Source organism: Echiichthys vipera, assembly GCF_963691815.1.
Source record: "Echiichthys vipera genome assembly, chromosome: 5".
NCBI classification, from domain to species: Eukaryota; Metazoa; Chordata; class Actinopteri; order Perciformes; family Trachinidae; genus Echiichthys; species Echiichthys vipera.
This window is the reverse complement of record NC_139830.1, coordinates 27,565,527-27,694,527: the sequence shown is the minus strand read 5'-3', so window position 1 is coordinate 27,694,527 and position 129,001 is coordinate 27,565,527. Positions and strand designations below refer to the sequence as shown.

Sequence of the window (129,001 nt, the reverse complement as noted above, 5' to 3'; positions counted from 1 at the left end):
AATATGGGACGACAGCACTGTAGACATGGATTAATGCGCAGGCTGCTCTAGGCCGCACATGTGCAAGGGCACAGACTGGAGAGACTGTTTATAATCATTCAAATTTACTTTAGAGAAAAAAACCTCTGCCTATTAGCCAATTATGTATGTGTGTATGCATGTAATATCCCTAGCACGCAAGCATGGCACTACATTACTTATTTTCCTGGTAAAGCATGATAAGTAATAGGGGCCCCACACAAAAAGCCTTAACCCGCCCCTCCGGAGCATTAATTTAGCAGCAAACAAGTGTATGTTTTCTACGTACACACATAGTGGAGTAAAGGCACAATGAAGTCACTCTCCCTCTGTGCGCGTGGTAAACCAGATGTCTCTGTTGTGGTAGCATGTTAGTGCATGTGGCCATAAAAAACATTGGTATTCCACATATTCTTTGAGAACCGTGTGGAGGCAATCCCAGGTCAGTATATTTTCAGTTCAGCCCCTTTAAGTAGAACTCAACATGTTTATCACCTTAACTATAATTGCGCATTAAAAACACAGCGCTTTTATTTTGAAGGCAAAATCTCACGACTTCCTGCAGTTGTCCATTTATGTGCTCGTGAATTGACGCGTCTGAGGAGCTTACCTGATCCCATATTTCCCACCATACACCGCGGCACCGGGGCTGGCCGTGATGTCCTGCCCGGGACAAGGCCGCCTATCTGCGGGAGAGATGAACTGCCTGCAGGGGGACAGACAGTTGTTTGTGTCAAATATGTGTCAATATATTGATGGTATATCGATAGTTTATTGTTGAACTATTTCTATATATAAAGACAATGGTCAACCTAAATCTGATCACTTTCTTTAAAGAAGACTTTACATCAACATATAACAGATAGTAATAATTATTAGATCTATCTATAATGGATAAGTATATTATTTGATTTTATTTTAATAATTCTATCCCTGTATTTCATTGAAAAAGTTTGTCTTTCTAAATCCTAGTCCATAACTTTTTATTTTGAATCCATCCATCTCATTGTTCCTCTCTTAAGCCCTATAGTCACGACATTATTTTATTTTCATAATGATCTTTTCATCAAACAGATCATAATTTAAAATACAGGTATGCTTTACTTCTGTTTAAATTGTATCTAAAAAAGGTATTACTGTTGTCTCGTGCCTCATGTTAGCCCTTCATTCATGTGGTTCATGTGCCCCAGAGGTCACAGTGTGGAACCAGCTTTAGTCTGAATAATGTCACATCAGCTAAGCCTGTGGTTTTAGGAAACAATCAACTTAAGTTACATTAACACTTCATTACCGCAGCATTTAGTTCAGCAGCTTAACATAAAGTAACTGCAGACACACTGGAGCTTAAGAAAGTGCACATTTTTTTTGTATGTATGCATTTGTGACCCGTGGGCAGATTATGACACAATGGACCCTCTGGGTGCAGACATGTGACAGCCCCCACCCCTCCAACATATAGGAGCAGGACACCCAGACTTAAAGACACACAGAATTACAAACAACACAACTTGTGGTCATTTTGCATCTTTTTCACTGAAATTATGCAGTTGTATAGTATCTTTTTTTTTTTAATGAATTGTCAATAGTTGTGTTGGACATATTATTTTTTCACGACACAATAATAAAAAAAAATCTAGGTTTACACATGACATACTCATCTACCTAGCAGTACCCCTGCCTCATGAACTACCACTACACCACTGACTGTACTGTATTGTGACATATTTACCTAAACAGCAGCATTTAAAGTTAAAGCTCTGATGCAACCTGTGAAGTGCTGTTTACAATTGAATGCATCCCTAATTATGATCCAATAATATAACAATATAACAGGATCATAGGGACATTCTGCTGCAGAACCATACTTTTACATTTTACTTTATATACACATGTTAAGTACATTATGCAGTACATTTCTCAAGACTTGTAATGGAATATTTTTTAATAATATTGCATCACTACTTTTACTAAAGTAAATTCTTCTTCCTCCACCCCTGGGTTTGGTTAGGAGGTCAAAACTAAAAAAAAAACAGTAAGACCATCCCTACTTTCAGCGAAGCTCTGTGACTTTCCAACAATTTAATTAATCAGTTTATTTACTCATTCTTATTTAAAAAGGGACCATGTACAGTTTCAAACTCAAATGTCACAATTTGTTGCTTGTACAAGATTAAAGCCTTAATCTTATTCTCATCTGGACAATAGCAAACAGTACAGCGGTCAATACAAAGTTATACAAAAAAGAACACACAAAACCTGCAAGACAAAGCTACACACAATAGTGCACTGCACATGTCTGCTTGTCAAATAAAAGCATGTCATGAAGAATATAAAAGGGACTTCAAGGTCAGTCAGCACAGAGCTGAGCAGCTTTTGACTGACTTTTTGAGTAGACTCTGAAAGTGCTGATCGTCAGGCAGGGGAATTCACTGGTTGGTGTCTTTTAAAGAAAAATCGGATTTCCCAGATGCAGTACGGTGAAATGGATATTCTTTAGATTTAATAATCACTTCTAATAGCAGGCCCTGGACCAGAGACCCCGAGCCTGTGCCCTGCAGGCCTGATCAGTTCCATCCATACTTGTTGGACAAGTCTGAGTCTCTATAGATGGCGCTCTTTCCTTTATTCATTCATTCACAGGGCTAGCATGCTGCTCATGCTAATGACCATAGAAGTAATACTAGACTTTCTATACACTTAGAAACATATTTAGCCAGGTTCCCAGGGTGGAGGTGCATAACCTTAAAAAAAACTCCACTTTGAACTCAATTGAAATAAATGATACACAGGGAGGGAGACCGCCCAACCACCAGGAGAGTGTGTGTGCGTGTGTGTGTGTGTGTGTGTGTGTATGATGAGTGCGTGACAGTTATATGAGCATGTTGATGGATGGCTCAGCTGTCAGGTAGGCAGAGAAGCACCAGCAACTGACGGTGGTGGGCCTGGCCATATAAGGCAACTGCCCCTGGAGAAACTCCTCCAGGCCGCTGTGCTTCAAACAACCCTCCAGTACCTGCTGCTCACCACACATCCACCTGCTGTATATGAGTCAGGACTGGGATCAGGCCCAGGGGGGCACATAATCAGGTTTTTATGAGGTTTGAGAAAGTCACTCCCTGAATCAGAGCAGCTTGAACATGACAACAGCAGATGATGTTTAAAAGGTGCAGGAAATAAGAGCAGAGCACTTTGCTCTCAACTTCTGATAAACGGCAGAGAAGAGTTTTTGTTTATGCTCTTGAACATTTTATTAACTCAATACAGCTGATACTGATCAACAGTGTGTGGTTGTCTTAAGCTGTCTCACTTTATAACAACGGCAACAGAAATAAATGTTAAGCTTTATTGTGTTTTTAATCAAAACAATTGAATTGTATTTCAGAATTGTGTGATCACAGTCTTGTATGTGTTAAATAAATCACCCTACTAACAGAGGCTCAGATCTAAAGTGGTTTCAGCGCTGAAACTAAAATGAGACCAGAATTTAACACCTTATTCTTCAAACCTTTTTTTTACCAGAATATCATTGGCACCCATCTACCGGGCATATATGTGAGGTGCCTGTGCAGAGCCCAAAGGAGAAGACAGTACCCCCGACAGCCTGTTCACCCTGCTGCCGTCTACTACAGAAGCATCCTCAGTCGTGACACCAGACTACAGAGACACTTGTTTCCTTGGGCTTAAGACTCCTGTACACTTCAACACTATGTTTTTCTTTTCTTGTGTAGCATAAAGGAACTACAACTTGCATTTCCTGCTGTAGAAGGACAAAACATGAACCTGGAACCTCCATTCAATAAAATAAGTATGAGCTTTATGTAGAATACTGCTGTTATATCATTATTTAAATAAGAAATGATCTGATATAAAGTTACAAAACCAAAAATGTGATAAATCTAAAACATCCAAAGGCCCCACTGCTGTTACTTGACAGTTTTTGATAGGCCTACAACAGAAGTATGTTAGTCTTTACTGTAGGTCTTGAGTCTCAATAACAAGCCACACACAGACACTCAATGTTAATTGTTTAATAAATGGACAACACCTGTCCATACCCACAGGAGACAAGTGTTGTAGCATTCCCGCTGAAATGCCAGCAAAAACATGTAGGCCACCAGCTGATGAGAGCAGTAAGACTCGGATATTAAACTTAATCCCTTACATGTGTCATAAACCACCAGAGGCCTGAAACAAAATTAGAAATTTAGACAGTGAGTCAATAACTCCTAATCAGATGCAGCAGAGTGTAGCAGCAGGAAGGACGGGAGATGAGGATTATGGGAAAGTGAGTTCATATGTGAGTAAATCCTTTGCACATCCACAGTAGAGTCCCTCCGTCGAATCTGCTCACCCAGACATTTCAGATAAAAATCAGGTACGAGATACTTTACATTCACTCACCCTTTTATTAGAGGCGTGAGGGTGAGGATGGGGTATTCAGGGGGAGATAAAAGGTCAACATGCCACACAGAAGTGGTGTATATCATCTGAAAGTTGAGAACCTGAAGATTCATTTGAGATGCAGCATGTGTCAAGGTTGTCTGCTCATAAATCTGTAATAGAAATTGTGTTTTGCTTAGGCCCTCTTCGAATGTTGAATGTTTAGAGTGTATAAGAGCTTAGTACATTATGCTGTGGGTTTATGAAGGCCAATCATGTTCAATTATGTCTTTTGAGTTGTAGGTTGATGCAATTTGTTACATAGATCTGTTGCTAAATTTAAACTTTTTTCCCCCATATCCTTATCTCAAGGATTTATGAAAAAACATGTTTAAAAGCTCTCCAAAGTACCGCATTAAGACAGTCAGACCTTGAGGAACCATAGAAACAATGCTTTGATTTGGGATCAAAACTTTAGAGATTTTTGCAAGGATTACTTTTTTTGGAAATGGATACTATATCTATATTAACATCATCATCATCACACATGAATAGAATTAGGCACTTTGAATCCACAAGAGTCTCAGATTTCCAGTCAGACCCAATGTATGCACTTCAAGACTGTTTATGGACCCCAGGATACAGAAGTAGGAAGGCCCAATAACACATTTATATTGCGTGAGGAAAGACGGTTGGCTTTTACCCCAAATTCTCTGGGATTATCACAAAGTGGACATGGCCTTAAAGCGGAGACTTGTGGGTACCCATAGAAACCATTCCATTCAGATATCTTAAGGTCAGATGTCAACGGTCCCCTTTGAAAATGCCCTTGCCAATTTTTCCCTCGACAAAATGTTGCCTTTTGGAGCTTTATTTCCATCAACCTAGCATGACATGGTTGGTACCAAAAGATTGCTTCGGTCGTACAGGCTCATATGACACCAACATGGCTTTAAAAGTGAGCCTCTGAAAGACAAAAAGTTGCCGCTGGCAGAACATTAAGAGGTCATACACAGGTGTGAATCCTTTCAGACGGGCCTTGAATCTGATGACTGATAAGATGGGGTTTGTAAAGAGGTCTGCTATGTTTTGTATCTGTATATCTTGGCAAAAGAAGACGATCCTGACCAGTCATGTGGACTCGACACATTGGGACTTCTTTAAATGAATACAGATCCAGAAATACAATACGCTGTATATGATATGATACCTATCCACTAAGAGGTGGTGTGGTGGTTAGCACTGTTGCCTCACAGCGAGAGGGTTCCTGGTTTGAATCCATGTTCTCCCCGTGTCTGCGTGGGTTTTCTCCTGGTTCTCCGGCTGCCTCCCAAAGACATGTTAGGTTCATTGATGACTCTAAAGTTCCCGTAGGTGTGAATGTGAGTGTGAATGGTTGTCCGTCTCCGTCCGTCTCTATGTGCCCTGTGATAGAGTGGCGTCCTGTCCAGGGTGGACCCCGCCTCACACCCAATGTCAGCTGGGATCAGCTCCAGCCCCCCCTCGACCCCAACAGGGACAAGCGGTTGAAGATGAATGAATGACCTACAAATATCTATAAAGTGGTTTTGTGTGAACACTAAAGAGAAGAAACATTTGCTATTTGCAGTATTAGTGTGATAACTCTTCTCACTGGGTGTCTCAAACTGTTGGACCATCGCATATTTCCAGGTTCCGTCTTTCCTGAACCTCTGACCTCTGTGCAGAAAATAGAAACTACTTTATTTGTTCATCTGTTGCAGTGAAAGAAGAGATAAAGGGTTAGTTTAGGTTCAACAAATTCACACACAAACAATCTAACCAACCAAGGCAGCGGTAAATCAGTAACCCCTGTGTTCTGTGATGCAAGATTACTGTATTTGTCAAAGAAGTCTGGTGGCTTTTCTGTCTGACAGAGAGGTAAAGAGGAGGAAATATTCGACATATGGTGAAGACTGAAATAATATCTTACAAGACTGAAACCAGTGTTGTAAGATATTAGGTGGTCCTTGGGTTAAGTGGCTGCCTGCCTCTCCAAACTGATAACTAACTAACAACTAAAAATACGCTGACTATGGATGAACACCTCATACAACCACACTTCAAAAGATCAGAAATATCCCTTAAAGCATTGGACTGAAATACTCATCTCAATGATTTCGCTTCTCAATTACATATTTTATTTTTGCTTGCTTTATTAGTGCCTGATATGCATTTTATTTTGCAAAATATATACAGTTCTCTGCTGAAACAACACTGACATAAGTTGGGTTTTTCTTTGAAATCCAGAGGGGACAAAAAGCTCAGCCTTGTTAATTCAGTTCAGCCTTCTGAATCTCTCCATAAGCCCCACTGACCTTTATAATAACTGTTAAGTCTTTGTTCTTAAGTACACTATTATTGACTCATTAACTGCTGGCTTTAATGTCAACTCAGGTTTTTGATTCCTTTTCTTTTTTATGTTCTGCAAAATTCTTTGTTTGTGTTTAAAGGGATTTTAATACTTCAGGTGATGTTTAATTTGTAATTTCTGAACACTCACTGATGTTTCTCTGTAAGACTACACACCTTAAAGTGTCAGCCTTTATTGAATGAATCCTCCGCGCACACACACACACACACACACACACACACACACACACACACACACACACACACACACACACACACACACACACACACACACACACACACACACACACACACACACACACACACACACACACACACACACACACACACACACACACACATATATGTAAATATACTGTATACTTGCATATAGATGAAAAGATAAGCATTAACAAAAAAAACAGTGATGTACATGTTAGACACAATTGCATTGATATGCACGTAGGCACACATACTCAAACAATTACACAATCTCACACACACACACACACACACACACACACACACACACACACACACACACACACACACACACACACACACACACACACACACACACACACACACACAAACACACTCACACACATGCTCACATACACACACAGCACATATGCACAGCATATGTCTGGTATCACATGTTAGATGCAGTAAAAGCTGATTTATGTGACTGACTTGAACTCAAAAGTACTCCTTTACTCAAGTAGAAGTACTAATACTACACTGTAAAAATATGTAAGTACTATCAGCTCAAAGTACAATGTACCTGACAGTGTTTTTGATGTGTATCTGATGTTTCTGAATTAATGTTACTGCTACATTAAAGGGGATGTGGACAAAACACTGATAAAAGTGGGCTGGGATTGCCTCCCCATGGCTCTCACAGATAGCTTCCTAACTTGTCAAATACTGACACTTTGTCACGGCCATCGCCGTCCCATACTGACGCCCAAAATACTCACGGACCAGCTATCAAAATAAACAAACAGAGAAATTCCAGAAGGACTCATTTACTGCTCAGGACACCATTACTCCGTCATCAGTGCATCAGATTCTATCAGATCATCATATGTTTGTATTGTTGCTGTCCTGTGAGAACCACGTATCTCTAAAAAGTCAACTTTTCATGGTTACAGCTTTGTGACCATGCATTTTCCAGCTGATCCAAGAGGCTTTTTAAAGATTTAGCAGAAGAAGGAGGAGAAGTTTCTCAACACATACAGGAACACTTCATCCTTCACTTTATCACAAACATTCAACATCAACACATCTGGAGATACGGGGTTTTCACTGGACAGGAAGGGGATGAAAAACGGACATGTGGAAAGAAACTCAAGCTGTCAGACAAATGTAGTGGAGTAGAAAGTACAATATTTACCTCTGAGATGTAGAGGAGTACAAAGAGTAAAGTTAAATAAAATGGAAATACTCAGGTAAAGTACAGTACAGTAGTTTCATCTGCCACTACTACAACTTGTGAATCGTTTCTGAAAATGTTCTAGTAAAAAGCCACACATTATTTATTTTCTTCTAGAGCTCCACTGGATTTTTTTTGCAGATCCGTTCACTTCTGACATTAGTGAAGACATGCAACATAATGTTACACATACAATATATAAGACAATAAACATGAAATTGTAAAAAATGTAAATGAATCCCAAGTATAACTCTCCACTGCTTTACATGGATAAAATCCCAACTGTTTACTGTTCCGAGTCCATTATTCTTTCTTCTTGCCATCTGTCCTGCTGCTTTGGTGAAGAAATATACATTTTGTCAAATGAGGGTCAATGAACAGTTAAATGGACGGAGGGATGGAAGGAGGGGCCGACAGACTGACAGCTGAGTCGATGCAATTCAATCGGGTGAACTGGTACAGGAGCTGGGGGGACCCGGTGAGGCGTTACTAAAGATAGATAGAAGTCCACGGTTCACCCCAGTTAAACAAAACCCCAGCACCCCCTCACAAGTTACTCAGGAACTCACGTTTCATCGTAAGCTCACCACCTTCACAAAAATCACAGAAACTCAAAACAAAAATCAAAATAACATAAATCACTTTTATACCCCAAAAGTTAAATTTTAAACAGTGTATTGTTGCTTTGGCAGATGGGACAGTAATCAATAGTGTGATTCCCTCAGGCTTCATACAAACTGGTTTGTGTGCATTGATCATGATATCTTCTTACTGATCACTATGAATGTGAGAAGTCACAGTGATAAAAGTGCTGTGAGCGCAACCTGTTCACCTCAAAACCCTGACATAAGCTGAGGAGTGGTGTGATTTTTTTGAAGTTTTGTCCAAAATTTGTATCAGTTCAAGAGTTATTCTGTTACTTTTTCTGACAGGAACAATGTCACATTTTCACAACAGAGGGGGGTGAGAGCACACATTGGTGCAGATATTGGAAGTGAAGTGACACACTGCCTGTCATTGGTTCTCTTTTTCTTCTTCTTGAGAGTGAAGTCTGAAATAAAATGTTGGGTTGATGATACATAGCTTTCATTTATTCACATATTGCAGCAACTTTTTGCTCATATGTGATTTGTATCAAGGTATTAAGTTGTAACTGTTAGTTGCTGTCCACGTAAAGATATTGATTTTTAGAAACGTTTTGTATTAGCATTAACCCTGGTAACAAGTCTATCCATCATTGCCAACCGGTTGTCCCTGACGGGGTCGCGAGCTGGAGCAGATCCTAGCTGACATTGGGCATGAGGCGGGGTACACTCTGGACAGGACGCCAGTCTATCACGGTGCACATAGAGACGAGGGGAGAACATGCAAACTCCACACAGAAGGGCTCCAGCCTGGATTCGGATTCGACCCAGGAACCCTCCTCTACTGTGAGGCGACAGTGCTAACCACCATACCACCGTGGTAACAAGTCAGGTAAAGCAATATTTGAGTGGTTTTAGGGAATGTATTGGAGCAGCAACACATCTGGGACAAAATCCCTAACAAAACTCATTAAACGTCCAACTGGAAATTGGCTAAATACCGGAAACAACAACATGTTGTTTAAATGCTCTGAACAATAGAAGAAAACACATCTTCTTTGCAGCGCCCATGTTGTTATCACATTGGGACTTCTAGTTCAAACAAAACAACCTGGGACCATCTGAGGAGCATGTGAATGCACCATTAGTAGCAGCTAATGCAGCCTCAAGCAGAGATGAGGAGCAAGTGACACAGGTCTGGCAAGCTCACTTCTTTTCAATTACTGGTCAGCACTTTTTAAACAAGAGCCCAATCATTTTAAAAGTGTTTTAGTAACCTGAATCCATGTGGGGCACAGGATGTGAACAGCAGCCTACAGGCGTGTTGTACGGCCAAACATCCCATAACCCACGCAGTAATGATGTTTCCTCCATAGCATAACAGCTGAAGCTAAACAGCATATTTCATAAGAGATGAAGTTGCAATGAGACAAAGAGAAAAGTCCCCTTTGATTTATTCAATGTTAAGTACAAGCAAATACAAAGTCTCACACGTCATTGGTTTAAACACTGTCACTCCTTCTCATTCCAGTCCAGCACTTTTCACCGTGTGACAGTCTTAACATGTACACGTTGACAGAGTCATCTTACAAATGCCTGGGTCTATTTGTGGTGCTCCTCAAACCGTTAACATGATTTATTTTTTTTCCTGCTCTGGCTCAAGACTCCTATGCCTGAAACAGGGATTTCAGGTCGAATCTGAGGAATCCAGAGAAAGCACGAGGGCTCATAAGAGCACCACTTCATACAAGCTATGTCTTTAAAATAGATCTTTGAAATACAGCGTCGTGATAAACACCAATAAAAACAAATCAACTCTCATATCGAACACAACTTGAACTCATTCATTTCTCGTTACATCCTGAGGTTTCACATCAAACCAGTTTTCTGTAATCGTTCACTCATCTCTCTCGGAACAAGAACCCCAAGGACAAATTACGGAGCTATACGATGCTGTATAATTTAGACAGAACGTGCGTCAGTGGAAGCCGTCAGACTGCCAGTTGTTCCTGGCAACACCCATGTGTGAATGTGTGAATGCATGTAACTCTCAGCTGCTCCCCGAGGCCTCTGCTGTGAATAAGAATCTGCCATCAGACTGCAGCTCAGTGGAGCTTTAGAATAACTCACTTACTCCTGCCTTACTACTTAAAATGTTATCTAGGAATCCGGCTGCAGAACTGATACAAACCTGCATTAAAACAAACATACTACCACATCCTACATGGATGTTCACTTGATCAACTTCAGGCGGTAGACACATTCACAGCAACAGCCAGAGCTTATATTTAATGCATGGTCATCGCAATGGATTGTAACTAAAGTTTCCACCACCTGTATGCATGTGTGTTTGCATGCACACATTTGCAAATGCACACACAAACTGCATAAACTCTACTCAATCTTATAATCAACTGGTAACACAGATTTCTCTTTGCAAATCATTTCTTCCTTCATCCTGCTGCCTCATGGATCAGAAAAAACTTTTTTTTTAACATTTCAACACACAGACATCAGAAAAAAACCCCTAACAAAAGTATTCCATTCAGTAATATGTCATTCAGTTTGCACTAAGCCCATAAAAGTATTCTACCATTTGATTTTTTGCACATTCTGCTTATGAGATTCAGATGGAATCATTGCAAATGATTCACAGTGTCCCTGGTTACATAACTGTCCTTGGTGCCTGTTTCCCCGGGGCAGCTGCAGGGTGGTGTGTGTGTGTGTGTGTGTGTGTGTGTGTGTGTGTGTGTGTGTGTGTGTGTGTGTGTGTGTGTGTGTGTGTGTGTGTGTGTGTGTGTGTGTGTGTGTGTGTGTGTGTGTGTGTGTATGGGTGTGTGTGTGTGTGTGTGTGGGGCATGAAGTATACAATGACAGTCTAAACTGGGATCCTGGATCTGTGCCACGGTGGCAAACAAACTACAGAACTAACTGGTCTGATTGGGCAGAAGACACACTCACAGCACGTATATGACACGTCAGTCATGACCTTTGAGTTTTATCGATGGGGATTTGTTGTAAAGGATGTAATAGAGAGTAAAAATGTTATTTTTGAATGTGAAATGGATGAATACACTCGTTAAGGTTGCTACACGTCTTTGGTGGTAGTTGACAGCTACTGCTCTGCTGTCACACAATGTACAAATAGTTCCAGGACAAAGCTGTGTCACTTTATTTTTTATCTTACATATTTTTTACTTCATAGTGTTCATTAGCAGGTTAGAGTGTTTTTTAAAAAATGTATTCCGCTTATAATTACCTATAAACCTAACCCAAGTATCACAATATTAAAGTACTGCAACTTGATTACTTATGTGCACTTTAGACAAGATTAGACAAGAGAAAATATTGTATTGTAAAAACAAAAACACACTCTGGTGTGTGAGATTGCACATGGTATATGTTCTTTATTTTAAAATATATTTGGAATGCAATTCTCTTTTTTCTGTATCCTAATTAAACAACGCTGTCCCATGTATTTTGTTACTCCCTTAATCTGTTCATTAGTGATTACTATTTACAATGTTATATGTGACTGCATATATCCTTTTGGGAACACTCGGGGACTGATTGCTACGGTAGCGAGTAGGTGTGTATGTTTGTGTGTTCATTCATATGCAATCCCAGTGGTTGAGCAACATCCAGCCACATGGAGAAAGAACTGATTTGGAATGTCATGTCTGTGGATGGTCAGGCCACAGCTGTGAAACTTGAGTGTCGCTCTGGAGGAGGAGCTGCGACTCAGAGTGACTCTCTCTATCAGCTGAAAGTATAAATAAAACCACACACACACACACACACACACACACACTCACACACACACACACACACACACACACACACACACACACACACACACACACACACACACACACACACACACACACACACAGCATGTGTGCTAAGTAACGGTATGTGCCGTGATGCAATTGATTCAAAGCAATTAACTGTATCACGTACCTTAAAGAAGTACCTTTTGTGCATGCTGTAGCTGCATGTGCGTGCTGTTTTGCGACATAGTGGACGATCCTGTGGTCTGTGGAGATGCACTTTTCATACAGGTTTTGAATAATGGCTAAAAGGGATTCTTCACCCTCAGAATGACCATTTGTATATCAGTTACCCATCAAGTGTTTCCTTGAAATCATGAAGTGAAGTGTGTTTTTGTTGCATGCCTCCGCGGTGAATGGAGAATCCAAAAACACTTCTGCTAATAGTGTTGTAAATAGTAAAGTTTAAGTGACAACACGTGTTGGAAAGTACTGAGCATACGACTGGACAAATGACACTTGGATTATACTGAGAGAGTTTGTAAACACATGTTTTGATATAGTTTAGAAATAGTTAAACTTGACACTACATTAGTTATAGAAATACAAGTTTGGTTTTTTATTTGTTTTCTCCATCTAAATTTCCCAGCAGGGGTTAAAGCTTTTAAAATGAGCCTTTTGCTGCTGCGGATGCCGGTTTGATTGCTTAACACACAACTCCCACCATAAAATTGAGCATATTAATCTCAGCTCACAACAATGTGAAGGCCTAATTTTCTCCCTTTATACAGTATTACACATCACAAGATACGTTTCTGAAACTTATGGATCCCATTCTCTGAACTGCATTAACAGAGTTGTGACTGTAATATATATAACATATGTATTTTTAAGTTTTATAAAACCTAATGTCAATACATTATTTTATGGTAAAGTCTGCTAGTTATTCATTTCAAGTATCTATTTACTTTTGCTTGTTTGCTGATGAACCTGTCTATCTGGATTCAACATATTTGTAATTATAGTTTTGTTTAGTGAGATGTGTGGATATAGCACAGGTTGTAGCATGGGTTGAGGGGTAATGGATGACTTAAAGGTACAATTTCACATGATATATAATCTGTAATAATGGTCTAGTGTTAGAGATATAAACAAAAAAACAGAGTTGGTATGAAAAGCTATCATGAAATCTGTGTAATAACTTCTATCTAGTTCCCTGTTGTGTTTAGGGAAATTGTATTTGAGACTGCAGAGCCTCCCTGCTCCAATTTCTACTTTGTCACATGATGTGCGTGTGATTTAATATCTGTCTGCGGGTAGATTACTGGGGTCTATCACATTACCAGTGGGGGGTAATGATGCTGACACTCATAGAGGTTTCACAATTAGTAGTGTATAACTAGTAGAGTTTAACCTTCTGTGAGCCCAGACTCCATTAATGGCCTTTTGCATTGGATACAAAACGACCTGATGTCAAGCAGGATATTTAATTTGATGAAACTGCTGTTCAAAGTTAGGAATCATCTACCACAAAAGCTTGATTGGGTCAAATCAGTTGGCTGAGAGGACTACTCTATATTTCTGAATGGTCTTTGATGCATCTAAGTGGTATAAAGCCCTCTTCACAAATAGACGTTCATTAATATGAAGGGTTTGTTGTTGTACAATGGTTCAAGCAGACTGACAGTTGAAAGGGCAGAAAGAGACAAAGGTCCTCTGAGCAACAGTTGAATAAGAAGAGGAGAAATCAGCAGTCAACCAGGAAGCATCAACAAGTGTGTGGATTTAAAGGCATTTAAAAAAAACAAAAGATTTAAATTTGAAACAAGAACAGGTTACGGTTTCAGTGTCACGTGCACAGTGATGCAGATTATAATGACCTGGAATTAAGAGGTAAGGTAGATTCACAAAGCTCTTCTTCAAACTTCACAAAAGCAAAAGAAAGTTAGTCTACAGTTCGTCAGCAACCAATGTGCTCCAATAATGAGCAAGGGTAACTTTTATAGACACAAATGAAGTAAAATTAGGTAAATTGACAGTATTGTCCTGTCATGCAACACTGTGGAGAGATAAACTAAATGAAGGTTGGAATAATTTCATTCTTCTTCTTTTGGGGCCAAAAATATTTCAGATGTACAGTAAATAAAACATTTGGTGTCTGAATTATACTGTTTTCTCTGTCTGTGTAATAGACATTATTGAAGGAAAAAAGAAAAACATCCATACAACAAACTTTTGAACGGAGGTGTGGTGATACAAAGGAAAGCAGAAGACATGCTCAGAAGGCCGTGCACATAAAAATACTGACACATTTTGGAACAGACATATAAATACAACAGGGGAATTTACATTTTCCCCTCACCTGATTTGCCAAATGTCTTAAGTTTGGACACGCAGTCACTATGCATCACTACATGACACTCCAAACAGGGAGAAATAACACGTATCTTAAACTCACACATGCAGACATCTCCACTCAGAGGGACCACAGCTCAATGAAATCCAATATGTAATCTTGAATATTACGATGATGTAATCTAAGACAAAGTGGTTATTTTAACGCCTAAATATGATGACAGGCAAGACTCCGGTTACTCTGCCTCATCGACTCACTGGGGACACTAAGAAACATGGAGGAGAGTTTAAGTACAGTATGTGCACGCATGCCAACAATAACCATCAGAGCCGCCATGCTATGCTTAAACCGACCCCTCTAAAGTAAAAGTGTACATTGTCATCCTACATTTAATTCAAATCATATTCAAACTAAACTAACTAAACAGCAAAACAGCACGAAGCATTTAAACAGCAAAGAAGAAACATTCATATTTTTAAAAAGCCATCTGCTTTTTTCCCCTCTTGTCATATGTTTTTTTTACATTTCTATTCAATGCATTATTACTATAATGTAACTTATGAACGTTAATTACTGGAATATTCAATCCCTTACATGACACTGACACTTTGACGTCCATGCTCTTGATGTAATGTTGCCATTATATGAAGAATTAGAGCCTTTTCTACAGTTACTCTCATTCTAAATCACTCTGGGTTAAAACACAGTAACACTGCAGAGTATGTGAATCTAACTTCACCAAAGTGCAATAATGACAGCAAATACATTTAATTCATAGATGTATGAGGGTCCATGTGCTACACTGCTGTCCACCCCTGTTCTGTTCTGGTACAGCTAGCAGCCACGACCAGGCAGGAGGTGAAAGGTTGGACCGAGCGGCTGCAGCTGTTTCTTGTCTCTCGTTTCGAGTGGTGTGTGGTGTTCCTTCTTGCCTTTTAGAAACTCACCCGGGCACAGAAGACCCCCTGTGACCAATCAAATGAGGGAACCCTGAGTCTATTCAGCCAATAGGGACAGAGGTCTGAGTATAAATGCTTAAGCCCATCACCTGGCAGAGTTGGGCAACCCCTACAATTGGTGAACAGGATCTGATCCCAGGATCTGTTACCTTCTTCTTTTCTCCTAAGCAGGTAAAAAGCCTTTTTGATAAATCAGTGATTTTCTAAGTATGGACAGAAAGCTCTCCCTGAGCAAACCACCCAAAACAAAATTGCTCTAAGAAAGGGAAACATTTTTAACCAAATATCTGCAAAGCAGTTTCCTCTATTGGTGAACTCTGGAGCGATGAAAACTTTTTCTCTTCTCACATTTTTGTCTTGGATCCCTCTAAAGCTTTGCACATTTTTTTTCCTGATATGGAAACTACTAAAATCTACTCTGATTCGTTCTTTTATCAGTGCACACTGTAGTGAAACATCTCTTTGAAAGACTTGATGCCGCTGGTTTCTTGGATATCGGTAGCACTAGTCTGCACTAGTCTGCTGATGATAACGGGATAGTTAAGTGTACAGCAGTGAAGGGTCACTGAAACTGTAGTGACTGTCAGTTGTTGCTGACGCCAGCAGGGCAGACTTGTCTTTGAATAGTTTACAAGCGCTTGAATTAGTCATGGAACTTGTGGAGCCATCTGTGAGGCATGCAATGCTTTGACCTTTCAGTGCACCAGGTGTCATCAGTCAACTACACTTCAAGCAACTGACGGAGCTTTGACCTCCATCTGTCTGATGGAGAGAGATCAGCTATCGGTCCAAACTGACTGACTCTGCAGCTGCAGCTCTGTCCATTACAGCTCTGCATTTAGACATTTTTATTAAAGCCATTCGTGCTTAAGCTCTAGATCATTAAGTTGAGTGTTAGGGTAGTATTTCTTTATTTCCAGTTCATTTCAAATGTAAAAGGAAAAATTCCATTGTAATAAAAACATAAAAACTAAACTATGTATCAAGATAAAAACAAAGAGAAGGCCAAATACTACTAGATAAAACCCTTTTTTAAGCATTAGCCTTTTTGTGCTATCTTCAGTTTTGACCATGTCGATTTATTTCAATGTTTTATTGCATCTGACAACAAAGTACTTTTTTGTGTTGTAGCGTTGCTCGTCAGATAATCTTGCATTAGTCTGAGACTGAATGTGGGTGAAAGAAGAGAAAAGCATTCATCACAATGTTCTAGAGACTGTAGAAACCCGCAGAGATGGGAGGGGTGCAGGACAAGAGGGGGGCACGGACACACTATTAATAATCTTAGTTGGGAGGGGAAACAGGCAGAGAGGCAGGCAGCCAGGAGAGAGAAAATAGCTGACAGTAAGGGAGAGAGGGAGAGAGAGAGAGAGAGAGAGAGAAAGAATGAGAAGGTGTCTCCTCTTCACCAGAAGACTAATCGAAAAGGCACTTGAAAAACTAGGAGAAATACCTGAAAAGAAATCTGGTATTCACTGGCCACTATGCTGTGTTTCAAAGTAAAAGTAAAACAACAAAAACAAAACTTTTAAGGCTGCTTCTAGAATATTCTTCTGAATTAACAAAATAAGGGAAAAAGTGTGTGAATACTGCACAGACCTGAGTCTATGAAACAACTCTCTTACATACGGGCATACGGACTGAGGCTGAGAAATGACACCTCCTCTCCCTTTTTCTCATCTCTTCTCAGGTGGAGTAAGAATCGCAGCCATGACGAAGAACTGTCACAACGACTACAAAATGAAGTTCTCCGTGGACGAGGAGTTCCCCGATCTGTCCCTGCACAACAACCACATGGCCAAGGTAAAAAATCTACTCTGACATTGTCTAGTTAGCCACATAACCAAAGCACACATCCTACACGGGAACCAACACCTTAAAGTTTGACATGGCTGCACAGAAAGGCAAAACCTTTCTGTGCACATTCCAAAATTTCACTTAAAATTAAAACAAATTAAATCACTATGTTTACATACACACAATATTATGGGGTTTGCCTCCTTCCTAAAAAGACAATATTCCTACTAAGCTGTTTACATGGCAAATGAATATCCCACGAATATCTCCTCTTACATGCAGCTGTTGTTTGCATATATTCAAAAGCATGTTAATATCCAAGTCATAATGTAAAAATATGGCTTTTCTTTGGGGCATCCCTACCTCAGCCTTGCCAGCTGTTGGGTAGTTTGTTTGTGGAAAACAACCACAGAAACACACAGAGCTGACTGCAAGCCCCAAACGGGCAAGAGGCTGTAGACTGTTGCAATCTGCGGTAAAGATGCATATTCCGAATATGCTGTAGACATATCCAAAGAATGCTCCTGAAACCTGAATAATACCAGCGTATTAATGTCTTAATTGGAAAGTCCTACATTCAGAAAGAAGCCTTGTTCTGAATGTCCAAACAGAATATGCTGCTTATATGACCCACATCAAATTCTGATTATTGTCATATTGAGAATAACAGTGGAATATTAGTGTGCATGTAAATGTATTCATTGTTGCTTTTGAAACCATACGTTTCTTTGAGCGCTAAGATACTTCACTGTCACACAGCACAATTCAAAAGACAGAGGAAACCATGTCACTGTAATCACTGACCTGCATTGGGTGTCATCTGCTGTACAGGTGCTGACCAAGGACATCTACACCAAGCTGAGGGGAAAGTCCACCCCCAGCGGCTTCACCGTGGATGACATCATCCAAACTGGTGTTGACAACCCTGGTAAGAAGGAGCATGTCATCTGCATAGAGATGAAACCACACAAGCAAGGATAGGGTTTAAAGAGACATAAAACAATTGATAAAAACATTTTATGTAGAAAATACTAGCATCCATCAGTACCTCTATGGTAACACAGAGTTTTTTCTGGATTTTGGAGGGATCAGGGCTTAAATTCTGTTTGTTAGTTATGTCCAGGAATCTCTTGTCACATGGTGGTACAGGGGCATCAGTATCCCTCCATACATTAACAATCTTTAAAGTTCAATTATCTAGCAATGTTACCAACTTCCTCTTCCTTCCTCTTGTCCCCAAGGTCACCCCTTCATCATGACCGTTGGCTGCGTTGCTGGTGATGAGGAGTCCTATGAGGTGTTCAAGGAACTGCTGGACCCCATCATCTCTGACCGTCACAGTGGATACAAGCCCACCGACAAGCACAAGACCGACCTGAACTTCGAGAACCTGAAGGTGAGCAGTCAAGACTTGCATGGTGGTATTGTTAAAGATACGCACTGATTCAAGCTTCAACACCAAATGAATGGCCTTCAATTTAACATATCAATATATATATTCATGAAAATATAATTGTATTATTGTATTAAATTTAAAAAACAAAACAAAAACGCAATAACAAATTATTTCTGCTCAAACCTGTGTTTAAGAGAGCTCTTGAGTGTGTGTAGATTCTGTCCTCATGGAGGAACAAATCCCAAATTAGAAAACACTGGTGGAAGTCAGAATCTTTGTGAAAACGGGTTGTCTGGTGTCTTCTTCAGAATGGTTGGTGAATTAGGCCTAATTGTTACAATACATTAATAATGTGTCTGCTTTTCTGTCCTGCCATCTTCTCTCAGGGTGGTGACGACCTGGACCCCAACTACGTGCTGTCCAGCCGTGTCCGTACCGGCCGCAGCATCAAGGGATTCACCCTGCCCCCCCACAACAGTCGTGGAGAGCGCAGAGGCATTGAGAAGCTGTCCATTGAGGGTAAATGTCAACCTAATGACAATAATACCAATCTATCAGTGTCATGTTTGAAGGACGCACCTGTCAGACACTGACTCCTTTCCTCTGTCCACCTTCCTTGGTTCTTTCCTCTCAGCCCTGGCAAGTCTCGAGGGTGAGTTCAAGGGAAAGTACTACCCACTGAGCGGCATGACCGACGCTGAGCAGGAGCAGCTGATCAATGATCACTTCCTGTTCGACAAGCCCGTGTCCCCCCTGCTGACCTGTGCTGGTATGGCCCGTGACTGGCCCGATGGCAGAGGCATCTGGTGAGACACACAGAATGGAAATGTAATAAAAAATTTGATTACAGGTTATACTCTATTACTATTCCCCCTTTTTGTGTAAAAGCAGATTGTGTGCGCCTATATAAACGCAGAAAATAAATATTAAACAAACGACCACCCTCTGAGCTAAAATCTCCGATCCGCTCTTTACTAAACCAACCCTTAAAACTTCCACCATCTGTGTAGTTCTCCCAAAGCCCTAATATGAAAATCCTGATTATTTCTGTTTTCAAACAGCTGTTTAAGTGTGTCACGAACACAAAAGCACAGTGTGTGTGCAGCTGCAGCAAACACTGCCCCTTACAGTTGGCTTGACATCCTGTAAATTCGCCACTGTGCAACTCAGATCATTCCCATGTACAGGGTTATGGCTTACATCCTGAAACTAGGACTTACTGTAGCACTCACTGTCTGTGAGGCACTTTGACAAACATTTCTACCAAAGTGTATTCATACAACAATGTTGCATCAAATAACTGGCTCATAAACATTTTTTCCTATGTAAGTCAAGCGAAACTGAGCTGGATCTTCTTCCTCCAGGCACAACGACAACAAGACCTTCCTGGTCTGGGTGAACGAGGAGGATCACCTGCGTGTCATCTCCATGCAGCTGGGAGGCAACATGAAGGAGGTCTTCAGACGCTTCTGTGTTGGCCTGCAGAAGGTAAATCACAGAAACATGCATGCCACATCAGTCTGCACTATTTAACTGGGTGCAAGAGTTAAAGCCTATTCCCCTCCTGAGAGCAAAATAACTTTTTTGTTTTCTTTCTAATCTGTATTATTATGTTAATGATGTAAATAACCCTTTTTTAGTGGTCTTATCTAGTTATATTTTAATCATCATGCATTATTAATTTCACTTTCTCCTTCACTGTTAAGATTGAGGAGATCTTCAAGAAGCACAACCACGGCTTCATGTGGAACGAGCATCTGGGTTACATCCTGACCTGCCCCTCCAACCTGGGAACTGGCCTGCGCGGTGGTGTGCACGTCAAGCTGCCCAAGCTCAGCACACACGCCAAGTTCGAGGAGATCCTGACCAGGCTGCGTCTGCAGAAGCGTGGCACAGGTACTAAAAACTGAAAACACTAAAAAGGTTAAATGGATCGGTCTCAAAGCTAGTGACAAGTTATTTTCAGAGGAGCTCAAGAGCTGAAGTTTTTAAATTGAACACAGCTGCAAGGGGGGGGGGGGGGGGGGGGATTAAGAGTTTAAGATTTAATATGCCTTCTAAAATATAGTACTTTGTATTTATCTCCCCCCTCTTTTACCTAATGGCTCATTTTCACTAAAATATCCAGCAACAGAAATTTTCAGGAAGTTGTCAGTTTGAATTGTTTTCCCGCTGCATCTCAATGACTGTACAGGACATATGATTGAGTAAGTCTAGCAGCCATGTGTAGCTTCTATCATCAATGCCATCTTAGTCTCAGGGACTTTTTTGGAGGACAGCATGCTTCCACTTTGCAGGAAAAGGACTCATTTTTCTCCCCGCCTTTCCCCTACAGGTGGTGTGGACACAGCCTCCGTGGGTGGTGTGTTCGACATCTCCAACGCTGACCGTCTGGGCTCCTCCGAGGTGGATCAGGTCCAGCTGGTGGTTGATGGTGTCAAGCTGATGGTTGAGATGGAGAAGAAGCTTGAGAAGGGAGAGTCCATCGATGGCATGATCCCCGCCCAGAAGTAAAGTGGACAGTCAACCAGTGACTGAATGACTGTCTGTGTTTATTTTTTTACATTATAAAAGATTTAGGAGTAGCCTGGTTGTAAAGTTATTTTACTGGTTTCGGCCAACTGGCTACTTCTGCTTACTTCTTTTCCATCAAGAAGACACTCCACTTTTCTCTCTGCTCCTTCCTTTCTTACCTTACTCTTTCCTAACTTTCTGTCACTTTAATCATCTCCCCATCTTCTCTGTAACATCCTGGGATCAATCCATGCATAGTCTGGCCACGGCTATGTATCAGAAAAATATTTTTTTGATTGTAAATTATTACTGGACAATAAAACTATGCCCCATGTAGCAATCAAACCTTCTCTCTCATGTTTTCTTTATGAGTAAAACACATGGACCTCCTGCAAATACTCAGACTGCATCAGATGAACTGATACTGTATACTTTTACAATATGGGTACAAGTACACCTAAACACCTTAAAAAATAATGTTAGCCTTCACCAGACACATGCGCACAGGCACACACACACTAAGAATAACACAAAGAAATTTCACAGACATTACATCCATACCTGAGAAAATGAAATAGACACAAAATATGAAAGAGGTTGAAAGTCTTTATTTTTGTGTCACACATTATTTCCTAGGAGACATGCAGGATTGCAGCTCGATCGTTTCTGTAATTTCAGCCCATAAGTTAAGTTTTCTTGATAACAGCGACAGCTTCAAACACACTATACAACAGAACTGTAGCCTTAAAGCATGGCCCTAACTGTATCTACGGAGCAGGTTCAGAGAGTGAGGCCCAGTTGTACACAAACAAAAAGAAGAAAAAATGCAAAAACTAGCCCTAAATCACAGCTTCACATTTTCAGACAGTGATGGATACCAGCTGCAGCGGAAATCTCCCATTAGAACTTAGAATTGCTTGGCTTTATAGAGTTACAATACAAGTACAACAACCTTTTGATTTTGGAGTCGTCAGTGTCAATATATGATGACTGGAGCACTCTGCTAGCTTTGTTCTGTTATCAGCAGCAAAGTGATTTCAGAGAAGAAAATCAAATTTCTCAGTTGAGGTCTCATAAACCACTTCCTCGTCACCTTGCATGCTTTGAAATTATACAGTGGCTTAATGAGGCAGGGGTCTGATTGGTTAACGGTCATACACCTCTCACAGTAATACTGGAATCCCAGCAGGGCTGCAGCCTGATTGGTTGACCGAGGGTAAAGTCTACCATTTTAAAAGTTTACATATCAGAAGTGTTGGTGAGGTTAAGAACTCAAAATAAATGTGAGTGGGTGAAAGAGAACTGTTAAATCTGACAAAAGGTTACGGAGAAAGGTTACCATTTGGAACATTTGTTCCTCAGTCTCCTTTACATGACCGTGTGGCTCCTCTACCTGGAGACATGAAGCCATCACTCCAGCTGCTTTAACTGAAGGACGTGAATGATGCCAAGAGGTAAATAGAAGTCAAGGAAAGAAGGGCATTCACAATGTCAACTATTCACTTCAGTGGGATTTAAAGGAATAGTTCATATATTTTGAAATGTGGTTGTATGAGTTCCTTAACCATACAGTAATCAGGAGGACAGAGACAGAAGCTAAGAAATGGACTGCTGTGGACAGGGCAAGCAGCTAACATTACCACATTTAAGGGCGCACTCACACTGTCCTTCTGCACGCGACCCAGGCTTTTGGATACTTGTCCCCCCTCCCTCTCCCCCCGCGCCCCAGCCCTGTTTGTACTCACACTGCCAGGGCCGGCCAATGCTTCTTGCTGTCCACACGCCATCACGCCGTAACACGTCACACGCATTGATCGCGTGTGTGTGGCTTTGTTTACAAATCTTTCCATAGACCTCAGAGTTTTTGTGCGTCTTGTCGACTGTTTTTTGAATATTTTCATCCGACCAAATCTGCAGTAAACACTCCACCTCCGCATCACACCAACGTGAACCTTTCGCCGCCATTGTTGTTGTTGTTGTTGTTAAATGTCCACGCATGGTCCGTCCTTCTATTTTCTATGTCCGAACAGGCGCACATACCGCTACCGCGTAGGGCTCGTGCTTGTACACGTGCGCACGCTCGTGCTCGTACATGTGCAAACGGCTCTGCTAAAGCCCACCTCTTTCAAGCGGGCCGTGGGCGGTTATGCGCGGAACGGGTGCACTCACACTGCTTAAATGTACTAGGCTTGAGCTGAAAAACGGTTTTGGCCCGGTACAGAACGACAGTGTGAGAGCGCCCTAAGACAACGAAAATAACACTACTTGTTTAAACTTACTCTATATTTAGAATATTTTCTCCCCTTTCCGACGGGGAACTATATTTTACTATTTATTTGGATCCACATTAGCTCAGTTAGTTTGTGTAACTGTGTGACTTTGGTGAATCTGAACAAACCAGAACACCCAAAGTCACACAACAGCACAAATTAACTGGTCGAGGCAGCGATGGACCAGCAACTCCCGGATTCTGCGAGGTAAAATTAATGTTTTTGTCAGTCTGGTGGCTTTGATGAGAGCATACATACAATCTTCAGTTGCCTCTTTGTGAACTCAAACAGGGCTGTCTGAGGTCAAGGTAAAGTGGTGAAAATCTTCTAAATATATGGTACACTTGAAACTGATATTGATTTTTTTAGATTCCAAAATACATTTATCTGCTGCCCTCATCCACAGTAGTACATTTCTTAACCCCCATGTCTGTCCTCTTGTCTGGAGGCGTGTCGACCAACATCTACTGTAGAGCAGACTGACTATGGAGAAGTACTTCATGCAACCGCACTTAAAAAAATCTGAAATATCCCTTCAAATGTGTGAGACTTTTTATAACAAATTAAAAATAAAATACAGATAAATTCAAAACTCTCCCAGTACAGTATTATCCTGTCTAAAAAGCAAAACAAAAGTGCTCAATGAATTTTAACAGCATATCAGCAATATCAAAAATGAAAAACAAGACGCCCTTTCGAGACGATGCTTATTCAAGTCTAGGTTCTTGGCTTTGTGGCTGTATTGCACTAAATTTGAGGAATGCAATGGCGTTGGCGCTCTGACAGATTGGGATATTGTTAAGTGCTACCAGTAAAACCCCATTTCTTATATTGACTCTAGCTAATGTAATCATGTGTGAGTGAAAAAGTCTTTTAAAATGCACTGCCTTCGCTGGGGTTCAAATCTGTGGCTGTTCAACTTTCAACTGTATTGAATGCAACAAGTAACAGTTACAGTTTCATGTCTGCACTGGCCTCGCAGGGAAAGAGTGAAGTTTCTTGTTTTTTGTTAAATTTCCATCACGTCAGATAAAAATGGGGACCATTGAAAAAAGCCATGCTATTTGACCAGTTATTAATACAATAATTTGTCAAGCTTTTTAAAATGATTTTTAACCATTTGTCATCAGATTTATTAGCTTTCTGGGCACGGAAAGCATTTAATAGGTGGTGGGGAAAAAATGTGTTCAGTTAAATGTTGAACTTTTTTTTAACGCAACTAACAGTAAAATCAGTATTGGGTTCAGAATAATGCAGTCTAATTAGCTGGCAAAGCCGTTTTTTAGAGTGTTTTTTTTCTTCCCGGTACATCCAATTCTAGATCAGAAACTCCTGTAAAATAAGAACATCCTGTTTTCTTTTAAAAACTAAAATCGCAGAGATCCAGTTATTTTGTGGAAATAAATTCTACTTTGCCCGTTAAACCAACAAAATGCCATTTGTTGGTTAATAAAATAAGTATGGTACCAAACATTGGGTGATTGTGTGTATATGTAAGGAGCAGAGTGTAAGCTCCAATGATCAGGTTATCAAGTACAACATATCAGTTGGGTCCTGTGTTATCAGGCAGCTTTGCTCCTCTGGAAGCAGCTCTCCTGCCAGCTATCAATACGCAGACATTCGGTATGAGTAGCAGACAGAGAGGCAACATTTTACCTCAAATGGTACAAACAAACATCTAAATCCCAACAGAGCAGTAGATGGGCGTTATCAATGGATGAGCAGAAAGGCTGCAATGCTTCATTCAGTCACAAGTCTCTGCATTTCTGCATGTCTCCCTCTAGAGGCCGGAGGTCAGACTGCAACCTCACTTCTGAAATATGTGACGTCTGCTTCAGAGAAAGACAACAGATGTCAAACCTTTGCCCATTTTTAAAAGCTTTAAAGAAAGAAAATAAACTTAATCCACAAAAATTAAAACATTTCTTTAAATAGCAGCTTTTTAAAAAGGAATGATAACAACACATATGATACAATAGGAATAACAATGTCATCAACAACAAATTCATCAATCTCCATCATTCTCACCAACATCCTCATCATCAAACATGAAATTGTGAAAGAAAAACCTGACTCCATGGGCTCACGTAATATGGATGGGGTGGTGTGTTTCAAGCAGGGGTCGTAGGTCACTGACAGCTCCAAGGTCAAGGGTCATCGTAAGTCTGCCGATGGCGGTCTATCCGTTTCTATGCATCTGTTTGTCTGTTACTGGTGGCATCAGAAGAAGAGGGTCTTTGGCGGAGGCGAGGCATCGCTAGCCGCATCAGATGAGGTGGGGAGCCTAGGGAGGAAGAGGAGAAGGAAACGTTTCTTCCCTCAATGTTCCTCCTCCTCCTCATCCCTCAACCTGTCCTGTCTGCTATCAATCTGCCGCGCCTCCTGTCGCCCTCAGAGCTCCAGCTCCTTGGACACTTTGGTGGCGATGTCTCTAAAGGCTAATGGTGCCCCCCACAGGCGCTTAAACCTCACACCGCTGCTCTGGCCCAGCCCGCTGGGCAGCTGGCAGACCTCGGCCTCGAAGGCAACGCGGGCGCCGGCTGCTCCATGGGTGCAGGACAGTAGGAAAGGCCCGGCCAGATGGACCTGGCAGCCGCAGCCCTGTGCCGCTTCACGCAGCGCTAGTACCACCTCGGCCGGGTCGCGGGGGCTCCGCACCCTCACATCCCAGCCGCATCGGGGGGTCCGGGGCTCGGCCGCTTTCTGATGCCCAGATAGATGGCGACTGGAAGGGGAGGAAGGGAAGGGGCGATGCAAATAGAGATAGGATAGAGAAAGGTAGGAAGATTTTTTTTTTAAAAAGCACAGGGGTAGAGTTTATATGGGATGTTTTCAGCAGGAGAGTTGGAGGAGTTAAAGGTTTGGATAGCAAAAATAAAGGAAAGGAGGTGTGAGGACAGGAGATCAGATATGAATGTAGGAGCATGGATAAATGGAAATGAATATTTATTTGAGTGTAAGTGAGATGGATGTGTGATGAAGCGTAGGCAATAAAAGTGTGGTTGTATGAATGTGAATGTATGAGTGGTTAGGGAAAGGGGGAGGAGAAGAAAAAGGATTAATATCATACATTATTGGATTTTTACATCTCTACATATTAACCTAAGTCACAGATACACCACAGGGATGTGTAAATTAGGGCTGGATCGAATAGTTCACAACTTCATAATGTTGCAATTCAAATTCTCAATATTTGACCACACAGGTTTATTTTTTAATCTGGTTTAAACCTGGTACTTCTGCACAGTTGCAGATAAAGATTAGGCTACTCTCACAGAATTCGATTCCAGTGGCTGTGTAGGATTGTTTTCTGACTCATGTGATCCTGTCCATTAACTCCAGGGTTGTTTCTGTCATAGCGTAATGTTGCTGTACGCCTAAGGGGCACGATTATCATTTCATTATCTTATGCCTTTATTGGATCAGTAGCTGCCCACATTTACTTATGTTGACGAACCTGATGGGTTATAGTCATTAAAGAAAGTAAATTAAATTTGAAAAGAGACTAACACATTTAATCCAATGAATCAATTTATTAAATTTGAGGACTTTTTTTGAGGTCATAAAATGACGACGGACATTCGAAGCTCCATTTGAAAAACCTCAACAGAAGCTTTGAATGTGAAAAAAAATGACATTCAGTTCAGCCGTAATGCAATACATTCTCTTTTGTTTTGAGTTTATAATCAAAAGTATATAATTGATAAACTATACAGATACATTGACACTTAACACCAACTGACACACAAAGATCTCAGAACATCAGTCTGCTGGGGGGTAAAGAGTTTCAGGGACTGAGCTGTTGATAGACACAATCAAAGTTATTATTATAAATTGTTGTTTCAAAGATGGGGGTTCTACCCGCAGGGGTCATCTACCACAGGGACTACCACAGTCTGTCAAAGTTAGCCTGGTGCCGCTGGTTTACCTGCTGTTTTTAACCTGAGACAGAGACTGGGTTGAAGCAGCTGAGGCTGGGAGGAAATACACATGATCTTTAGTGACAAATGGATTAGCTGACACTGATAACCCTGGAGACATACAGTAAAAAGATGAGGGTACAAGATCAAACCTATATTTAATCTAGGTTTAGTAAAGGCTTTTGTTGCGACTGTTCATAGATATTTTGGGATATAACCGATAACTGTCAAAGAGGTGTTTTTTCATGGTTAATTTCTGTTTCAGTATTGTGCATTTAAGCTTCTTATATCAATGTCTCTGCAATAAAAATAGAGTTGGCTCTCTTTACGTTATTGTGTATGATTGTTCTCCATGTAAAGATAGAACATATAAGCAAACATATTGGCAATTGTCTTTTATTTCTATTTGGAATAAACACATTTAATATTCAGAATCTGATTGTTTATTCTTTTATTCAATCTTTTGTTCTTTCATACATGGGGAATATAGAGTAGGTGGTTGTGTTGTGTTCCACCAGTTATAGTAATTATAAGTTCTTGATGTTTAGAAGTTGTTGGTTCTTGAGTATGCAATAAGAATGTATGTAGTGTAACTGAACATTAAGTGAGTGTCTCTGTATGAGCACTTCCAAATCTATTTAACTGTATTTCCCTGTGTCCTCATCACATGAAAGAGAAAAATTAAATAATAAAAAAACAACACAAAAAAGCAGTACGGGTCAGGATCTGCTGGATACGTAATCCAGTTTCCATGTTGGATCCCATGAGAAAGTGTGACTCCATGTAGACCCCTGATGTTCAGAAACTGAAAACATCAGGTCTCAGTCACACCTACGAATGAAAACGTGTACACAACGGTCTACTGTGTACAACAAATCCTTGTAAATGCAATTTACTTAGAGATTAGCTTAGTTTAGCTTAGCATACATTGGGAAAGAGCTAGCCTGGCTCTGTACTAAGAAAACAATCTACTTACCAGTGCCTTTTAAAGACCACTAATTAACATGATCTTGTTTGTATAATCCGTACAAAAACAGGAGTGTATAAACATTAATGTGCTGTTTAATCAGGGGACGGATCATTTCCTGGCACAGAACCACAATACAATGACCAAGTGCTGTTCTTCAACTCATGTCTCAATGGATTAAGCGAGATACAACATATATCATTAGCTGCGAGAATACCAATAAGTGCATTTTCCAAAATGTTGAACTAGTCTTTATTAAGAGCAGTAACACCGTCAATTATGTGTAGCACACAAAATATCTTCTCCATCTACAACCTAATTTCCAAAAGAGTTGGGATGCTTTGTAAAACGTAAATAGAAACAGAATGTGATGATTTGCAAAACATTGAAACCCCATATTTAAGTGAAAATAGCACAAAGACAACATATCAAATGTTGAAACTGAGAAATTGTTTTCTGAAATCCTACATCAAGCAAAAATGAGAAAACACTTTCAATGTGACAGCCATTGGTCTCCTCAGTTCCCAAACGCTTACAGAGTGTTGTTAAAAGAAGAAGTGATGCAGCAGAGTGGTAAACATGAGCCTGTTTAGATTTTTTTTAAAACAATTAAATTTTTTTGTGCCGTTTTTTTACACAGCGTCCCAACTTTTTTGGAAATAGGGTTGTATATCTTGAAGCGTAAACTTAAAACCTTTGACATCCCTGTGCACTGTAAATTGGTAGATACCTTTTGAAATTTGGCTGCTGTAACAGGAAATGTAAGGTTATTCTACTGTTCCATGTTGGCTGTCGGAAAACAATGTAAATGTGAGCTCACCTTGTGACCGGAGATCTGCTGATTCTCTCAGGTTCGTCTGTGACCCTCAAGAAGAAGACAAACGTATCGGTTAGGAATCATTTGGCCTATCATGTTTACATCCCAACCCCCAACTTCCTGCTTTAATGCACCAAATAGCTGCATGGCTATGTGATTCAAACACAACACAAAACACAACAAGTTGTCTTCAAATCACAGATGGATCATAACCAACCTACGCTCACCACACTGGAACATCGGATGGATGTGAAACAACAAAATGTCACCAACAAAACAAATGAGAAGGATAAACAAGGTCTTAATAGACACTGTGTGTTGCAGTGCTGGCCAGACTCACACAAATACAAATGCTGGTAAAAGCACTCATTAGTGTGTTATAAAGAGAACATTAGGAGAAAAAGGAGCGAGCTCAAAGTTCACTTCGGACAGCTCCTCCTGGATGCTTCAACTCTGTTGCCCATGTGGACGGTGAACCTGCTTGGATGGACTACCAAGCTACATAAACTGGTGTCAGCGTGAGTGGTCTGCGTATTGCCCTCTATTATTGTTGGGATTTGGTAGTTTTGGTTATGTTCCATTCCTTCTTTTACCTATTGATATTAACAGCCCTCCCTACATTTCAAGTTTGATTGAAAGTACATGTAGTTTATTTTGTATATCAAAATCATGTGGGAACTTTTTTTGCCCTTTCTAGCAGCCCAACAGGCTGCAGGGTACAGCAGAGTTGGAGGCTGCTTATTGCACTTTCCTTCCATGGCCACCAGGGGCTACTGTTGCTATTTTCTGTCTTAACTCAGGGCATCTTTCCCACCAACATGGCAACCTGATCTCTATTCCAGGAACTGGGGGTGGCCTGGAGGAAAGAGCAGTAAGATTTCATTGATAGATTTTTTTTTTAACTTAAAATGAAACCTGCTCTAATGTGACCCTGGCTCGGACAGAGGAGACCTAAATACATGTTTAGACGTTTAATATTTCACCTCTCTGAAATGACATGGAGTGATTCCTGCTAATCCACAAAGATCAGTGGGATACACCTTAGTATTTATGATTATATAGAAATAATTATCTATCAATTATCTGGAGGGTAATTCTTCCTGTTGGATTAAGAACAATAAACCTCATTCCTGCAACTGTGTTGGGAACATCTGACTCTTAACACTATTATGTTGCTGAAAGAATATGTAGCTGAACAATTATTTTGAAATCTGGAATCAGTACATGCCTCAACAGTAACTATGTAAATGTTGTGTGACTGAAAAATTGAAGGTGTTAAATCTAGATAATAGGACCTTTTGCTTTCTTGTCTGGGTAAAGAAACTGATGCCAAGGTGATCCTGAGCAAGACAAGTGGCATCACACCCTTATGGAAGTATTTTTGAATGAGAGTATGAGTGATAGACTGGACCGCCTCTTGTGCATTGAGTTATCCGTGTGTAAACTGTACAGTATGTGTGCCCGATTGTGCAATCAGTATGAAGGGCTAAGATAGAGACAGGGAGGGCTAAAAGTGAGGGAATCAGAGAAAGAAGAGTGAGAGAAGCTAGCAGCAGTGTGAAAGGACAATCTGCTTGTATCTTGAGGGAGAGCTGTGCAAGATCCCTGTTTAAGAGAGGGATAAATCCTGGTTACATAACTAATCCTGATTTAAAACGGCAGTGACGCTGGGTCAGGATGACTGGTGCAGGCTTCTTAAAAGCATTTTGCTCCTGCAGAGAGCTCAGACACATGCTGTCATGTCTCAGTTTCAAAGCTGCAGTGATGCAGCCTAAATTATTTTTCCCATTTAACCTTTTTTCCCCAGACATGAGTCTTTACAACTAAAGCTTTAACATTTTACAAACAGGTCATTTAAGAATGTAAACCTTTCCCCTCCATCTTTTCTTTGTATTGCTGTAACGCTGTCACTATTATAGACTGAAAGTCATAGATCAACGGACTTATTCACCACCATATTCCTGCTCTTTACACTGTGAGTGTTGTCTATGCGATCACAACGGGAGGCACAATCTGACCTCGAATCAGTCAAGAAAATCACAAGAGTGTTATGTGTATGGTAGACTTGACAGATTCAACATTTCTAATAATCGCTAAAGTGCTTCGACTATTATTGATGATTGAAATCCTTCGATTCCAGCTAATAAAATATGCATATTTGCTAGTTTCCTTCATCTCCTACAATTGAAAAGTGTATTGGGGGATTTGAACCATTGGTCAGACAAAACAAGACATCTGAAGACGTTAACTCTGACTCTAAGAAATTTTGATTGACAGTTAACGTTATATAATGTATTGAGAAACTAATTGGCAGATTAATAAGTAATGAAAGTCAAGGTTAGTTACAACCTTAGTATATACAGAATACATAAAAAAAGAAACTATTTTATGATGAATGAATACAGTAGTATTATAATTTATAACATTATAATAGTAAGTATTTTAATCGACCCTTTTACAGCCGGCTTCAGATATAAATTGAATTTCTCAAATGTCGTCAGTGGATATCACCAACAAAATTACAAAAGCTAAATTAAAACAATGTCTTGTGCTCACATTGCATTCTACTCTCTTAATACTAGTATAAAGCACTGGTCGCCAGGCCTCTGACCACAGGCTTCCCCTCTAGAAGACTGTTTAATGTGTTTAATGTGCATAACTGTGGCTCTAGAAACAAACTTATGCTTTGATTTAGAAGGAATTACCCAAAAACTACACCTATTTCTGAAGGTTTTAGAGAACAGTAACATTTTCAATCCAACCGTATATCTGGAAATGTGTTAAAGTGGTGCCATGGTGTTTATGTTTGGTCAATGGTACATGGGAATGACCAATATTTGCCCCTTAAACAGACCCAGTAATGCTTTGCATTAGTGATGAAGTTGTTTAACCTCAAAGACAGTAAATGAACCTCTCTCTCTTCTCACTTCCCTTCATCTTTACCTCCTACCTCTGTCTTGTAAAAAACAGTCCTGATGCAGGACTGCAGATTTGTCAACAGCATGGGAAAACATATGGTGTTGATTAAAATGACCCTGACTAGTACAGTTGAGTTGCAATAAACTCACATACTCCAGGAGCCACTTCAAACACACACTCATCTTCACAGGGTTGTTTATTCTAAAAATGAGTTGTGTGGCTCTGAGTGTGTTGTGTGTGACTAACAGACAACCGTAACATTCAAAACGACTGTTTAGTAGAAGAACACCCACATGTCAAATTCAAATAAACCAACTTTACCCCTTGTCCCAGAAAACCAGTGCTGTTATGTGTTATTGTTGGTAGCAGGCAATGGTGCTGTGCCACCTACAGCCCCAAGTGAGTGTTACAACATAAAGCCCAGCCAGCAGACACACAAGCAGTCAGGACAGACAGACATTCAGACAGACAGACAGCTGCTGATGAGAGTCTAGTCACATAAACATAGCGTTTTGGGGTAGAGCTGCTCTACAGAAAGAAAGTTTCCAAGTCAAGGCTCTAACATTTATGGTGTGTTCACACCAAACAAAGTCAACGCAATTACGCAAACTTGCAATGTGAATTTTGCATATTCAATATATTCGGATATTCGCTATGATGCTGTGTGAAAGCCTATCAGCTTTGAGATTCTCCTGACATCACTGACGTCCTGACGCTGTTCAATCAGAAATGGAGGAAAAAAATGATCGAGCTGTCTGTGGATATTAAAAATCAGAGTTGTGATGATGTTAAGAGCCCAGACACTACAGTGTTGGTATTCCGACGTATCTGGGACTTTCACAAAGGTACAAAGCAGCAATAGCGGTTATTCCGGCCATGGTTGATGACTCCTAAACATGATGATTTGACTCCTAAACAACAGAATCAAGCCTTAATTAGCCACTAAGTTTGTACAGAGATGCTTTGAAGTCTGGAGTCTGACCATAACCCACTGTTAGTTAGTGGAGACAGAAAACTTTAATTTGACAGGGACAAATACGGTAAACATAGAATTACACAACAACCACCCTTTTATAGCTACTGCTAATTTCCAATGCCCGTCCCTAGAAGGGCCTTTAAAATAACAGATATAGATAAAGTCATACTGTAATAGGATTGATTAATGGCAACATTAGAATTCACAAGATCTTTGGATTAATGCGATGAAGAACCTTGGTAGGGTTTCTGCAGGGTTCACCAAATTAAATTGAATACTAAGATCTTTTTGTTACCACAAAAAATGCAATTTAATACCTGTAGGATATGGCTTAAAATGTACCATTATTTTATCATATTTTCATCAGCACAATGCAATTCACTGTCGCAACAATCCCGCTTTTAGTTTAGGGTTTAGCAACTCCTACAGCCCAATTCTTTAGTAAATGAAATTTACGACTTCTCACTATTTTTTAGAGGAAACAAAATTAAATGCCTTTTTAGACATTTTTGTTAGCTGCAGACTGTGGATTTTTAAGTCTTTAATTAATCCTCTAGATAATCCACGATAACATAATATATACAGTATATACACTGTGACATAAAATGGCATGTACTTTGACAGAAGAAGCTGTTGACTTCTATTAACTCAAAGTAACATGACTCTCTTTAAACTTTAGTCTCTTCTTGATAAAACGTACACTTCATGTGGAAACACAAAGAGGAAAATTAACTTTCCTTTGTATTTATGAAGAAAAACAGGTTTTCCAGTTCACATCAGTACAGACACACTTTTCTTGAAGTCAGAACCCGTAACCCCCTTCCTGCCTGTAGAGAAGCTCTGCCTAAATGTCTGATACATGTTTGTATAACTAAACTCCAACCTGCGTCAGCCGGCGAATGAGGGGTAAAGGGGATGATGGCACTGGCAAGCAGGCAGACAGTCAGACAGACAGAAGCAGCCAGAAAACATGGGAAAGGAAGACTTACTAACTGTTTTTGTCCCCTGTGGGAGGGTGCAGCCCGACATGGACTTGTTTGAGCTCTGACGTTTAGAGGGGTCAAGAGTGACCCTGGGAGGAGAAAGGAAGAAGAGAAGGAGATGAAGAGAGCGTGAGAGGGATGGAAAAAAAAGGAAAATTAACAGCAGAAAGTCAGAGAGACATTCAACAAAAGAGAAAGCAAGTGAGGGGGAAGACAATATAGAGACGACAGACTGTAAGAAGCACAGGTAGGAGAGGCAGAGAAGTACACAACAAACTGTATGTACTTTAGTTTAGGTAAAAGAAGGATAGAAGATTGGTTGGTGACTGGCAAGGAAAAGCAAAAGTAGTTAAAGAATCAAACAAACCAACAGATAAAGCAACAATAAGCAGCAGAAAAGAACAGACTGTGACGGACGTACAGTACGTCCACCTGACCAGCAGACCTGGGTCATATAGGTCATCGCTGGTTAGTACCAGCTTACACTTGGGCGTGGTCAACTGCATCAGGAAAACATGATGGCAGAAGCTGAAAGTGCAGGTTACACAATTTTTTCTTGAATTGAACATAATGTTCAACTTTATAAATGTGACAGGTTAAGAAAGAGGGCTGCTACACGACTGAGCCTCTATAACTGCTATGGATGGGCAGTCGTTATCACTTAAGAAATTCAAACATCAGAAATGAACATCCTTAAATCTAAACCGTCAAAATTATTTTTTTTGTAAACAATACCATTGGTAGCTTACTCCCTTTACTGCATCTAATTTTATGAGCTCATTGCTGAGCAATGCTCTGTTGCTCTGCTTTGATTTGGTTAATGTCTTATCCCTGGGGCTTGGGTGCTTATTGTATGTTTTATTACTGCTCTTATGTGATGTAAGGTAGGGTTGGACGATAATTCAATATGATCATTTATCCTTTTTCAATGGAATCTGTTTCATGAAAAAAATGTAAGATACAGATTACGGCATATAAAAAAACAACAACAAAACATTTACGCATACTTTTTTGTAAAGTGTTTTGAATTTTTTTGGTCATATATTCTGAAATTCCCGAGAGAATAAGATTTCCAGACTTTACATTAGCACACAGTTCAATGAGATTAATATCGTCTGAATTACATGATTTCACATGCAGCAGATATCGTGATGTATTGAAAGTCCTGCCTTCATACAAACAGTGAACGAAGGTACACGTACATCATGAACACTATTTACTATTTATAAATGTCTCTCAAATATATGTTTTTCTAAACTGTTTCTTTCCTGATATCAAAAAAACTAGTGGCCAAACAGCATTAGGCAATATTTACATCATTTGGTAGATAAGTTCTGATCTTTGCACGTAATGTTAATTTTGCACTTAAGTTCTTAATACAAATATAGAAAATACTGTGCTAGTGCTTTTCATTTGTAAAGTATTTAATTCAAACAGAGGTATACAAAAATCGGCTTTACCGAGTGGTTATGTCATGTAGACTTTTTATTTATTGAAATACCAGAAAACATTAACATTAACTTTTTTTTAAAAGTGTTTAAAGTGTATGGTCTCTGCTATATTTCATAAGGGCTTCATTTGTAGTTTCCTGTGGAATAAGGTAAACAAATTTTCAAGAGCAAATGTTGTAGGTAGCAGGTGATGATTGGAAGATATCCTACAGCTGTTGGCAAACAAAACAGACCGCAAGTAAAACAAAGAAGGAATTCCACTTAATCACTGTTAGACCCAGGTCTGAGGCCTGTAAAGCTGTATCGTTAGAGAAGATAGGCTGGCAGGTTAGTACTGGTTAAGGAACAGATGTGAGAGGCAGCAAGGTTAGCTAAATGATCTTCATCGACATGTTTATAACAAAAGAGTTACAAGCCTGTAAACATACAGGCTTTTACAGGCAGTCTGCTATCACTTCACCACATTTGGATGGTTAGCTGTTATCAATCCTATGCAATCTGTTAAAATACTTGCAAATGAGCAAAGTGAGCAAAAAATCTTCCTGTTTTACCTTTAAACACACGTAAAACTCCTCTTTTGTTAACCTTCTAATCTTTTCCCCCCTACTCGATCACCCGGCTTCTCCCCTTACCTGCGGGTCAACTTGGAGGTGATTTTGCTTAGCAGGTTGGTCGTGGCCCGGGTCCTGGCGTGGGGCAGTGGGCTGGCATCCTGGGACGGCGTTGGGGAGGCTGGAGGAGCATGGGAGGGAGGACGACGGTCTCTGATCTGCCCTCCATGAAAAGTGCTCCTCACCGTGGATCCCCTGGAGAGGCGGGAGGAGGGTGTAGAGGAGGAGGAGGAAGCCCCAGAGGCACCGGCAATGCTGTGGGTTGAGGGGGAGGCGGGTGGCAGGCGATGGGATAAGGAACTGGAGGGAGAGGAGGCGGAAAAACAAAGTTGCATTTAAGATCTTTTCAATTAGCAAGTGCAAGATTGTGCCGGAATCACATATACCTAACATGATAATACACATTTCCCAAAGCATTCAATATCTTTTTATATTTTGGAATATGTTTTCAAACATCTAGGCATGGGACTCTTCAGTTTAAATAGAATAAAAACATGCTGGTGATTAATTTTACATTTTGTCAGTTACACCATCATCGCAGTAATGCAGTGCAAACTTTTCAAATCACTGTTACTCAGTCAGGAACAAATTGCATATCAATATGGATTTTGTGTGCTAGTGACTATTTAGAGCACCAGGACACTGATGCAAAATACAGTGCCCATGTTCATCGTAAAGAAGGAACATGTCAACAAGTGCGATGGTGTACTCATTTACGTGTTTGTTATAGTTTTTAGACAACAGCAGCAGAAAGGAGTAAGTGATACCAGGTTTTGGAAACACCGACACTAGAGGCATATTTATGTCACCTTTATTTAAAACTTTCACGGTATATCAAGTCATTTAACACTGCCAGTTAGCGAGAATGAAGAGACAAAAAGTCAGTTACATTCTGTATTTCTTTTTAATTATTATGCCCGGATTTTATTTAAAATGGAAGGCAGGATCAGAAAAAAAGATGTTGATATACGTGGCTTTTCCCCCCTGTACTTTACTGACCACATACATTTGCGTGTGTGTACACATTTGTGTTGTGATTATGATTACAGTGCATTTAAGATTTGTAATACTTGTACTGCCTTAAACTGAGGTCATTCAAGAGTTTGTAAGACTCAAGAAGCACGAATACCCACAGAAAGGAAATGTAACAGGAGTGAGCGTGCCAGTTGCTCTTCACATCATGAGAACTGTTATTACCTAAAATTTTCTCCCCACTTTGGGACCCTCTCCTTTTTTCTGCACAACCTCTGAGTCTCAGAGGGTGAGACACACACACACACACACACACGCACACACACACACACACACACACACACACACACACACACACACACACACACACACACACACACACACACACACGCACACACACACACACACACACCTCTCTACCCCTGACGCTGGCTGGTGGCCTGAGGCTGCTTTTCATAACGCTCTAGATAACACCCACACACAAGGTTCAAGTGGGGCAGAACCATTAAACGAGTTACGTTGAAGCGCAGCCGTTGCAGAGCAAAATCGTTTAACATCAATGTGAACTAGCCGCCTATTGCGGCTAACTTGAGGGGGGAGAGGACACCGGGATGGAGGGAGGGGAGGAAAAGAGAGGTGGAGAGGCTTGAGCGATGAAGACTGAAAAATAGTGGGAGGAGAAAATGAAGGTGAGAGGGTGAAAGGCTGCAGAAGTGGGTAAGAAAAGTGAAGAAAGGCTGAGATAAATGAATGATGTTCAACCCTCTTTCACACAGAACGCCTGAGATTTCTGTGTTTAATGTTTACTTGAGTGTGTCAGAAATCGCATACTAAATACTAAATACTGTATATGTAGACTATTGTTCAACATACTTATAATTTCTCAATGAGTAGTGTGAATGTGCTCCGAACCCCTTTTCAGAGCTTTTCTTAAAAAACTATTTTTTTATGGGGTAACCATGTTATCCAAAATATTGATACTTATATTAATTTATAGCAGTGTATGATCTGGAGGGGGATTTTAAATGACTGGAGATATAAGAGGTGTGCAAGTAGGTGACATAATCATTGATTTACTGTAAATAGAAATGTAAATTGCAGCGTTATATTGATGTTACAGAGCTGCCTTGGTTGTTGCCCATTGTCTGTTATGAACATTGTTATTACTACCCCATTGCATTGTGGGATCTTTAATGCCAGAGTAGTGTTCAGTGTTTGCATACTGTAATATTTGACCAAAAATAGTATGAAACCAATAGTACGTGAATTGTATACTGAAGTATTAGACATACGAAAACATCTGTTTGAGCTACTAGCATGTTTGTGTGGAATTCCGGACACAACCCCGGTGTTTTCCCCTTCTTTGTTGCAGCACGAAGCTTGCATAAGTTAAAGCATAAATCATTTACATGAGGGTAAAGAAGCTTGAGACTTTGTGATTGAATCAGCCAGTCCCAAAAACAATCTTCGTACACCTGTGCTCAAACCGGGTTCAAACGGATTTGCTTATTTCTAGTTTAAAATAAGTAGAGGAATACAATCTACTGTAAATAAGCACACTTCAGTTAGCCTGTTTGTCCCATCAACCACTATGGCATGGCATCACATTGACAAGGCCTCTAAGGTAAGAGGTTACGCTTTTCTCCCCCTCTCCCCCCTCTATTCTCACCCTTCCCTCTTCTTTCCCTCCATTCCTACATCCCTCTCATCCCTGCCCAATCACAAATGGAGCTGCAAACAAGAGTTGTTGTAACGCCTGAGTGTAATTGTCAACCTGAGTTTGTGAAGTTTACTGATGTCACTTTCATGTTCTATGTTTTTTGTGCAGTTTTACCACCAAGTTGTAATAAAATGATGTATACAGTCACTCGTTAATCTTTTTCTTCACTGCTTTCAACAGATTCTTAGATTCAAATACTCTCCATCGGTCTCTTATCCATACGATACACCCTCTGCCTGACCTGCCCCCACCCCCCCTCCCATCTGTGCAGGAGAATTTAACTGGAGGTCAGGTGACAGACACAAACCTTCTGGCTCTTCCTCTGAGATTCAAAATTACAAAGTGATAGAGAGACAGAGGGAAGAAAAACAGGCCATCCAGAATGAAAGTGAGCTAGTCAGAGAGTGAAAATAGGAAAAAAGGAAAAGGGAGGGAGAGGAGACGGTGGCTGCCATGCTCTGACAATAACAAGCAGACAGCCATCTGTCACAACAACAGCCAGTCCACACTGGGTACATAAACACACACACGGACTGAGTGAGTGCCATGCACAGTTTAAGCCCTTTATCCTTTCTTGAGGAGACAAAATGTATTTGAGTCAAACAGTCCCTAAGCTCTGTGAGGAAAGAGACCGTACCAATGGAACCGTTCACACTGTATTTACTATGAATATGATACGTTTCCTACACTGGGTTAATAGGGCTGCAACAAGATTCTTTTCTCGATCAATAAATGAGTTGTTTGGTCTCTACAATGTGGAAAAAAATGTGGATCAGTGCTTCCCACAGCCTAAGATGAAGTCCTCAAATGTCCTGTTTTGACCACAAAGGTCAAAAAGGACGAAAGACACCAGGAAATATCGAAATAAGCCGATTCATCGACTATCAAAATAGTTGCCAAATGAAGATAACAGTATTTAAAATTATGAATTATTCCACCTCTGAATGAGAGGCAAACTGTGTGATTTATTCCATCTTCATATTTAATAACCAACAATATCAGCAAGTTCATTTACAGCCTGTGCATCACACTTGTTTTCACACTGAATCTTTTCTCAACACAAACACAAACTTTTCTCTAACCCAAACCTAATTCCTTAACCCAATCTCAACTCCATGAAGTCCTTCAGGGAGTTCAGATACAAGATGAGCTGAAATTTAGAGCTTGCACAAAGTCGACTCCAGTTTCCCCTGGGCTGTGTGAAACGGCGCTCAGTTGGAGTGATGATGCTGAAACCTTGAGTATTGCTCCTTATTTGCTTATACATATATGCTCCATGACCACTGGCTGTGGTCCAAATGTCCACAAATAAAGCTGTCTTGTACAGCACATGTGATGTTCTTCTTACCTGTTTTCTTTGCCATTTTGTAGCAGTGTGTGTCTATCAGTGCTGGATCGGTCTGTACACACATATGTGTTTCTTCGAGTCATGGCACTGGCAGGGATGTTATTCTGGAGAAAGAATCAGAGATCACTTGAATTTACTGAAATAAATGATGCTCTGTTTAAATCTGGTGTGACAGGGTAAAGTGGTTTACAACAGAACACAATGAAAGGAGGGCTTCAAAGGTAAGGAATAAGATGCTTTAAGTGACACTATTTGAAAAGCCCTACTTGAGTAAACCCTGCCCATCTGGCACTCTGAGCATGTTAGAAAAAAAAAGTAAAGACTTTCCTGCCTGGATTGTTTGACAGTCAGGGGTTCTGCCTGTGTCTCGTGTACAGAACGTTAAAGAGTTAATCTCAGGTTAATCTGGCTGCTGTCTTCAACTCTTTACATCCCATGAACTCTCTCTCACCTATGCTAATCTTACTGAACAAATATAATCTCTCTAATATAATATTCCCCCTGCTGGGTGAATGAACACTTTGTTATTCATCATGTAAGTGTTTTACTCTTTTCTAATCTGTGACAGACGTTAATGTTTGCAGACTCCATAGTATCTGTGTCAGTGTAGTGTAATCTAAGGAAATGGGATTAGGAAGACTGAGGATTCTGCCATCTGCACCTGTTCTATGTTCGATAATGGATTAAAAGTGACAGATGTCTAAATCTGATGTCAAAACCTCCTTTTGGTCTTACCGTGGTTGTGTTAACTTCTTTGCGACGGTCGGGTATCTCTGCCTTGTTTGGATTATGGGCGGAGCTAACCATGGGACTGGAGGGGGTTGGGATGCTACGGGAGCCAACGGTACTGGTGCTCGGCTTGCGGCTTGATAGCCTCTCCTCCTTAAGTCCCGCCCCTTCGCCTACACCACTGGGACTCCGCTTGGGGTGCGTGGACCCTGGAACAGCTGGACCACCTGAGAGACAGGAAACAGAGTTCTCGGTAAGGTCGATTTCTGTCAACCTTTCAACACTTCTGAATGAATGAAACCAACTCTAAGTAATCATAAAACGCCACCGATCTCGCTATTTTGCCTTACAGAAGTCAGAGTGTCGTCTCTGGCGGTGGTAGGTGGAGGCGCTGCGCTGTGCCTTGTGGCCAGAGGAGGATGAAGGTGCACCGGAAGAGGAGGGAGTGGTGTGTTTGCTGGTTCCATTGGTGATGGTGCCGGGTCGGACTCGAGCTAGACTCAGACTGCTGCCTGTCCGAGACTCACTGCCCTCCGTCTGAGAGACAGAAAACATTTACACTACAGTATGACTGGAGACAGGCGTTGATTAGGGTGTGTACAGCTTCTCTCTGTGCATTAACCCAGGGCTATAACCAAAACCATGTTAGTCCAGTACAGTCAATTACAATAAGTAGCATTATGAACTTTTAATGGCACAAAAGGCACCCTCTCCATCCTGACTCCTCTTCTGTGTCATTTCTTAATTTTGTGATAATTGTATTCAGTATATGACCTTATCTGGCAAAATATAAAACAAACATACAGCCATAAACCATCACCTTATATTCCACCTAAATACAGAGGAAGTTAAAAAAAAAAGGGGGAAAAAAGCAAAAAAGCCAATACTCTCACCTCATTCTTGCGTCCCAGCAGCAGGTATGTGGCGGTGACCTCATTGTACTTCTGACTAGACAGCGACTCTCTGATCTCCTCTCTGGTGAAGCCCATCCCAACCATCACATCTGGAAAGAGACCAATTATATCACAACTACCCCCCTACTTCAGGCCCCTTTGCTTGGATCACACCCATCCTTGAAGTCTGCTTTCATTTTGATACATTTTACTACACACCTACAGCGTTTCGTGACTGTATCTTGCACTATTGCGCTGCTATCCCTTCTGTACAATTATGAAAGGTTCCACCTCAGTGCTCTGCTTGGTGTGAATCGTCAGTGCTCGATCCACATGCAGAACCTGAACTTAACACCTACCAAGAGCTTAGTGCCAATAGAACACGTGTGGAGCACCATTTAGGTCAGCTTAAGCTTTTATGGACCCGAGTGATAACTTTGAGTGAGACAACATACCACATCTCTTACGTATGTTTTCCCTGTGAGGTTAAACATTGCACCAGAACTACTTTCACACCAACCAAAGTCACCATGACCCCTTCAGATTCCATGTCCTCAGCCTCCCAAAAAAATACAGAATAAACCCTCCAGAGGTGGCAGTTCTCTGCAGACAGGCATTTCAGCCAGACACTTATCCTCACTGAATATTTCTGTTTACTGTTAAAGTCGAGGTTCCCACGCAATTTCACGGACACAATTTCAAAACTTTGCCATAACTTTTCAAGGGCCCTGAATAAAAATTTCCATGACCATTCACAACGTTTAAGACAAACCGAACTGTGTACATATATATACATATAATATACATACATATAAGAGCCACGTTATGTCAACAGCTACAAAAAATAAATTTGACGTTTTGTTTTGTTACAGTACGTGGAAGGTTATCTACAACACATTATTGCAACCATTACTTTTCCATGAGCATGGAAACCCTGTACAGTTAGTACAATAGTGAAGGGAGTGTGTTTCTTACCAATACGGCTAGTATTGTTGAGGTCCTCCACAGGCTCTGCGTGGGGCTTCAGATCCTCGCCATCATAACCGACATTTATCCATTTATCTTTCATTATTTGCTGGTGAGGAAAGAGAAGAAGATTAAATCAATATTTAGACACTATTCTTCTCAAACTGAACGTTCTTGAACATGTGTTTCCTCCTCACATCCAACGAGCAACGCTTGGTAGGGTTGAGGACCAGGAAGCGGCGCAGGATTCCCTCACAGTCTGTAGACATGTAGAAGGGCACACGATATTTCCCCCTCAGAACACGCTCCCGCAGCTCCTGAACGCAAAACACAATTAATTTCCGCTACAGGGACACTGAATCAATAAAAGATAGTGACGAGGTAATATTTAAATAGTGTTGATTGTCTTTGAATAAATTCTTACGTGATGTTATATTGTGATGCACTTTGTGATTAAAGGACCCCCTGTGGAGCTTTTGAACTCCAATGGAGAAGTTATCTATGGGTGGGTTTTGTGGATCAAGCACACATGCACACGATACACATTCCTGCTAATGGTTTCCACTGACCGACAGGTGAGGGCAATTAACAAAGATACTGTATGCTCCCATGCGCCAGGTGAATGTATTTAATATAAATGTATAATAATGTATTTTTCTTCAGTATAATACCAATAATAAGTGAAGGAAAACAACAACTCACAAAAAAAAACCCTCCACATTCTCACTGCAGTATGCCACAACCTAAGAAATCTATTCATAGTAGTTCTAGTCACCTCCAATGACATTGATACTAGACAAAAACAGTTTCCACTGCACCCACCTTTAGGTTCTGTCCGTCAAAGGGCAAGGAACCACTGACCAGTGTGTACAAGATGACACCCAGGCTCCAGATGTCCACCTCTGGACCGTCATACTTCTTCCCCTGGAAGAGCTCTGGGGCGGCATAGGGCGGGGAGCCGCAGAACGTGTCCAGCTTACTGCCCGCAGTGAACTCGTTACTGAAGCCAAAGTCGGCTATTTTGATGTTGGAGTCGGCATCTAGTAGCAGGTTCTCCGCCTGCACATAGACAGAAAAACACAGGGGGAAAAAACGTAAAAATTAAGTATTCTTACAGAAAATCTGAGTGCTCAAAATCTTATTTGCATATTTGCAACTTAAAGTAATAATCTAGAAGCCTTTCATTTAAATAACTGTCTGTCAGGCCACTATCTATCACCAAATGAGGTAACACAATGGTGATGGAGCCTTTGGCTCACTGATGAAAGCTCTTACATTTGCAGTATTATGAACTGGGTATCTGTGGCGACATTACAGGGAAAAATCATAAGTGCTGCACAGTTAGTGATCGTTTTCCATCACCCAGCAGTGCTTGGTCCGCCAGAGAGGGTAGGCGGAGCTAACACAAGAGACTTGCTCTTAAACTCACTTGTGTGTGAAGTGACGATGGTGATGCTTTTTCTGCATGTAGTGGCTGTCGTGTATTCAACTTTTGCAATAGCGGATATAAATAAATAGTTGTAGTTCAAACATCACTTCACTTCCCTCTTGATGCCATACACAATGACTATTTGTAGAAACGTATGGTCAACAGCTATAAAATACATTTCTCATTCTCTAACTATCTCATTCATCAGTATCTGTAAAATAATTACATACCGTCTGTTTAATATATGTTAATCATTGAAACAGATCAACTTTCACAGATTTTTGGGTTATCTGAATGGGCTTATAATATGTGTAATCACCTTCAAGTCTCTGTGAACAATGTTCTTCAGATGACAGTAGTGCACCGCCGAGACAATCTGAGGAGAGAGCAAAAAGTGAGAATATGAAAGAAGATAATTGCACTTAAAAGTTTGTACTTAACATATGAATGGAATCTAAACTAGGAGCTCCAGTTACACACCCTCCTTGACCAACAATGTGACTCAACAGTGCAAATAAAAAGCGGATGACTGAACTTCTTGCGGTGCTATCACACCTACCGTTTGTTATATCTGGTCTGAACCGCAGTGGAAAAATACACTGCATTTCTGTATTGGTCTGCTTTAGGTTTACGCTGCCCAGTCATAAGCAAAACAGGGACTATAGTAAGTCATGTAGTAGCACAGATTTCAGCTCCTGTAGACTGTACAGTACATGAAGATAGATGATGTGTCTCCCACTGTACAAAAGTGAAGCCAAACCCAGATAGATGTGCCGCCATCTTGTAATTTTGGAACCAGAGTCTGGGCACTAAGGATCGGGTGGTGGAGTCAATCACAGCTGCTAATCACAACGTTTCACTATCATCATATTAAATGACAGAAATCATCTCTGGGAAAAAATGTATCTGATGTGTACTTTTGTGTCTTTTTTGTTCAGCCCATGTCCCATTCGCTAACATGGAGGGACTTCTGACCTATACTGCACCCAGAATGATTTAAGAGTGCATGCGGATCCAGATGGCGTCAGAGCCAATCCGTGCGTCAGTAATCAGGGGGTCATCGATGTGTTTTGACTTCCCTTTTATTGTCACAACCCGGCTCCTGGGCTGCAACAAGAATGGGACACCAGACGAGTACAAACGTAACACAGGCCCAGTTATTTACAAAAATAATACTAAAAACAAGAGGAATCAGTCATGTCTGTGTGTATGAGTGTGTGGAAATGTCTGTAACAAACAAAAGAAGACAACAGCTGCGCCCTCAAGGGGAGAGAGAGGTCTGTGGTAAAGGTTTTGAGCTTTAAAAGCTAGAACCACACCGGGCCCAGGTGTGGCTCATGAAGATAGATCCAGTCTATGGTAGGTACAATCAAACAGACAGACAGTCAGACCGACGGGTGGGGTAAGGTGTGAGGTTTAACTGACCTGTCTGAACTTGGCTCTGGCCTCTTTCTCCTTCATTCTGCCGTGAGCCACGAGGTAGTCGAACACTTCGCCTGAAAGGAAATTAAAAAAAGAGTATTGATGTGTTGACACTACCGGCAACAGAGCAAGATGCGACATGCTGTTTCAATGGATGCCGATGGCATGAAGCTTTAAAGTGATGCCCGCTGCGTGACACGCTACAAGTTGAAAGCCGCCCTAAACTTTCAAAGGCAAACTCAGCCACAATTCAGCTGGTCACGCTTTGACGTGTGAACACAGCATAAGGCTGTAGTTCAAGCAAGCATGGAAGCTGTTTAATAGTCACATGTTCCATACACATTTGAATTGCATATGAGCAGAAACTGTCACCAACAACTAGGATCTCCATATTAACAGTGTTGGTTCTTCTTTGATGCGACACCCCTGCCCACTTCCCAGAAAATTGTAACTCCCTCCAGCTCGTACACCAACACTTGCAGAAGATATCTGTGAATTCTGAATGTTTCGTCCCTCAGTATGTGTTAACGTGGGTTATAAAATCTCCAACACTCTGTCGTTTATGAGTTTAGAGTCAAGACTGCATAAATCCTGCACAAATGTGTTTCCAAGCATTATAGAAGCAAATGTACTGTATGTGTTGAGTGCTGACGGAAATTATATGTACATGGATGTGTATGTGTGTGCTCGCACATTTGTGGGAAAGAGAATATAACCATCCATGACTTCCAATACGTGAGTCTGTTAAAGGTTTGTTCCTCCTCATATTTCACTTCATTAAAGTAAACAGTTAACAGTTGAAACCTGCTGTCCAGTCAAGAGGAATATACAGTACTAAACTGCTTCGTGTGTGTGTGTGTGTGTGTGTGTGTGTGTGTGTGTGTGTGTGTGTGTGTGTGTGTGTGTGTGTGTGTGTGTGCGTGTGTGCATGTGTGTGAGCTGCCCCCTCCTTATTAGGCATTGGAAGTAAGAGATCAAACAACATACAGAGAGAGCAGTGAAGAGAGATTAAGGGATCACAAGGAGAGAAGAAAGAAAAACAGAGAAGCTGCAAAAATAGAAGAATGCATGGGAAACAGCTGAACAATGTTAAATGAGAGAGATGAAAGATGAAAAGAAGAACACAACAAAAGAGAGTAGAGAAAACAGTAGAGCACTCAGACAGGAGATCTCACTGATGAAAATGGTGAAAAAAAGGGTTGTGCTGTACGTATAGCTCAGTCAGAGTAATCAGTCTAACTGGGGGGATTTCACTCACCTCCGCTGGCGTACTCCATAACCAGGTAAAGAGTCTTCTCAGTCTCAATCACCTCAAACAACTTGACTGTAACACACAGAGGAAGAGGCGTTAACACAAAGGCCAGCATGGAATCATGCACAAGATCATTCTCTGCAGTGTAACTCACCTATGTTGGGATGGTTGAGAGTTTTCATGATGCGTACCTCTCGAAACAGCTGGAGAAAAAAATGAAAAGGGGAGAAAATGAATCATCAGACTCCAACTAGTCTCAATGATAAGATTACACGGATATCTATACAGAATATTTCACAGATAAGTTGCTTCAAAAATATTCAAAAATATATTAAGGATAATGGCAATTTGAACTGCTGTGTGACAGGCGGGAGTAACGACATGGAAGCTGCTGTGGGCCGCTGCATTAGCTAAATGTATTTTATCAACCTGTCTATATCTGTTTATTTTGTACGCTTCACTTTGCCAATACGGAAACTGAAGCCATTATCTACGCTCTCCTTAAAGCCACCAGACTCCATTGACAAAAACAGTAATTTAACCTAACAGGACACAGTGTTTCTGGTCTATTGCTGCTTCATCAGTTAGTTTGTTTGCGTTATTGTGCGACCTTAGTGTTTTAAAGGGTTAGGAACTACTGAAAAACAGTTTTTGTCTATGGAGTGCAGGGCTGTACGGTATGGTCTAAGATCAGCATAGACGGTAACAGTATTATATCACGATATATTGATTTATCTTTAAATTTCTATTTGAAGGCTCCTGAATTACTGTTGGATTACTGTACTGAAGGACAAGTTTGAGGCTCTTGTTTGTTACTTCATGTTACTTTATTCTTCTACTCCACTACAGTTCAGTGGGAAATATTCTACTTTTTACTCCACTACATTTATCTAATAACTTCAGTTACTAGTTACTTTACACATTAAGATTTTTGCTTCACACTACAAAGTAAACACAGGCTTCACAGTGACAGTTATAAACTAATACTCCTCTGTACATTTGCAGCAGTTACAGCCATTACTTTTTCACATAGACTTCTACTCAAAGGGTCAGTAATTATTGCCTTGCCTGCTGGATGTGACGCATTGTGTCGTTACTGCTTAACCTTAAACAGGGCTGTCGACAGCAAGTTAAAGCTGAAAAAATATTCTAAATATAACATACACTTAAACTGAGAGTGATTAGGTGTCTAAAAAACATTTAGCTACAGTCCCCATCTTCAGCAGTACATTTCTTAACTTCCGTGCCCGTCTTCCTGCTGCTTCTCCAAACTGGAGGCGTGTTGACCGCCAATTACTTTAGGTAATCCACTGATTATGGATATGCACCTCATACAACCTCACTTCAATAACAAAATATCAGTACTACCCATAAAGCTGTTACAGATTTTTAGTAGAACTGAACTTTTCTGTCATCATATCATCAATCATATAGAATATGCAGCACCTATGGTAACAATCAATCACACATGAACAAATGTTCTACCAATGTTCTCACATCTTCATCTTCACTTCATCAAATCACTCGTTCATCAAATGAGTTGCTCTTCAATTAATTCACACTATCCACAGCTGGTGTACAGACACTGTTCTCACTCCCCCACTCATCTTTCCGACAAAATCTAGACCTGGGCCACCCAAGGGAGTGACTCACTAGTGCTAGGCTGACAGCGGGGCCTTCTCCCCTGGGTGTGCTCTCCCTCTGCCTGCCCCCCCCTCATCCATCACTGAGCTCTAGACTGCTGCCTCATCCTGCCACACTGATGTGTCTCTTTCTCTCTCTGTCTAATTAAAGTAATGCATTTGTCTGTGAACTCCATTTTAAGAGATTACAGATGGAAAGCGCCAGGCTCGATGCAGCACAGTGGAACATGCTGATGAGATGTTTTTAACGCCACATGGAATTACAGTAAATTGGACTGTAATTTCACTACAGAAATAACGAAAGATTGGATTTAAAACCAACATATTATCACATGTGCAATTAATCAGCAAAATCCCAAACCTTTAATACATATATATACATATAAAGGTCTGTATACAGCCTCTGTGAAGAGCTAAACAAAATGCAATCACGTCATTCATCCATCATGAGTTGGTTTGGTTTGGTTATTAGTGTCAAAGTGCGATATTCTGACCATGGAGGAGAAGCGTGTGCATGTGGCGTGCATGTGAAAAAATGGTGTGTCAGGACTATTTCTGTATGCAGAAAACTGAAACAGAAAATGAGGCAAATTAACAATGCACAGGAGACGAGGGGCGTAGAGGGAGGAAAAGACAAGAAAACAATAAGGTAAAATGGTACACAACAAGAAGTTAAACTGATAACAGTGTTAACAGTGTTGGTGTCGTGTGTCGCTCTGTAAATCCCTCAGCAAACCTGCCTTGTTTAAAATTCTCTAAGAATAAATTACAAAAGTGAACAATGTGAAGGAAAAAGAAAGAGACAAAAGAGGAGAGACAGAGAAAAATACAAAAGCAGGAATGCACTGATGCCTCCATTTTTGTAGCGGACACTCAGCTGTCCTGGGAGACAGACCGTCCTTATCCCTCTCCATCTCTGTTGTTATAACATAAAACCAGACACGGTCCCCATCTTTCATGTTCTTCCTTATTTGTATACTAGGACAATCTGGATTCCTCTGCAGCTCAGTGAGCACACTGCTCATGAGTCCCAAACATCCCACTTTACAGATTTACATTTTTTATTTCGATTTATCTTACAACAAACTCATGGTGCTCATAAGAGGAAAAGGGTGATAGCATTAGTTTATTGTCAGTTTGCTTCATGGCCGCTGACTTAAAGTCATAGATCAAAGACTTTTGTAGTGCTAGATGCGAATATAAAAATATTTGGTTGTTAGGTAGGTATCCGGTTTTCAATTTTTTATATCCTTTTTTTTTTTTTTTAAATAAATAATGCCTTTAATTAAACTGAAAGATGTTTCACAGTGCAGTTTTTGCCTTTCGTGTGTGGGAGTCTTTACTGTGTTTTGTGCTCATTTACAGTCGCTTTACTCTTCTCTTTTTTTTCTACCTCTCTTACCTTTCTTGAATGCAACCAAAGCATGCTCGGACATGATTGGGCAATACTACTGTGTATGCGAGTGTGCATTTTTTAACAGAATGTTATTTTGCTACATATTCATTCATAAATAATAATTAAATATTCATTATTCAAGTAAGACATGAAAAAGCAGAGTAGATGGGAAAAAGGATGTCAAAACTAAGAAAGTGTTGCCTATAGTGCCGCACATGTAATTAACACAAGCGCCTGCATACGGCCTGCCTCGTCTTCATACTAAACCAGTCAAAGACGGCACATCGCCTCACATGACAAAACAGTGTTTTTCTTCCTAATTTATTTGTTTATCAATCTTTTTTAAAACAAAATCAGAGTTTCCCTTGAGCCACGTGCTCAAGGAATTTGCTTCCTCACAGTGAAGCAACAACACTTTCATGATGACATAACTTTACAGTAGCCGGAGGCGACGCATGTTCGACTGAATGCGTGTTTTCACAGATATCATCTGGGACAGATTCTCGGTATTCAACAGACCCCGAGGAAAAAGACCAGTTCAGTGACACACACACACACACAGCCAAAAGAACATTTTGTGCCAAGATAAAACAGGGACTACTTCAAAAGACATTTAAATACAATAACAAAGATTGCCAATTTCCATAATCTAAATAGTTTAAATGTGGTTTTATATCATTGTTAGTCCTCAAATGAGGGCAGACGTGCACAACTGCAGTGATTTGGCATCCCTTCTGTCTGCATATGAATTTATATGATACAAGATTGTGTTGGAGAAGAACACACAAGAACCGCAGGGGAATATTCTCCGTCTGGTAATGTGTTATAAGCATTAGTTTCTATTCTGACCTGTCAGTTTTTCTACTCGGTGCTCTTAAAATGGGAAGCTGCACCGTCATAAATACACAGACGCACAGGTCCACTGGGAGTGTAGGGTAATTGAATTAAGTGCATGGTGCATCAGCTGTTCATCTCAGCTTTAAGGAGAATTATCGGCTAAGCCTCTCCTCTCTCACTCCTCTCTCCTGTATGCCCTCTCTCTTTCTCTTGCTCTCTCCTACCCTCGTTCTCCTCTTTTTCTCCCACTTTTCTGCCAGCATGGTCCACTAACAGTGACTGACCGCTGCTCACTGGGATATTACATATTGAGAGATTAAAAATAACAGGCGCTAATTGTTCCCAAAACAGAGTAGAAAAGAGAATTAAGAAACCTCAGCAGCTGGACGGGAAATTGTCGAGTCACCCATATTGACTGAACAGTCAAATCAATCCTCAGCTCATGCTGCTGCGGGGCAGTCATAGCGGTTCTGATTACACTTTTAGATGCATTCCAAACATTTCTTGGTGAACGCAAAAATGTCAGATTTTTCCTTTTGCGTCCGAATGCAGCATTTGTCCACTGATCTAACACAATACCTTCACTCTCTCGCCTTATTATGTTCACCCTCTCGTCCTGGCTATCTCCCATGGCGATGGCCCTGCATCACAGTTGCCATGCCAACGCAGGTATTAATCCCTGGGCCTGAATCTCCTGCCTCCCAGGGGGTTGTGGGAAGTCATGGAACGCCAAGCACATGGAGGGTGATTTTTGTTATTCTGTTGTGTCTTTAAAACACTTAAATATTTTTAAACTCTTCTGGAACAAAGCTGTTTTTCCCAGTTCCAGAAAAGATTTCCATATCTGACCGTGCTGTATTATTTTCCAGCATCCGTCACATTTACTCTCTTCAGCTCTTGTTGCTCTGCCACAATGACAATAAAGACTTCTATAGTCTATATATTCTCATCTATCTCTCTCTTCCCTTCCTAGAATCAATCAATTTCTGAGTGTTTACATCCTCTCTGTGTCTCTCTGTCTTTGCCAGGAATTATTAATCAAGTCTGAGCTCTCACTGCTTTTCTACCAGGAATTACACAAAGCAACTTAATGACCGACTGTTTTCTCCCCCTTGTCTCCTTCTCACTTTGCATGGGTTTGATTCATGTGTCTGGTCTGCCAGTCTGTCGACCTTTGACCTATTTATCCAGGCTATGTATCCGTATTTCTTCCTTTTTTCTTCCAAACAGAGGGAGGGAGAGAGAGAGAGATAGAGAGATATAGAGTAATGGAGAGATAGAGAGAGATAGATAGACAGACAGACAGACAGACAGACATGTTTAGATAGCCAGTCCCGTCACACTTTTACTGCAAGACACACAGTCCAAAACCTTAAAACACTGCTATACGCTACACAATGTGAAACACTCTGCAGCCAATGACAAGACCAGAAAGATTCAGAGAAATAAGGGGGAAGAGTGTGCAAGACAAAGAATGACGGAATGAACACACAGGCCTCTCTCTCCACTCCCATGTCAGTGCCTCTTGTGAATAACTGTGTGTGTGTGTGTGTGTGTGTGTGTGTGTGTGTGTGTGTGTGTGTGTGTGTGTGTGTGTGTGTGTGTGTGTGTGTGTGTGTGTGTGTGTGTGTGTGTGTGTGTGTGTGTGTGTGTGTGTGTGTGTGTGTGTGTTAGTATATGGCGACTACTCACTGCAACTGTACTCCTGTTGTACCTGTAGACTTCTAAGTCCCCTTCAGTGAATGTCAGTTTGACAGAGACCGGTAACTTTGTGATGCTCCTGGTTACGGGGTAGTTTCAGCTACAGCTACTAGCTTTCCTAAGCATCATGATTCTTTTAAAAAAAAGAGAGTTTTGTAGGGCCCTATGGAATAATTGATTTTACGATTCCGTCCTTGATTGTTGTCACAAAATCACACCGCTGGGCCCCCATCAAAAAAGACTCTTGCCACCGGGCCTATCAACTTTTGTGGGAGAAACCCTGTGCAGGGCAACTATGCAGATTTCATGTGGAGACCACAAAGACTAAGATTGGTCGGTTTGAAGTGCTAAGGGGATTGCTGAAATTGAAGACAACATTGAGTTGAAGTAAGGTTCATACGTTTTTCTCAAGTAATCCGGGAAAACTATTTCCTTTACATTTGGTTGTCACAAAGTGAATGGAAGAAAACAAAGCCTATATTGATAAATGCAGTTTTCAGTGATGAGCCATGGTATCACAAAATGAACAAAAGAATGTAAAGAGGACGGATTGGGTAAATAAACTGAAGCATGAAAAGTGTATTGCAGTGGTGCCATCAACGGGTGAAATCCAACACTCGAATAGAAATCCATTCTTGGGAAACAAAACAAAATAATCCTTTGCTTGATTGCTTGTCCTCAGAATAAATTCAATATTTAGCGCAGAGCATTCTTAGAGCGTGCTCACACTATCCTTTTGGCCGCGGCCAAAACCGTTTTTTCAGCTAACGTCTAGTACCTTTAAGTAGTGTGAGCGCACCGGCTCCGCGCTCAACTGGGGCCAGCTGGGCCGCCACGGCCCGCTTGAAAGAGGTGGGCTTTAGCGGAGCCGTTTGCACATGTACGAGCACGAGCGTGCGCACGCGTACGCGCACGAGCACGAGCCCTACGGCGGTAGCGTTATGTCCTGTTCGGACATGTAAATAGAAGGACGGACCATGCGCGGACATTTAACAACAACAACAATGGCTGTGAAAGGTTCATGTTGGTGTGATGCGGAGGTGGAGTGTTTACTGCAGATTTGGTCGGATGAAAATACTTAAAAAACAGTCGACAAGACGCACAAAAACTCCGAGGTCTACGGAAAGATTTGTAAACAAAGCCACACACACGCGATCAATGCGTGTGACGTGTTACGGCTTGAAGGCGTATGGACAGCAAGAAGTATTGGCCGAGGCCCAGGTAGTGTGTACAAACGGGGCTGGGGCGCGGGGGGGAGAGGGAGGGGGGACAAGTACCCTAAAGTCCGGGTCTCGGTCCGGGAGGATAGTGTGAGCGCGCCCTTAATAGAATAAAGTCACAACATTGTGTTATCAACAATCGAGATTAGACTCATTTTACCATGAGGCCTACGTTTTTGCCATGTCGTCAACAAATAATAATAAACCCACCAACAGTATCACAAATAGGCTCAACATATGTACTTTGAAATGAATTGATTTAATAATAGCTCACCGCAAAAGCCAAAGGACCACTTCTGAATGGATAAAGCAATCTTCTACTGCTGCCAGAGATTTCATACATGTATTCAAATAAAGATCTGAGGATAATCCCACAGTCTATGAGCCGCTTCACCACACGCCGATGCCTCTCTGGCAGGGTTAAAGGCAAATAGCAACAAACCAAAGTGTCAGTATCCTGGCGCATGCTTTTGGAGGCTCTAATGGGGGACATTATTCAAGGATTTGCCTTTGCTCTTTTTCTTCTCGCTGGGGAACATTTGAATAGACTTTTGACCCTGTTTCTCTTTGTTGCCTGTTGCTGGGAGAGCTGCCCTTCTACATTATCCCAATAAAACACTAACTATAAAACTCCCTCACTGCTCTCTCCATTCCCTTAATGTACAGCAGTAATTGGAGCTTCCAGGCCTGTCGATGAGAGGAGCTGAATCATTAATGAAGAGTAGCTGGAGTTTAACTCAGGCCTCAAACGCGTAGCTGGCTGTTTGACCCAGAATATAAGAAGCCTGACTCAGCTTGATTAAAAAAGGAGAATTAAATATAGTTCTATAGACAAGATACAGTAAGGGGAGGGAGAGAGGGAGAGCGAGAACGCAAAAGTGAAGGATCGAGGCAGGGCATCATACTTCTCTCCTTCTGCTGTTCTATTCACGTTGCATTGAAGACAAATTTGTGGGAAAACCTTCTGCTCTTGCTCTGGCCGCCCTCTTGTCCCTTTATCATTTCATTATTCCCGTCACACAATAACAACAATGCATACAGCAGCAACAAGACGATTATGCACAGACACCCACACAGGGACAATATGCTGCATACAATAGTAATGCAGATAATGGCATTACACGTGCATACAAAGGCAGGACAGAGACCGTGTCGGGCGGTGAGTTTATCTGCCTGTTATCATACACACACACACGCACACACATGCATGTACGCGCACACACACGCACACACACTGTCTGTTCTCTTCGGTTCTGCTCTGTATCTTGTCTTTCTCAGGGTCTCTGCTCCAGTGCCAAGGCCTCAATAACACCCCCACCCCACCCCGTCCCTGCTGCCCCTTTTGTTTGCCTGTCTGGAATTCAGCTCCTGGCTGAGGGGGCCGTGCGAGGGACAAAACACACTTCACAGCATTAGATGGTGGCCCAACTGCATGCGAACACATTCATTTTACTTTTGTGTACATACACAACATTGGATGCCTGTTCTCAAAGTAACCCCAGGCTTTGAGACTGCATAGTCTGGCAGATTATCCAACAACATGCAACGCAGGGAAGAGTACGTTAAAAACAAACTAGGTCCTGTCTATTACACTGGGATGAAGTTTTAAGCTACATAACACATTTTTAGTAAGTCGACATCATGCACTTTCAGGTGTGAGTATGGCAGTCAAGACAATTAACACCCAAAGATCGTAAACAGGAATAAACCTTTTATAGACTGGTAGTAGCTCAGTAGTTTGGAGACTTGCTCAGCGCTGGCAGAGATCTTCACTCTCTCCGTGTTGCTCTTTAGTGGGTGTGTGAAACACTCTTATCTAGTAAAAATTTAGTTAATGTTATTAGAAGTACTGCATAGTATTTAGGTTTTGATGTATCCTGTGACGATGACTCTACTTCAAAAGGGAGGAGTGGTGAGAGAGAGACAGAAAGCGTAAAGCTAAGGTACAGAGAAGCTGACAGAGCACAATCTGAGACATAAAGAGAATTTATTGAAGAATTAAAGTTGACAGAAGCTACTGTTTGGTTCTTTTTCAACCCAACTGTGTAAACAATATATTTTGAATATAAATGTTAATTCATATTAAAATGCAAATGATGTGCCTCTCCATTAGGTACACTGAAGCAAATAAACCAATCCCCCATGAAAAGACAAAAGTCTAATTAATGTTAGTCAAATATACTCCAGTATCTGCTAATGCTGCACGTTTTCATCATCAGAGAAAGACACATCTGCTAATGGTCTTCAAACCAAAATGGAGCAGGGACACTCCATGAAGGGCATTTTCTGACATTCCTCCAGAGAATATTTCAAAAAGTCCAGCCTCACATGTAAAGTGCTGATCCAGAGTGATCCAGTCATTTAAAGCTACCGTCATGTAATCAGCTAATTAATCTCAATTTTGAGTGATCGAATAAAACATTCATAAAAACAGTTATTGCTTTTATACTCAACATTAGAGAAGAGATAGGCAACAATTTTGATAACGGATGAATTGTTTGAGTTGATGTCAAGTAAAAATGCCTAACGTGTACAGCTACTTAAACAGGAGGATTTGCATTTCTCTGTTGTATAACTTATGAACTGGACTGATGGTCAGCTGGGACATTTTACAGACTAAAAACAATTACACACAATTAATGAACTCCTCATATAAATAGGCTTTTTTGATGCATAATGAAATGAAACATTCATTTCGGCCCTTGTTTGTGGATTATAGAGTAGGTGAACGCAGGACGAAGAGAGATGTAGTGTTAGAGAGGTTATGTGACCGACAGAGACAAAGAGATGGAGAGAGACCGTGTCACCTGGCAGCATGCATAGTGTCCTACAGTAACTACAATAATGCTGACGGGACAGGACGCAACTGGCAGCTCTGCGCTATGCAGCACTAGACCATTACCACTCTGCTGCAGCACACGTACGCGCAGAAACATGCGCACACACACGCACACACGCACACACACATGCAACCAGCCTCGTTAAAACCAAGGTCTTAGTTTATAGATTCAACTGATAATTGATTTGTGCTCTAATTGAGGAGGCATCTCACTGTTGGAACAGAGGGCGAATGACGTTCCGAGAAAAAATAAAAAAGTTGAATCACACCACTGCCGTTCAATGACGAGAGTCTATAAATATAAACAACAGAACTGGCAAACAGTTTAGATTTCACAGCCAATATGATCTGAACATTTTGCAGCCAGAATAAAAAATTGATCAGAGTATGTTTTCTCTTCCTTATCCACCTGTGTTTCTTTTCTCTAAACAGCAAACAATTCAAGGGTCGTGAGATTTGTAATGGTCCCTACGGTTCGATACATTTATCCGTCTAAATCCTCAGGTTAGTCTGGTCTTTTAATAGCACTTTGCTCAGACTTCAGACTGAACTGAAACTTTTAGCATGGCCCAACTTAGCTGGTTCAAATTCCATCCAGAGTTGGTAATTGAGATAAGATTCCTTTGTCATTTCTGAGCAATGAAATACATTGAGAGACAAATTTGTCTGCAATCCTATACACAAGGAGCAGTGGGCAGCCACAGATAATTCTGTATCCTCTTGTATTAAATGAGCAAAATTAAGTATTGAAATTTTTTAAAGTACCGGTAACACTGAAATGTCTATGCTGTTATCTGATGTTATTTCCAGGTAAAACATAATGACAGGGAATCAAACAGAGAGAAGCTGTTCAAAAGAGCCTGGGCTGGACCATAACAGATATATTTAAACTTTTTATAAACTGCAGAGACACAAGCATGTTCCCCGCATACAGAATTGTGAGGTAGAATTAGAGCTAAAAGAAATGGGATTTTGCCAGCAGACATCGGAATATGAGAAAGTACATCTATTGCAATCTCTAGCTACATATATATGTTTATTTTGTTTTTATTTAGTTGTGACCAGACAGTCAAAGATGCAGGGAGATAAGTCCTGTCAGTATCTAGGCCAGGTGGAGCAACTATCGCACAGAACCAGACACCATCAATAACCCAACTCTGTGTTATCAATAGAGTGAACACCCAGCCCGGACCGGTTAGCTAACCAGCTGAGTATTCATCAATAGGTTAGCTGTGTGCAGTATCGATCTCAGTGATGCCACAGAGTGTGCTTGTTAAAGTGAAGGTGCTGATAAAGTAGACTCATAATCAGACGAGGCCACAGTTTGGTCAGCAAAACAAAGAGCAACTTGTATGAACGGTGGGAACAGAATCACACAAGGTTAAAACTATCTCTAAAGGCGACGGAGCGCGGGTGCAAAAGTGAGAACAAACATACAGTACAGCACATGCCTTAAAAAGGCACAGTATCTGCAACTGCTTCGATTCCTTATTAACTGTTGGAGTCAGTTTTCAAGCAAAAACAATATTAAACATGAATTGATTAACTGAAAAAAAGAATCAGCAGATGAATCAATAATGGAAATGAATGTAAGCTGCAACCCTCAAAAATACTGGTGCCAATATTGTATTTTTCTTTAGAACGCTCACTTCTGTTCAAGGATGTGAACCGTTTTGGTGTCTACACCTCTCACTCTGCAGTTATGACAGTGTTCTCTAGTGAATGATGCAAGATTTACTTTTTCAGAGAGTTTAACCTGCATTGACAGCATGAAACAACAGGGCTGATATGGGGAAAATATGCGAAAAACGTTGTTATAAATATATTACTTGTGATAAAAAGAATTGATATTTAAGTGTACTCAGTTCCTTCTGCTGCTTTCAGTTCAACTGTTCAATTAAAAAACTGGAAGGAAGTTATTTCCAGCGTTATTTAAGTCAACAAATTGAACATTAAACTCAACCCAAAAGGCTCCATTTAAAAATAGAATGAAAGTAACATTTTAAAGTGCAGTTTTCTTCTGATACTACCTCAAAAAATCCCTGTGTATTTCATGTGTTGAGTGTTTATTGGGGAAGTTGATATCACAATGACAATTAAAAAAAAAAACTATTCATTGTGCAGCCCTACTAATATGCAGTCACAAGAAAACTAATAAAGAATTTATTAAAGACAGCACCGACACCATTGTTTCAATACTGCTTTATCTTCAGTGGTGAAAACGCCACCTACAAAGAGAGAGAAAAAACTGCAACTGCATGAGAACAGAATGCAGGCCTGAGGCTGTCTCTCACTCAATTTTATTTCATTAGATCGCTCTCAATTAACAAACACACGCATGCACACACGCACACACTCACGCACGCACGCACGCACGCACGCGAGCACGTACGCACACACCAAGTTCAGACAGGATGTTAATCTCATTAGAGCCATGAGTGGAACACATGTAGTTAATACATGACTCTGGACAAACATACATTTCCGTACATTAGCCCAGGTATTTAACCTAGTTAGCTCCCAGGGACTGTGGGGACAAATGATGCTACACTGATACAAGGCAGATCTCAATGCTTCCCCGTCTTAAATGTCATAAAATCACCCCTATTACTGGACAGACGAGCCCTTTATTAAAGACTAGTGCAACAGCTGAAGTTAGGCAAATCCTCCCTGAAGCGATGCAGAGTTTCCAGCTCTTAACCTGCAGCCAGTAACAGTTTTCCCAACACTAAGTTTCACAACAACCCAAAAGGTCAAAGTTCAGACAACTGCTGCACGCAAGGGTCATCTGAGAGCTACTTTAGCAAAGGCACAACAACACGTGAAGACGCAACACAATGCAAACGAACACACTTAGGACACCGGAGTGAGCGTTCAGTTATTATGCACTTACAGAGGTTAAGTAGATAATGTAAGCAGGGGATTGAGACAGAGATCACAAAAAGAAGAAAGTAGAAAAACAGTAATGCTATGTACTTTATATACTAAATTCAACAGCTCAGTTTCTGCTCAAAGAATATTAAAGGATCTACACATGAGTTTGATGTCTGTGGGCTGAAAAACCCATCAACCAAAAACATCTGTATGTGTTTGTATTGTGGGTCTTGATGGCCGCTTATACTCCCATCTTTGATATATCCTCACTCAATCACTCACTCACTCATCCACTCACTCACTCACTCACACACTAACATGTCACTTACCTTCTGTAGGCTTGTTGGGTTGAGTTGGGTTTTATCGATGATCTTTATTGCAACCTTGGTGGAAACAACAGAAAGAGAAATTAACAAAAACCTTTTTTTTCACAATCAATAAATTGTGACATTTGTCAACGTGAACAAAAATATAATACTTTGAGTTCCTATAAGCTAGTATTCTTTGCTGGGCTATCGTATTGGAATGCATGAAAGAACTTTTGCACACTTTTCCATCAACAGCTGCGTCTGTCTTCGTCTATGTCAGATTGGTGGCGGCTACTGAAAAATTTGCTCTGAATTATATAAAACATGGATTTAAAGACAAGTTTACATCCATGTCTGTCTAGACTTCCATAATATATGTAGACTTTAAAGGAATTTGATGAAAGGTATTAGGTGTATTTTTGCATTTACATCTTCAACCAGGCAGCATCGAAGCTCTAAACAATCAGCACAGATTAATTGTCACCGATTTACTAGCTGACCAAATGTCTCCTCTTCTATTCCTGAGTTATGGCGTTGAATAGTGGACAGAAACATGAGGTCACAGTGAAGATGACCTTTGACCTTTTGGATATAAAATGTCATCACTTTATTTTATCCTGTTATACATTTGAGTGAAATGTTGTCAAAATCAGAGCAGGAATTCTTGACTTATTGACAAAAACGTGTGTGACGTCACAGTGACCTTGACGTTTGACCTCTTACATCTAATCAGTTCATCCTTGAGTGTCACATCTAAAGAATGGGACGGACGTGCGTACGTACGGACGGACAGACTGAAAACATAATGCCTCCAAAAACGAATCCACCTACACTGTAGTGAGTTAAAACTACACAGCGTTTTACAGCATGTGAAGAACACAGAAGCTGAGAACAAACCAACAAAGCTTCATAAGAGGCTTAACAACATGTGGTGACCCGGTCAAAGACTGCGTCAAACTATCACTATAAACCACCGATAACTGTCTTCTGCTTTATATGGGTGGAACACAACAGCTCTCACATGATCGAGCCAGAGGCAGACACACAAAGTTCCTGCTGAGCCTGATGGTGTTATCAACTCAACTAATGTAGGTCAGGGTTTTACGAGAAGAAAGACTACAGTGTATTTAAACACACGGCATACACCCTCACAAAAGGAAAACATGGCTGTCTCTCTTCATAGAGTTTGAGCTGTGAGCCTAGACAGTATTGGCTGGGTGTACAAGTGAACAGAAGGTGCTGTGAACTCGGTGGAACTGTTATTTAAACACCATCATTGGGAGGAGTCAAGGTGTGTTCTCTTCTCTTCTCCAGTGCAGCGGTGAACAGTTTTTGCAGTTGTCCTGCCTCTCTGTTTCTTTAAACTCACCTCTTTGCCGGTCAGAATGTGTCGTGCTAGCTTGACCTTGGCAAAGTTGCCCTTGCCGATGGTTTTGAGCAGCCGGTAGTTTCCGATGTGTGGCTGCTCATCTGAACACAAGGCGATGGAGTTACGACATCGGGCACCAAGCGAGCGGCTCGACCAGCCAGTACCCTTCTCTGAGCGGCTGGCTGACAGGGAGGTATGCTGAGGAGAGAGAGAGAGAGAGAGAGGGGTGAACTGCCGGTATAACACTTTGAATAAAGGCATATCCTAAACAATATCTCTTTTTTGCCGGTAAATTTACTATTAAGTTCAATCACTGTACATGTATTCTATCTCTCCATACCGTTCTACAAATGGTTTAAAGGAAAAGCTAGACAATCTGAGAAGGGCTAGAGGAATTATTAGTACAACTGTAAGTATGAAGAAAATGGAGAAAGACAGATTATTGTTGTGTAGAAAAAATGTAATTTAACACAAAACATATAATGTTGTGTTATATAAACATAATCTGTATTGGCGTCAGTAGTAGTGATGAGGTGGTACACCGGTTTCACAGTATACATTCACTCTTTCATTCATTCATTCATTCATTCATCTTCAACCGCTTGACCCCGTCGGGGTCGCGGGGGGGCTAGAGCCGATCCCAGCTGACATCGAGCGTGAGGCGGGGTCCACCCTGGACAGGATGCCAGTCTATCACAGGGAACATAGAGACGGACAGAGACAGACAACCATTCACACCTACGGGCAATTAAGAGTCATCAATGAACCTAACACGTGCATGTCTTTGGACTGTGGGAGGAAACCGGAGAACCTGGAGAAAACCCACGCAGACCTAGGGAGAACATGAAAACTCCGCACAGAAGGGCCTATGGTGTGAAAATCGACGATTATAATATCATGTATATTTGCTTATCTAGGGTATTGAAAATAAAATGCTTCAAGGGGGTGACATAAGGGTTTTTGTGTGCGAGTTAGTGGTACAGACAGCAGCAGTCGAGGTCTTTTAAAGGTCCTGCTTCTTATTTCCTCCTGGAGTTTGTGTTTATCTTCAAACAGTAGACTGTTTTACACATACTTCCATTTTTTTAAAACCACAAATTCAAGTTTCCATTAAAACACAACAAGAAAAACATTCTGTTTTCATTCCATGTAACTGATGATAATAATCAGGTATGGTAATACTGTATACCATGATCAGATTTTCAACTCATGGCTGCACAGAGGAAACAACGTGGAAGAAAATCACCTGTGTGATGGTATGTGTTCAGTGACTTTTTTCTGTGCCAGCAATGCTAATTTGTCCTTCTTTTTGTCTAATTTAAAAAGTGAAAAAAAATGATCCTATTATTTGTGCCAAGGACTTTTTCGTTCATGCCGTGGTATGGAAAGGGGAATAGAGTATAATTTTTTCTCACGATAATTGTATCAAGATTTAAAATGTTGGCATCGTGACAACCTTACTGCAGAGTATCTCCTTCCATCATATAACATCAAAGCCACCGATGAACACCATGTGACCTTGACTCTGCTCCTGTAGTCATGTGACTGCAGCCTGGTGCCAGACACCCAAAGGTAAAAAGCGAGAGTAAGCCGGCCACCTATGCGTCTCATCTGACCCCTCTCAGTCTGCATTCCTCACATTCATGCGTGGCTATGAGATCACTGGTGTTATACACGTGTTGCTGCGTCTGTGTGGCACTAGGTGACATCGGCACATTGATCTGCCCTGAACGCCCAACGCACTGTGCTCAAACACATGGCAAGCTCTGATTTCAAACTTTTTACAACATGAAAAAAAAACTAAAAAAATATTACTTGCTTGGCACTAAATCTCATACTTGACCTGCATTCACAGAGTTTTACACAGGCCTCAATATTTAGCAGAATAACCCTCTAATCCCTTACAACTCAAAGGATGTCGCCTTAGAAAACGCAGTAAAACAAGACGAGTGAATATGCAAAATGCCATAAAATACTTATATATATATAATTAAGGTAGAAAGGGCAACAAAATATCCTACAGTCAAGTTAGAATATGTTACTAGTTAGTCATAATCAGTAAGTAGAGATGCACCGATTCATGTTTTTCCAATCAACTCCAATAGCGATACCCGTGCTGAGCGTATCGGCCGATACCCAATCTAATACTACTGTTGAATGAATGAACCCTATACCTTGCCATGTGAGTGAAGACATCAGGTTTGACATAAACATTTAGCCTTATTAAAAAAAACGTATCAAATCAACACAGATACAAATGTACTTATTATTTATTAACAAATGACAAAGTGTACATTAGCAGCAAAAATAAATAAATGTCACTCCCATGTAAAGTGCAGTGCAAACAGATATTTTAAAATGTAATTCAAAACCCTAACCGGTGTTGCAAACATAGAATTGAAGTCACTAGATCAGAGCCTCCATCTCACATTCATGGTCACTTTGTGTGTGGACTCTTAGTCTTGTTTTGCTCTTTTGTAAACTTAATTGACACACATTCACCTCTCTACTTCTAGTCCGTCCCCTATATGTCTCACACACACACGCATGCGCACACGCACGCGCACACACACACACACACACACACACACACACACACACACACACACACACACACACACACACACACACACACACACACACACACACACACACACACACACACACACACACACACACACACACACACACACACACACACACACACACACACACACACACACACACACACACACACACACACACACACACACACACACACACACACACGTAGGGTTGTCAAAAAAATCAGCATGGAAAATAATCAATACTAAAAATTTGCAGTACCTCTGCCCCAACACGTAACGTCATCTGGAGGGGGCAAAACAAGACAGAAGCTGCAGCTCGTCTCTCTGAGCACATGAACACTGGTTCATCATGTTAACAACACTGAGCTGACTGAACACAGCTGCTGCTGCTGCTGCTGGAGTACCTTCAGGACCAGTTTTAGTAGAAAATGAACAAAGCAAAAGTGCTGTTTGGAAGTATTTAGCATACGAGGCTAACGACCAGGGAGAAGGCTAAAGATGTAAACTAGCCACTACCGTCTAATTATAAACATTAACCCTAACGGTAGAGCTAAGCAGCTAACGTCATCAGTCCTTTCCGTCTAATGTTAATTTAACAGGGTGACACAACATGTCTGAAAAGTCCACCAGCAACGGAAAGAAACAGTAACAGCCTGCTGTACCAACTCTGTTTAATCAGCAACGATAATATGGTGCCAAGTCACTAGAAACACAGAAGATAAACAGGACTGTAGCTGAATACATTAGCATGGAGCAGATCCCTGTTTACACTGTGGAGAAACCTGACTTACAACAACTGATTCACCAACTGAATCCAGGGTATAACCTCTTTCATGGAATCATTTAATGTCCACAGAAACCCCTGAGCTACACAACACAAGAAAACGAACTACGTCAGTCTGCCCTAATTATATCGGTATCGACTTAAAATTCTAGTATTGTGACAACCTTACCACAGACACACAGATTGGAATACTCAGCATAGAGGCAAGTGTAAATGCTTTCATTGTGAGTCATGTGATCAATTACCATTGTTTTAACTCACGGTTTAAATTGGAATCTGTCTATCACTTTATTAGCGCCATAGTTGGTAACATTACTTTTTTGCCTTCAGCCCTTAACTTCAGACACTTCAGCCTGCCTCTACCTGAACCCTTTAGGTCAAGTGAGGTCTGAGGTCCTGCAGCATAAACATCAAACTCTTATCCCTCCATCTGCTCTCCTCTGAGCGCTGAGCAGAAACAGAAATATCTCACAGAAACAAACTAGCTTGAACTTTTCATCTGTATTGGAGATGACAAGAGGAAGAAAGACATAAAAGAGATTGGGAAGCCTCAGAGACTCAGTCGTACTTCAGTTCCCATAATGCCTCACTACCATGAAAACATGCACAAGATGTCACGTGAAGTGTGAACCTTTTTAAATGGCTGTTTTTAACGGACTTGTTCGTCAACTTGCACTCACTTGAACTGGATAAAACTGAGAAATGACAGCACTGTGGCAGTTTGTGCTACTTAGATAAGACAGTTGTGTCACTTATCACCATCCACCACAATCACCAAACCATTACAAGACAGTTTATAATGTAATCTCTGGACTCAAATGTAGTTAAGTTCTTGAGGGGTGAGAGATACCTGGGCATTATGTTGATGTATAATGAGATGGACTGACATTCATCTTATTGGACCAAATTAAAATTTGTGACAAAAACAGACTTGTTCCAACAAATGAGAGACATCACCTGAAATCTGTCCAATCAGCACACTTCTAAAAAAGGCCACAGTGTCAATGAAGAGTGCAAGATGAAACAGGCTGGAACCGCCAAAGCACGACAGTGTGGATTAGAATACAGCTCAGGATCTTAACACTCACCCCACCTCACTCTCCCAGTCTTTCCTGACTCTTCCTGCTTCAAGCCAGTAAATCGGCATGAAAACAAAGCCAGTGGTGGGGTCACAGAATTGCAGCCCTTATTTCAAAAGGCTGCATATAGATTAGGCCTCTTGGACCGAGGACAGATACGTGTGCAAATATGTCGAGTGCATTACTGTGACAAAAAGCAAATAAAGAGCCCAGAGAGAAACTGCAACTTATGACTGCCCTCAACACAGTGACTCTATTTTCACACTATAAGAACTACACATACACACACACAGATCAGAAGTCCGATAAAACCACAACACCTTGAAATGCACCCAATTTGCTAAACACAGCGCTGAGAACACAAGATCTAATGATTTTCCAGCACACATACGGAAAAGTGCACAGGCTCAGACCTTTAATACCAATAATACCAACATACAGCTGCCAATAATGCTACTAATATTAAAACTCAAAGCACTGTAAGAAGTTAAACATGTCTACAAAACTCATATGTGTAGAAAGTTTTAGTGGCAAATAGTATGGAGGCCAATCCAGCCATATTTGAATGGATCAGTATGGTCAAAATAAAGTAGATCAAAATCTGATCCTGTCTTTATTGAACTTTACTGAGTTTTGTCCACATCAGCCTGTTAGTGTTGCAGCAGACAGCCGGGCTCATAGCCCTTTGCTGCTTATAGGAGTGAAAATGTGGATGGGAATGTGAAAAATTCAGCGTGGCATCATGGCACTATTATTTTGAAAGAGCTTTTTTAACATATACTATGTGAACAAAAGCTAAGCTGACTCTAACCACCAACACACACACACACACGCACACTGTCAGAAATACTTGTGTTTGAGTCACTTTTGAGGTCACTGCTTAGAAAAATGTTTGGCTTTTTACACATTCCATACTACAGTATGTAAACTGTGATTCACTTAATGACTGTACCATGAATCACTTGAGTACACCAGAAAACAAAAAAATCTACTTCTTTCAATATTGCATCGCTCTATATGAAGATGACCACACATTAGCCATTGAGTGTCGAACAATGGGGATTCCTTAGCCTGGGAACAGAATCAAAGCACCGAATACTTAAACCAAAAAACTCATGAGCAACAATGGGACTGTAAAGTAACCACTGGAGCAGCTTTAAGGAATTTGCAGCAGTACTTTAAGGCATTTATAGTACTATAGCCACCCAGAAGAATCTTCCTTTTCCAATATATTTTTCTACGTTCATTTTCACCCCTCAATTTATTCACCCCTTCTTCCCTCTCCCCTGGCTCATCCCATCCCCCAGACAAATCAATTTGCCTCCTTCCCCTGCATTCTCCTCTCCACGCCTAGACCGCCCTCCCTTTTGTCTCGTGCCGCTATCTTCATTTTCAGCGACCTTGCATCAATTTGAGCCTCATGGCGCCCTCCATCACCCATCACCCCTCCCCCACCACCCTCCCCCAAGTCCCACATACTCCTTTCAAGGATCGCAGTCCATCGATTCACCCACTCCCCCTGATTACCACGTAGTTTCATTCAGGAGGAGGCCTCTGTGTGAGTGTGTGCAGTTGGCCGAGGTGTGATGGGGCCAGCGGAGGTATTTGGGAGTGGAGGACTGGGGAGGATGAAAGCCCCCCCCCCCCCCATTATGCATTAAGGGTGACATTTGGTATAAAAGATGGATGGAGGGTTGGTGTGTGTGTGTGTGTGTGTGTGTGTGTGTGTGTGTGTGTGTGTGTGTGTGTGTGTGTGTGTGTGTGTGTGTGTGTGTGTGTGTGTGTGTGTGTGTGTGTGTGTGTGTGTGTGTGTGTGTGTGTGTGTGTGTGATATGATTCGCACATTGCGAACATGCAGCGCATTGCTCTCACAAACTCAAAGAAACACGATTCTTTGTGCGGGGTCCTGCATTTCCCAACTCGCTCCCCTCTTCTCTTTGTCCTGAGTCTGTTGCTGGTGATGGGAAGGTCATGAATGTAATCGTGGCTAAACACATCATATGTTACACTAACGTTAACATTTTTAAAATCACACTTTGTCACCATCTCAATCACCTCCCCTTTAAGCTGTTCATGGCAGCATGATTATGGTAAAAACTAAAGTCCTGACAGATCTTATTTAATGTCACCATGATCATTTTAAAAACAAATCTATTTTACCGCACCGTCTGCATTTTCTGTACATGGCGATTGTTGTGAAAGGAAGAAAAGAAGTGAATATTCATACAGTATATCCAAATATGTATCCAATTCTGAAGTGTGGCAGATAAAAAAGGGATATTTGATTCATTGTGAAGCTAAATTATCCCATAATGTCAGAGTGGAAGTTTAGGTTTACTTGTTTTGAATTTTCAAGTATTCTACTAACAACTACAGTAGTTACAGCTTAAACTAATGCAGTCTAAAACAACGGCTCTGCAAAACCTTCATTAATGTTACAATAAATGTTACAATGTTCTGATCAACATTTTAATTAGAATTTAAAAAATCTATTTTTAAGCATACATGTGAAAAATATCTGGTGAAAGGAAAACCTGAAACTTAAAATAAGATAGTAGTTGTTTTATGTGCCATATAGGTAGTTAATCAAAGCAGGTTTGTATTTTAAAAACAACTGTATCATTTGTGTGAAACAGAAATAAATGATGCAAATGCAAAGAAAGACTGCAGATGGATTCTACTCTTCAGTCAGGTAAAGTGTGTCTGGTTCCCTTCGTACAAAGGTAGATTTGAGATCCCTCTGTACCTGCAAGGAGCTGGACTCCCCAATGTTAACTTTGTCCTTCTCTGGTGTTAAGTTTTCTTTGGTAGAAAACATCAATGAACAGACCGCACAAGGAGGTTAGCGGGATCACAATATCTGACCCTAGAATCATCTGAAACTCTCAAATATATTATTTGAGACTTTTTCCATATGGGATCTGCAGAACATCTGGTCACATATAATATGTGAAATAAGAAAATGTAATCCCCTGAGGAACACAACAGAGATAGCATATAGAGCTACACATCATGAGAAATGATTAGTACAAAAGACTAAGTGTTAGGTCATATGTGGTAGCACGCATGTTTGCATGTCTGACATTCCCTCAGCTGTCCTACAGTACAGCAGCGCTGGTGTGTGCTGCTCTGTGTGGGCGTACAGCTGTAGAAAAATGCATGAACGCAAACTCTCCTAAATCTTGTGATACAGATCTTCTGCACTCAATATGTGCCTAATTTGAATGAGCACAACTTCAAAAACATAGGATTTCATAAACTGAAACTAACCTTCATTCAAAACAACTCTGTCATCTCGGCTTCATTTTTGTTTCCTTACATGCTGCTTATCTGCCATATGCGATCATTCTCAAGCTGCAGGAATATTTATCGCATCGGGAGTTTTTTAATGTTATTAAAGTAGGAATTACTGCGTACTCTGCTACTGGACTCACAAATATCTCTGCATGCAAATGAGATTATCTATTTCTTCCTTGTTCTGCTATCGTTTTTTTTAAATGAAGCTGGGGTGGTGAAGGGAGGGCAGACATCGCAAAGACTTGCAGCGTGACAAACAAACATGTTTCCAAACAATGGACCACGCCCTGCGGGAGGCGTCCGGCTGCTGCAGCCTCAATGTACTTTGGGTCTGAGTGTGTGAGTGTGTGTGTTGGTAGGGAGGTATTGAGCAAGGGCAGGATGTGTGACGTTGGTCCCAAGCAGAGGAATGGCGTAACCTTGAGCCATCCTCCGCTAACACACCCACCCACACACACATCGACCCACAGTGCCAGTCAAGTTTCCTCTTCCTCTCTCTAGCAGCTGCGGCTCTCGGCCTTGTGGCCTCACACTGGTGTGTCCTGACACACACCTCCTCTATCACACAGCACAGCAGACACACTGTCTCCACAACATGACAGAACACAACAAAGAGATAATGAAAAAAGGGATGAGTAGATAACCCAGCGGCTCAAAATAAATTACATAATATGTTATGTGGATGTCATAAGTTCAACACACATCTGTGTACGGTTTCTGTCTGCACCGGTAACACATATTAGCAGTATTATAAACTTTAGGCTGTGGCTGATAAAGCTGGAGAGGTCAGGAGCAGGTTTATCATCAGGTCCCGGAGCAGTAATTAAAGCATAGACTATTTAAGGCTCTATTTTGGGTGCAAATGATGTAATATGAGGGGGTGACCCATGTGCTCACTCTATATAAACCACAGAAGACATTAGTAAAAAATGAAAAGGAACCATTGTGGTGTTACAGTGACAATGTTGCTCTACACCTACTGTCTATTCCAGCCAACAATTACATCTTTTCAAACATAAAAACCACTACAATGGCTCACTTTGGATAGGCTTACGGCCCAGCCCAACTGCACACACAACGAATGGGCTTTGCCGAACCTGTTGCTTTTTTCAGCACCCATGTTAACAGGTTAGAACAGCGACACCACCCTCCTGAGCAGCATGTCAGAGTCAAAGAGAGACCGAGAATGTTCTTTGACAGTTATCTTGACATCATGACAGCACTTTCACTACAGTTTTGATGTGTATGTAGAACATGTCACAGACATGAACAAAATGTAGACATTTCTACTGAACTCAACACCACATCACTCGGTTTCTATTTCATTTCTGTGGACAGAATCTCAACCAGGAGTTACATCCAGGTAACTCCTATACATCTACCCTAGATTCAGAAACTTAACAGTGACACGTTGTGAACTACATCAGCCGAGGTTCAACTGTTCTGGTCCAGCTTAGTAGATTTAAATTCACTTTTTTTTATAACCTTGACTTTGTGTGTTCGACCCTTAATAGTCAAACGGCACACATTGCATTTAGTAAATATCCAAAATGCCTCCATGCTGCTGATTTAAGGGACTTTTTTTGGCAGATATAAGGCTGGAATGTCAGTTCCCTCTAACATTTTTACAGCTCTTCTTTAACACTTCAGGTGAGAGACACGACAACTCTTACACAAAACAAACTAATGCACACCAAAGTTACGTGAGTCGTGAGAGGAGACTTCCCTGCCCACACAAACGGGACTGGCGATATTTGTTTTCACAGGATAACAATGCCAGAATCAAGTCACCGTAGATATTGTAGCTTTTACAATTCTTACTGATATGAAACCGTGATGTTATGTAACCCCGGTAAAGGCAGAATCGATCCCAACATCCCTAGCAGGCATCACGGTGAGATGTCTCTCATGCCACCACAGTAAGGTTTAAAGTTTACACTACAGATCCTTCTTTTCACTCTCTGCAACTCAACTTCCATGTATGAACTTCTCACATCTCACCCATCAACAGCAAGTGTCATGAGCAGCAGGACGTTGCATGAACTCGGCCTGCGTCACTTCCTGTCTTGGAGACAGAGATGTCACAGCAATGACAGCAGAAGTGTCACATGTTGTGCTGCAACACTCAGCGAGTGTTTCCTGGCAGTCCCCACAAGGAAGAGGGAGCTGCCAGAAAAACATTTCAGTGACAGTAACAGACAGGCTGTCTGTTACTCTGGAGCCGAGGATCCATCAGCTGCTGAAGTCCTGCTTGCTCTTAATGTTCATGTGATCTGAACTTTTTCACAAAACACAAAGCATTTGATTTCTAGATAATATATGAGTGTTTATTAAAGTTTAGAGTAATGTTTACTACTTTTTACCGCTAAAAATACTAGATATCAGAATATGTATTAAAATGAATCATTCAATAGAACACAAAACAGTCACAACAATCATCTTGGTCCAGCATTGTTGCACAGAAACCTCATGTCAGTGGCTGACTGAGGGAGTCTCTGGGGCCCAAGGCTCGGCTCTCTTCCACCTTTAGGTCTCAACACTACTGTAATTCTGTCAAACACCGTTTATTTTAGTTTTGATCCCTGGCCACATCACAAAGTCAACATACCACTGTACTAAGTAAACCTTACTCAAACATTTCAGCAATGACACTGCAACAAAATGCCACAACCATCGTGATTGATTTTCTTTTATCGTATAAATAATCGTTTGCAGAGGATATCTTTTCTGTAGCACTTTCTGCACTATGAGAAAACAGATGGCAGAGAGTGGTGGGAAATGTGTGAGCAAAACCCATGATGGATAGAAGAAGGTCACGCTTGATCGAAAGGTCTCTCAATTTCACAATAATTAGAGACAAAAAGTTGCTAACAGAATTGGCTTTCTTTTAGAGGAAGTGCAAATGACACAGCAAAACGATTTTACACTGTCCCGAATGAACATGAACCTCCATCCACAACCTCTTAAACAATGTAAAGGCCGATAATTGAACAAAACATCACTAATGTTTCTTAATCTTCAACTACTGACGCTGCTTCTGTTTTTAATTAGAGGAAATCTGCAGACGACTGCAGCAACACAGCAGCTGACGGACATTCTTCAGCTTCCTACCAATAATCTTAGACAGTGAGTCAGACCAGTTTGGCTGTAAGGCTCCTCTCACTCACATGATCTGTTATATTTCCCCAGGGCAGGCTCACTTGTGTTCAGTCTTAACCTTCGGTTTTACGTGCCAAATACCGTACCTGTAGCAATTAAGGTACATTAAAAAAATTCAATTTATTAAGAATCATTGTTATTTGATTCCACCGTTAAACTGTTGAGGTGTGCATTTATGAAATGTTATCATGGATTTTGTAGAGGATTTCTGTGCCCTCGGGTCAGGAAACTTGCTCTATTATTATATTTAAAAAAAACTCCACTTCTGTTCAGGTAAAAACATGTCAGCTTTTTTCCTGACATCAGCAAATCATGGATGTCCCTTTGCTCAGCATGTTAAATGCAGTTATTAGGGCTGAATTCATCATTTAATACACCTAAATTTTCCAAAACTTAGCTGACATTGATCACCCTGTGGATGGAAGGCAAACCAAGTATACAAAATACTATTTAAAACTACAGATGACTTTGTCTTTTATTTAAGTGTCAATACACTACAATACCAGAATTTTAAACTTTGATACAATGCTTGTATAAAAAACTAGGTCTGGACCCAAATATTTGACTAATCGGATAATCGTGGGTAGGTATTCAGTTTTAAATTTTTGTATAGGGATATAACAAAACATAACACATCCTTAAAACAATTAATGCCTTTAATTAAAGTCATAATCCGTAATATTTGCTATAACTTGCTTCTTTGGCAGTAAGATGTGATTGGGGCTAGCAAGACTCCATCTTGTCACGTTCTTGGTCACCATGTGTGTTGACTATTTATTTTTTCTCTTTTGTAAATTTTATATACACACATTTGCTTCTCTACTTCCAGTCTGTCCCCTATATGTTACCCTCTTAAATCCATACACACACAAGTTCCTATTAGACTTCTGCCCTTACTACAAACCTGATTCAGAAGTTGGAAGTTCCCGATTTCCGATTAGTGCATAACGCAACATAACCGCAGTGACGAGCTCCACCAACACACCGACCGCTGTCAGCAGCGTCACTAACATGGCGGCGTATTTGAGTATAGAGGGGGAATGTCTCCACAGACACACAGATTGTAATACTTGGAAAAGAGCCAACAGGTGCTTTCATTAGTGGGTCACATGATCAATCATCATTGTTTTACTCACTCTTTGAGAGATAGTAACTTAACAGACAATTAATTAGATGAAAGTCGTACAGATTATATCTTTAAACCCAAAAACACGTGTTAAAGGAGAGTGGTTTCCATTGAACGGAGACATGTTTTATAATTGAGCAGTCGGGTGTATGTCTGTGTGGTTTTACTGTAGCGGACTGGTGTTTTCTGGTCATTTAATGATAGTAAAAAGTGTTTATGCCATTGCACACGGAGCTGGCTGGCCAAGTCCTTCCAGGTTCATGCTGCTGATCACTGATATGTAACAAATATCCAAATATTCGTTGTTGATAAGTACCGAATATCCAAAGTTCAAAAGATGGTATTCGGAAAAGCCCTACCTCTTTAGATAGCATGGCAAAAAGAAAAAAATCCAAGGCAGACAAAATAGGATACATTTTATTCCATCCTGCACACATTGGTGGTTCTGATAAAGTCACTGAACACAAACCACTTCTTCCTCGTTGTTTCAATGCTGCAGCCTTGGGTTGAAAATCTGATTGTGTATCTGTTTGTTTTTTTAATAGCTTTGGTACTTCCAATATTACTGAATGTGGTTATCATATCATTTTGAAACACATGGTATTGAAAGTATTGAGGTATGGATATTATTGTTGTGGAACATCTTTGAGTGAATTTAACAAAAAAAAAAAACTAACATGATTTCCTCAACTTCTGTCTGGCTAACAAAGTGAGTAACAAATAAATATTATTGGACAGGAGCCGGATGACACAATGTGAAAAAGGACTACTAACCGACATCGTGGGTTGAAGAAGGCCTTCCTCCTCCAGTCTAGCATTATCTGACTCAAGTATGCAAAGTGTAACTGGATTCTTCAGTCTGGACAGTGTGGAACTGAACACACATACACACACATATATGCACGCATATGCATGCACAGAGATGCTTTCTGTTCGCCTCTGGAGATCTGCCACATTACTCAGCATATCATTCACCGCAGGGCTGTGATCAACAGACCAGGCTGAGTAAGGGTCAGATTTATTCTATTTGGATCAACAGCAGCGGATTAAAGAGCTGAGTCACTCCTTGGCTAGAGCTTCGTTGCTCTCTCTCCGTCTCAGCACAGACTGATTCTTCTCTCTGTAATGATCTGTTCCATAAAGCCAGTGTCACTGTGTGCGCCGAGATACATTCAGACAGCCTCAGACGATAAGACAGGTTGTGAACAAGCCCACAGTTTAGCTTATTTATCCCAGTCTTTGCTTGGCACATAGAACAAAGTGAACACACCCGTAATGTCAGTAATAATGCCTCACTGCACAGGAAAACTGTGTGCACATGCAACCATGGGAACATACAGTAGGTCAAAGAGGAACCAGAAAGTCTGTCTGTAAAATGTGGTGCTGTGGAGAGTTTGGGTTTTTGCCTTTATTTCACAAACTCTAAGTTTGACTAACTGGTTTGTTTAAAACATGTACCACTGTTTGTCTTCTTTTCTCTCTCAGACTTCTTGTTATCGCTGAAGCGTGCTATTGAGTTTTATTACTGGTAGGAACGGTGGCCAAAAAGATGTAGAGATGCAAAGATGATTACTCCTAAATCAGACAACTAGTCACTGCTGACACATGGCAATGGTGTTAACTAGTGGAAGTTTTTTACTTTTATTGTTTTTTTTGTCTTTCTCCAAATTGTCTCTCTACCCAAAAAACCTGTTTTCATTTATTCATAAACTTTAAATATAATCCTCTAGTTCATTTCACTGCATAATGTTCAGCACCTTCCAAACTTCCAACATTCTCCCTGCTCTCAGGCTTTGTTTCTGCCCAGCCTGACACTTCAGTCTAACCCAAAGTGACAACGTCTACACAACCTCTGATAAGAATGATTTTTCTTCCTCACGCCCAAAGCAATGCGTCTGAAAAGTCAAGTCATGGGGTTGGACAAGGGGTGTGTGAAAACCGTTCTGTTTGGTAATATCTGCTGAATGAAATGTAATGGTTTATTTGGCTTCACAGATGAGGCTAAGTGCAGACCCTCTGACTAGGTGGTTGAAATGAAGAATTTAGTTTTGATGTAATTAGTCAATTATAGGGGTGTCATGATTCTTCAGATCTATGATTTAATTGGACTTTTGCTCTAACTCCAAAATCTGCAGCACTAACGGCTACAATAAAAGTGAGTGAGAGAGTTTACGTGGTGCACTTGAATGCACCATAGTGTCCTGTGGGAGCCCACACACTCTACCATCCATTGTTTGTTTACATAACTCACAGGGAAGGCTAAATGTTGCCACACTTCAGGGAAACAGGAGGATTTTCCAGTTCTGTTGGCCACAGTGTCTGGAAAAGTGCTGCTGCAGGCTACCGTTAAACTACCGTTGCACTGTGTCTTAAGCTGCATGCTACTGGACAGTAAGCTATGCTGTGTCGTCTGTGTCTTGTTTTTAGTAGGCAGGTAGAAAAAAAAGACTTGGAGAATCAGCGATACTGCTTTGGATTTCAATAATTGAAATTGAAAGCTCAACGGTTTTCTATTTAAATCAAAATCGGACCAAGCTCCCCGACATGTACAACAGGCAGGTCCTAGGCAGGGCTAATGCTATATTGGACTGCCAGGATCATCCACTCCTGGAGGATTAAAGCTTTTTGCCCCCAGGACACCCTGTTAGAAGAACCAAGAGGTTCTATGTCACCTTCATTCCTTATGCTATTGATTTACTTTAGAGCAATTAGCACTCTGACTGCATTCCTTGCACTTCCCTTGCTTTTTTGGACATTTGCACTCTTTTACAAGATTCTGAATATCCATTTTCCTGCCTCCTCTGTGATTTAGCGTGGTTTTTGCTGTTGTTGTTGTTGTCTATGTATTCTGCCTGTATGAATTGTGGCTGTTTAACAAATGCCCCCTAGTGGGACAGTAAAGATTTGGGATGCAACAATACAGTTAGCCCAATAGTTCAATACCTACCTCTGTTCTTGGGTTACGGTCTAGTTCTGTTTCGGTACACATTTTGTGTGTAAGAAGAAGAGAAATTGCTATTTATTCCAGATTTATTTCTTTATTTTGCATTTTTATTTGTACATTCAGACACATTCAAGTGTACTGACAGTGTTATCTGCTCAGCTGAGCAGCTTCCAGACTGCAATGTTGGTGGTGGCGTCGCAAATGTGCGCTCACATTAGAAGTGTTACCATTGTTACCATTTGCATTGGTGCCTCCTGTGAAGCAACTCTCGCAAACAGTAATTGTTCTGTTGACTCTTTTCATTACCTTGTCACTGTATTCAACACCAGAATAAAATGTCCAAACTTGTAGTTACTCCAGCTTGCTCATAGTAATCGGATATTTAATGGCAAGGAATCTTTTCCCCTTCAATAGTACGTGAACACATGAACGCGTTCACATGCTCCTCTAAAGCTTAGACTTTAGCAAATTCAGAGAGAAATACAAATGGAAATTTGAAATTACATAACATTTAATTGCAAAACCAAAAAAAAACTCTGTGGAGGGGCATACCGCACAGTTTAATGTTATATTGAGAACCGTGGCACCCTAGTAAAGATAACCTTGAACTTGACATCCCTACTTAACTAGTGTTTGAAAATGTGCCTTTATTTGGTTTGAAGGGGAAGCAAGATTGTTGGAGAAGACGGTTTTGCTGATTAAGATTAAAGTCTGTCTGCTGCAGGAAACTATTTAGACGTAACTGTGAGGGGAAGTCATTATGACACAGTAGTTTTACAGCACCTACAATGTACTACCATCGCTCTGCTATTACCCATCTGATACAGCAAAAACGCCTGTTCAACCCCCAATGAATACTGAAATGGGAAACTGGTATTGTGAAAATGACCATATCACAGACTCCGTGTCTCTGCTAACCATAATTAAAAGACTCTCACAGCTAATGGACAGAAACAGTGAGAGCTGTTTTGGGTGCAACATTTCCTCTGGTTAACAAGAACATTACCACACACACAGATCACAGTCACATGCTACCATCTTCATCACATACTGTACATCTTAAAGTGAAGTAAATGAACTAAAAATGAAAATAAATAACTTTTCTGTTATTTATGCAAAACACGTGGGCGGCATTAATACATAAAGATGCATGGAGATAAAGACGGGTGGAGTTTAAAGTTGTCCAACTTAAGATTTGTGAAAAATCCCGGACATCACGTTAAAATTAAGATGTCTTCATTCAAGCTCCATAAAGCTGCAGAGCTGACAAGACACTCACACTACAGACACAAACACACTTAAGAGAACAGGAAGAGCAGATATTGTATCTGCATGGGTAAACCGCAGCAGCCCAGGCCTGAGGAGAGACTCTGAGGGCCGTAAGCTGACACCTGAGAGCCCGACAGCAGAAGAGCCCCATTACACAATGAACACAACAGGCCGACTGTGTGCTCAGACTGTGTGCCACTGAGAGTCCTTTATGCTCGTCAGCCGGTTCGTTTTTGTCATTGTGTGTATCTGTGTGCGATAATATGTTTGTCTGCAGGGGTCTGTGTGTGTATGTGTGTGTGTGTGTTTGGCAGCCAGTGGAGGCTCTGTGAACAGTGTCATTCTTCACACGGTAGCCTGATCTCCAGAAAACGCCACCTGCTCAGTACCACTCGCTGACTTGAATAATTACATAATAGCTGGCAGGAAAACAATTTGTGCTGACAAAAAGCCATGGCAGTTAGTTTAAGTTTAATTAATAAGTGTTTAGCCAACATGTTGAAATTTCCTTCCTTTCGAACATTCAAAAAGCTAATCCTCATTATTAATATTACATTTGGCTGGCTTACCAGAAATGTTAGAAACTGGACTGCTAAAGGACTTACAGGAGTTCACAGTTCAGTTGTCAACTTCACACAATCAGAATAGGCTCACTTAAAGATACTTTATATAATAGCTGTGCAGAAAATGTTCAATCCACAGCAATTAAAACAAGGAAAGATACAATTTTGAGATGAATCTGCATGATTTTCAATTGAAAATTTTGTTGGCACTATAATTGTTTTCCTAAATCAGGGTGTTGCTTTTCATTGTCAATACTCCCATCATGCTTAGTGCACCTTCATTCACCTTCAAATTAGTATTCTTATCTAATCTACAAAACTATGATGTACTAGTCGATAAGTGGACTTATTTCTAAAGCTGCGTTCAGTCCGGATGCAATGGACGCAACTACATACAAAGTCAATGTACAGACACATTACAAGAAAGGCGGCGCATTACTCGCAACACACGCAACGTCCAACGCGTGAGTCCTTCTTTAATTAGGGGCTGCCATACAGTAAACATTAAAGATTCACTCTCGTGGCCGCCGGTAGCTAAGTGGTTAGAGCAGTTGCCCTATGTAAAGAGGCTGAAGGTCCTCGAGGCAGCGGCCGCGGGTTTGACTCCTACCTGCAGCCCTTTGCTGCATGCCCCCCACCCCATTTCCTGTCTGACCTATACTGTATAATTTAGGCTTGAAAAAAAAACTGCCATAAAAAAAGTAGCGAAGTAACTAGTTTTTATATTTATACATATACAAACAGTACTAATACATATTAGGCTAAAAAAAACAAAAAAAAACGTGTTACTTGAACGGCATGCATGAAGGAAAAAAAGTCACCTACAGAAACTCATACCTCATACATACATCCAATCCAAGGAAAAAGAAGACAAAGTGGACCCACAGTGCAATGTAGAAATAAAACAGAGAGAGCAGGTAAGAGGGTATTTAATACTAATCTGAACAGGGAAGGTAAATACTGAAATGTCCCTTAAAAACCTGCCACTGCTTGAGCAAACCATTTACAAGAAGGTCTGCCAAATCTCTTAAGCTCTTCTCCCAGCACTGTCCTGCGTTACATTCACACTTTCAGACTTTCGCGGTTGAATCTGCCTGGTGCTACCGCAGTTTGCCACTGACAAATATCACCGGAGCTAGTGGGATCACAGCGGCTTGCTCATGGGCACTGTGGTAGTATCTGTTAATGCTCAACAGATGGTAACTCAATCACCTCTCCAGGGATTTAAGCCGTAAATTTCCCTGTAACCCACTTCTCTGACCTTTGGGCTACCGTTGCACCCGTAACTCCAAATACATTTCAATTGGGTCAAGCCCGAGAGTGTACAACAGAGCACACGTCAGCGAAGAGTTATGGCCGATATAGGTCATGAAATATCAACTTGCCTAATTTTATACCGATCAGGCATGGTTCAGTTGCCCTGTGTGAACTAGATGACTAATGGCCTGGAGCTGTTTATCAATGTGTGTGGTGTGTTTCTAGGTAAAGCAAATGCCATCATGGGTCCATCAGGGGTGGCTGCCAGCATTTGGGTAACAAGTCAAGACAGCGAGCTCATGAATCTTTGGCTTGTCCGGGGAACACAAAAGCTCTGCTTTGCCCTGCGGTGGCACACAGAAAGAACTGCTGTTTTTTTTAAGAACAGCAGTTCTTAAAAAACTGCTGTTCTTGTGTGCACTACATGTACACACAAGCACTCAACCACACCTACTATATGACTTAATTTTCTCTCTCGCCCTCTAACACACAGATAAAAGCTCAGGACAAGCCCAAAGCTAAACAGTTTGTCTATTCCCACAGTACAGCAATCAACAGCACAGATATTAGGTCTGGGCAACATGTCAAATGGCTAAAATCTTCTCTCCCGATATAGGTAATTTCATATTGCAATAACAAAATATATAACAATATAGAAAGTTTTCTGGTGATTCTGAATTTTTTTCTAGATCTGGCTACGAAAATAATTGAATGCAGATATGGTTCGACTGGAAGAGTTTGGGTACTTGGTACCAGTTATTTTGGTCGATACCTTAAAAAAGGTATCACATACCCATACCCAGCCCCGCTAAATGTCCTCACATAGAAACAATATTTTACCCATTTTAACGAGGGGTATGTATGTGGGCATTGTGTTCAGATGCAATTCAGATGTCCAGATGCTATCCCTGCTGGAAGTCCCCAAGAAATGCAGTATTGGAGATTGGCCAAAATCTGCTGGATGACGCACAATCGGACACAGGCCAACACAATTCATCTGAACACAATGCCCACATTGCCATGACACTGAGCTGGATGATCTCTGGCCATTAACCAGCATAACAAGAAGAAGAAACAGAGAACTAAGGTGTAAATGAAAACACTTGCAGGCCTATAAGATGCAGGTTAAGCAGGCTAGGTAATGTGGTGTGTGTTTGGAAATGAAGAAACTAGAGGAGGATGAACACGGATACAGACACAATCAAAACATATATGGTGCCTCCAGATCCCACATACAGATATGTTTGGTAGCTGGACAGATGTTAACTGAGTCAGGAAGGTTCAATTTGAGACATTAACTTGTATTGTTTCTTCTTGCAAGGTGAAAAGGAGCAAACAGCCTGGTTAAACATGACTGCCATGTAATTCAGTTTACGTTTTCATTAGCCAATAGGACAAAACACTTTCTCAACTAATAGAAAAGCATGTGGTCCTGTCATTTAAGGTAAATAAGAACAACAGCAACAATGGTGTTGGGTTTCTTGTGATGAGGATAATTATTCTGCAGGTTTGGTACATTAAATGTCAATTTTCTGATCAATGTTGTCTGGAAAGCCTCCATAATAGGTTTCTGTCATGAAAGTACAATTACAGGACTTAACGTAATGTGTGAAGAGTACAAAGATCAACTGGAATATTTTTATTTTGAAGGATGGAGGACTTGGATGTTGCCTGGACAGGAGGGTAATGGGAGGTCTGCCTTTATGTCTGATTTGTGTGACTTTGAATCCACAGGACTTGATGGAGCCAGAAGCAAAGAGGGGTGACACGACAAGGAAGAAAAGTGAAGTGAGAGGAGAAAGCCTAAATAACACAAGAGAAGCAATGGAGGGAACAGAGCGTACGAACATGCAAATTGTGGATCCTGGTGTGAAAGCTCTGGCTGTCATGTTGTGAGTGCTGTGATTGAATTATAACATGGTGTTAATGATCTTAGAAGATGACAAAGCCACAGGAGGATAAAGATCTCGGGTTGAGTTGTTTAACGATGTGTTTATGATGGTCTCAGTTCTGCAGGAGGTTTTTATGAAACTCCTGTACATCTGTGTTACATGCAAAATACAAGTGTGTACATGCACAGACATGCTACTATACTGTATGCCCAAAAATGAGCATCTGAATTACATCATAGCTTCCAATAAATGCATAGCGCACACAGCAACATGAACACGAGCCATGATTCAAATGCCACACAGCCTTAAACTTGCAAGAAGTTGAAAGGCCAGAAAGCAGAATAGTTCAGAGAAAGGGAGGGGGGACAGGAGGACCCCCTGTTGTTGCCATGGTGAGGTTGCCAACAAGAGTGGCTTGTGACTGAGCAAGCACAGCAATCATTCTGCCGTCCAGCTCACAGGCAAATAGTTTTGCCCTGCACTGCCTTTATTAAAGAGTCCTCCTCTGCTTGGTCACAATGCAGCATATTAACCACATGACCAGCTCTGTTCTGAGGAGAAACAAAACTACTCAGTTCACAGCAGTGGGACTGATGTGATAGCTCAATAGGTTTGAGGAAGGAAAGAAGTGAAGACGACAGAACCGATTATTCCTACAAATGTATGCCTCACTTTGTGGAAGTGACTAGGCTCATTCTTTTATGTGTAAAGACCCAGACGCACCCGATATCAAAGAACCAGTAGTGATGAAGGTCGACATTTGTGTCGCCTCACGTGGCCTGTGTCTTGCCCAAAACAGTTGCACTTGAATATACAGCAAAGCCTACAGACAAAGACCAACTACACGTACGTTCTGGACCTGCGTGACAGGAAATAACTTGCCATACCTGCAGGCGGCGGTAGTCTGTATACGTCATTCAAAAAGGGAAACCAGAAGTCTGAAGTTAGCCACCTAGCATTTTAACAAAACAACCATGATATTTATGATGCTCCAGCGATCACAAACAATTAAGAACTCTTTCCGCTAAAGAAAAAATAATCTTACCTGTTATAACAAGTTTGCTTTCGATCTCAAAAATTCTCAACAGGAATTACAAGTGTAAACCTTTAGAATGCAGCAAAAAAAATGGTTAAAATGTAAGTACACAATGTATTTAATTTAAAGACACTGAATTAAATTGAATAGATCGGCCGCATTGTGTCCGATAACTGACTCAGCGATCTGACTAAGTATGGGCCGATATTCGATATCAGTATCTGATGGTGGATTCCCTTGTTCTGTCATCTTCAATACCAACACTCAACCACAAGAAAACTTTTGACAAATATGGAACTGCAATTAATGCATCATGCATTTAATGGCACAATTATTGATTGTCTGCTCTGCTTTGTTCAGGCGAAACTGTTTCATCACTCCAGAGGTTACGGAACAGGAGTTGAGAGCCATCTCCCAGAAACAACTACACATCATGTGGCCAAAAGAGCCTGCTCAGAATCTAAAGATTAAATAATTGGAAAGGGAGTTACCTGTTGTCATGGCTGAGCTGCTTTACTTTGATTATTATATGAATAAAAGGCTCTTTCTAAATGCAGCATCACTGGAGTCCTACATCTGGGTGTGGCCTGTCCTAAACTTTCCAAACCATCCACAACAGGTTCACATGAAAAGATCAAGGTACCTCCTGGATTCTGCCACCTCGATACTTGTTTCTGGGTGCTGGCAAGGGCTACAGGCAATAAACACCTAACTGTAACAATCTGCAATGAGTCAGGAGCACGGTTGAAATCACTCAGCGGGTTAGTAAAGGAAGGAGACAGTATCTCTCCCATGGGTACAGCCACGGCCTGAAATGCATACAGATGCCCCTGAGCAGAGGAACCTAATCTTTACGTATGGGAAGTTACATTACAGCCTAAAGCCAAGACAGGAGACTATTTCATTTATGTCAGTGTTTAGGTTTGAGTGTCCCACCCAAAATATGCTATTAATACAACGCACTTGGCGTCGCTTTGGTAAAGAGTCAATGTGAAAGCCCAGGAAACCAGCTAACTGTGAATCAGCACTACTGGTGGTCATTTAAATCACACAGCACATACAGGGATCGGAATAATGACAATATATCCTTTAAATACCCTTTTAAAAATAGGCTGGATATATTCTGCATTTTGTCAGCTGGTGCTGCAAAGGGATCTCTTTGCAAGAGCATGAAATCCAAAAGGAGTGAGTGATACCTCAGGCTGCAAGGTTGGTGTAAGACAGGTGCCCTTGAGATAAAAGGTGGTGATTCTCTGTGCAGTAGCAGCAGCAGCGGCATTACTGATGTCAACATGCGATGAGGTGATATTAAAGAGAGGCTCCCATTCTTAAAAGAAATCATTACAAAATAATCCTATAAGATGCTTCAAAAAAACAATTCAACTTGAAGTCCTGTCTCCCCTGACCCAGACGCTGCCACAGACACAGCAAAACATCAGCAGGACAAACCAGGCTAGCCTGACACAGCAGATTTTACATAGCTGAGCTGCCCACAGAGCTGCCTTTCATTAAGGGGGAAACTGGACAGACCCGACTGGGTGGAGAGGGACAGACAAGGTGAAGAGCTGGAAGTAGGGTGATGGAGGAGGGATGGAGTGGCAGAGAAAAGGGGTGGGTGCAGGGCATGCTGGGTGTGGAGAGGGCTGGGTGGCCTTGCATCATATGCATCAATTATTGATCAGCTGGGGAAAGACAAACATGCGCACAGAAGACACCGGTGGTGAAGGGGGTGGAGGTGAGAGTCTAGGAAGATTATTTTTAGGAAATGCATTGATTCAATTTGTACATTTTGTATGCATGTGTAATCAATGTGACACACACGACTCTGCGCCCAGTCCAAGGCACCTACACACCCCCCCATATTCCCCATCTTCATCCTGTGTCCAATTGCAACCCGTCCCAAATGGGCTAGGGGAGATTAGCGCGTCTGTGTCGCCTTGCTTGATTGCAGCTGCCCTTTTGCACATGGTAGACTAATCTCAGGGCCTGAGGGTTGAGAGGGTTATTATTATAATAATAATGTCCTCGAAAAGCGCAGTGATACCTAATGGTAACCTCTTCTTGCTGCTGAAGGTGACAAATAGACGCCCTGTGGTTTTAATGATCTACTTACATGGTCCGGGTTCCGATCGGTCCCTGGCAGTGCCGTGCGTAAAGACATGTTCGTCCCTGAGTGCGCTTCGTCGTCCAAGACAAAATAAAGAAGTGGGCTGCAGGTCTGTGTTCACACCGGGTTAAAAAAAACACCCCGGAATACCCTGGTTGTCAGTCACACCAGAGAAAACGGGCTCACTTCTCATACAATCCTCATTGTCACAGTCCTTGAAGGCAGCACAGATCACCAAGACAGTGGTCCAGCTTAAATTGATGCGTAAAATAACAAACTACATCCACATCGCGTCTGTCTGGTGTTGTTGGTACCAACCCAGCCTCAACTGAAGTAAAAAAACAGCCCAGACTGACCCCCCCACTTAGCTTCTCACTTTCCCCCAATCCTTCCCAGACGCTATCGTACCATCTCGGTGAATATCGGCTGGCTCGTTAACAAAACAATCCCGGTGGTCATCGGTTCCCTTTCAGCTGCATTGGTCTTGCGGTGAGGAAGGAGAGAAAACTCGACCATATAGGCAAGTGATGAGGGTTAAAAGGGGGAAACAGCCGATGGGCTCTGTGCGACCACCGCGGGTCGAGTTGAGAAAAAAGGGGGAGTTTCTGTTTTCCTGTTAGCTAATATGATTTTTCTGGGGGACAACCGTCAAAGCGGCGGCTCCCACGGAGAAACAGTCACTGAAACAGAACCAGGAACCGCCCGAGACCACATCTCAAGACACCGAGAGATGTACGGAGCCTCGGGAAGCGAATCAATGGCAAACTGCGGTTGAATTTAAAGAAAGCGGCGGATGTGCAGCCTCCCAGTCAGTCTCCGGTTCTTCCTCCCAGTCCAGTCCGCCCTAAGCGCCTCTCATTCGGTTTAGTTCCAACGGCTGTTGTGGTGGTTGGAAAGTCACCCGGGTGAACGGAACACGAAGATTTGTGTCCCCGAAAACGTAATGTTTGTTTTTCTGCGAATAAGACGAAAGAAAACGGTATCTCCTTTCCATAAAAACACAGTGACAAGAGAAAGAGGGAGGCAGGGACGTCAGCGGTAATCAAAGGCAGGGCTGCGCATGCGCACACACACGCACCCCCCTCTCTTTTATGTTGCGTTCACGTACTCCTCATTAAATCTGTCCTGCGAGTTTCACAAACCGTAACTAACCCTTTTTTGTGAATAGAAGTCACAGTTAACGAACGATGACTTATTTTTCGACCGCTTCATATACACATAAACAACAATAGAGCGTGTATTTTATTTTCTAGACAAAATCTCCTTCATTTTACACCCAGGAAAACAGCTCAAGTCCAATTAGTTTCCCCAATATATCATTATCGCCTCCTGGTGGCTAAAAAAATTCCAAGAGAAAATTTTGTCAGTTTAAAGTCCCCTCCAGACACGTGTTAAAGTATTTAAAAACGACTCTGCTACTCTTAATATTTTGTTTAACGTAGATTCCCCACATGAAAAGTAAAAAAAAAAAAAAAAAAAACTCAGATAGAGCTGGAAGCACATCTACCCTTACTCCCTCATTGAGAAATGTTGCACCTAGCCTCGCCCTCCACGCCTCATGGTCACACTCCTGTCTATGCATACTCATGGTAGCTTGAGACTCTTCAGCTCGGGAGCGTACCTATGATCCCCGAGTCCTATGTTCCTTGCTTTGTATTTTTTTTTTAAAGGGTCCTATATTCCCTGCTTGTCACAGAAAGGGTTCTATGTTCCCCGGTCTGTTATTTTTTCCACAATCAGTGCCAAAGCCCCCGGCAAATAGGCTTATGTAGACCCTAACCGTACCCCCCTACCAAGACCCTAACCTTAACCCCTAACCCTAACAAAATATTGAATTAAATCAGTGAAGGCATAGGTTAATGCGACTGGGGAACATCGGGATGACCCCTAGCTCTACTGTAGGTTCTTTTTAAATGGAGTGGGACTAAAATATTATTCAAAAAGTAGGCCTTATTATTATTATTATTTTTAGTAGTAGTAGTAGTAGTAGTAGTACTAGTAGTAGCATTATTACTATTATTATTATCATTGTTATTATTATAATTATTAACACCATCCCTTCCCTGAATTTAAAAACACATATATGTAATCATCACTGTCAAATATATAATGTCAGAGCATGCTGTATATACTGTCATATTCACATATCCAAACAGCAGCCCTGGACTGAATGGTTAGCAGTTCCTGCCCTCCATCTTCAGCCTGCAATATGAGGGACATAGAAATCTATTCTATTTGTATTGACCTTTTCAAAGTTGTAAACATAAACATTCTAAATGTGTCCATGTTTGATTGTTGCAGTGAATGGGAATGACATCAGCTGACAGGAAGTTAACAAGGACCAAGGCTGTTGCCTGGCAATGGAATTCCATTGAAAAGGTCTATACCTGCTCAATACCTGATCTCTAGAAGCTGAAGCTGATATCTGACCTGCATGTGGAGTTAGTAACATAAACTTAAGATGAGCATTTTATGTAAAAGATGCTCTAATATGGACAATGCCGTTTATAAATTCTGGATGACAACATATGAACCATACATTCTGCGTATAGCACAACTAATTCTAGCGTCATATTGACTGACGAAAATAAAATCCTACACATGCATTATATGGCCAGTAAAGTTTTTAAATGTCAGAGTCAAGGGGAATTCATAAAACCAAGGAAACCAAACTCTAGAACCAAATAGTCAAACCTTTCTGCCACTTCTCATGTGTGCTACTCCTTAGCTGGCTCACCTGTCCTCACACTTCTCATGAGGTGGAGAGAGAAGAGCATGGTCGATCTCAACAGATGGTGAGCTGCTACAGATGGAGTTCTGTTACCTGTTTGCCTGTGACCTGTCCTGCTGTTTCCTGTCTGCCCTTTGTACGCAAGAATGTAATCCCTTTACATGAAATCATTGAATTATCTCTAGTGTCTACTCACCTATCTGCATTTGTGTTTTTCTCCTGTTACCTGCACTCCAAACCATGAAAATAAAGTTTCACTTTACGCTGCTGCCACAAGTGAAAGACATCATACAGGAAGTGGAGCTTGAGGAAGAGATTCCTCTTTAGAAAGAAGGTATGCAAGAAGCATGTGTGGACCTTTTTCCTTTTTTTTTCTCCACATACTTACCTACTCCTATGTTGTTCATGCATAACTTACCTGGAGAAAGAATGTCACAGTGATGACAAGACAATAGTGGAATGTGGTATGGATAGAAATTTAAGAGCCTGAATTGTACTGTCTCCAGTGATTCTTCGACCAGGACACACCCCATATCTTTCACCTACCAGACCTCACTTCATGGTCCTTCTGGCCAGATGACTAAATCCCTCCCTCAACACCTGGTTGATTACGAAGTTCAGTATGTCCCTAGCCAAATCCTTCAGCCGGTCCAGCCACCACTTCTACCCACAACTAAGCTCCAAGTCCCTAATTATCCTCAGAAGCAGAACATAGATCCTAGATCCCATACATATAAAACATCATTGAGACATCTCCCAGCTCCAAACCTCTATTAAAATTCACCTAGCTATATTGGGTAGGTAAGCTACAGCACATGCTGATGGAAGAAGAACACTTGGACGCAGAATGTAAACGGCTTGATAACCAAGCTTTAGAAGGGTAGTGTGTACAGGAAGAAGCTCAACGAGTATGCAAGGCTCTAACAAACAATTAGACTGCTGACAGCAACTTCAAAAGGATCAACATGAGCACCTGTCAGCAGCTGTATCTTCTATGCCTGGGAGCATATTTGCTCCAGGTGTTTCACACCTTCCAGTTATGGCTTCACTGCCTCAACAAGCCTCTCATAATCTAGGGGCACCTCCGTACTCATCCATGGCGCTCTCAACATATCCAACTCCAGCAATGAGAAAGTAGGTTCTCTAAACATGGCTCATTTAGAGAACCTCCAGTTTCTATAAGCTTAGATGTACCTCGGCCACTTTTCACTTCTAGACCACTCCCCAGCCAAATTTGGCAATGGATGAGTTCAGCAGCTATACCCTGCTTTGAAAGTGGTTGCAAGAATGGTTTTGCCTTTCTTAAGATAGTTCTTAAACTGAGGCACATTCCCATTGTGCAGAGCAGTAGAAGTACCAAGTGATCACTCAATTGAGACAACATCAGCTAAGATTAAGGAGGCAAGATATACTGAACATTCATGGAAGGTCAGAGGCAGAAAAAAATGTGGAAACACATAAACTTCTTTAGCATTTAAGAACATGTGTATTTATGAGTCAAAGTTATTCAGAATCTAATGAACTGCTCTGTGGTACTCTGTTTGTCTGCTGAAGTGCGCAATATAATGTAATGTAATGATATTTTTCTACTATTTCTATTTCTACTACTTATTTATTTTATTCACTGATCTTGCTGGTAATATGAGATTTAATGGTTGATTGAGTTTTTGTTCTTTTCAATCTTTTTATACTGGGCTTTTATTGTATAAATAAAAGCCCAGTATGATGAAATTGAGTTGTACAGTAGCTGTGCAATGACAAGAAAACATAATCTATTGTATTTTGTTAACTAAAAATTCTGATTTGAGTATGAAAAAAACTAAAACAATACATGCAAGTGCGGTACTCACAGTCATGACTAAATAAAAATCATAAGTCTTACCTGGACTGATCTGGACCTGTTGGAGCGAACCCAGGGCCTCATCCTTCCCTCGTACCCCTACTTCCTGGTTATGAATGAGACTTTCAGTGACCTGAACCCCCGCAGTCTGAGAGGCTGATACTGGAACAAGCAGGTGAGCAACAGATGAGCAGATTCACTGTCATTCCTCGGAGGACAGAGGCAGAGAAAGAAAGAGGTTTAGCAGTAGAGCAGAGTGCTGCTGCTGAAATGGTGAAAGGATCGATGGTGGAAAGAACAACCAGAGCAGCAGTCCATATTTCCATGGATTGTATAGCCTGTTCTGAACACTGTGTTACAGGGTACACCAGCATGATTAGCATCACTGTCCGGTCAGCTGTGTATAAACCAATTAGAGGGAAAAAACACTGGATGTGGAATTGTCAATACATCTAATGGGCTATGGAACAGGAAGGGAAGGGAGGTGGAGTCTGTTTCTGTTGCTTTTTACATTTACTTTTAGTGTGTGTGTGTGTGTGTGTGTGTGTGTGTGTGTGTGTGTGTGTGTGTGTGTGTGTGTGTGTGTGTGTGTGTGTGTGTGTGTGTGTGTGTGTGTGTGTGTGTGTGTGTGTGTGTGCCTGTGTGTGCGTGCGTGCGTGCAACAACTACTGATTTGTGCTCATCTGAGTACAGCAGCGATAGATCCAGCCAGTGATTCATGATGACCCCAAAGACATCAACACAAAAACAAACACATATTTGTGTACTGTAATACTTGTGAGGACCTTCATATTGACAGGATGTATTCCCTTGCTCTTGAGCGTAACCATCCCGACTACACACCTAACCCCACCTTCGCCTAATTTTAACTCCAACCCTAAAGCCAGTAATTGACCCTCAAACAGCCCTTTGTAGAAGTGAGGAACCGACAAACTCACCAACAACAACCACGTATGGAAGCCCATGTTGGCTAGGAAAAGAACAACAAAATAGATGAAGTTATGTAGTTATGTATTTTATGTCCTTAGTCCGTGTGCCTAAGTAACTCAGATAGCGTTCCAAATTAGTATGCACTGAGTTTGAAAGAGGCACTGAGATATCAATTTATCAATGAATCAATGAATGAACTAATGAATGAATCAATCAATCAATCACTCAATCAATCAATCATTAAGTCAATCATTTATTTGTCACATGAAATTTTCATTAATACAATTCAATATAAAGAATTCAATTCATACAGAGTAGGTATAGACCACACTCTATGACTTATTTATGATTTACAAAGACAGGAATTTCCCCATTGAGTACACAGTGGCGTTAAAAACCTTCCCTATAACAGGTAGGAACGTGGGACAGACCCAGCTCTGTGGAGGACGGACATCTGTCTGCACCGGTTGGGGAGGAAGAAAAGGACAGAGAAAGAGAGAAAAGACGGACAGATGGACAGAGAGAGACAAAGACAGACACACTTCCAGTAACTATAATAATATCTATAGTAATGTGAATATGACTTAAATGTTATGGCAGTTAATACAGCAGAATAGTAGAAACAAGCACAGCTAAGGTGATAGAATATGAAAATGATAATAATTATGGTGGCAAACATGATCAATGATGAGCAGTGGCAACAACAGCTATGATAAGGTGAGACATACCACTGATGATATTTTTATGGCTACAAATGTTATAATTTATAAGACTAATGATAGTATTTATGAGCAATAGTAATAATAGCAGCAGGAAGCGTCATGCAGGGCCACGGCAGCAGGCACCACCACGATCAGCAGAGACCTACGAGACGACAAAGCACAAACAACTCCGGGGAAGAAGTTAAATTAGTAACATGCATTGATGAGACATGAATGATACAGAGAGAGAGGAGAGAAGCTCAGACTATCTGGAAAAGATTTATCCCCCGGCAGACTAGGCCTATAGCAGCATCATTAAGCAGAACAAAATCAGCTTAGGTTCCGTACATGCAGGTTCTAGTAACCACTGTGACATTTTTGCTGGCCTTCAAGCTGCTTTCTACTGTTTACTAGCCCCGTATTTCTGCACATTTGTGACATTTAATGTGGAAAAACATGGGGGGAAAATCAAATACAAATATTAAATACTCATGATCTGTTAAAATGTATGTTGTATATGGTGATATCAATGTTTTGGGATAATTAGTCAAAATTCAAAACGAGATTCAGCTTTATATCATGAGACTTCATATCTACAATCTTTTCCGTATTTTTTCTTTCCACGTGAGCTTTGTCTTCCCAAATTCTGTATTATCAAAGTATTCTTTTTAAAACAGGTCACTGTGTTATTTTAAGCCCATTCCTTATTGATTCTTGATCGTTCTGAAAGAATATTTATCGATAGACCTTATGATGTGGTTTGTCAGTGTGCAGTGGGGAGTTTTTAGTCTCCGTCTTTATGCATGACAGACACTGTGCCATGCATTTACCACATTGAATTGACAGAATTTTGTCGTGGTTCTAAGAAAAGACATTTCATAACCACATCTTCCTCTGCAAAAAAATAAGTGCATCTTCCACAGCTTCCTGTACAGTCAAGTACAAAGACGGTCTGTAAAGTCAGCTTTTAGCAAAACGACTCTGCAACAAAACAACTTCAGGCACTGCCTTCACTTCAGTGGTAAGTTTTGATTTAAAATCAAATACAATGGTTTAAAAAGAGTAACACTTTTAAATGATTTAACACAAGAATTAATTAATGGCTATTGCACATACCTTTAACACTTTTGACAAAACCTAGAAGAAAATATCTTGAAGCTATTTGAATTGTAATTTATACTATTTCCTGTAAATAACGAATGTCTTCAAAAGCATTGCACTTGGAAAATTGTACAATAGGCCTACAAAAAAGAACAACTAACTATCTTCAATCAATGTATTCTAAAAAGGTTTGCATTTCCTTCAGCAATAAAGGTTGATTTGTCTTTTTATCCAACTAAATTTAAGCCTTAATTAGTCAGCCCATTATAATGGCTCAAAAAACAAAACTTGCAAAATGATGATTAAAATATTTGTACGAAATTGAAATATTTGTACGAATACGCATATTTTATATAGAAAAAAATGTAATGTGAAATTTCATGTTTTAACTCTGATGCCGAGATTATTTAAACTCTTTCAGATATTGTTCTCCAAAACCAAAGCAAACGTTAACATTTTTAATAAATAACTTACAATGAATAATTTTTGTGATTTATAAAATAATTTGTAAAGGTAGAATATTGTACTGTTTCACCACTCCCATCCTCCATGTTTCCTCAAAGCAATTTCAGTCAAGTAGGCAAGTTGTTTTTGACTGAAATTGCTTTGAGGATAACTATGACCTGGACGAATGAGAACATTCACAGGCTGATCCTCCATGTTTGTTTTTAGCTGCAGCCAACCATGCTGGCAGCCTTGGCTCTGGCCTCCCTGAGCCTCTTGGTGTGGGCGTCTCACATCTGTCCCCCAACCTGCAAATGTCTCCACAACCTGACCAACATTGCGTGTCAGGAGAAAGGACTGGACCAGATCCCTGAGCTGCCAGAGGGCACAGAGCAGCTGTATGTCTCATACAATGAGATACAGGAAATACCCAGGCGTGGGCTGGAGAAGCTGCAGGTATGAAATATACAGCAGGCTGGAAACTGCACTTTATATGTGATGCTTATGAAAATATGCAGCACTGTTGCCTCCTGCAGCAGGAAAGTCCCAGGGTAAAATTGTCTATGCCCTCAATTGTTTGTCTACTGGTAATATCCTGCAGCAAGACAGTGATGAATTAAAGTTTAAAGGGGCTCTATTATACTCATTTTCAGGTTAATACTCTTTATTTGGAACATATTTACATGCTTTCATGAACAAAAAAACGTTATTTGTTTCATAGTGCCTTTGTTCCAAAGTCTACTCTGAATGGTCAGCGTTTCCAAGTCTTCTACAGCTGTGCTCTTTCTTCTTCCCTCTCTTTTCTCTCCATCATTGTACCCTCTGTAATTCTTGCCAAGGACTGACTTTAACAGAGAATAGAAGCACTTTCTACAGTGAAAAAACACCAATAAAGGCTTCTAAACCAAAAACTACACAACCAGAGATGTTTTAGCAGGAAAGTGATCAAAAATTTAACATCACTGGCAACCAAGATTACAGGTTTCCCTGATGTTAGTGTGTAGCTACACGTAGCAGTGCTTGGAATGTACACCATGAAATGTCTACACTGCAGTTGTGCACCTGGATCAGATCACCATATTAAGAAGAAGTGTTGGCAGAGAAAGTTAGGGACTAGCTAACATGAAGCAGCTAAAGAACCAGATATTTCTGGTGAAGAGAGTAAATATTGGACTTTCATTCACCAAACTGACAGAAACACAACTCTAAATGAATATTTACCCATGCTGGATAGGCAATAGTTTGCTAACACCTTAACTCTATAAAGCAATAACACGTAACGCTGTCTTTTCACCTGTTTTGGAGGTCTCTGGCCCTCAAGTGACCTTAAAAAACATCAATGAAGAGCTTCACAGTCAAACCTTTTCTTGCCCAGAGTACAAAGACCAACACTACTTTCATACGTGTAAGTTGAATATGAAGCCATGGGCAGCAGCCGGTTAGTAGTTTTGACCAGATTAAAGGTGCAAAAACAACCATTCTGTTTTTTTCCTTCCCGTAGGCTAATCTCTATTGTTAAAGTGTGATTCTGGTGCAAAATCATCCCATGGTCTTTTTCAGCACTTACATACATCAAATAAGCCATAGAGACAGTTTTTTTCGTGTAACAACTATTAACGGAGAAATCTGGGAGAGTCACTAACAGTCGCTAACAGCCGGACGTGGCTAACAGTGATTAGCTTGGGGCATCACTGTGAAGCATTAAAACGTCTTTTTAAACCACTAATACTGCTCAAAATAACACCAAACCTCTGCAGCAGCATGAGAAGAGTCCTCACACATAAAACAAAACACAAACAACAAAGTTAGTGAACTCCGAGTTTATTAAGAGTATTTTAAAGACTTATCTATTGGCCCCGGTACCAACTCTTCTTGTAGTAAAGTCCATTCAAGTAGATTACTAAAGTCAATCCAAAAGAAAGGAACCCATTGGTGCTTCATTTAATGTGTAGTTACTCTTCTCATGCTACTGCAGAAGTTTGGTGTTATTTTGAGCAGTATTAGTGGTTAAAAAATATGTTTTAATGCTTCACTGTACTGCCCAGAGCTTATGAGTGTTAGCTACATTCCGCTGTTAGCGAGTCTCCGTTAATAGTTCGTACATGGAAAAACTCTCTATGGCTTATTCGATGTATGTAACTGCAGAAAAAGACAATGGGATGATTTTGCGCCAGAATTACACTTTAATGCTCACTTTAGCTTCGAAGACACTTTGATGTATTATCAGAAACTTATAATATTATGTTTTTTTTTGGTATTGCTAAATAATTATACATAACTCACAAGTCTTCTCTCCTTCCTGGATATTCTGTAGGTCCTGGACCTGACTGAGAATCAGCTGAATGTCTTCCTATCCCTCAACCCAGTTTGGCCCAATATGACGAAGCTGTCTAAGCTCTTCCTACGCAACAATGACCTGAGGTTGCTATACCCTGGTCAGTTCCTAAACTGCCCTGCTCTCACCTTACTGGACCTGAGTGAGAACCAGATCCAATATCTACCTATCGGATTCCTCCGCGGATTAGCTAACCTGAAGATGCTGTATGTGAACTTTAACCAGATTCAAATGTTACAGGTCGGTGGACTGGAAGGAGCCTTCGCCCTCGCTGACCTCCACCTTAGCCATAATAACATAACAAAGATAGAGGGAGGTGTGTTTAAGAACACTGCGCTGGAGAAACTTGTTCTGTCTAGAAACAGAATCAAAAGTGTGGGTGAGGCCAGCTTCAGAGGAGCAGCGGGTCTCCAAAAGCTTGACCTGAGTGGTAACATGCTGGTCACTGTTCCAGCTGAGGCACTGAGGGATGTAAACAGACTCAGGTACCTGTATTTACAGATGAACAGCATCATCAGCCTTCCAGAGGATTGCTTCTCATCACTGGGCCTGCTGGTTCATCTAGACTTGAGCAACAACAAGCTGACCACTCTGTCTGAGGGATCACTGAAAGGACTGACCATGCTGAGTGAGCTGGACCTCAGTCTCAACCTCATAGATTCTCTTCCCTCAAAAGTCTTCCAAGATTTGATCAGCCTTATCTCACTCGATTTGTACAAGAACAGACTGACTTCTCTTTCTCTGGGTGTATTCAATAACTTGACCAATCTGCAAGAGTTGCAGCTGGACAGCAATCAGATCTCTGCCATACCAGTTGGGGTATTTGATTCGTTGTCCAGACTCAGCGAGTTACAACTGTCGGACAACCGCATCCTGGAGCTCCACCCTGCTCTGTTCAACAAGCTCAAGTCCCTACAGAACCTGTACTTAGAGTGCAACGCTCTGAAGCACCTTCCCAAAGGCATTTTCCACAAGACGAGGGTCCTCAAGAACATACACTTAAATGACAACCACATCAAGTCTCTACATCCCTCAGTTTTTCATGGTTTGGTGAGAGTATATTCGCTGAAACTCTCTCGCAATCATCTCACCTCTCTACACCTGGACCAGTTCAGAGACCTTATCAGTTTAAAAGAGTTAAAACTAGGTGCAAACTGCATAGGTAACCTTCCTACAAACCTTTTCATGAATCTAACAAATCTTAATACACTGGAGCTGGACAATAACTGTATCTCAGAGCTGTCTCCTGGTGCCTTTGTAGGGCTGACCCGCCTTAAAGAGCTCAAGTTGAGCTTCAATCAGCTCCATGACATCCCGTTCAACACCTTCTATACCCTCAACATCCTCCGCAAGCTTCTGCTGAAGAACAACAGCCTGGATAGTTTACCCCGTCAGCTCTTTGCCCGACTTTCAAAACTAACAGAACTCAACTTGGATGGAAACAAGCTGGATCACCTGCAGCCTGATGTATTTCAAGGACTTACAAACCTCCAGAAATTGAGTTTGAAGTCCAACCAGCTCAGAGTAGTAGAGAATGGGACTTTGGAGCCTTTAAAAAACCTTAGCACTGTCTATCTGTCAGGTAATTTGTGGGATTGCACCTGTGCACACATTCTCTACATAAGTAGCTGGGTCAACATGCACAGAGACAAACTCGGAGACCAACCCACATGCTTCTCCTCCTCTTCCTTACCCCTAGCTGAGCATACACCACTTACTCAGGCAGCTTTGTCTTGCATCAGAAGTGCTGCAAGTGGCTCACCTCCATTTCCTCTAGAAATGCTGACTTTGCCCACAATTCTTCTCATTACTTTCAGCCCACTTTGGCATCCTGTGTGGTAGTTTTGTGCTCTCGGATGTTTTCTTTGTGCATTTGCATGCCATGTCTGTTCTGTGCAGAAGCCCTGAGAGGCAAGTGAGAAAAAAAAGCTGGTTATACATTTTCTATGTCCGATCCAATTTTTTATGACTCAACACCAGCTGAGAAAGAAGGTTTTGCCAAAATAATCTTTCTAAATTTCTTAAAAAGGATTTAATCGCTGAAACAACTACGTTTTCCATCCGTGAAAACAAGTGATATTCCTTTGTCAGTATCATCGGTTTGTTGTAATACTAACTCATCCACAAGAGGCTGAAGGGTGCCACTAACCCACCCTGTGAACGCATTCATGTTTACTTCCAACTGAGTTTTAAGTTTGTCATGTACTCTAAACACAAGGTACATATACACTGCGGATCAAAATTAGAGAATAAATTATAAATACTTTATTTATTTTGAATTTTTTTTATTGTTCAGAATTTGATAGAATATCCACTGTGGCTATACCACTGCTGTACTGACATGTTTTTTTTTTTAAATAACAAAGGCACTTCAACAAAAACCTTTATTTTTTGGGCGGAAATTTCAACATTTTTTTCTTCGGGCTATAGGATTCAAAGATCAACAGGAAGTGTAGAGGCCACAGCTTTGAATGACTTCAGCACATCTGTGCCCACAGGACATCGCTAGTTTCTCACACTGCTCTGCTTTGATCTGCGTCCATTCTTCTTCAGTCTCTTCTTCAGTTCAGTAACTGTAGTGGGTTTCTTAGCCATTCCTTTGTTCCCAAGGATTTTTCTCTATGGGGTTAGATCTGGAATCTGGACTGGCCATTTCATTGCTTCAATATTTTCAGCTTCAAGGAACTGCTTCACCTGTTCTGCAGTGTGACAGGGGGCATTGTCTTGCATTAAAATTGCAGCTGATTGGGAAACAGTTGCAGTGAAAGTATTAAATGTTGCAGAAAGAGGTTCACATAAACATTTGCATTCACCCTGTCATGTAGATGTAACAGAGGCCCAACTCCGGCTGCAGAAATCATCCCCAAACCATGACACTTCCTCCTCCAAATTTAACTGACTTCTTTACACACTTTGGGTTCAGTCTCTCCCCAGTTGTACGCCGAACATAATGTTTCCATCAGACCCAAATAAACTGAACGTACTTGCATCACTGAAGTCACTCTGGACCAGTTCTCCTCTGTCCACACAACATGCTCCTCAACAAAGACAAGTCTAGCCTTTTTATTCTTTCTGCTGATGAGAGGTTTGGTTGCTTCTGAGTGGGCTTTCAGTCCAAAAAGTCTTAAATGATGAGACACTGTGTGCCGAGACAGATCCTTACCTGTTCAGCACTGAACTGGCGAGCGACTCCAGCTGCAGTGTTGAACTGATTCCCCATTGAGAGTCTTCTCATAATCCTGTCCTCTCGTGCACTCGTTTTACGTGGATGACCGGCCTTTTTGAGGGACTTAAATTAATCTGTGTCCTTGTAAAGTTTCAATTTTCTTGAAATCACAGACTGTGAATGCCCAACCTCTCTCTGAGGCTGAGAGGGTCGTCCCTTTGGCCTTCAAAAACACTGGACAATCTGCTGTCTCAGGGTTTCACTTTAGAGCAGCTGACATCTTGCAAAGTAACCAGGAGAGCTGCAGATAAACAGGGTGTGTCCAACAATGAAGTCAGTTATCACCAGGTGCAGATTAACACTAATAACTGGGAGGGATCTGAAAGTGTTCTCTAATTTTGATCACTGTTTTTTTTCACAAAATAAAGGTTTTTGTTGAAGTGCCTGGGTTATTTAAAACAACATGCTAGTACAGCAGTGGTTTATCCACAGTAGGTATTCTATCAAATTTTAAACAATAAAAAATAACAGTATTTCAGAATAAATCAAGTATTAATTACTTGTTTTCTAATTTTGATCTCCACTGTATAACATTACTCTCATGTCTTCAGTCTTGTGTGGCAAAAAACAGTATTACAGAAACAAATGAGATTAATAGAGGTCTTGTAAAACTGTAAACTTAATTAGTTGACAATAAAATGTAGGAATAAGTGATTTAATGTGAATATTAGCATATATGCTTTGGTAGCACAAGGACACAGTACAGCTTAACCTTTGCCCCACCATAACATTTTAAGCTTTTTCCAATGAAAGTCAATAAAATAACACAAAAGGTTTAAAGTTCAATGTTTATCAACTCACGGTCACAAAAATGAGATATAACAAATACATTCAACAAAAGAAGTTACAGATGAAATGTTCTTACAAAATAACGGTTTTGGTTCTGTTCTATCAGCACATCGGCTCTTCTAATGCACACAAGGCAACTTCGTTTCCAAACACTCATTGCTCTATATAGCATAATCTGAAGTGTTGAACATTATATTACACACAGCTTAGATCAGGGATATGATTCAACATCTGTCAGCAGAATACTGTGAAGTCCTGTGCAGTGTGGCTGCTAAGATTGTTTTTGATATCTCTGAAAGTAGGGCTGTACGGTATGGTCTAAAATGTATATCACGGTATCATTTGAAGCATAGATGGTAATGGTATTATATCGCTGTATGTTTAAAGGGTATATGCAGGAATCCTTAAGTTCATTTCAATACCGTTGCAAGACTTTTTAAAGACCATCTCAAAGTATTTTAGGGTGCGGGACAACGGAACGCTAATTGACTTTGCCACACTGATTACGAAGAAATTTCAGTTAAAAGAGACACTTTAAGTTTTGTTTAGAAGCCTACACAGTTGAGGTGGCTGTTCTTCTTGTGGTGTTAAGTTTAACACGTTTTTGTTAGTACCCAGCCTCAAATCATACGGGCTGATTTTATTTCAGTCCTTTGGTGTACAAATATATTCAGACAAAGAATTAAAAGGCAAAGAGTACATGCAGATTCCTCCAGTGATGCTGGTTTGGAAATATAAATTGTCCATTATTCACAGATAAATGCTGCATTTTGTCTTTTCGGTCTCTGCGTTTTCAATTGAGGGTGACATACTTCTTAAAAACACCAACTGCCTTAATTCTGACTGTCTTCATACATTTATCAGCACTTCTTTCTAACTCTGTACCTTATGTAAATTGTCATACTTACGTCACTCACCCCAAGTCAGGAAAAGCCTTAAATTTAAAATATAAAGAATGTGCTCACCTTTTTTTAACTTCAACTAAATGTTATTAATGCATTTGTCCACTAAACCGAACTCCACACTGCATCTATCCCCACCACTTTCCTTGAGGATAGTTTAGCAGTGAGACAAATCAAATCTGAGGAACCCAACTTCATATTCACCAAAATCACTCACAAAGCAAAGTCCTTTTTACCATCTATTCACCCATTTATTCCTCAACAGGGAAGTCGACGCCATCCGCTCTGTCACCAGGGCAGGCGTCTCATCAGGGTTTTGCTTCAGATGTAGAAACACTTGTGGTCCTTCAGGTTCCTCAGGTAGGAGAAACTCTTCCCACACTTGTCGCACATAAACTGTTTCTCCCCAGTGTGTATCTGCTCATGGGCTTTCAGGCTGTTGCCCTGGTTGAAGCTGCGGCCGCACGTCTCGCAGCTGAAAGGCTTCTCCCCAGTGTGGATACGCTGGTGTCTGTTCAGGTTTCCTGTGTTGCTAAAACATTTACCGCACGTGTTGCAGCTGAACGGTTTCTCTCCTGTGTGGACAACCTTTGGACAGGGAGGTTACAAGAAAAAAATGTAAGTGAAATTTTCAGATGTAGGATTGAATTATCAAGTTTGGTATAAAGGTTTACATCAAGCTGGGTCTCATGCAAGAAACTAAACCTACCCCTAAACTTCTCATACTCTTTGCCTGTGACTTTTGCTCATAGAAGTGTTCAAGTCAGATTCCCTTTCTAAACTGCCCGTAAATCTGTCAAATCACCTGTTCATGAGGACATGCATGTTCATCCACTCTTGTGGGAGAGTTTCATTCATAAACATCTTTCCAAATTTAAAACATTATTCTAATAAAAATATACTTAATTTGACCAGGAGAATCCTATTGACATTAAGAATCTGTTTTTTAAGGCAGACCTGACCAAGACAGGCAGCAGCACAAATACAGACAGTGTTACAGTTACAGAAGACACAAAACCAGAGACAGTGTTAAAAAGGGAACTAAAAACCAAGCACATTTTTTAAAGAGGAATTTTGAGCAAGTTTTATAGCCAGTTAAATTAAAAACGTTACATCTTAAGGCATCTGCTTCGTATCCTTTCATTTTGGATTTAAAAGCATTGAAATAGATTAATGCATTGCGTTTCAAGTCAGTTTGAAACACATCCTATGCAGAGCTGAGCCAAATACACAAATGGCCTTTTTCCAATTTCTGTACAGGTATTTGGGAAAGACAGCATAAAGAAGTCCTGAGAACGCAAAGATGATTGTCTGGCACTTTTTGGGGTGATAAAGACATAGTAGTAGTAGTAGTAGCAGTATGGGAGCAGACCAAGAATTGCCTCATATATAGAGGTGCACCAATGACAGAGACTACTGGTGGCCAGAGCAGGTACTGTAATACTACTGGAGAATAACTCACAAATAGAGTTTCACACGATAAAGCTTCATGTGCTGCTCTCAGAAATAGGCCAAAAAAACATTTTATCAGTGTCATTAGAGTGGTTTCATAGGATCCAAAACAATAACAAAATATAGGTTGCAGAGCTGTCAACGACGTGTAATCTGAGCAGAGCTGTAATGTGACACACACAAAGAGGGAATAGTTGAACATGAATAAATAACGTTGTTGGAAAGCAAATCGGACTAATATGAGAGGCGGTCATATGAGAGAGTATGTTGTTCTGACATGAAGCCCATTGGAATAAAGACACTGTAGGCACCAAGTAGATGCTGTTTTACCATAACAATGCAGCCATAATTTAAAAAGCTATTAAAATAGAGGTCTTTTAGAAATTCTTTATCGCCTGATGCTCATTTTTAGGAGTCCCATCCTTTTTTGAGCTGCTTAAACATGGATGTTGCTACAAACCAGCAACGCATTTCTGTTTTTATGTCAAACAATGACAGGGGTGAACTGTTGAATCTTTCCATTACAAAAACAACACTTCATGCAAACCTACCTGATGTGATTTAAGGCTGCTGTGCTGCGTAAACATGCGGCCGCAGATGTCGCAGGTGAAGGGCTTCTCCCCGCTGTGTGCCTTCAGGTGAATCTTCAGGTAACTGGACGAGTTGAAACTCTTCCCGCAGAGCCCGCAGCAGTGAGGCCTGTCCACCGTGTGGTGCTTCTGGTGCGAGCGCAGGACGGTGATGGAGCTGAGCCGCCGGCCGCAGAGCACACACGAACACGGTATAGTTGACGTATGCGTCTGGAGGTGTTGGCGGAGCGAGTTGACACAGGCCATCGCCGCGCCGCACACTACACAGGTGACGCAAGCCAGCGAGTTCTCGCCTGAGTGAGTCTTCTGGTGCATCTTTAAGGCACTCTTCTGGATGAAACATTTCCCGCAGGTCTCGCAGCTGAAGGGACGCTCCCCAGTGTGTATCCGCTGATGGCCTTTCAGAGTGTCAGCTTGATTAAAGCTTTTGCCGCAGGTCTCGCACTTGTATGGCTTTTCCCCCGTGTGTATGCGCAGGTGGCGCTGCAGGTTACCTTGTATTGTGAAACTTTTGTTGCAGTGCTGGCAGTTATAGGACCGCTCTCCCGTGTGGACCTTCTGATGCATTTTCAGGCCGTGGGCTCGGTAGAAGCTCTTTCCGCACTGTTCACAGCAAAACGGCCGGACTTCTTCGTGGAGACGCTGGTGGTTCCTCAGCAGCTGCTTCAGGGTGAAACCCTTCCCACAAACATCACATGTGTGTGGTCTCTCACCTGTATATGGAAGCAATGAGTATTGTAAGAGAGACAGAACATGGCATACTCAAAGGTAGTGTGAACATGAATCAAAAGACTGGATGTAATGTGAATGGGATCTCTTTCACTGACACACACAGGGCCTGTTTTCACCTGGTGTTAACATCCGTCCAGAGTGATAAGATCGCAAGTGGACCACTGAGCATTATAATGTAAACAATACATTTTATTTGTTGGCACCTTTCTTAACACCCAAGGTCACCTTACATGTTAACAAAAACAGATATGAAATACAATATCACATATAAATACATTAACATATACAAAGAAAATACAGTGTGGCTAGATAAATGGATAAGGAGGATAAACCTGGGGGACAGAGTATTATAGGGAGTAGGACAATTTAAAATGGTGTGTTTTCAGGTAGGACTTGAAGGTGTCAATGGAGTCCAAAGTGCGTGTGTGTGTAGCTGGAGTGAGTTCCAGAGTCTGGGTTCTGAATAGCTAAAAACCAGAGCACCCATTGAGGTGAGTGAAAATGAAGGGGTGGAAAGCAGGGCGGCAGATGAGAAACGGAGTGAACGGGATGGGATAGAAACGGTGTAGTTAGAGAGATTTTGGGGGGCCTGGTTATGGAGAGCTTTGAATGTTAGCTGAAGGAGCTTGTAATGTATACAATGTTGGACAGGGAGCCAGTGGAGTTGCATGAGGACTGGTGTAATTGATCTGAGGACTTAGTGTGGGTGATGATTCTGGCGGTGGTGTTCTGGATGGTTTGTAGACGGTGAATGAGTTTCTGTGGTAGACCGGTGAGGAGGGAGTTACAATAATCAACATGTGGAGACAAGAATGTGTCTCTTCGGTGACCACTTGTGATCTGATCTCACTCCCCTGCCCAATTTGCAAATAAACACCTGCAGAATTCACATTTCCATATAAATAGTCTGCATATTTGAATGAAAACTCGTTTTTGTTATTGTTGTGTTGTGTGTGAATTTCAGTTGTTGTTTTTAGCTCTCATAAGCTAACTTTTAATGTTCGCTTTCAGCTGGATAGGAGCCAGGAGTGTTTAGTTACTGCTGATGAAGACCCAACATTCCCTGACATTTCATGATAAAAGCTTTTAAATAACAAAAAAAACAGGGGACTTTCACTGTGAAGAATTCATAAGAAATGAAATGTGTGATGTGTTTAAAGCCACTTCGGCTTGTCAATAGCAGCAGCAGATGTTACAAAGAAACAACAGGAATATCTTTAGCAATATATACTGCAAAATTCTGGTGCATTTTAAGGACCTAAAAATAAGGTTATTATTCATCCACGGTCGCTGGGGCTCCCTTTTTCAGGCATCCATGGCAATGCTCAAGAGAACCGGATACGTGCAGTGGAACAAACACAGTCTGATAACAACATCCAAAACACAGGATTCACTCTGTGGTTTCTGTGACATGGGAAACACTTTCAAAATAATGTTTTAAAATACGAAAACTGTCAAAATACACAAAGCTACAGGCACAGAGGTTGTGGAAAGAGTCAGTGAATGAGGATTAGGATAGTCACACTTACAGCTGAGTAGGCCGTCCTGCAATGTGACCGAAGAGGCATCATTCACACTTCTGAATGAATGCGCCCACATGGAGCTCACACCATCAACGAACCGCCTCTTTTACCTCCATGTTTTAGCTTAAAGACACTTTACTCTATGATTGATCCTAATCTCTTTCATCAATCTTTATTCACACACTTCCTGTCCAGCACCAAACGGCCGACAGACAAGGCTAGCGACTAGAAAGAAAGTGGAACGAGTATGAGTGAATATTGGACTGACATTTATCAGTAGCTTAGCAAAACATCCCCAAATTAATACTAATGCCCCACTGTCTGCTGAATGTGTACCTATGTTTCCTACTCACACCATATCAACTTTGAAGGCGCTATCAGGGCTGTTGGTTTGGCAGCTTCTCGTGGAGTCTGTACTGCCCCCCGTACTGTATTACAACACTCACCTGTGTGAAGCAGCATGTGTGCACTCAGGCTTCGCTGGAATGAAAAGCCTCTGCCACAATGAGAGCATTTGAAGGGCTTCTCTGCGTTTGCCCCGTGGACGGCCTGGTGGGCTTTGAGCTGCAGCAGCTTGGAGAAGGTTTTGTTGCAGTGTCGGCAGCTCAGATGCTGCTGATTCTGTCCCTCCTTCTTTGCTCGACCTCGATGGGATTTTGGTTTTACAACATGTTTAGGTCTGGTAGTGAATCCCGGGTCACCGTCATCTGGCTCATCTGGCTCATCTGGCTCCATCTAGCAGAAGAAAATCCACAAATTGTTTATTCATTTCCTCTTAACTGTTCCTTTTCTCTATTTTGGTGCATATGCAGGCCAGAATGTGGATTTCATCACATGCTTAACACAAACCGGCCACCAGTCACATTAACACAGAGATAATTTAAAACACCATTCTTAATTATGAACAGATGGACCAAATATGTATGTACGTGGAATTATTTATGTAATAAAAAGAGGACACAAACAGGCACAAAAAAATTAAAAATAATTTGCTATTTGTGAAACCAACCTGGTAGTCTGGGTCGTCATTATCGTCCTGGCCCATGTCATCTCTGATCTGACTGGATTCAGAGGATGCCTGGTCGGCAAACGCCTCTAGTTCTTCCTCCTTTATTAGCACAGGTTGGACACTGTCCTGAGAGGAGGAGAGAATACGGACATGTTTAAGAGTCAAAACAACTGAAAATACAAAGATATGGTCATCGCTGTCCACATAATTCTGTTTTCTGTGCTTTGATCCAGGCACCTTAGTTCCCACTAGGGCAGGGGTAGGCAATTCCGGTCCTGGAGAGCAACTGTCCTGCATGTTTTAGGTTTCTCTCTGCTCTAACACACCTGAAATGTTAATGCTGCAGTATATAATGAGGCCGGACTTTATTTTTTACAAATCTTCTTTCTTAAAAACTTAAAATGGGACATTCCAGGATGATGTATGCATAATATTTGACTCATGTATAGGACTATGTTTGATGCTGAATGTCCTTTCTTCTTTTTTTAAGAAAAAGAAACCCATCACCCTGATTCAAAAGTCTGAACATGGTGAGGAACAGAAGAGGGAAAGAGATTCATTCATCCATTCATCTTCAACCTCTTGTCCCCGTCGGGGTCGAGAGCAATAGAAAACCCAGTTAAACGTCAATAAAGGATATCAGAGCATCTACAGAAGAAGAAGGATTTTACCTCATAAGTTCTCACTTTCCACAGGTGAATTATAGGCGATCTCTTCACTCCTGCATCGCTGCTAGCCACAACTGTAAAAATTCAGAAAGTTGTTTATGAATAATTTCGTGTCAATTTCTGCCACTACTGTGTCACTTTCTTAATGCGTTTTAGGAACTCTTCAAAAGCAAACTGCTCCAGCACCAATACAATTAGTGCTTGTTGTAACAAAAGAGAAATTATCTAATAAATTAGTTGCTGTCGAAGTGCAGTGTTATATTATCTTATAGATATGTGAAAACTCAAATGCATCATTCCCACCCTGCCCTACAAAGCTCAGTGGCAAGAAAAGACAAAAGACAATTACAGACGGATCTATAGGCCTATTAATCCAAGTTAATATAGTTATACTGTTCCTTACATTTGTACAGTGGTGGAAGAAGACATTTTACTTCAAGTAGTAATACCGGTGTAAAAATACTCATACATCAAATCCTACTTTACTAAAAGTAAAAAGGTGTTAGCATCAAAATATACTTAAAGTACCAAAAGTAAAAGTAATTATTTTATGGAATGACCCGTTTTAGAGTTGTATGTATTCTAATTATAAATGCATTAATGTGTCCATGACCTTAATGTTGCAGTTTCCCACTCGATGTTTAATGAAGAAAACACAGTGAGAAGCTAATCTCATCACCTCTGTGGCTCTTCCTCCCAGAGTGCTGGCTCTGGACAGTCCCTCCTTCCTTGGCCATAAACTCGCTGCCCTCCTTCTCTCCTCTACTTTCCCCCGTCAGCTCCTCCACTTGCATCTGGCCTTCGCTGCCCTCCAGCACCAGCTGCAGCTCCATCTCTGTCACCTCCAGTCTCTTCCTCAGCTCCTCAATCTTTTCCGCACCCTGTGTCACCTACAAAGACACACTTTCTTAAATAGAAATCATGACAAATGGACGTTGCGAGGAAAGTTGAATCATCTCTAACCAGAAATGTTGTATTGTCAAAACATTATAGACATTTTGAATGTTAGAAGGCAAAGGAGTGTGCCATTTCTCCCCTTCCATTCCAACCACAGTCAGTATAAAACATGGACATCACCGAGAGGTTTCTGATGCACTGATGTGAAGCTCTATGTGGACGGCTCCGGCTGGGCAGAATGAAGCCAACAGTCTTTGCTCTCCGCCTGTGATGGCAGCCACCTGTCACTCAAAGCGACCATACCTTTAATTATGCAGAACTTTAAGGCTTAATATAATTTAAACCGGTGAGTTTTATTAAAATTGACCCCTGTACAGTTTATCATGAACAGGGAAATTAGCACTAGAGACCAAAACTGCATTTTGTACCAGTCTGTAAACATGTTTATTTCTGCTGTATAGTCATTTTAACATGGGGCTCTATGGGGATTGACTCACTTATGGAGCCAGTCTCAAGTGGCCATTCATGGAAGGACGCCTTGCTCAGAGTATTTATTCTTGGTATCTGGAAAATTCTGAATCAATGTTGGTCAGGACTGTGGAACAATTACACAGTTAATCAATGAGTCAATCAACAGAAACTTAATCTAGAATCTAAAACTTCTGCAAGTAAAAATTCCACAAATGTAATTGTTCTAGCTTCTCCAATATCATAATTTACATTACAGTGAAGTATTTGGCTTTTAGACTGTTTGGATGTAAGAAATAAGCAATTTGAAGGACTTTGGGATAGTGTGATGAAAATGTTCCCTGTTTTTTTATGTGTTACAGATCAAATGATGAGTAGTGAAGAGATAATAAAAGTAATAGTCTTTGCCCTAGGACATCTGGATCGTAGTAGGAAAATATAAGTTCCATCAATGCATCACAGCAGACACTAACTTCAGCATCAAGAAAACTATGCTGAAATAAGATCCTGATATAATGACATCCTTTGTACATCCTGATAAGACTGAAACTGATTTTGCCAGTATGACTTCAACACAAATATACCAACACAGTGAAGTGACGTACTTCTAACTGCAGCAGGGAGGAACAATCTTGGAAAAGCTGGCAGATCTTCTCCACGGCTTCTCGAGCCAGAGATGTCATGAAGACGCTGAGCTGGATCACCTGATGGGAACAAAACAGATCTGTTAGAGGCTGATAAACACTGGGTCATTACTTGCCAAGTGTCATAATAAAGGGTGGAAAGTTAACTGATTGTTACAATAAGTCAAGGAGGATTCTAAAAAAGGGCAAGAGGTTACAAATCCTGTGATTCATTTTAGAATAGGGGCGTCAAATTCCGCTCCTGGAGGGCCACTGCCCTGCATGTTTTAGGTTTCTCCCTGCTCCAACACACCTGAGACTAATGATGTGCTTATGTTATCACGCAGTTTGTCAGTGGTTTGAAAATCCTTAGAATCAGATGTGTTGGAGCAAGGAGAAACCTAAAACATTTTAGCCATTTTAGAAAAAGGATATGATCCCAAGGACAAATCAAAATTAAATTATGACGATCTTGTTCCTGTTTATAGTACACTTACTCAGGTATTGTACTTGCACCATTTCAATTTGAGGTACTAATACTTTACTTGAGTATTTTCCTATTCCACTACTTTATACTTCTAATCCACTGCAATTCAGAGGCAAATATGCTACTGTAAACAAAGAGATTTATAATACAAAATATAATTTAAAAAAGTGTACATTGATGAGACTTTATTGATTCAAGGACCTAAATTCACAAGCTACTCAGCAGTGTACAAAATAGTTTCAATTAGAAACACCTTCATCAGCTGCAACATTAAAGTGATGAACATTGTAATCAATTATCAATGCATGAATAATTATAATCTAATAATATATATATAAAAAAATACACATTCTGCATAATTGGCACTTTTTTGTGTGCTTCTTTTATCAGATTTTGAATGCAGGACTTTTGATACGAGCTAACTATATACCCTATATTAAGCTATACTGTCATGGCTGAATTCCTATGAGACACCGGTCCAAAGTGATCTCAGTAGCTATGATTGTGAATGAACCACTGATGCCCGGGTCATGGTCCTGCAGGTGATGGACCAGTATTAAGTCAATTTGGTATTTAACATTCATTTGATATAAGGAATAAAAAATTATTATTCATTTAAACCATTTCATTGAATCATATCAAACAACTCCTGCAACATAGAGACCAATATTCCCTTATGTATCACAAGGCTTGTTTTTTAATGATATATTTCCTAGGATCTTTTACTAAACTTAAATCCATTATGCTTAAGGAAGCTTAGTAGAAGCATAATGGATTAGACTAGTATTGTTATATGGTTATAATTGATCGACTCCCTTCTCCTACGTCACATCCGGTCGATCGTTTTTTGATGAAGTAAAATTTCTCAACAAAAACGACTCCAGATGTCGTTATAATGTCTATTTATGTATAATTTGTTCGAATTGTAGTTTATACATAATTTTCCTACACATTGATTAACAGTGGTCTCTAACCTGCAAGTTGCTCTTTAATTTTTGTAAAAAAATAAAATTAAAATATATTATTCAAAAACAAGCTTTGTGATACATGATGAATATTAGTCTTTATGTTGCACAAGTGGTTTGCCATAATCCAATGAAATGGTTTGAACGCAGAATGGTTTTAATTGTGGATATCAAACGGACTTATGCTGGTAGGTGACGGCCACGCTGAGTGAAACCTGTGGCTGAGGCGCTTCTAGACATACAGCAGATAGATACGCCCGGGTCCAACTCAAAATGGCGTTCAAAGATGGACTCTTCTTGGTAAATTAGGGTTAAATGTTTGAATTTAACGTAGCCGATATATGCGCTCCGCCCAGCATAGCTGTCGTATTCAGTTGTTGCTGAAGTTTAGCCGTTGAACGCTAACTAACGGTTAGCTATCTTTTCTATTTCTATGATCGGCTCGTTGTTTAGAGGCAGGAGGCAGCCGCGACACCGACACAACCGACGGCTCTCTCTCTCTCTCTCTCTCTCTCACACACACACACACACACACAGTCACGTAACCGAGAGTTTAACCCACCTTCTCCTCCGAGGACCCGTGTGCGTTTTCAGCCAGAACGTTACCGTTACAAGTCAACACTTCTGGATATGTTTGTGCGGAGCCGCCGAGAACTTTGGTCATCTCTGTTACCGTCGTCTTCACCATCGTCTCCAAAATGGAGCCGACCTGCGCCTCCAGATCGGACATGTTACTGTGTAACATATAAGTTAGGTTTCGGCTCCAGTGATTTGTAATCACACAAATAACCTCTGCTGCAGTAATAGTGTCGTTATGGTGATGACAAAAACTCGTGCCACTCACAACACGGATCGCATCTTCTTCTTCCTAGTTCATGACTTTCAAAATAAAAGCACGCGGTATTGGTGGAGGAAATTCAAATACCACACAGTGGAACTAGTTACAAGCATAAGTCTTGCATTGAGAATGTAACTTAAGTAAAAACTAAGTATAATCGGCTTAATGGAGTTAAATTATTGAAAGAGCAAAAATGTCCCCTGTGACTGCTATATTATTATGTCATAAGATTAATATTATTGTAAAAAAAAATAGTCCAACCCTGAAAATCATTAGAGAACAACTTGCTGTTTTTCTTCACATTTGTATAAGTGGAACAATAAAACATTTGAAAAATACATCTCAATATGACTGAATGCTAATAAAAATGTGTTGCCAATTAAATTACATTGAATACATTTACAAATGCAGTATTTGTAAATGTACTCTGCTACATTCCACCACTGCCTCCCACAAAGGCACAGCTGTATGAGGCGGGATCAGATTAGCCAAAAGCTGTAGGCTACTCAACTAAAGATGCTGTTACTTGTCAATAACAGTAGCCTACACAAGATGAATGAATGAACAACATGAATTAGCGGAAGTGAACATGAAATGTTCTTTAGTAGTCACGGTTAAATAGTACAATTCTATATTCTTCAGATGGTATATTAGAGAAACTAATTACTAATCTTTAGAGAGATCAATAAGGGTATTCTAAGTATTGTTTGAAGTAATGGTATTGGTGTAGTTACAGTACTTACACCATGGAAATGTTATTTCTGAGTAATACATAGTCCTTTACTATCCTCCAGTTGTCAAAAAGGGAAACTGCACCAAAGCGAAACACGTAATCGGGAAAACAAATAAAACAAAGGCAATTACTTTCAAAGTAAATAGGAGCCTAAACTTGACCACGCCAATCACTTTCTATTGGTCACAGTTAAGAGACTACAACTCCACATTCTTCAGTGCGAATATGCTCTCGGCAAATTTATGAAGAAAATAAAATATCAGGGCTCGGTAGATACCTGATACGATCCGATCCCATTGTTGAATTAGGGCGCACTCACACTGTCTTTCTGTCCCGGGCCAAAACCAGTTTTTCAGCTAAAGCCTAGTACCTTTAAGCAGTGTGAGTGCACCCGTTCCGCGCATAACAGCCGACAGCGGGCCGTCCACGGCACGAGCACTACGGCGGTAGCGTATGTGCGCCTGTTCGGACATAGAAAATAGAAAGACGGATGCGGAGGTAGAGTGTTTACTGCAGATTTGGTCGGATGAAAATATTCAAAAACAGTCGACAAGACGCACAAAAACTCTGAGGTCTATGGAAAGATTTGTAAACAAAGCCACACACACGCGATCAATGCGTGTGACGTGTTACGGCGTGATGTCGTATGGACAGCAAGAAGCATTGGCCGGCCCTGGCAGTGTGAGTACAAACGGGGCTGGGGCGCAGGGGGAGAGGGAGGGGGGACAAGTACCCTAAAGCCCGGGTCGCGGTGCAGAAGGACAGTGTGAGTACGCCCTTAATAAACTGTACACCTCACCATGTGGAAGAGACTAGGCATGCCTAAAACATTACTTTCCTAACTTTGTAAAATAAAATGTAACAAATGAACACATAGATACAAATTTACTGAATTGTAATTTATTTATTCATTTGTTATTAAATAAACAATTGTGCACCAGCTTAAACTTCTTAAAATTAAATGGAGCAGCTGAACCTGAGAATAAAGTTACTTAAATAACAAACAGTAATGACACTTATTTGTAAATATTTAGTGCAAACAGAAATTTCAAAATAAAATATAGCTGCTGAACCTGATAACAGGATCTTAAACAACAATGTGCAGGATTTTGTAGGTGCAGCACTGTTTGTCGAAGTTGTGGTTTTACCTTTTGTACCTTAAGGAACGCATGACTTTAAGTAACCAGCTATATCTGTAACATGTCGACTGGTGAAACTTAGTTAAAACTGGTTCATGGGAAAAAACATGTGGAAAAACATGAACTGGGCTAGATTCTAATCATGCTAGCCCGTCTATGGCATTTTCAATGTTAAGTTAGCATCCATGCTAATTGTCATTTTTGGTAACTAATAATAGAAGAAAATCAGTGTTGAGAACACATTATAATTTGAACAGGAATTCAGAATAAAACAGAGCAGCCGAACTAGGTGAAATACCTGCATACAACTGAGTCTTTGTTTGCTCCATGTTGATGTTGCTGCTCCTGTGTGACGTAGCACGAGTCACAAATGATCATAATGGATTTGTCCATGGATCTGGTATATAATCCGATACCCGATCGAGCTTATTTATCAATACCTGTTCTTAATAGTGGATCGGTGCAACCCTAGTTATCTGTGTGGATGTACAGTGCTGTGTTTGGTGGTTTAGTCTTGGCTCTACGTAGTCCCTGTTATGGTTCTAGTTAAAGGTACGTGACACTTCCTAAGTGTATTTTTTCAGATAGATCCCCAGAACATTTCAGGACTGAGAAATAGCTGCTGTATTGTCATTATTATTGCTCAGTTTAAGGACGTAGTGAGTGTGTTCTCTCACTGTCATTTTTCAGCGCAGTTGTGTTTCTTGAGCAGCCTCGAATCTGAAAATCCGAGTCCACAGCTGCTGCAGGAATACGGTCTCTCTCCCGTGTGGACCTGCATGTGAAACTTCACATGCCCGAGCTGCCTGAACCTCACTCCACAAACTTCACACTCGTAGGGCTTCTCCCCGGTGTGGACCCGCAAGTGTCTGAGGTAGTTTGTGTAGATCCTGAATGCCTTTCCGCACTGCTCGCATTTATGTGGTTTCTCTCCAGAGTGCTGCAGTTTGTGGGCCTTGAGAGCCTGATGGATGATGAACCTCTTTCCGCACACGTCACAACCGAACGGACGCTCTCCCGAGTGGACCCGTTGATGGTAGTCGTAGGATGCTTTGTAGAAAAAAGACTTTCCGCATATGTCACAGTTGTATTGCATCTGACCTGTGTGAATGAGCTCGTGTCTTTTCAGTGAAGCTGCCGTGTCAAAGCTCTTGCGGCAGGTCTTGCAGCTGAACGGCGTCACATCTATTGTCGTTCTGTCCAGTCGATAGATAACTCTTCGGTTACCTGGCTCTCGAGTTCGTTGTCTGTTGACCTGCCCGTGTTTTTCATCATGAGTCACTCTCTGGTGTCTCTGCAGCTGGCAGTTGTAAAGAAAAGTCTTTCCACACAGGTCACACATGAAAGACTTGGAGGCACCGTGAAGAAGCATGTGGGCTTTCAGCTTATTGTCCTGAATGAAACTCTTTCCGCACACTTTACATTTGAACGGTTTTTCACCAGTGTGAATACGAATGTGTCTCCTCAGGTTCTGTTGCAGGGTGAAGCCCGCTCCACACGTCTCACATGTAAACACCTTCCCTTTGTGGACTGACTGGTGCGCCCTGAGCGAATTCCTCTTTGTAAAAGTTTTGCCGCACACCGTGCATTTGTAAGGGTGTCCACCAGTATGTATGTTTTTATGGCACAGCAGTGCGAACGCGTACCTGAAGCCCTGCCCACACTCAGAGCACTTGTGCGGCTTTTCAACAGTGTGTATGAGCTGGTGAGCCCGCAGGTTGGCTTTAGTTTTGAAGGCCTTTCCACAGCTGGAGCAGACATGCGGCCTTGTGTCTGTATGTACAAGCTGGTGAGACTTCAGGAGCATTTTTGTTTTGAACGTCTTGTCGCAGAGCTGGCACTTGAAGGTATCGTACTTCCTCTCCTCGTGTCGCAGCAGGTGCTTCTCAAAAGTCGGCGTATTCCTGAATTTTCTGGGACACTGGTCACAGGCGAAAGTCCTCTGTTCTTCGTGAGTGTCCATGTGCTTCCTCAGATGAAACTGCCGGTTGAAACTCTTGTTACAGACATCACAAACAAAGATCTTCGCTGTCTTCCTGACTTCTGCTTCCTGTGTGTTTTGACTGTCAGTGTTTTCCAATTCTGCTGTGTCCGTTGTGGTGCAATCATCTGCAGAGCAGACAGGAGAGGAACGGATAAAAGTTATCACACAAAAGAAGATGGTAAAGGGAAAATAATATATTTATTTAATGAACTTCTCATCAATTAGTATAAATTAGTTAAGACTAAGAGTCAACAGTCCCACACATCATTGCATTTTCATTTATACAAATGTATTTACTATTTGTCTTATTCCCTGTGTATTAATGTGGATTACATCCACAGTACCCATCTGAAATCTCACCTTGTCTAGTGGCCGGTGAGGACTCAGCTGCAGAATTCAACTTTTTTGTTGCCTCGCCACCGTCTTAACAAAAAATGAACACAATGAATTACACAAAGACACATTAGTCAGTTTGTTAACTGAAAAACTGTAAATGTTCTGTTCCCAGTAATAATAACAATAATAATGGTAATAATAATAATAATAAAATGCTGTCTGGGTCATATTTCATCTGAAAGTAGATGGAAATCTTATTTTCTGGTGCTGTGAATCCTAATGCTCTTGATGCGCCTATAGCCTTATTGTTTTCTATCAGATTATCCCAAATTAAACTGTGTTCCTTCCTTATGCAAAAATATATTTAATTCAAAGACAGCTCTCTAATGGATTTTATAAAGTTCAAAGTAACATTTCATCCAGCTGCTGAAAGAGTGTTTTGAGAATGTTTTTGCTGTCATTATTGATATACTGTGTGTATTTTGTCCTTTATTATTATTATTATTATTATTATCTTGAAATAGCATATGGGACTTGCTCAATGATATATTTTTCTTTTTTTGTATTTGCTGTTTCTTTTAATAAAATAAAAGACATTTCTTAAAATTCCTTTAAAAGATGATTTATTGCCTGAACTTGGTGCGATTGGACCATATTTGACACACTTTTCTGCATCTGTTCGTAATCATAAAGTGTATTTATTCAAAAGTTAACCAGCAACCTAATGTACCTGAATCTGGTGACAGGAAGTACTGCATGTACAGAAGTGGGATTTTAGCCAAACAGGGCATATTTTGTACACCGTTACTGTGAAATATTGAATATATTCCAGAAGTTCTTTTGTGATGGTGAGTTGAAATGTTGAGTTTTGAGGAACCCACTTCCTCTCATGTGCCGTATCTACTATCCATTTTGCTTGTAACACCCCATTTCCCCCAAATGATTTACAATGAGCGTAGAGTTAGTATTTTGTAGTGGATTTTTCCTTTAATGGAAACTTACCAGCATCATGTCCACTCTCCAGCCCAGCAGCAGGTGCTGTTTCTGTCACTCCCTCTGTCTTTACTTTTAACTTCCCAAAAGGCTTCAAGGTGTAGATCAACCCGCTTTCAAACAGGACCGGGCAGCCGTTCAGGACATTTTCTCTCCACATTCTGGCATTTTCAAAGTTTTCAGTCGTGGTCTTCAGTTGGCTCTCCAGCTGTCTCACTCTGGCCTTCAGAGTCTTGTTTTCGTTGTGCACCATTGAGGACAGTTGGGAGAAAACGGCGCTGATATTTCTTGTTGCTTCCCGTGCCAACATTTCCACAATGCTGTCAAAATCTGGCTGTGGGGATTAAAATAAAGCAGTCAGCACTGTTTGTTATAAATGATCTATTAGATAGACGTATCTGATGCTGAAATATAATAGAAACTGGAGGTATGAGGCTGGATAATACACCAAAATCACACTATTTATTGCCTCATAAGGGTTTCGACTGATGATGTTCCACCATAAGACAGTATTAGTAGAATAAAGCTAGTGCGATTTTAATTTAATGTCTCACATTAATAGAATTATTTAAGAATTTCAAATGCAATGGTTGGGTTTGTGTGTGACGTTGTCAAAATGCCTGCTTTGGACCTGATCAGATATTTAAAAGAGACCTTGTGAGAAGTTTAGAGAGGGAATGTCTTTGGTGGAAGTACAAACAACTTATCAACATCTAAAATAAGTTTAATCGCAAACCCAAATGGTTGAGAACCTCTGGTAATTAACAATATGTTGTATTTAGAAGTTTATCATGTGTTTTTTAAGAGAAATGCGTATCTATAAAGTAACTGGTCAGATAAATGTAGTTAAATAAAAAGTGAAATACCTGTAATATTCTTTTAAAATGTGAGGTTGAAGAATTAAGTAAAACTTTAATCAAGTCTAGTACAAATACCTCAGTATTGTCGTAATGGTACGCACTACTGTTGTTTGAACTTAGTTACTGCCCACCACTGTCCATGGGAGGAAACTGATTTACCGGATAAATTTGATTGTTTTCACAGAGATGAGAGCGTTTGTTCCAGATGTTTAGAAAGAGAGTTATGCATAAATCACTGTGAGTTATCTCATCTGGTTTACAGGATGTACAGTGCTGAGATAAATCCTGACATCTGGATTAATCCATGATAATATTTGGTATTTTATTTATTTATATTTTCTATTAAAATAACCTGAATCTGCAACGTAACTAACTACTAACTAACAGTCAGTGAAATTCTTCCAAAATGTAGTGGAGAAAAAATAGAAAGCAACACAAAAAGGAAATAATCAAGTACAGTACAAATAGGTTCAAGTTGTACTTAAGTCAGTACAGTACTTTACATATAAGTTACTTAGTTACAATGTATATTCCACCAGTGCAGACATTTTAAATCCAGGCCTGGGAGCAGATAATACAAATAAAAATACCCATAATTATTCAAAATTGAACAATTGCGGTTTCAGACTTCACATTCTTCACATTTTAGATTTAAATCTAAAAAGAAATGAATCAAATGGTGGAACAAACAATGCCTGACGAAAATATCTTAATATTTACAAAACGAGTAGTTTATTGCACAGACGCTGATGATCCGTTAAAAAAGGGCTTCATATTTTGATATTCATCCAGATCAATGAATCACTTATAAAGTAGTCCCACACACTGGGAGAAGATGAAGATGGAGAGAAGGGTTGGGCTGAGTAGAGATTACATGACCCTAAAATGATGATTTACTAATATAACAGTTAAGTAAGCAGTGGTATGTTGGCTGTAACAAGAAAGGTAAGCACAGGAAATGATTCCATGTGCAGTACTTATGAATAATATGGCGAGCCCAAGTTGTGATTTATGGTGGCATGGTGTGAGTTGCATACTGGCAAAATAAATAAATCACTTTTGTGTCCCCCCCAATCCTGACATCGGGTCTGCAGCCCTGAATCAAGGACTGAGTTTGAACAGAAGTAAACGGGGTGTCTCTCGCAGCCAGTCCAGTTTATTATTATTATTATCATTATTATTATTATTGGGAACCAAGAACTTTATTTCTCCCCTCAGAACTTAACATTGTATCAAACAAAGCTAACGCTAGTTTGTAACGACAGGCAGCCATCTTTGTTGCGCTCAGCTGGACATATTCGTGTGTTTCCGTCGGCGCAGTCTCCTCCGGATAGTGTGTCTGACCGGCTGAACAGTCTCCGGTGCCCTCGGTGTACTCCTGCAGACTAACGAGCTAACGCACAGCGCAGCGGTGACTCACCTCGCGTCTGCTCGGCTCCTGTGAGGACTTTCCTTCTTGTGACTTCCCGACATCCACCGCGGTCTTAATGACAGTCTCCACGATGGACTTTGTTTCTGAGTAAAACACTGAAGGTTCGGACATGTTTGACACGGAGCTTTGTGACGCTATTGCCTTCAAAGTTTACCCGCGACTCATTACAACAGCTCTGCTAAACCGAACGGCACGAGAGTCACAGCCATTGATTCCGGAAACAGAACTGGCACAAAGTCGCGTTTCAAAATAAAATTCATATTCAAGTTGCTTTGATTGCAAATGTTCTTTAATTGCAATGACAAACGGAAAAGGGAATACATACAGTGCCGCAGTACACATAACTCTACATAAGAAAGACATTTTATATCTATTTTGTTTGAAAATAATTACATCTTAAATGACGTTTTATCGATAATTACGAATCAACAAAGCATAAATTAATACAAATCAAAGAAAATTAAAAAAAGAAAAGCCATTCAAAAAGTACCGCAACCTTCACAACCCAACTAAAGAGAAAGAGTTTTAGCTGCTGAAAATAACGTTTCTCCTGAAACACGTTTTGAAATCATGAAGCCGGCATCTCTGCTGCATTTATCACCTTCAAAATTTACATGATCTTACCTCAATGCCTATATTTAGGATTTCACTTGTTTAACTTTTTGGATTTCGAAAGGGCCCTAATTTATTTTTTTAAATAAAAAAAAGGTAAACAAAAGTATCTGTTTTTCATAGCAGAAAGAAAAATACATCTGTAAATGCCACAAATAATGCTGCTAACCTCCACTGTGAATACTCTGAACTACTTTTGCTGACAATTACTGTATTAATTACTTTTGGATTAATCCCATATCGCTATCATAAAGAGTAACAACAAGTGAGAGTTACCAGAGGTCAGAAGGGGTAAGACTCCTTAGTGGAGCAATAGCCAAAATAAAAGTCATCAGTTTATAATATGAGGACAAACGAGCATCCATTTGCCGCTGTGAATCCACAAGCGTATGTTTTTTTTTAGCTGGTGTAAAACACCCCATTATTAGGATGAAACTAATGAAGTTTTAAGCTTTAAGTTAAGCGCAAAGGCAATGAGCCGCACACAGGTTAACACAACAAGCCGCTGTTTCGTTTACGACATCATTAGATTGAAATTCTCCCGTTCTGGTGGACGAAACACCACGTCACCTATGGCCCGTCACAGCTGTGCTTCTTGAGCTGCCTTGAATCAGAGAAACCCCGGGCACACTGCTGGCACGAGTAGAGCTTCTCCCCCGTGTGGACCTGCATGTGGGACTTGAGCTGGTTCGACTGGTGGAACTTCCTGTGACAGTACTCGCATTCAAACTGCTTCTCCCCCGTGTGGATCCGCAAGTGTCTGTAGAAGTTTCCGTCTGTTCTAAAGGACTTATCGCACTGGTCGCATTTGTACGGTTTTTCGCCTGTGTGAATCCGCTCATGCTGCTTTAGACTGCCGGCGTGGAAAAATCTCTTCCCACACACATCACACACAAAGGGCTTCTCCCCCGCGTGACTTCTCTGATGATAGCCGAAAGAGTACTTGTTATGGAAAGACTTCCCACATAAGACGCAGTTGAACTCCTTGTGCTCATTGTGGCCTTTTTCGTGAAGTTTGAGGGAAGATGTTGCGCTGAAACCTCTCAGACATATTTTGCAGCTGAATGGTTTCACCAACAACTTGCTCCGCCTTCTGGTTTGGACGGATCTGTGTGTGCTGTCGGTTTCCTCGTTCCTGGCAGCATGCACGTACTTCTGATGTATCAGCAGCCTGCAGTTAAAGAGGAAGGTCTTCCCGCACAGATCACACATGAACGGTTTCCTGGCACCATGGATGAGCATGTGGGACTTGAGCTTGTTGTTGTCTGAGAAGCTTTTGCCACAGTCCTCGCAGGTGAACGGCTTCTCTCCCGTGTGAATGCGAAGGTGCCTCTTGAGGTTGCTATTCAGGCTGAACCTCGCTCCACATATGTGGCAGGTGAACGGTTTCTCCCCAGTGTGGACTATGCTGTGTCTTTTCAGAGCAGTGCCGGTCCTGTATGACCTGTTGCACACGGTGCATATGAACGGAGTGATGCCTGTGTGTTTCCTCTTATGCACAGTCAGGGAGTGGGCATATTTGAACGTCTCGTCACACAACGGGCATTTGTGTTTTTTGGCGGTCGAGTGAACGATCTGGTGGAAGCGGAGGGTGTCTTTGCTCTTGAACTCCTTCCCACATGTTGCACAGCTGAACGGCCTTTCTTCCGAGTGAACGGCCATGTGACATCTCAGCTGGACAGACGTCCTGCAAGTCTTGTCACAAAGCTGGCACTTCAATATCTGCTTCCATTTCTCGTGGCGGAGCAGGTGGTTTTCCAGAGACTGCTGGATTCTGTACGTTTTCCCACACTGGTCGCAGGCGAACGGCTTTGGCTGTATCAACCGCTGGTGACGCTTGAGGTGATTCTGTAGCGACTGCTCTCTTCGGTACGACCGTTTACACTGAGGACAGGAGAAGGGCAAGGGTTCTTTACTCTGCTCGTGACGCAGAAGGTGATTTTCCAGAGACTTCTTTGCGTTAAAACTTTTGCTGCACTGCCCACAAGGGAAAGGCTTCTTGTGGACCTTCATGTGTTTCTTCAAGTCACCTTTCCAATGAAAACCGACGTCACAATGCTCGCAGAAGAACCGCTTCACTGTCCGCGACTCTTTTCTGTTCAGCTTTCTTCCCTGCACCCCATCTGACTTGTTCTTTTGCTCTTCGATGCTGTTGTCACTGGAAGCTGGAAACAAAAGGGAGAAATTAGTAAATGAGTCTATATTAGTCTATTATTTTTATACTTCAGTAGAAGGGATGGGAATCTGTAGGCCCCTTACAATTCAATTGCGATTCAGGTGGCTATGATGCAATTTTGTAATGATCCATAAATAAAATAAATAGATGAATTTACTTTTATTGTCCTTTAGTTTACTTAGACAAAACTTAAATGAGGGGAGTAAATGCAGAGCAAACAAATAAATGAACACACGCATATATATATATATATATATATATACTGTATATATATATATATATATATATACAGTATATATATATATATATATACTGTATATATATATATATATATATATATATATATATATATATATATATATATATATATATATATATATATATATACTGTATATATATATATATATATATATATATATATATATGTATATATAGAATAAATGTAAGTATTAATACTTTGTTTTTGATCTTCATATATATACATATATATATCAAACTGTGACAGAAGAGAAGATTTCAACAATGTTTTCTTCTATAGGATTAAAAACTGAACAGGAAGTGTAGAGGCCACAGCTTTGAATGACTTCAGCACATCTGCGCCCACAGAACATCACTAGTTTCTCACACTGCTCTGGTCTGATCTGCGTCCATTCTTGGAAAACAATAAACGATTATTGACTTTTCTGCATTATAAATATCTTTCAAGAGAGAATTGCAATACATTTTATTTGATTTTCCCCCACCTCTATTCAACAGTCACTCTTTTCAAGAGGATTATATCCTCCTCCGTCTATTAAAGCTCCTTCCCAAACTTGAATGTTATGGTCTATTCCTGTAGAAAGCAATGGTCGGCAATCTCATCATACCTTCTTTAATTTTTAAAGTTGGTCTCCTGGTTCTCTTCGTTCTCCCTGAAGATGCCTCTTCCACAGATTTCTGTGATGCAGAAAAAATATTGAGTTCAATTTCAAAAACTTGCTTCCGTGTAACAGACATGCATTCACCAACGCAAATTATAAAGCCTGTTTTGCTCTTTAAGTGGGAAATAACCACCACTGAGATACAGCTGACATGTTTACAAGTATACAAGTATACCAGAACAGTTAAACACACTGCTGCTTCCAGACAAGTTAGTTAAACCAAAAGCAGTACAGAAACACCCAACCTTTTCCGGTGCAGAGTCCACAACACTGGCGATGCTGGAGTCCGGACTGGGAACGTCTTGAGGTGTAGACCCCGGTGAGGCTGCCGGTTTCAGGATGAGCTGTTTTGTTTCGGTTGTTTCAGAGGCCGCAGTCGATGGCGTGGGGGGCTGGTGGACGACTTGGCCGGCGGTGAGCAACAGCACCGTGGGAGCAGAGCTGACTCTGCCAACAAACAGCATCGGGGCTACCGCAGGGTTAGGGACCGTCACAGTTCCATCCGTGGAGCTGGGAACTTCTTCAGTGCTTCCTGCTGAAACCGGAGAAGGGATGGAAGGGGATTCCTCTGCAGCATCTAGAGGGGTAGACGGACTGGTGGAGCCCGAGGACGCTGCTGCTCCTGTGTAATAAAGTGAGACATAAGGTCATCAACATGATTTCAGTTATTAAAGTGCAAGTCAGGCAAAAATGGACCCCATGGTCTATTTCGGCATGAAAAGACATCAAATAAGCCAGAGATAGTTTTTTTTGTTGACCAACAATGTATGGAGAAACTCGGAGACGCTAACAGACCCAGGGGCTAACATTGATTAGCTCGGGGCAGTATGCTGAATGCGCCGAAAGCCGCATTTTTTAACCACTAATACTGCTCAAAATAGCACCAAACCTCTGCAGTAGCATGAGAAGAGTCCCTACACAGAAAACGAAGCACCAACAACGTAGTTAGTGAACCCAGAGTTTATTCAAAAATGTCCTCCTTGAACTGAACTCCAGTGCATCCGATAGTCGACTAGTATGGACTGCTTGTCAACGTGGCCCTACTGGTAAGGCACAGACAGTCTTTTTTTCTAAACTCCAGGTTAGCTAACTACGTTGTTGGTGCTTTGTTTTGCGTGTAAGGACTCTTCTCATGCTACTGCAGTAGTTTGGTGCTATTTTGAGCAGTATTAGTGGCTACATTTTTTTTGTCTTGGATGCGTTCACCGCACCGCCCCGAGCTGATCAGTGTTAGCCCTTTGGGTCTGTTCGCGTTTCTCCGGGCATTCCCCAGACATGAACAAACTGTCTCCATGGCTTATTTGATGCGTTTTCATGCCGGAAAGGACCATGGGGTCTATTTTCTCCGGACTTGCACTATAATGTTCACCACCAGAGGAGTGTAATGTGTTTATTTCAAGACATGTTTGATTCATTTAGAAACAAATTAACTGTCACACACAGAAAAGAAAGGAACTGTATCTGAAAGCATGTGTAGTACAATGAGGGGCAAAATTGTTCCAGCTTCTTAAATGTGGGGATTTGCTGCTCTGTTGCGTATCATCGAAAATCATAGATCTTTGTGTGTGGGGCTTGTGTTAGTCAGACGAAATGATCCCCGTCTGCACACACTTGTGTAAAGGTAAACCTCATAACTCTGCTCCATCTGTGGTGGAGAAGAATGTGCATGGACAATGGTAATTGAGTAAAAATATGTATAATCAGGAAAGTGTACTTAAAGTATTAAAAGGATATCAAATGACATTAATACCCACCCCAGCAACAGCCTGTTCACCCTGCTGCTGCCTGGCAAGCAATACAGAAGTATTCACTGTCCACAAGAGTACAGAGCAGCTTCCTTCCTCATCCTCCGTACTCCACCACAAAAAAAGTTTTGTTTCTCGTTTTTCTCGTGTAGCATAAAGGGACTACATTTTGTTGTGCAGCCCTGTGTACAACGACAGTGAATTAAGGTTGTCACTATATAACAATTTTAAACTTTGATGCAAAAGTAGTAGAAAAAATACTCGGTATGTCTTTCGATACCATTGCGAAGAAAGCTCTTGTAACATGAAAAATATTTAAGTATCAATACGCTTGTCAACCTTACAATAAATTAACCTCCAAAAGTACAATTTCTACAAAATTGCATGCCCGAATGTTCTTTTGTTGGCGTGCCAGACGGTGTTTATTCAGACAGTTTAACGATTGGGTTCGTAATTAGGTCAATCCCCACATGGACAAATGAATCAGAATTAACAATTCAAACCAGTGTATTGCACAATGAGCTACAATAATTGTCTAAAAGGTCCAAATAATGTTCTCCAACAGAAACAGTCCAAAGTTAAATCAAAAATATTGAGCTTTTCGGTTTCAAGCACAACAAACTAAAGAAAGAATTTCAGTTAGTTTAATTCTGTTTTAGTTGGGTTTTTTTTGGAGGAGTGAACCCTCCTCTCAAACTCAATAATAATGGATCTCTGATAAGTTTCAGTTTCGTTTTTCCCTTTAGGAGTGGAGCCTCTTCCCAAACGATTTAACAAACGATCTTTGAACAAGTGAATCTCCAACGCTGTCGGAGTTTTCTGTAAACACTCGACCGTGTAGAGACAGAATTGACATGCTGTCGTGTAATAGAGATGTTTCTATAGGAAAGGTGTCCTTAGATGACTCCTGTTGTGATCTGATGCTATTCAGAAAACACAATGCACTAATATAATAGTAGGGGAAACACTGTCTTTAAACTCTGAGTGACTGAGTGCTCGTGCCCTCTCACCTGTCAGTGAGCCCTCCTGCACCAGGCCTTCCTCTGCCTGGTTGCCGCCCACACTGAAGCTCTTCAGCTCCTGCTCCAGCTGCTCCATCTCTTTGCCCAGCTGACCCACTCTGGCCTCCAGCTCCTGCTCCAGCTGCCCGGCTTTCCTCTGCAGCACATCCTCCAGCTGCTCCACTTTGGCCCGCAGAGACTCGTTCTCCTCACACAGCTCCGAGGAGAACTCCGTGAACACTTTGCGGATCTGAACCACCAGGCACTTCTCTATCTCCCGGATTTCGCCGAGCTTCGCCTCGTCCCACTCCGTGTTTGGCGCCTCTTTCGCCCAGACATCCCTGAACACAGACACGGTGGCCTGGATGGAGACTTGCACGATGGACGCCAGTTCGCTGCCGACCCTCGCCTCCATGTTGCTGTCGTCAGGTCAAACCTCAGCCCGCTGTGTCCGTCAGTCCGCAGGGCATTTTAAAAGCGTAAATAGTGACTTATATCAGCGTCCGCTCGACTTTAGACACCACCGCAGTCTTTCTTCCGTGTTCACATATCGTCCGTGTCCTCCTGGATGGCGGCTTGTACGTTTCTTAAAACGTTCCGTGCTGCACATCTGCTTCCGGTGTCACGCGTGCATTTCAAAATGAAACCCCCAGCTAGTGGTGGAAGAAATAATCTGACATTTTACTTGAAGTAAAAGTAACAATAATATAGTGTTAACAATACTCTGTTACAAGTAAAAGTCCTGTATTCTAAATCTTACTTGAAGGTTAAACATGATTTAAAAAAAAAAGAATACACCCACTGGCTTTTTGAGGGGTACATAATGAAACTATTGCTTTTCCATACATTTTTTTTAATTTAGTCTGTAATTAATATATTTTTTAATAATTTACGGGTTTGACAACGTCTTTCTGTCATGTTCTGTTTCCATTGTAGCAGCCAATAGCGTTGGGCGTTGCTGGTTGCCAGGGTTGTCTGTTGTTGCTACAGAAACAAGAATAATTTTGAGTTGAGAGCTAATGGATTACACCGCACTCACAGAAAGACTTCCAGTTGAAGACTGGCTAGTCCAAATTAGTCGTTACCCTGTATGATTCATCACTTGACATAATCAGCCACGACCCTGGCAACCTGACTGCTGGAATTATTTTCTGTTGTTGCGACTACGATCTTGAGACACTAGATGGGGGTGTTCTGCTCATTCTCCATATTCAACCTTTAATTAAAAGTATTCATTCTAAAATACATTGAAAGTTCCAAAAGTAGTAATTATGCAGAACGGCCCATTTCAGATACATAAATTACTGGATTATAATTAGTGACGTAGTAATGTATGTCATTATGGAGGCAAATATTTCACTTTTTACTCCACTACATTTGTGTGACAGCTTTATTCCCTTTGCAGATGTAGATTATTAAAGGACGATATAATAGATGAAGCTACTCAGCATTATAAAGTAGCACACTACACTGGTAACACACAATGTTACTCACACAGCACAGCACTCATTATAATCCAGTTATATATTAATCTGGAATGAGCCCTTCAGCATAATGAGTAAGGTTTAGTACTTTAAGTGTATTTTGATGCAAATACTCACTCAAGTAAGAATTTGAATGCAGGGCTTTTACTAGTAACAAGTATTTCCACACTACAGTATTGTTACTTTTACTGAAGTAAAATATATGAATACTAGCTTTAATGTGCTGCCCCCTCACTTGGAATAATAACATTTAGTTATTATTATATAGTTTAAGTATTTTATTATATAGTTACTTAAATATGCCCAAATACAGCATTACACAACTGAAATGAAACTTGCAGTATTTTTTTTGTAGAAGTGATTTTTTTTTTTGGAGAAGAGAAACCCCTCGAGACACTGCAGCTGATATTAGGCAAAACAAATAAACTTTACCTTAAATAATCGGCCTTTTACATTCGGTGTGCTCCCTTTGTGGTTCTCCACACAGGGGAGCACCTGCAAGACCCCGCACCTCACTTATCTGCTGCACAAAAAGAGACACACAAACATTATCTTTCAATATCACAATCTGTATTTATCAATTCAAAGAAACGACTGTACAGAGCAAATGATTAGCAGTTGGTTCGGATCATTTTATACATTATTGGTTCATTCACTCGCCCTTTTCTCCTGTTGTGTTGCCCCAGTATGTAACAGTGATTGCATAGTGGAGGGATGGGACTTGAAGACATGCACAGCAGTACCATAATAACTATGTCATTCATGCAACCTTTTTGTGTGGGGGAGGCGTGGGACGCTTTCAAACCCGGCTCATTAACAGCCTCCCTTCCCTTGTTTTACAGAAAATACTTATGATCACATACATTTGTACATCACCAGGTTGCTGTAAGCAGGTTTACGGCAGCAGACAGGCTGAGAGGCAGACAGACAGTGGTGCTCTGGGGTCCTGGGAGGAGAGAAACTATATTTTCAGTATTCAGGATCATCTCTGGCTGGTGTCAGATCTTAATCTAAAATAACGTTTGTGTTTTGTGTAGAAATGTGGGTTCAAGTGAAAGATGGTGTCAGAGACGATTGTATCTGATGTTGCTTGAATATCAACACATGCTATATGTAAAATGCGACAGCGTATTTTAAGTTTGATTAATTGGTTAAACTTTTGTCTATAAAACATTAGAAAACAAAAAAAAAAAATCCCCATCACTATTTCCATGGAGCTCGTCTTCCTTTGTCATGTTTTGTCCGGCCAACTGTCCATAAAGATATTCAGTTTATAAAGTTATAAAAACGGAGGAAAGAAAGCAGCCCATCTTTATACAGTTGGATGAGATTTTGCTTGAATAATTGATTGATCTAAATTGTTGCTGATACATTTTCTGTCAGTCAACCCATCGATCAAGTTATTGTTTCAGCTCTTGCACAAATGTACTGTCTCGGTAACCCACATGGGAAACTGTGAAGAGCATGAAAAAAAATCCAAACATAAAGTCACTTCACAAACTGATCCTTAATAAAACGTCCTTCTTCCTAGCGAGATAACTCTAAACCTTTTTCCCTCTAGTGGAGCCCCAACACCACTGACCGTCAGGCCTCAACTGTGCAACTGGCCAGCGTTCCTTGTGCAAAAACAAAGTTGCATAAAGTCTCAGTTCATTGCTACCATGGACATCATCATCATCATCATCATCATCATCATCATCATTAACAGTATTCATTCCTGAACAAACATTTCAACCCTAAATAATTACACTCCATAATACTGCATACTGCTGTGTGGTTTTGGTGTACAGGATGCAACATGTCAAAGACAAAAGTCACAAAGAGTGGAGTGCGGCCGCTGACAGCACCATGAATTGTGCATCACCTGCAACGGCGGTCTGCCCCGTCTCAAGGTCCGATTCACAATAGATTCTGCTCTAATAATATTACAGCGCAAACACACCAATGGAGTTTTGCTGCCGAGTTGTTTCTTTGCTTTTGATTGCAATTATCCATGTCACAGTATAAATTACTCTATTAGCCCTTCCATTGTAAGTCGCCATTCATTCATTAAAAAAAAAAACCCAGCACTGATGGCTATGCCATTGTTAGTCTACAGTCGATTCATAAAGAGCCGCAGATCATTTGTTGTATGGCGTGACAACAGTCATTTACTCTTGAAATTATTCTTTAAAAAGACTACATGGTTTCAAGTGGGACATAACGTCTGTCTTTAGACACGGCTCTGTATATATGGCTCCCGCTCTCTTTTTTAAAGATGATTATTTGGCAGTTTTCCAAGCCTTTTATTAGATAGGACAGACAGACAGGAAATGGGGTGAGAGAGAGGGGGAGACATGCAGCAAAGGGCCGCAGGTCGGAGGACCTTCAGCCTCTTTACATGGGGCGACTGCTCTAACCACTCTAAAACCCCCCGAAGGCTTATTTCGATTTTGAATTCAGAATTGAAATGGTAACACCCCTACTCATTTGCATAGAAAGCCTCAAATACATGCATATTACCTCAAAAGCTGCGCAATGCTTTTTGGAATCCGCCCGTCTGTGTTTTCTGTTGGTGGCTGAATGACTGAATAGTATCAGACTGAGAAATGCCTGCATCAGTGTTTTTCTCTGCTAAACTATCAGTAAAGCTTTCACCTTCTATCTAACTGCAGGCGACCAACCGAATGTTCTTATTTCTGCTTCACTGTACATTTTTAGTATCTTATGATCTACGTGTTGTTTTCAGAGAGCAAACACCGATCTGCACCCACACTGAAACAGTTTCAACAAGGTTTGACATTCATTTCTAGTGAGAAAAAATACGCTGACTATAAATACATGAATGATAAACCAAAAGGTACTTTATTCGTCATTTCATCTCGGCCGACAGACGAGTTTGATTTGAACAGAACAGCACAGACACACACACACACAGACATGCAGGGTACCGTCCAAACCATCCTAGGTTCCATTTTGAAAACTCTGAACATTTGTTTTGCACTTCAGTCAGTCTGTCATGATGGTAACGGCGCTAACTTTCACATATCCGGATGTTTCCGCAGTGTAAAATGGTTCAAATGACTGAATGTTAGCTGTACCCTGCACGTTCTGTGTGTCAGTTTATTATGCTGTTAGAGTCATAATGCTGTACTGTGTCCCTTTACATGTGGAAGATTTGCTCATTCAAAATTCACCTCTTTTATCTCTGACTTTGTTGTGTCCAACATGCATGTAAATGATTGCATTGATCTGGCATTAACACCTTATTTAGATGCATAAAGTGTGTAGAAATAAAACAAGGTTAAAGAAAGTTACAGTTCTCGGGACATGTTTTATGATAAACACAAACCAGACTAACAGGTCAGGGCAGAATTTAAAAATCCTCAAGTGAACAGATATAATAACACTCTCATAACCTCAATGTTACACTGAACAGAGAAAAATACTGGCAAATATTAGTGAGTAGAAAATAGAGTGGGACTCCTGGGCTCTACAGCCGGCTCATGGAGGAAAATGTAAAGTTTAAATTTAAAGACCAACTGAAATCACATTCTTTCAGTCAAAAATAATGTCAATGTTTAATTTCTTGTTTAAAGAAAAAAGTCAGGCGTACTGTAGCTCCAGTGCTGGCACCAGGAGAACCAGAGGCAGTAAGTAAGTAAACAAAGCCTATGAGCCATTGACAGACAGTTTTGTTCAGTGTTATTGAAGAATAAGGACCACATCAGCCTGATCAGGGCCGTTCAAGAAATGCTTCACCTCCAAACTCTGTATATCTGTTACTCACCCTGTTACCTTGAATTCTTTGAAGAATACTTTTTCTCACACGCCTTAACGGTGAACAAAGAATCCAAAATGGAGA

At 40.9% G+C, this 129,001-nt stretch overlaps 4 protein-coding genes across 6 annotated transcripts; 2 read left to right on the top strand and 2 right to left on the bottom strand.

The window, feature by feature from the left end:
• Positions 1-15,928: 15,928 nt before the first annotated feature.
• ckmb (creatine kinase, muscle b) lies at positions 15,929-21,924 on the top strand. Its single transcript, XM_083913686.1, has 9 exons — positions 15,929-16,043; positions 17,563-17,675; positions 18,501-18,597; positions 18,911-19,065; positions 19,452-19,584; positions 19,700-19,871; positions 20,430-20,553; positions 20,772-20,961; positions 21,401-21,924. Exons 2-9 carry the CDS (start codon positions 17,583-17,585, stop codon positions 21,577-21,579), a joined length of 1,143 nt encoding a protein of 380 aa, XP_083769812.1. The 5' UTR covers positions 15,929-16,043; positions 17,563-17,582; the 3' UTR covers positions 21,580-21,924.
• A 257-nt stretch (positions 21,925-22,181) lies between these two features.
• On the bottom strand, positions 22,182-85,523 carry mark4b (MAP/microtubule affinity-regulating kinase 4b). Of its 3 annotated transcripts, XR_014593210.1 has the most exons (18): positions 84,498-85,523; positions 61,412-61,609; positions 60,064-60,117; positions 47,379-47,427; positions 47,231-47,296; positions 45,976-46,046; positions 44,870-44,926; positions 43,944-44,180; positions 43,319-43,438; positions 43,131-43,230; positions 42,156-42,265; positions 41,613-41,799; positions 41,269-41,489; positions 40,534-40,637; positions 36,515-36,793; positions 29,557-29,601; positions 25,937-26,574; positions 22,182-25,678 (listed from the first exon to the last, which is right to left on the bottom strand). XR_014593210.1 is itself a non-coding variant. In XM_083913908.1 (17 exons), the coding sequence occupies exons 1-17, from the start codon at positions 84,543-84,545 to the stop codon at positions 26,241-26,243; spliced, it is 2,280 nt and encodes a 759-aa protein (XP_083770034.1). In that variant the 5' UTR covers positions 84,546-85,523; the 3' UTR covers positions 22,182-26,240. The 3 variants fall into 3 exon arrangements, 2 of the variants coding, with proteins under 2 accessions (XP_083770034.1, XP_083770035.1); XM_083913908.1 differs by having other exon boundaries at positions 22,182-26,574; XM_083913909.1 differs by lacking the exon at positions 22,182-25,678 and having other exon boundaries at positions 26,462-26,574; positions 29,557-29,593.
• Positions 85,524-92,478: 6,955 nt separating this feature from the next.
• LOC310946786 (uncharacterized protein) lies at positions 92,479-96,415 on the top strand (the record flags this gene model as incomplete). The annotated part of the gene is made up of 2 exons (XM_083913338.1): positions 92,479-92,694; positions 94,553-96,415. The coding sequence occupies 2 exons, from the start codon at positions 92,479-92,481 to the stop codon at positions 96,413-96,415; spliced, it is 2,079 nt and encodes a 692-aa protein (XP_083769464.1).
• A 2,188-nt stretch (positions 96,416-98,603) lies between these two features.
• LOC310946785 (uncharacterized protein) lies at positions 98,604-124,223 on the bottom strand. Its single transcript, XM_083913337.1, has 17 exons — positions 123,683-124,223; positions 121,173-121,549; positions 120,874-120,943; positions 118,409-119,996; positions 117,423-117,445; positions 117,208-117,314; positions 114,937-115,261; positions 113,959-114,021; positions 112,390-113,723; positions 109,467-109,772; positions 107,435-107,533; positions 106,144-106,354; positions 105,468-105,538; positions 104,797-104,922; positions 104,234-104,522; positions 101,494-102,245; positions 98,604-100,078 (listed from the first exon to the last, which is right to left on the bottom strand). Exons 1-17 carry the CDS (start codon positions 124,086-124,088, stop codon positions 99,812-99,814), a joined length of 6,414 nt encoding a protein of 2,137 aa, XP_083769463.1. The 5' UTR covers positions 124,089-124,223; the 3' UTR covers positions 98,604-99,811.
• Positions 124,224-129,001: the final 4,778 nt, after the last annotated feature.

Coding starts and splice junctions, on each gene's coding strand:
- ckmb (XM_083913686.1), top strand. CDS start 17,583: ATGACGAAGAACTGTCACAACGACTACAAAATGAAGTTCTCCGTGGAC. Junction 18,598..18,910: donor AACTGGTGTTGACAACCCTG/GTAAGAAGGAGC, acceptor CTTGTCCCCAAG/GTCACCCCTTCATCATGACC. Junction 19,066..19,451: donor TGAACTTCGAGAACCTGAAG/GTGAGCAGTCAA, acceptor ATCTTCTCTCAG/GGTGGTGACGACCTGGACCC.
- mark4b (XM_083913908.1), bottom strand. CDS start 84,545: ATGTCTTTACGCACGGCACTGCCAGGGACCGATCGGAACCCGGACCAT. Junction 61,610..84,497: donor CCGATCGGAACCCGGACCAT/GTAAGTAGATCA, acceptor CTCTCTCCTCAG/CATACCTCCCTGTCAGCCAG. Junction 43,231..43,318: donor CCAAGCGTTGCTCGTTGGAT/GTGAGGAGGAAA, acceptor TTTCCTCACCAG/CAAATAATGAAAGATAAATG.
- LOC310946785 (XM_083913337.1), bottom strand. CDS start 124,088: ATGGAGGCGAGGGTCGGCAGCGAACTGGCGTCCATCGTGCAAGTCTCC. Junction 114,022..114,936: donor GGAGAGTGGACATGATGCTG/GTAAGTTTCCAT, acceptor TTTTTTGTTAAG/ACGGTGGCGAGGCAACAAAA. Junction 107,534..109,466: donor ACGGGTCCTCGGAGGAGAAG/GTGGGTTAAACT, acceptor TGTTCCCATCAG/GTGATCCAGCTCAGCGTCTT.